This window comes from Alligator mississippiensis, chromosome 6 (assembly GCF_030867095.1).
Source record: "Alligator mississippiensis isolate rAllMis1 chromosome 6, rAllMis1, whole genome shotgun sequence".
NCBI classification, from domain to species: domain Eukaryota; kingdom Metazoa; phylum Chordata; order Crocodylia; family Alligatoridae; genus Alligator; species Alligator mississippiensis.
In genome coordinates, this window is record NC_081829.1 from 2563113 (window position 1) to 2703724 (window position 140612).

At 51.9% G+C, this 140612-nt stretch overlaps 3 protein-coding genes across 6 annotated transcripts; 2 read left to right on the forward strand and 1 right to left on the reverse strand.

Moving 5' to 3' along the window:
• Positions 1 to 1471: 1471 nt before the first annotated feature.
• On the reverse strand, positions 1472 to 31236 carry WDTC1 (WD and tetratricopeptide repeats 1). The gene is made up of 16 exons (XM_014610516.3): positions 31068 to 31236; positions 23966 to 24113; positions 20089 to 20172; positions 18280 to 18326; positions 17275 to 17386; positions 16508 to 16695; positions 15465 to 15647; positions 15032 to 15126; positions 13378 to 13493; positions 11998 to 12073; positions 10139 to 10235; positions 8832 to 9005; positions 7565 to 7800; positions 6416 to 6584; positions 5513 to 5705; positions 1472 to 4713 (listed from the first exon to the last, which is right to left on the reverse strand). The coding sequence occupies exons 2-16, from the start codon at positions 24071 to 24073 to the stop codon at positions 4516 to 4518; spliced, it is 2076 nt and encodes a 691-aa protein (XP_014466002.1). The 5' UTR covers positions 24074 to 24113; positions 31068 to 31236; the 3' UTR covers positions 1472 to 4515.
• A 315-nt stretch (positions 31237 to 31551) lies between these two features.
• Positions 31552 to 86572, forward strand: SLC9A1 (solute carrier family 9 member A1). Of its 4 annotated transcripts, none has more exons than XM_059729500.1 (13): positions 31552 to 31949; positions 41748 to 42256; positions 71959 to 72419; positions 75966 to 76216; positions 77642 to 77859; positions 78646 to 78848; positions 79552 to 79641; positions 80018 to 80088; positions 80781 to 80954; positions 81088 to 81202; positions 81989 to 82090; positions 82478 to 82550; positions 83990 to 86572. In XM_059729500.1, the coding sequence occupies exons 2-13, from the start codon at positions 41887 to 41889 to the stop codon at positions 84310 to 84312; spliced, it is 2451 nt and encodes an 816-aa protein (XP_059585483.1). In that variant the 5' UTR covers positions 31552 to 31949; positions 41748 to 41886; the 3' UTR covers positions 84313 to 86572. The 4 variants fall into 4 exon arrangements, with proteins under 4 accessions (XP_059585483.1, XP_014466003.1, XP_014466004.1 ...); XM_014610517.3 differs by lacking the exon at positions 31552 to 31949 and adding an exon at positions 41491 to 41589; XM_014610518.3 differs by lacking the exon at positions 31552 to 31949 and adding an exon at positions 41576 to 41664.
• A 23977-nt stretch (positions 86573 to 110549) lies between these two features.
• Positions 110550 to 120293, forward strand: TENT5B (terminal nucleotidyltransferase 5B). Its single transcript, XM_006270219.4, has 2 exons — positions 110550 to 110948; positions 116463 to 120293. Exons 1-2 carry the CDS (start codon positions 110769 to 110771, stop codon positions 117480 to 117482), a joined length of 1200 nt encoding a protein of 399 aa, XP_006270281.1. The 5' UTR covers positions 110550 to 110768; the 3' UTR covers positions 117483 to 120293.
• The last annotated feature ends 20319 nt before the right edge of the window (positions 120294 to 140612 follow it).

Below are 140612 nucleotides of genomic sequence, written 5' to 3' on the forward strand. Positions count from 1 at the left end.
GAACCGGCGAGAGAACACACGTAGCCTGTAAACCACGGGATATGCAAGAAGCTACCCATCTCCAAAACGTGAGAGCACGTATAGAGACCATCTTTCTAGGACTCCCCCCCCATAAATTCCTGCATCTCCTTATAGTTCATCAATGGACAAGGCTCCTCCGACCCACGGCATCCTGTCACTAGACTGGTTCGGGGGACCAGCCTTGCTTCCATCTCCAAGGACCAGAAACCCTGCTGCTGTTCAGTAGGCGACTGAGCCATTGCTGCTTTGTCCAAGCAAAGCCAAGGCGGTTGTCAGGGACATTTTAGGCTGCTTGCAGCGTCAGCTTGGGCAGCCAGCAGGAAATCAATACATCCCAAACCTCTGCGAAGGCCTTTGCTTCAGGCAGTGCGCAAAGCTGGCAATTGCACTGTCCAATCTTGGCTGTGTTGCAGAGGTGGAGGTGGTTGCAAAGCAGCTCCGACGTGCTAAAAGCTGCAGGGGTAACTAGGTGCCGTCCCCCAGAGTCCTACCGGGCTCCAAAGCGTTCCAGGTAACTTGGCGTTTCCCTTTTGACAGTGGGCCAACTCCACTCATTTAGAGCCTGTGGTTTGGCGAGACAGCATCTGGCCTGTCCCAGGGGAAGGACTGAGGGGAGAGCAAATCTGAATCTCCTGCAGAGGGGGGCATTTGCCACTTTGAACTCTGTGCCCAATATAATGCACTGGATGCAAACCTTTTAGCTGGCAAGGCCTGTGGAAGACAGCAGGCAGTGACACTAAGGCTACCTCCACAACCCCAGACAAGGTGTGCCCTGCGCTGCTTATTTCAGATGCAAGAGGCCATGCAAGAAGAGGTAACAGGCCAAGGACAGACTGTTTGATCACTAGGAAGAGATCCGCATCCTTCATGGGAGAAAACAATAGGGCGCTTCTGCGACGCTCAGCTCCCTGGTACCCGATAGTAGAGCCTCCCCCAACCTCCTCCCTGGATTTAGCATGAGCTCAAGTGACCACATAACACGAGAGCCTCTTTCCATGCAGATCACAGGGTACAAAACGCCTCACCAAACCTTCCATAAGGCAACTGCATCGGCAGGCCACTCGTTAGCTCCACAAAGCACCCTGGGGAGCCCATCTAGCCCAAGCGCAGGCCAGGTCTGTTCTGCACACCGGGCAGAGCTCACGGAGAGGCAGCCCGCCAGATGTGGGAGAGGTACAGATCCACCCCTCTCCCAAACCTGCATAATGCATCTGGTTAGAAAGATGCAAACCTTTTAGCGAGTCAGGACAAGCCACCAGAGGCTCTCCAGCACAGCCAGCTACCCCCCGTCTCTCAAACTGCAGCGCCCCAAGAAACTTGGTTTTCAGCAGTCAACCGCCAAGACAAGCCTTTGGACCCCCCCTTCCATCCCCGTCTCCATGCGCAAACCCTCTTGCGCTGGTCTCCGGCACGGCCTGACCAGTCCCCCGAACAAATGACAGAAGAGAACTAAAACAAAGAATTGTTTAATTGCTTAACCCTTTCTCTTCCAGGGACCAGAGAAACAGAAATATTCTGCTCCTTCTTACAAGGACAGTAAGGCTTGTGTGTTACCTCTACAATTGCAGGGGCAGTTTGAGACACCATCATCTTTAACACTGGAAAGCTAGGAGCAATGGTCTTTGCAACATCCAAAAGAATCTCAGAGTTTCCTCAAGGAGATCTCCACTGCTACAATACAAAAATAAAAGGAGGCATCTCTGCATATCCTGGGTTAGAAAGAGTTAACCAAAAAAAGAGCAAAAAAAGGGGCTTCTCCAGAGAAGGGGGTAGAAGAAAACAGCAGAGGTAAGTAAATAAAGCTACATCTCTTCCCCAGCATGTTTTTTCTTCACCAATAAATAGGAGTTCCTCATTAACAAGCAATGAAAGCAGACAACCTACCCCCAGAAAATGACGGGAAGGAGGGGCAAGAGCCAGAGGGACTTCCCCTCTTCAATCGACTAATATTTCTCTTTTTAAACAAAGCAGCCATTTTTTTTTTAAAGGCAATCCACTGCTCTCGTAGCTTTGTGCTGCAGCTGGCAGGTAGGAGAGCTGCTCTGTCTTGCTAGAGTAAAAATAGCTGTCACAGCATAAGCTCGAAGGGAAGTGACATCTCCCAAGGAGCCAGGGGTTCTCTTCTGTTCAAAGCCTCCAATCTCAGCCTATTTGAGAGTTAAAAAACAAAAACCAAAACCCAAAGCTTAAAAGGCATTGCCTAGCAGAAAGTGGGAGAGGGAAGGGAGAAAGACAGATGCATCCAGGAAGCCTTCAGCAAACAAAAAACCCCAAACACAAACACAGGCCACTTCAAATAAAAATAAGAAACCCACACAAGTAAAAACCATTTCCTGCCACCACTGGGTTTTAAGAACATTGAGTGCCTGGGACTGCTGCCGCACTGCTGGGGGAGTAGCCTGGACACAAGTGAATGGGCTCAGCTAAGTCATGAGCAACATGGACTGCATTGCTAGGATGCTAACTTCAAACAGGCTAGAATGGGAGAGGCCAAGGGCTGGCTTGACCCAGGCAAGTCGTCCGGGTGGGGGGAAAAAAAAGACATGGGGCAAGTTTGCTGGGCCTGAGAAACAAAGACCTGCTGCTGAGGGTCTGTAAAAGTACCTCAGAAGCCAGCCTCTGCTCAGCTGTCCAGCATATTGCCAAAGAACCAGAAGCACATTAGCCCTGGGCCCCCATCCACAGAAAATGGAGCAGAGACTGGTTGCCTTTGAGAGGCAAGATGTTCCCACCAAGCCCCTCCATCAAAATGCAGCTGGTGGAAGATGGAGCACTGCTTGGCAGGGGTCTGCTGCACCATATTAGAAAGGATGCTGGCCATGGGATACGGACCTCGTTACGTCCTTTGTGGCTCATCCTTGCTGTACGGAAAGCAGGCAAAAGTGGCGTGTACAAAAGCTGAGGGGAAGCCAGTCATTTTGATCAGCTAACACAAAGCCAACTCTCCCATCAACACCTGGCAGCACTGAGCAGCCAGAGAAGGAAGAGTGGGTACTCGTCCTTCCAACGCAGGTATGGGAAGACCAGGGACTCCACCGTGTGGAAGAACAGCCCTAATATAGCATGCCCACGCACACGCACACATACACACACCCTGTGCCCCGGAGACCAGCGCCAGCACGTTTAAATCTTCGGCAGGAAGAAAAAGACAGTGCAGAAAGATAGTAAGATCTCCAAAGGCTCTTTGGTCTTAGTTGATAGTCAGAAAAAAAAACTCCTCAACTTGGGCTGTAGCACAGCTGTGTTAGATCTACTTGATATATTTAATGCTTGGCAAGTGAGAGAGGAGAAAACAGGCTGCAAGTTACTTGGGAAGAGTGGAAGTACAGTGCTGCATTTAAAAAAAAAAAGAAGTTGTGGTCCTGGCTTTGAAGCCAGCATGGGTAAGGAGAAAGAAGAGCAGTTCCTGAGAGGACCATTGACCCACTGCAAGGACTTCCTCCACCGCTTGTACAGGAGGGAGGTCACATCCATCAGGAAAGATCACCTCAGCTGATGAGATCCAGAGCAGTCAACTGCACTAAAAATGCCAGCCTCTAAAAGCTCAAATACCAGCTGGGATGGGTGCATGGCAGCCACACTCAATTGTAGGGCAAGAAGGGGGCTAGGAGAGGGGAAGGTAAAACAGGGCTAGCAGCAGCATGGGTGGAAGAGATGGAAGTGCCGTTATCAGCCACTTTCCCTTGGTAGCTTCAGTCACGCCAGTTATCCCAGCCTCAAAACCTCACGCCCCATCTCCTTTTTTACCACCATCTTTCTTCATGGGGTCACAAGTCACAGAGGAAATCAATACTTGTGCTGGGAAAGAGGTTCCTCCTCCATTCAACTGCATGTATTCAGGGTCTCCATTTATGCATCAGCTAAAGGAGATGCCCAAAAGACAGACAGGTGGTGGCCAAACCCTAACCAATACAGTCACCTTCAGCAACCGCGTTAGAGCCAGTGGCCAGAGAAAAGCCCCCTTGAGGTGTTCGGTGGGCCAGATGGACTTTCTATGATCACCAGCCCTGAACCAGGGGCCAGGAGCCAAGCTGGCAGCAGAGCAGCTAAGCCAAGCATCAGAAACCAAGATCACTGCGGTAAAATCATTCTGTAATCCCTGCCCTAGGTTTATGTTTTATTTAGCAGTTTAACATCCCCTCTGCAAATGCACGAATGGAGACGATGCCCCTTCCGCCAAGCCATACAGCAGCGTCAGAGAAGGTCACCAGCTTACACTGCTCACAGACAACTCAAAACATCCTTACAGGGACTAAATTCCACTACAGGCGAACCCAGACTGCATTGCCATGCTGCTCAGTAGTGTGACAGGGGGGAGCGGGGAGAGGTGGTGGTGGTGGTAATTTAACAAGAAAGCCACTCCTGCCCCTGCCAGCTTGTCCTACTCTGTGCATAGTGTGAAACAGTGCAGCCGTTCATCAGAGAAAGTTCAGAACCAAGGAAACGGGGTTCCCGTTCAACAAAGCAATTAGAGGAAGGAGAGGCAGGTCTGTTTTAGCTGGGCCGGCACTGGACTTGCCCCTCCGAGCTGTCTTCATCGTCTGAGCCTCCAGTCCCGCTACTAGTCAGTCCTGTGATCCGGTAGCCCATGTTCAGCAACATCACCTCCAAGGGATCTGCATTCATTCGTCTCTGGTTAGCCTGGGAGGCACCTTCCATGTCTTCCACCACACGGCCATTGAGGGTTTCGCTCTGCAAATGAGAAAGGAGACTGCATGAGGAAGACTGTGCCATGAGACAACCTTTGACTCACGCTAACAAATACTCCAGGATAGCGGGTATTATTCCTACTGCTGCCCTCTGAAGCTCAGGATCCCTGATGTGAAAATAGAGTCAAGTCAAATCCTGTTTAATGCCACAGGCTGTATCTGGTACCTAGCAGGTCTGGCCCCATTCCAACCCAGCAGCACAGACCTAAACCACACAGGCGGCCACACCGAGAGGTCAGCATTTAGAATAAACAGACATTCTCCAGCATGTAGGATGGAGGTGGACGTAATGGCTTGATGGCCCAGCTCCTGCCACCTGCAGGGGAATTCAGAGTCTAGCCATCTCTGCTCAGCTTTGGCATGCAGGAGAGCTCTGCACTGTACAGCGACTCAAAAGCACAGTTCAGGCGTGAAAGTCCTCGCCAAGATAGGGATGGGAGGTTAACCGCAGCCACATCTGCAGCTCACAGGATGGCATTTGCAAACATGTGCTCGGGCAGTCAGAAATGCTGTCCTGTGCAGGTACAGTTTCCCTCTTGTGCTACCCAGGTTCACTCGGGATGCCCAGCGTTCCTCTAAGCATCCCCTTGTTCCATGAACAGGAGAGGAGTGATCAACCCAGAGTGGTAAAACCCAGGAGTCTCCTTCCAACACAGCCGGTTTTCCCTGCTCCCTGTAAATCAGTCTTTGCAGTCTGGTTGCGCAAAGGCAGTCTACCTATCACCTGGCAAAGAGTCCCCATGCCCACTGGCGAGTACATCTCTCTTTACAAATGCTCTTACCTCTGGCCTGGGATTCCAAAGCCGCACGACTGGATCGATGCCACTGGTTGCCAAGAAGCAGTAGCTTGGGTGAGGCTGCAGGCAGTTCACAATCGACTCATCCCCTTGCAGCACTCGCACAAGGTTGGTAGTGTCTTTCTCCCAGATGAAGAAGGAGCCATCATCCGAGCCACTGACGATGTACTGCGCATTGCTAGGGTGGAGAACACAGATGCACAGAGAGCAGAGCAGAGGTGAAGAAGCTAGCAGTCACACCTTGGCCGAAAGGTGTGGGGCAGCGTTCTGGACAATTAAACCGCACCCAAAGCACTGAGGGTCATAGAAGTTGTATGGGCTGGAAGGACTCTTTGCTACAGAGCACAGAATGAGGATGGGAGCTGGCTGTCCCTCGGTAGGAAAGCCAGCACTTTGCTAACTTATCCTCATGCGCATGCAAACCTGTAGCTCAGAAAGTTGGCTTGTGACAGACCTCTAAAATCCAGCCGGGGTTTCACTGATCATTTAAGGGGCCTGCCAGTATCTTATACCTCACTACTGAATTATGAACATCAGAAACCTATGCACCTCCAGCCTCACAACTGGCTATTTCTAGATATGGACAAAGAGGTGGTTTTCTGCCTTGTTTCCCCCTCTTTCTAATCCATACAAACAGGCATACTGAAAAGATTGTTCCCAGAAGAAGAAAACAATCTCTATGCTTATGTGCTATTTAATCTGTGAATCTAGAGAAACACAGAGGTGGCTTCTAGTTGTACTGACAGCAGAGGTCACATCACTAATGCTTCTGGTTTGCAGTTGGGTTTCCTCTCATAACCCTGCAGGCAGAGAGAGGCTGCACATCACGACACATCCAGTCAATGGCAAAGCTCTGGCATACTGTCCAGATGTGCAATGGCAACATACCTGCCAAAGAAGTTGGCCTCTTTGATATCCGTAGTGGTGTTGCAGTGGCCGCAGTACCGGTATTTATAGTCGTAGCTGCGCTCCCTCAGCACCATCTCATCTTCCGAAATAGAATCTTTGCGGCCAGTTGCTCGCAGCCGGATTGGGCCGCTCCCTTTCTTGTCTTCAGCTAGAAGATTAGCGAAGAGAAAGAAAGATTTCCCCTCTTTACACATCATACTTTGGAGAGAAAGAGTTGTGCATGCAAGAGACTACTCAGCTGCCAGTTCTAGATGGCGGTTTACACAGGGAACAGGGCTTACCATGTGCCTTTCTCTATACCCTTCCACCAACCTACCTCAAATCCCTTCCAGCAGGGCCAACCCTAGAGCTCCAGTGCAACCCACAAACGAGAGAATGGCTACCTTTCAGCTCAATGGCTCCCACAGTAGATATGATATCACAACTGGAGCACTTACTGTTCCCTAGTCTCTGGGGAGGCCGCTATAAAGAGGTGGAAGCCTTCCCTTGAAGGTATTTTCTGGTGTACTGGTACTAGCAAACTGCTGTCCCGCAGGGTGAAGTCTTAGCAATTGAACCTTTTTTTTTTTAAAAGGGGTTTGCAGCACAAGTCTGCTACCCTGCTTTGTGCCTCTATCATTCCACATTGTGGAGAACGACAAAATGAGACTACAGCCACACTAGAACCCCTCCAACAGCTCAATATTTTACAGTTGTCTTTCATTTTTCCCCCTTTTTCTCTATGCATAGTTCCATTTTGCTTTCCATTTTTCCTCTCTCACCAATTCTCTAGAAGCCTGTTGCATACCACCCAGGGGTACACACACCCCAGTTCAAAATGAAAGGGAGGAGAACTTTCCACGCTTAAGGAGCAGCTGCAGCAAAAAAAGACAGAGCATGACACACTTGGGAACCCAGATCTCTCAGAGATCAGCTGTCAGTTAAAAAAAACACAGCAGGACTGGTCCTTGAAAGCATCAATTACAAAGGCAGCTTTCAACTAGAAGATCAAATCATCCTCTGGGTAAATAACTGATAGCATCTAACAAACCTCACTTTAGGGAGCAATAATTCCAGGGGGACATGCTTCCTTGGGTTACATTAACATCCAAAGAGAATACAAGGACCATGCTGAGCACTGGCACCCACCGTTATCGCTTTTAGAGAAGAGGGCTGCATTGATGTCTCGGTCAAGGGCATCACAAGCGCTGCTATGCGCCTGTTCCGGGAACTTCCCTTTAAAGTCATCCAGACACTCCAGTGCTTCTGCCACATACTTCAGTTCGAAAAGGCAGCGGGCGAGACGGAAGTGGGCCTTCAGGTGGCAGGGGTTCAGGGAGATAGCCTTCAAGCAGTCTCTTAAAGCGTCGTAATGGTCACCATCCCTGCAAAAAGATGAAAACACCCTGGAAGTGGACAAGGCCTACATATCCACCAGCCACCCCCAGTCCTGGAGCTATCTGAGGATTTTCTACTTTCCCCAGTCTCCCCACTTGCTCATTAGCACCCATACCACTTGCCTACTTCCATCCCAGCCTTCAAGTGAACCCAGCTTATTGATGGACACAATACAGAAGGACCAGCGCCTGTCTGAAGGCCTGGCCCCCTGCTCACTCCCCTGTCAAGGTATTGCATATAGGAAGCCCCATGCTTTGAGCTACCAGGCTACATCCTACAGAGCAAACATTACAGGTGCAGACTGCTGGCTAACCAACAGCAGCCCCCTCCTCAAAGCAGCAGGGCTTTAGACCAAGGCCCTAGAGCAGAACACAGCTTCCATTCCCCGCACACAGTAGCTCAAGAGTACCCCTGTGTGGCCAAGTAAGTAGCAGCATGTTTCACTGTCCAGGGATCAAAACAACCAGCCAACAAGGGATCACAGAACCACCGCAATTTTACATTCTCTACAAGCCCTGATCCCATAATGTGGCAAGTCTTCCTGTTCTCAGCGACAACCTGTTAGACCCTTGAGTCTGGCAAAGAGAACTGACAAAGAGAACTGGCTCTGGAGCGTGTCAGACATTCCTGACAAAACTACCCTTAAAACACCAGGCAAAGCCACCCTGTCTCCCTTGCAGGTTTAAAAAAAATCAGATGCAAAGATTAAGTGAATGACACAAGAAATATCTTAACCCTCTTGAGCAGAAGAGCCAGAGCCTAGACTGTTGGTACCATGCTTTGAATACGTGCACAGGTGCAGAGTACTCAGTTTCATGGCTCTTCTACCAATTTCACACACCAGGCACTACCTCTCTGCACCGTGAATGTTCAAGAGAGGGCACCAAGATCAGGACAATATATGTAGGTTATACCTCTCTTTCTGGAGCCTGGAACTTAGGCCTCAGCACTGCTTAGTACACCAAGCCCTTTGGTGCACAGCTCCACAGTCTCCTGCAGAAAGGTCCAGCTCGCTTACCACTTGCGCTTCATGTAGGCTGCAGCTCTGTTCCCATACAGCATGGCATTGTTGGGTGCCTTCTGAACAGCTTTGCTGTACAGCTGGATGGCTTGAGTCCACTGCTGGCAGGCGAAGGCCTCGTTTGCTTGCTGCTTAATCCTTTCCAGATATGGAGGCAGCTCCACCTGAGGGCTGCAGACATAAGGAAGAGTGAGGTCAGGATCTTCTGGGGGGTGGGGGGGAAAATTTAACCAAATCAGAAGCAAATATTTAACCAGACCAGACTACTGAAAACCTGACACTCCAGATCACATCCAGGGTCCACGTTCTCCTGTTTCTGGCATTGATTTTTACCAGATGCGCCACATGAAGGTACAAGCAGCTCTTATAAATTGGGTAACTTGCCCTTAGGGGATGTTCTTTATAAGCCCATCAACTAAGAGATGTCTTATGCCATGGAACTCAAAGATGATTTCTAATACTCATTTAACAGTGAGTGCCTTAATTATCCGTATGGATCCACTAAATCCTTTGAGTCCTGCTAACGCCCTTTGGATCTAGTATCTTGTGGCAGTGAGTAGAGTAGACAGTGTTATTGGTTTAAATTTGCATTCAGGTATGCGAGAGCTCTCTTTGAGATGTCCACAAAGCTCATTCACATAATTTTTGATGTGTCAAAGACATCTGATAAACTAGCATTTTAAAAGGCACAGATGAAGGTGTTAAACTTCAGGTTTGCCTCTGCTTCTCTAATTCCAGGTAGTCCTTAAAAATCAAAGTAGGAAGGAGGGAAGCAGAGCGGATAGCTGGGAACAAGAAAGCTTTGTATTCATCCCCAGGACAGTACTGAATCAAATGCCATTACCAACCAGGGGCTGCAGAGGAGTGCATGCAGCTATTCTGGGGGCATTAGTTCAAGCGTGCAGCAAATTGGTACCCAGGTTACAACCAAGCCCTTTTGCCAACAGAGGAGCAAGGGGACCCAGCGACAATCTTTCACCAAGCACAAGCCACCCTCTTCAGGTCAAGGAGCAGAGACCAGCTGTGGATAAGCAAAGGAGTTCAGTGTCTAGGCTTAAGGCCAGGTATCAATGTTACCAGCAAAGAATCCCCACATGTAAGAAGATCTCTACCAACAGGATCTCCCCCATCAGGCTCCTGAAGACCCCTAACAACTAGCAGATGAGCAAACCCCCAAGTGAAATACCCGGAGCAATCACTAATGAGCGAGTTAAATGGAATCACATTCGACACAGCAGCTCCAGATCTAAACAGGAGGACAGACAGGTCACAGAGCTCTCACCCAGACAAGTATATCCACTTACCTGACATGGGCTCGTCCCTCAGACAGCCGGAACCCATTGCTGTGGAGATGGATGCCGTTTGACACTCCGTTGGTTGATGTTTTGCCATTCTGCACTTCTGAAAGGGTGCAAACAACACACACACACTGAAGTTAAGAGGGAAACCAGGTGATAGGCCAGACAGATCTCCCCATCAATCCAGATTCAGACCAGAGGTAAGCAGCTACAATTCTCTTTGAAGTCTTTCCACCTCTAAGCACATACATTAGGGAGGAATAGCTCAGATACCAGGTATCTAAGCGCTACAAGTTCCCTCACACCAGAACTTGAAAGGAAAAAAGTTGGATGCATTTAAAGCTGTCTCCTCACATAAAATAGAGGACAAGATGAAGCTCATATGGAAGCCACCTTCAACAAGCTGGACCTGGGCATAAACAGCAATCTACCATATCTGCCTTTGAGTACTAGACAACTGTTTTAAAAGACTGCTTTTCAGACAGAAGGGTGGCTTTTCAAGCAATAACCCTTAGCTCCTCTTAGGTTTTACAGGTGCCTGGAAAACAACTGAGAAAAATATCATGGACTTGATGAAGGTAGGGGCTGAGCAAGAAGGAGAAGCAAGGTGTTTGGAGCTTAATCAGCATTGCAAGCAAGGGATCCTTCCTCTTAGTTCCTCTTGAATAAGCAAGATAAAAAACCCTTATCTCCATTAATCCTTTGAAGGCCAATAGCACCCATAACACTTCCCCTTCTACAAAGCTTCTCATTTTCATATCTACAAACTGTGTCCGGAACACAAATGAGGGGCGAGTACTGTCATGTCCATACTAGAGGTTAGCAAACTCAGGGAGGATGTGACGGACCAAAAGACAGATTGTGTCTAAAGCAGGGCTAGAACCCAGGAACTCCCGGCTCCCAGTCCCACACTCCTCTCTGCACACCTTCTTCATTAGCTTATCCAGAAGACTTGCTTAGGTTGAAAAATACCATGAACTGGCTTCCAAGTATCTTTTTTTTTTTTGTTCCCAAGCCAGCTTCCAAGTATTTCAGTTGCACACAGGAGCAGAAACCAATGGTTAACAAAGCAGAGTGAACTGAATATAACAGATAAGCAGCCACCCAGGACATGCCAGGCAGGCGAGAGGGTTGGGAGGGCTCTACATCCTCCCTGGAGCTGCCGAAAGATTTGGTGTGGAGACACCCACTAATGGTGTGATGCAAGTGTACATGTGCCCTCTGCCGGACAGCCTGAAACAGTGCAGCCTCTGCCCAGAATCTGTTCCTGTCATTTTGCTGCAACTACAGCAGTGGGTGGGAGGAAGTTAAGGATTGAGACCATCTCCCCTCCATGTCCTGCCATAGAAGCTGTGAACTCTCCAGGTACTATAATTCAGCTGATTAAGGTACTTTTGTGGAGGGAAGAGAAAAGAGAACAGGGCTCTTTGATTCACCAATCGCTTGGGACCCACTCTGTCACCTAGGATTAAAAGAAAGTCCAAACGCACTCTTAGAGGCCCAGCCCAACAGAAGGTATTGCCATAAAGTGAGAGTACAGCCCCAAGGCCTTCACAGTGCTAAAGACTAGTGGATTTCCAGCAGTGGAAGAGGATAGACCTGCCAACCTTATTCTTAGGCACAGTTTAAAGGCAGTCCTTCACCCCTCACCCACACTTCTTGGCATTTCAGTTACTTCTGCATACTTGCTCTGTGAATGGCTTTTGGAGCAAAATGTACGAGTCGCACTGCAGAAATAGCTGAGCTACTCCCTGCCCCAATTCAGTTTTCCGGTTCCAGCCCAGATCAGATTTCATGCTGGAAGGTGTCAGAGTGTATAACTTGGCTATGCCTGGCTCTCCCTTCCCTTGCAGACTCACACTTACCCACTGAAGTATGGCACTTCTTTGGCAGGAGAAACGTGTATGGCCGCTGCTTGTAAGTCAGGTCAAATAAGTAGACCTAAAAAGGCAATGGGAGACTATGAAAAAAAGAGGGCAAAACAGTTCATGACACTCTGATGCAAGAACTATAATGATGAACAAGGCACCACACTCCCACAGAGCCCAGAATTTTGCCTTCTGTCATTTTGAAAGTTTGGTAAAATGTCGCGCGCGCGCGCACACACACACACACACACACACACACACACACACACACACACACACACACACACACACAGTACCCAGTGCTGCGACAGGAAAATACAGCTTCAGAGGGAACTGTGCTGAGGCACGGGAAGCTTGTTCTACTGAATCTATGGCAAGTACATACAGCAAGAATTAACCGAGGCTGACTGGTTAGCGAAACCAAAGAGGCTCCAGCTATAATAGGATAATATCTGAATCATTCGATAATACACCAGCCTATGCAAACAGGGCACTGAATCACTTGTCTATGGATACGTGACAATCATAAACATTCATCACTGGGGAAAGGAGGCAAACGGGTCACAAGTGAGGCAAACTATCTATAAGCAAATGCTAAGACTTCCTTCCTGCAGAGAAGCCCAGAATTCAGTCCCACGAAGCCCTGAAATAAAAATGCACTGCCACATGAGCTGCCAACCCAGATCAGACCCATGATCCATCCAACCCAACAGCCTGTGTCTAAGGCCAAAATAAACAAGGCATTGAGAAACATGCAAAACCCCTATTTGGAATACCCTGCCCAAAAGGCAAGTCCCACCTTAATCCTCACTAGTTAATACCTTCAGCAGGATTTTCTTGTTTCACTGGAATCTAAGCCAGCCCTACTTTTGCAGGTGTTGATTTGCAACAGGAAGAGATTAATAATAGGTTTGACAGAGGACCCAAGAATGTCACCCAATTCTTGGAAAGAAAACTTAAATACCCTCAGTGAAAGCCATTGTCTCTACTTGCACCACTCATCCTCCAGACTCTACTGCAGAACTGGTGTAGTGTTTCACTGTAGGTTTTAGGGAAGATTGCCAAGGTGGTTCACTCAGGTCAGGAAAGATTTACATCTCTTCTGGACGGGAGAAAAATTCGTCTGCAAAACCACTATGAAATACTACTCAGATTGAACACTCCATCTACCTCCAAGGGGAAGAAGGTCATTTCTAACAATTAAAAAAAATGAATCTGGTCTGGAGAACCACCCTATTCACACTGTACTATAAAACACAGGTTGCGAACAGCCTGGCACATTGACGCTGCTCTGCAGAGGTTAAGTCAGGCTGCAGTGTCCCCAGCTAATAAAAGCTGCAGGTGAAGCTTGTACCTAGACTTCAGGTCACAACCTACCTGCTCCCCTCCCATGTTAACCAACAGCTCCGTGCCATCAGGACTGAAGGTGACATATGTGGCTACTAGAACTCTCAGGCGATTGTTGTAGTCGGGTAGTTTTACTGGAAGATGCCCTGAAGAGAAGAGAGCCCCAGCATAAGTTACTTTAAAACTTGTAACCATCAATAGCCTGCTTCACCCTGGCCATTATGGTTTATGGGAGGCTGCTGGGACACACATGAAATGCAGTCACATTCTAAGCCATTTTTATACTGTCATGGAGCCTGGGATGACTTCCCAGGTCCTGAAGTGCTCCAAGCCAGTGGTGCTCAATGTTTTCACCATGCAGGCCCACCAGGATTGAGCCTCACCCTCTGCCCTTGCCTACCAGGATCAGGCCCTGTGGGAAGCCCTGCCAACGGGATGACATGGCACTGGGGACTGGATCTGGCCCGTGTCAGGAAACTTGTTCTCAAACATGCATAACTGTCTTTTCATGTCTTTTTAAAACCTCTTTGGCAGGGCTATGCTTGTGTGTGGAGGAACCAGACCTCTAAAGACTCATGTTTGCAGGTCAGCTCAAACCCAAAAACAGTAGAACATGATTTCAGCAAAAAAACACCAAAACTGGGGCTTCATGGCACTCACTAGAATTGCAGAACTGACCAATTTGTGGATGGGTCTGTATGAATACCTCATTTTCAACACTCCAGTGTGTCCCTGTCAGACTCACTGGGGCATAGCCTACCACTGCCTTCCCAACTATGCAGTATTGAAGAGCCAAAGAGACTGAGAGATCCCACAGTGGGACTTTAGAAAAAAAGCTCTTTTTAGAGAAGCCTCTCTCTAGTCTGGCTAGGAATATTCAGTCTGCGAGCACAGCAGTTCTAACATGCACATATTAAATGCTTTCAAACGTACTGAGTGATGAGCAGAGATGAAGGAAGCCATGCTGACAGCCCCAGAAACAAAAGCCCTGCTTCTCCACAGGATAGGGAGAGCACAAGGGTGTTGTGCTACAAGTATTTCAAGCAGGGTCCTGGCAGGGCTCTCTCTAGAGGAGGGTTTAAAGCAGGGGTGGGCAAAATGCGGCTTACAGTCTGGATGCAGCCCACCAGGTCATTCTATCTGACCCGCGGGGCCCCTAAAAAAATTTAGAAAATGAATAATTTATCTGCCCCGGGCTGCCTGTCATGCGGCCCTCGATGGCTTGCCAAAAACTCAGTAAGCGGCCCTCCACCCAAAATAATTGCCTGCCCCTGGCTTAAAGTCTACAGTTTATTCAATCCTTGATTCTCCAAGGATGCACCAACAAAGTGCCAACTAAGCTGTGGCAGAAGAGCAAGAGCAGCTCATTCATTACAGCTGGTTCAGTATCCAGCAGTAATAAAAGATCATTAACTTTCCACATCAGGTATGAATTTAGAGCCTAAAAGACAAGACAGGAGGAGGTATCTGGTCCTTCCCCATGTTCATTCATTTGCATGTCCATGCTTTATGGACTGTGCAAAGCAGCAAAACAGGGTCAGTTCCACTTTTCATAGCTTAAGAAGCAGTGCTACCTGGAGCTACATGCCACAGGATGTCCACTCTGTCAAGCAGAGACTGCCTGGCCCTGACTACAGCTCTTAGGCAGCAGCCCAAATCAGGCATGTTGGAGCAGCAGCAATACCTGCTACGTAGTACTGGGCCGCACCGTCGGGGAGGGGTTTCTGCCGATCACAGAATGTGTGCACTCCAGCCGAGGGACTCTGCTTCATGCTTTTTCTGACCAGAAAGAAGAGAAGTTTTATTATTATAACATACAACTGCCAGGCTTCACCCTGTCTGGAGAGAGACTTCATTCACTCATAAGGGCATGGTCATAGGTTAAACACTTGTGCAATTGCAAACCTGTCCCAAGCAACCACAAGAGTGCCAGGAAGTTGCACTTACCCGTGTCTAAAGGATGCTGGGAGGGAAGAAAACTTAGTACCATTGCACAGCTGAGATGGATCATCACTAGCTCCTCTTGCTGCCCCCTTCCCACTATGCAAGGCCTCTTTCAGATCTTGTGTTACTCACTTCTCTGTCAAGAAGGTCCTATAAGTGATGGTCACCATTACCTGTGGTTGTGGATCATGCGTATGTCATACAGCCGCACGAAGGGCCCACTGGCGCCCACCGCTAGGTAATTGTTATCCTGGGGGTTGACAGTGAGGCATTTGGCCTCCACCAGCTGCCCACAATATTCAGTTAGGTCTATCAGTACTTCAGAGCGTTTGCTGTTCTCTCGCAAATCATACTGCCTACAAAAAGTAAAAGACAGATTTAAGTAAGCCATGTCGGTAGTAGAGAACCATGACAGTAGCAGTATGAAGCTTCTCTCCATGCAGAGAGAGAGAAGAATTCGGACAACGCAATCTTATTACTGCTAGACAGTAGCCTAGTTTTTATAAACGGTCTGTATCATGTGCAAAGAGGATGAGAGAAGGGACTCTTTTTTCCCCAGGGGCCTCTGCTATGTAATGGTTATTTTCATCTCGTATCCCAAGGTATGGGACACCTGATTTAATGCACTAACCCTCAACATCTGGATAACCATCATTCTTAACAAGTCTATTTCGCGTGGGGATTTTAGTTAGCACCAAAAGAAACACTAAATCTTGATCTCGTGTGCATCAGATCCAGCATGAACCCTGGAACAGATTCTCCAAGGGCACTATCTTTAGTCATTTTAGAGTCTCTTTGATGATTCAAGAGCACAAGTCACACAGGACATGCATCTCACCTTCCATTTTTTGCATTTATGTGATAATATCCTTTACTTAAGTTGAACTGCTGTTATTTTTGTCAAAAGTGATTAAAATCAAGTTCTTTCACATAGGGACCGTCTCCTACTAGATCTATGTATAACACCAAGCATGATGGAGCCCTGGTCTGATATTGCTATGATGTTTAGAAGCCAGTAAGAATTAAATAAGGCCAAAAGCAGAAATAAGAATCAGTAATTGATGGGTGATCCAGTGTTTTCCTTCATCATTTAACTGAACTGCCAAGCCAGCAGGAGGGGGCAAGGATGTAGGAGAGCTAAAGGTATCAGTGACTGTTCAAACAGGTCTTTTCCACCACCAAGAGATGTACCCTGAGATGACCAAAAGCTATTTACCTGATCAACCCATCCTCTGCTGCACTCCAGAACGTATTGGGCCACATGGGAGCCGTGGCAATGCGCTTCACCCTGTTGGTGTGGTCACCAAACATGTGGATGGTTTCCTTGACAGTCAAGTCATGGACGTGCACTTTGGAGTCTGCAGCTCCCGTAATGAGGATCCGATCACCTGAATGCGGCAAAAACTGTGGAAAGCAGATTGGTCATTCAGACCAGGAAGCGCTTTGGACTCTTCACACACTGCCCTCCCTCTGGCAGAGAAGGAGGGACACACAATCACAAGACAAAGCATCCTTCACAGCGACCCAGTCTCAGCTGGCAACTGCTGCAGCTCCCTTTACAACAAGCTGCTGCAGCCAGAGTTACCTCCTGAAACAATGCTGAGATCACAATACGCAACAGTGCAAGATGACAGGAGCGCCCGTCTGTGCAAGTCAAAAGCTTTTTTGGTGGCAGATTACTCTTATTTGCAAAAAGCAGAGCAACTCTTGCCATGTCAGAAAACCCAAGACTGAAAATCTAGAGAGAGGGTTTTGCATTCCCTAATAAGCCATGTGCACATGCAGTTCCAGCTATTGCTGCTTGCCCTCAGCCTGACAGCAGTGACCAGGCAAATGGAGCTTTTCTTTCTATTAAGGAGGATGTTACTAAATTGAGAGCAAGTCTGTTTTCAAAATTTCAGTCAGTTAAGTCCCATTTCACAGGAAGATGCAGGCCAGTCAGACCAGTGGGCAGATATCCAAGCTACAAAGGCTTTCACTCACCTTGACAGAGAAGATGTTTGCAGTATGTCCTGTGTGCATGGAAAGAAGTTTCTTGTGATGCAGTGGATCCCAGACAATGGTGTGCTGGTCATCAGAGCCAGAGGCCAGCAAGCTGTAAAATCAAGAGGAGAGCACTACATATACTGCTCCACTCCTGGCTGCATTTAACTTCTCATCCACTCCTCCTGCAGGTTAATCTATTCACAACTAGGACTCAGGATGTATTGCAGCAGCTCTCAGACAAATTCAGTGATTTGCAGGTTGCTTTCTAGGTAGGGGAGAGGGGGTACCTCAGGGAGAAGATGCTGCAAGTAGCAGAACACATCTCCATCAGCAGAAGATGCACAGGATAAGAGATCATCAGGTGGTGATCCCTGCAGCTGTCAGGACCACAGACCAAGAACTGCTGCCCTGAAGCCAAATGTCTCCCTCAGGTACATGAAATTCCTGTGAGCTAAGTGGATTTGAGTGGACAGTGAGCAGAATGTGTCCCTGGGCTACCCAGAATGTCTTTCTTCCACTTGGTTATTTTCCATGTGGGGAAACTACACACGGATGATAATGAAAAGAAGGGAGTTATTAGGTGGATGGAGTGAATACTGCATCCATGTAACGTGATCCCCCCAGAGGAGTACTTTGAGTACAGAGAAGGGAAAAAATCTGCCATTCTAGTCCCAAATCAGAAGGATACAGCCAGCAGAGACCCACTGGGTCCTGACACCAGCTTAGTAGCATCCTGGCCCTCCAGGACAGGACCTTACACTTGTCATCAAGCCTAGTTCTCTTCTACACTCACAATCAGGTCATTTCCAGTGACCTCCAGGTCCAACCAACAAGATAAAGAGCCTCTTCTTGAAACCTGGACTCTGCTACAGTTCAAAAGCTTCAGCTCAAGCCCTCATTTATTTTACTGGGAATAGAAAGCGATTGCTTATACGATGCGCAGCCTGCTTTTGAGAAAGCCTGGGTTAGCTGCGTCACACCCAAAGCCCAGCGCATACTTACTCTCCTTTTTCATTCCACTCCAGGCAGTTAACGCACCCACCGTGACCCTGAGCAAAGAAAGGAAGAGAACATTACACAAATTGCAGATTTCTCAAATAGGACTGTTCCAAGACAAGGGCACAGCAAGCTCCCCACACAACTCACTCTCATACAAGCAGCTTTTAATTTCAGCTCCACAGAGACACCCACCCACACCAGACAGGCACTTCCAGGAAAGAAAGGTACACTGTAACAGCTGGAGGGGGGAAGAGGAAGGACATTTAGTGCTGAACAAAATGACAGCTCAGCCTCGGAGGTAAAATCCTGCTGTGCACAAGGAAAGGTGACCGTTTCCAAAGTTCTTGGACAAGCTGAGATCACATGCACAGATCCTCAGGGCAGTAGAGGAAAATGCACTTTTAACACCTGTGAGAAGCATCTTGCTGTTGGGTGATCATCACTTAACTTTTTGTCCTATTCAACAAAGCCTATTAACAGGAAAGGCTGGAGAGTGCCGTCAGTAATCTGGGGTGGGGATTGGGCTGAGGGGAGAACGGAGAAAATTAAGATTCCACCAATGTGGAAACTCACTCCTTGAGATCTTTAACAAGTTTTAGGAGCTTTAGATTGCAATGGGACAATTCATTCATCTGCTTCTAGAAACACTGCTACAGTTCTAAAAGTCATGCAGTTTGACTATCTGATTTCTTGTCAACTAGGAGATAAGAGATTTCCCTATAGATTGTCAGCCACAGCAAAGATTAGCTGACAAGCCCTGGTCAAGACAATGTGCTATAGGTGCATTAGCAGAAAAACCTGCACGTGGAAAAGCTAGCAGAAACTTACAGCACTATGCTCAGTGCACCTTGAACAAACTGGTGTGTCTCTACACACACATAGAAACATAGGAGGGTGTGAAGGGACCTCAGGAGGTCACATCCAGTCCAACCCCTGCTCCAAGTAGGACCAGCCCTGACTACATCATCCCAGCCAAGGCTTTGTCTAGCCAGGTCTTAAACACCTCCAAGAATGGAGGCTTCACAACCTCTCTAGGTAACCTGTTCCAGTGCTTTCCTACCCTCCTCATGAGAAAGTTTTTCCCCAATATCTAACCTCAACTTCCCTTGCTGTAACTTGAGCCTATTGCTGCTTGTCCTGTCATCTGCCCCCACTGAGAACAGTCCAGCTCTATCCTCTTTGCAGCCCCCCTGCAGGGAGTTGAAGGCTGCTATCAAATCCCCCCTCAGTCCTTTCTTCTCTAAACTAAATAAGCCCAGGTCCCTCAGTTTCTCCTCACAAGTCATGTGCCCCAGCCCCTGAAACATTTTTGTTGCCCTGCACTGGACTCTCTCCAATGTGTCCACATCCTTTCTGCAGTGGGGGGCCCAAAACTGGACACAGGACTCCAGATGTGCTAAACAAAGGGGAAGAATAACTTCCCTCTATCTGCTGGCAATGCTCCTACTAAGGTGGCCCAGTATGCCATTAGCCTTTTTCACAACCAGGTCACACTGCTGGCTCATATTCAGCTTATTGTCCACTGTAACCCCCAGGTCCTTTTCTACAGAGCTACTGCTTAGCCAGTTGGTCCCTGGCCTGTACCGGTGCATGGGATTATTACATCTTAAGTGCGGGACTTTGCACTTGTCCTTATTGAACCTCATGAGATTTCTTTTGGTGCAATCCTCCAATTTGTCACGGTCTCTCTGGATCCTAGGCCTACCCTCCAGGACAATTCCTACTCCCAAAAAGTTTGTTCCGAATGTTCTGTGCATAGATTCAAGTAGACCCAAAAGGCAGGTTTGTTTCTTTTTGGCATTTCCCACTTACCTGTAACTCTCCTTCTAGGCCCAAACGTCGGATGAAGGGGTCGGTGACATGGTAATGTCGCTCAAAGCCCAATGCACCTTTTTCCTATATGTGGAAAAAACAAACCCACATATTGCACTTAGTTCAGCAAACACAGAACCCTTCTTACCCTTAACACAAATGTCAATTGTAAAATACACTCTCACACCTTCCCAGTGCCTCAAACTGTTCCCAGTACCGGCTGGATGCCTTTTCTCTGCTAAGCCCACATCTCTCTCAAACTAAAGAAGGCCTCATATTGTATTCCTTAGTTCAGGAGTAAAAAGGGGCAAGGGGGTGGGGGGAAATCAATCATAATTTTGTCAAAAACTAAACAACACAATCCCAACTGCCAGGTTCAAGTCTGGCAACCAACACAAGAAAGAAAAGAAAAAAGTCAGGGGCATGCACATCATGCTGCTAGCCAAAAAAAAAGTGTTTGCAGAAGGAAGCCCCATCTTGGGTAAGTACAGGCTAAAAGGTAGAAGCCTCAAGTCACAGCTGGAAGTTCACTCCAAATACTAGATTAAAAGCTGCTGGATGGAAAACCTACTATGGCCAGAGGTTGTGCGAGTCTAACAAAGCAACGAAGGGCAACTACATTACGACAAAAATCAGCTCTTGCGTTTTCACTATTCCTAGGCCAGTCTCAGTATTTCTTTGGAGCACAGCAACTAGGGAGGAGATTGTCGTGCCAGTGAACTGGACCACCTCCTTGGGAACCAAGGCATGTTTTTTATAGATAGGAATGAAGCAGAAGCATACAGCTGCAGTGCCACAAGCCTGGGGTGCACCACAGGAGAGAGAACAGCAGCCAGAGAGCTGTGGCGGTATCCGTGAAGGTGAAGAAAAGTAAGATAGTTGTTTTTCCCTCAAGGGATTCCCAGATACATGAGTAGATGGCCAGGATGGAGGAGGAAGGCTCATGGCAGAAGCAAAGAAAGGTTGGAACATCTAGTAGTTAGACTACAAACCTAGAAGCTAGGACCCATGTCTGCTCACCATCATGTGTTTAGCCAGTGGAAAGCCATGATTTCTACACTCCCATTTCCCCCTGTGTACAACAATGAGATGGCACCTACTCCCAGAACCCAGAGGTCTTTGTTGAGATAACTGCAACAGATCATTTGAAATGCCACCCAGTAGAAGGATGTGGACAGAGGAGCAGGATACACCAAATCATGGTACCATTGACAGCTATTTTTCCAGCTGCTAGAGCCAAATTTGAAGCAATTAAAATCATTTTCCTTACTAGTTGCAACATTTTACACATGTTCATCAACAGCATAGATAAACCCCCCTTCCTATACCGCACAAGGTCCTGTAGTACAGATGCCTCTCTTATTATTGTAGGGTAAGACTACTGGCACCCCCATTCTGCATAGGGGCAGATGCAGATCAAAAGCACTTGCTTAAGGTCACATATGAAGCCTGATGTAGAGCAAAGAACTGAAGCCAGCTCAGAGTCCCAGGCTCATGCCCTAACCACTAACCACTGAATAAGGGAGGCACAGAAAGGTTAAGCTACAGGCTTTTAGCCTCATGAGTTATTGGGAATAAAATGCTGTACTGGGAATAAATGCCAGATCCCATTTCCCTGCTCTAGCCACTAGCTTACACTCCACTCCTACAAATGCTATGAGCAAAGTTGTAAAAAATTTAAGGCCTCAAGCACTAGGAAATAACTGCATGTTGTATCAGCTGTTGTTATTCCTTTCAAGTTAATGGACATTTCATTAGTGCAGCTATCAGGACAACAGGAAGTTTCCCCCTTAGATTAAAAAAGAAAAAGAAAAAAACATGCGAAGCTGGCTCTGCTGTGACTAGCTGATCTCTTGGGAACACACATAGGTTTATGGAGGGTAAAAGATGACAGAACCACCATTGACAGGACCTGTTAACAACCCTTTACAGTAACCCAAATGACAGGAGTTTTGAAGCAGCAAGACTCTCTCCAACACTGAATTAAAAACTGGCAATCTTGTGGGTTTTAAAACTTCACAATTCAGTTTTTGCCCTACTGGAATACATGCCCTTTCTACCACACTTTGCCCAGCTCTTAAGGAAATGCAAAGATGTCACAGAATCAAAGAAAATTAGGGTTGGAAGGGATCTCAGGAGGTCTAACTCCCTGGTCAAAGCAGGACCATCCCCAACTAGATCATCCCAGCCAAAGCTGTCCAGCCAGGTCTTAAAAGCCTCTAAGGATGGAGACCCCACCACCTCTCTGGGTGACCTGTTCTAGTGCTTTACTACCCTCCACATGATAATTTTCCCTGATATCTAACCTCAACTTCCCTTGCTGCAACTTGAGCCCATTGTTCCTTGTTCTGTCATCTGCCCCCACTGAGAACAGTCTAGCTCCATCCTCTTTGCAACCCCCTGCAGGGAGCTGAAGGCTGCTATTCAATCCCCACCTCGGTCTTCTCTTCTCTAAACTAAATAAGCCCAGTTTCCTCAGTCTCTCCTCACAAGTCATGTGCTTCAGCCCTCAAAACATTTCCACTGCCCTCCACTGGACTCTCTCCAACTTGTCCACATCCTTTCTGTCCTGGGGGGGCCCAAAACTGGACACAGGACTCCAGATGTGGCATCACCAGTGCTGAATAGAGGGGAATAATCATTCCCTTGATCTGCTGATATTTACTCTCTGTCCTGCACTTAGACTGTAGGACTTCTTATACAGCTTGTCATTACAGTATCCAAGTGCCTGGCAGAAAAACTAGCATCACGATCATCAGGCATGTGCAGTTCTCTCCAAGGATAAATGATGTATTTTATAATATACATTATGCTCCTTTCTTCTGCTAATAGAGGGATGGAGAAGCACACCCTGCACTTGGAGCAGAAAACAGATCTGTGGTAGCTTGCTCCACATACTTGAATCCATCCCGGAGAAAGCATCCACATCCAGCACAAATAGGATTTACTCTTGCAATACAATCCCGCTGTGGTGGTAGACCAGAAACGTTCTGGGAAGAGCTCATCCCAGAGCTTCAGACAATCTCTCAAGTCTCCTGAGCCCATAGCATCCAATATGATACTTTACTATGGAGTCTGGAGAGCGCAGCACACACCCAGACATACTTCAAGGGGGTTGTGATATAGCACTGACAACCAAGTACTGGTACATTGCCCATGAAAGGGAGACAGCAGCGACGAGGAACTCAACAAACCAGAGTATGTTGCAGCCCCCATTCTGGTGACTGCAAGAGAGGCACAATATTGGCTTTATTATAATCTTCTGTGTTCCACCCCACTGGGCTCCATGCAGTCACAAGTTAAAGAGCAGAGGTTTAAACAGCATACTGAATCTCCCAGATCAATGGCAATGGGTGACTTCGAATATAAATACTACGAGCAGGTTTGGATACTTAAGTCTCCTCTGTCCAACAAAACCATTGAGGAAATCTGAGATAGCAAAATGGAACTGTCCCCATGGAGGCTTCTGCCATCACACCCTGATTAACTTCTCCTTTTGCAAGAGTCACTGAAAGGATTTAATTAATCATAAGGCAAAGAACTTGGTACGTTTCATCCAAACGTGGCAGCTCCATCAGCACAGTGCCCTTAACGCCTAGTCTGGAGGTAGTTCAGTAGCTGTCCTGAAGACACACAGCCCCTAATTAGTCTACACCCCAACCTCCTGCTGTTTTCAGGGAAATTTCCCAGCCATTTTTAACCCAATGTAGTCTAAGAGCTAACAAAACCACAGCACAAGGGCACATGGCAGATATCTGTTTTGTGAAGACTAAGCTGCACTAGGTTGGTTGCCTGTAGAACCTGTAGCGTGAACATTGAACTTGCTCCCCACACCTGAACCCACCCACCACAATCAAGTCTTCCGGCTAACACATACCTTGATTTGCCGGTGGATGAGGTCTCTGGTAATGTTTGCTTTCGCCATCTTCTCACAATGGGGCAGGCGGAAGGAAGTTATGGGAAGAGCTGCTGTGCATCCAAGCATTCCAACAGAGCAGAGATCCTCAGTGAAGACATTTAATTACCTAGAGGGGAAGGAAAAAACCCAAACAATGTACCAAGTCAGTTATACCCAGGACTTAACTACTAACTAATGGCAAGACTAAGTTCCCCCTGCAAAAGGAATGGCTGAGCCTCACGCAAGACTCCTTCCAGAAACTCAGGAGCGAGACACATGACCGAGAAGGGCGTTAAGAGAAGATCAGTGCCAGGAGGACATCTCCAGATGAGGACCAAGCACAACAGGAATAGACCTGTAGCAATGGATCTACACAGAGCGTCTCTATTTCCATGGGTACCTGTGGGGAGCAGAAACCTCACGTAACAGACTTTCTACCATATTTATAAATCTTGGGAGCTGACGGGGCGCTGGAGGGAAGGGACAGAACAATAAAGATATTCAGCCAATTTCACAGGTCTACTTTCTGTCCTCCCGTGCAGGGCAGATCTCAGTTAAAGGACATCTTTTTTTTAAAAGAGTTGGGGGGAGGGAGGGGGAGTGAGAGGAGACAGACTAGAAGAGTGCAAGTGTTCCTTAGATGTGATAAAAGCCACTTTAGTGATCAGACAGCACTGCCATCCTGCCAGCTGAGCTGAGCAATGGGAAATGGTGACTTTTTGAATGCAAAGAGCAATTAAAATTTTCCCAGTTGTTAAGCTAAGTCAACCCCCTGAAAATTAACCACGTTCATTTAAAAACCAGAAGTTGCCTAATAGCTTTGAAGTTTTCAAGTTCTCCCTCTCCGCATTCGAGTTGTGAAATTTTCTTGCGTCTCAAGACCGTTTCCAGCAGGAGGTCCGGCTGATGAAGAATAAGCAAGACGGCAGTTCCCAAGGAGGTTAACCCCATGCATGCACTGAGGATCGTTCCTGCCACCGTTTCAAATAACTAAACCCCGTTTTGAAAAATCCTGTTTTTAAAACCACCCTGTGCTACGCAAGGCACTAGAACCAGTTGCTGAAGCTACTTTTTCCAAGAGATCACGAGTGGAGCCGGTCAGGAGTTTTCCAAAAAAACAGCTTTTCATTGGGAAGTGCTGATCCGTGGAAACCAGCACGCTGCACAAACGTATCAGCCCCACCTCACTGTTGGGTTTCGGTAGAAGGTTTGACCAAGCGGTCAAAGCTTTTTCCAAGTGTGCATGGCTCCGGAAAAGATGCATCATGCAGGCCCTCCCAAGACCCAAGGGTTCCCAGGTTGCAGCTGCGGAGCTCAGAGAGCATGGCGGTATCGAACAATCAAACTCTAAATAGTCTTCCAGCTTCACGGCAAGTCTACAAAAAACGAGAATGCCGGCTTATGCCTTGGAGCCGGGACTCAATTAAATAACACATCTTAATTATCTCAAACCAACTTTTTTGGATGTTCCTTCCTGCAGGAACTTTAGAAACAACATCAACTTTTTTTTAAAAGGGAATAAACTGATCAAAATTTCCCACAGAATGGGAACTCTGACTTGTTTAATCACGAGGACTAGCCCAACTTGCTCTTGCCATACCACTCCAAATAATAAGAGCAACATTCAAGATCCTATGTAAACCTACAGAAGTCAGGGATTGCTAAGCAGTGATGGAAAGTAAGCTAATATTTTCAGTCATGAACAAAAACCCACAGTCTATGTCTCTGGCCTGTACATCATCGAGGAGAGAGAAACAAGGTGGTAAAGTAGCACAGCATTTCACCTCCAGAGACCTAGAAACAACTCGTAGCACGGATTATGAGGGACAATGGGTTATTATCTTCAACTCCCTCTTTGTACACCTCACAAGAACAAAGTTTGCTAAGCTCTGGATATCCAAAGCAAGGGCCTGAATAGCAGAAGATGAGATCAGGATCATAGGAAAGCAGTGCGAGACAGGAGCTTGCCCAGAACATCTGTCCTGCACCCAGGTACAGCTGGTACCATTGTGCTCCCTTTTTCACATGGGCTAAACCCACTCAGATTTAAGGATAAAGGCCCAAATTCATCCTTGTTCAAACTCCAAAGACCACAACAGTAGGCTAAACGCACCTCTTGTACACAGCTTGTATTCATCAAGTTGGAAGAAGTGCACAAACCCTACCCTGTGACACTAGCAGAATGCAATCAGCTTCGGCGGTGTCTACACCGAGGTCAGTACATAAGTCAGGAGTCTCTCTCTCTTCCTAAGTTATGTCACCAGTCAATCCTACAGAACAAAATTACCCCTCTGGGCACATACACTTATTGAACCAGTTAGCCACACACACAATTTATACCTGTAAAGTGTTACCAGAGAGCTGCCGTGCGCCCAAAAAATGATTATCCGTTCTTAAAATGAACTTAACATTACCCCGTCATGCTGAACCATAGGCTCCCCATTCCTGGGCTCAATGTCAAAAGGCAGTGTTGCAAAGACATACAACTCAACATGATTTCATGCCAAGCCTTGGACCAGATTATTAAGCTATAAGGTTTTTGAGAGCTAGCCTCAACTTACCCAGGCAATGGATCATTCGCATTGATTTATGCTTCTAGGGAAACACATTCTTTAATGGTTAGAGCCCAGCGGCAACCAGCAATAAGGCTGGCTCCTTCCACTCCAGATGTTTGCACGAAAGCAGCTACCACCCTAATGAGAAAGTCTGTTCCTGCTTCCCTTCCTATGCCCAACGCGGATCAGGCTGACTCAGCAACTCGGAGGCAAACACAGAACTGCTGGGGCTGCAGAAGTGCAGAGGGCCAGGCTGTCACTTGTGCCCAAGGCCAGCTGTAGGTAAATATGCCAGTGTGTAAAATCAGCTACTTCATCAGAGAAAACATTCAAAAACATTGCTTCTAGTTAGTCACTTTTCTGAAGTGCCTGAATGAAGATAACAACCAGTATCCTGAAATAGGGGACTAGGCTTTTCTGATTTTTTAAAAAGATTACCAGGTCGGAGGTGAGCTGTACCCGTGAGCTCTGCCCCGGGGTCTCTCCAAAACAAAATGCTTCTTCTACTTCACTTCACATTGCTAAGCTATAGCATGGCTCTTTGCATCACACAGCGAGGATTATGAGACAAGCAAGGTCTTGTGTCCCAACTGTAAAGGGATAAGTCTCTCCTCTGGCTAGAGGTTTCATTACTTTCACTTCATTATACGTGAAACTCCATGGTTCTCTATCCTTGGTAGATGGAAACCTGGGACAGCAACCCCACTTACCCCGCTCCGTGATTAAAATGACTCAAAATAACTCCTTCTAGACAGACATCTTCCGTTCCTTAGACACAAAAGGTTAATACCCCAGAAGATCTGTATTTCTGGGTCTTATCCAAACCTTTGTCACTACTTCTCTCAAAGCTTAGGCAAGACTAGTTGCTTCAGATAAATCCTGTTGAAACACTGCCTCTGACAGGCTGCCCTTCTACATCTTCTCTTCACCCGCATCCCAAATGTACGCCGACCACTCGCCCTCCTCTTTCCTCTCCGGGACGAGACTTCTCAGTTTAGTAGCATTTTGGTTTTAGGAGCCCTAGCCGTAGAACAATACACGTGCAGTCACACAAGTAGACACCTCCCAATTGATAATGGACCCATTGTTCTTCTAAAGATCCCACTGAAGAAAATGCTTTTGTCTCTAGTCATCCTTTTAATTTCATTCTATATACTACCAAATAATATTATTGGGGGGGGGAGGTTATGAATATTATAAATATATCTCAGATTGCCCTTGCATCATGCACAGGCCAATATACAGCCAAGCTGCCATCTGGCTACAAGACGCTCCAAATCCTGCCATTTGTTCAAAGTAGCCCGAGAAAGGCATTTACGTGCTCTCAAAAGAAAGCTCTATTGACAAACCCTTCCTTTCTTTCCTTCTCCGCCACAATTTTGGACATCTTGAACTAAAGGAAGGCATGTTTGCTGATGGAACAGAGACAAGTCAGTTCTCCAGTATTTTTGTGAGCGTTCAGGATTTTGGCTAGCTTTTAGGATTAGTAATGCATTTTGGAGCTTCTCAGCTCATTTGGCAGTTCAGACACAGCGCAAGTTTGCAGGGACCAGAAGGTTCTGTCATCAGTTATTAGTTCTTAAAACCAGATAAGAATCGCTCCTCTCCACGTGGGACAGCTCCTCGCAGAGGTACTGCCGCAGCTGCACAAGCCAATGCTGGAGTCCGCTGTAACATCCCCCTGCTTTGTACTTCAGTAAGACTACTTACATTAGTCAAATGAACTGGGGTATTTCTATTTAAGCAGGGAAAAACAAAGATGAGATGTCCCGAGACAAAGCAATCAAGTAGAAAAGCATGAGGGGAAAGAATTTAGCTTCACCCAGGAAGAATTTGGCGTGGATCCTGACTTCCGATTGCTGGTCTGGTTGAACTTTGGAAATCTCTCTGCATGACCACTTTTTCAGACTTCTTTCAAACTGTCCTTTGATTTCTTGAGCCTACATTTGTCAGCACCGCTGGTGCTCAGAATGTAGCCCGCAAGTTCTTCCATCCTTTCGCTTTAATAGGACACATTTGAATCGAAACATAAATGAGGGGTCTGTGGTCTAACTGCCCAAATGGCCCATGGGTTTGAGATGAGGGCTGAAAATCAAGACAAATTCTAATCTGAGGTTTCCCGCTATCTGTTGTCACAGGCAATCAACCTCTGCCTTCTTTCTGCCATACCCAACATGGGTGTACCTCCCTAAAACCCCACTTGGGTTAGGATTCACAGGGTTTTGCCAACAAACAGCAATTCACAACATTGCTGGAAAGACTGTGCCGACTGGGCCATCTTAATTTTAAAGTGTAGTAGCACTAAGTCTCAATTAATTTAGAAATAGACTCCAAAATAAAGTTTACCAGGCTTAAAAGCTTTACAAGTCTCCTAGAAAACAACACAAGGGCTCCTAAGTATCTCTGACCAAATGGCTACCGATTGCCTTGAAATTATTCACTGTCAAACACCAGGTTCCCAGAAAGGGCCCCGACTTCCATTACCACCTAGGGAACATGACAGTCAATATGTTGTTTCTCTTGCAGCCAGTCTCTCAGCTCATGACTTCTATTCATATTCAGATATTGTGCCCTTATCAATCCAGAGCTTCTCCAGTCTTTAGCCTTGCAAGTTTTTAAGCCATTCCCAGCTGGAACCTGTTTGAAGGCTAGCTGGTTTATTTTTTCTCATTTGATATGCCCCTCTGTGCCCTATAATCACGTCTACAATAAAAGCTGTTTATCAGTGTACCCCAAGACAGCCTACAGGCACAACGCCAAGCCGTGACCCAAGGTCTGCATGGTCAGGTTGGGTGAATTCAGATGGGACAGAGGCGTCCCAGGAAAACCCCAAGGTGCTCAAAAAAAAGTATTCATCCCTCCTGCACTTTGCATGGCATCTGACTCTCAGATCAGAAAGCAAGTACCAGTAGCATTCTCCCTTATTTTGTTAACTCAGGTTTCAGTTTCCGTGCTGCTCCGGGAGAGAAAAGATCCTCCAGCTTCCCTAGGAAGATCCGTTATCTGATTTCCGGCGGTCAATACATCTGTAACTCCCCGCGCTGCAATCTCTTGGGATGAGAGGATTAAGTCACAATGGTACAAAGCAATCGAGGGTAAACTTTTACTACCGCTGCCAGTGCTCTAAGGGCCCCATACACGACTTCCTCTGGCTGCACGCAGGACTCAACTTCTGCTCTGCTAAGAACAAAAAACAGACTCACTCGCACTTGAGCACATTCCCTATACAAGCCACAGAGTTATCCTCGTGCTCAACTCTATTCATTCGAAGCAAGTTTTCCCTTTGTCACTGCCTCGCAATACTCCACAAAGTCTGAACATACTGCAGATTGGGAGATGGGGCATCCCCATCTCCCATCCTTTAGCACCTTTTTTCCTCATGGAAGAATCCAACAAACAGGATGCGCAGGACTAAGCTACCCGTGCTTAGCTGCTGGTTTACACTGCAGAGGGGGGTAGCGGACAGGCAAAGTCTAGGGAGATCGCCAACACTTTTGCAATGCATGGCCTCTTTATTTTTTCCAGTCAAGGTTAATAATCTGCAGAATTCAACAGGCTTTGGCCCTCCCTGGCTAACACCCAATACTGAAAGACAAGATGGCAACAAATTCCTGAAAAGTCAATCACTCCCAAAGCTCTGCACAACGGTGACAAGATGATCCCGTTGCCTGCGGAGCAGCCTGACCGTAGGGCTTAATCAACCCCAACTGCTCCCAGCACCGGAGAATCAGGCCGCTAGTCATAACATAACGGGTTCAGATCGGAGCTCGGGACGCATCAAAGTCCCCCGAGGTTTTCATACGAATAGCCGGTTCAGTCCGATCCACTGACTACCTTCCCTTGCTGTCCCAAGACGAGCGGCCTCCGCCTCTACGCTCCTACGGGATGCTCACACACAAGTTCCTAGCACGGCTGGCACTTTTGCTCTCTGAAGTTCAACTCTGGCGTCAAAAAAAAAAAAAAGCTCTGCCCCCGTCGCACGAACCCACGCAGCGCGGCGGTCCCCCGGCCAGCCAACCCCGCCGGCACTTTTTTAAAGCTGAACTCAAGGTCGCCAAAACCCGCACGCTCCCGAAACATCGTTCACCCCCAGGGCGGGGGGGAACAAATCCCCATCGCCGCCTCCCCGGACAGGCGCCCGGCCTGCCCGCTCCCAGCCGGGACACGGCTCGGCTCGTGGCACGGGAGAGCGTGACAGGAGCGGGGAGCACGCTGGCTGTTAAAAGAAAATTAAAAAATAAAGAGAAAAAGAGAGCAATGGGGACATAAACTGGTTTTTTTTTTTGGGGGGGGGGGGGGGGGGGGGGGGAACCTGGCAGGAAAAGGATGCTGCTGGGGGTGGGGGGGAGCTGACAGCCCCCAGCCCCCCACACAAGGGGGACGAGGCAGGAGCAGGGTGCCAAGTGCCCCCCGCTTGCATGGGCACCCCCCTGCATGGGCACCCCTCCCCCCCTGCATGGGCACCCCTCCCCCCTTGCCCCGGGGCCTGCTGCGGGGTCAGCCAGGCGGGGGGAGGGGGCAGGTACCTGTCAGGCCTGCTCCCTGCAGCCCGGGGCCGCCTCGAGGCTCCATGCAGGCCGCGGGGGTGGCAGGGCTCGCGGCCGTCGCCCCCCGCCCCGCTCGGCGGGCCCAGCCTGGCCGCGGCCCGCTGCCTGCGCGCCCCCTCCTCTGTTTATCTCCTCCAGCTGTCCGGGGCTCAGCAATCCCCCCGCCGCACTGCGCCTGCGCCACGCCAACTGCGCCACGCCGCCCGCCCCGCGCCGGCGCTCGCGCCACGCCAGCGGCGCAGGCCGGCTTCGAGAATAGCCCTCCCTCCTCCCTCGTACGCCTCTCGGAGTGGCAGCGCGGCTGGCCACAGGGGTGCCCCGCTGGGGGGCGGGTGAGGCCAATGGGCGCGCGGGGGCGGGGGCTGGGCGCGCCGCGGGGGCTGCTGGGAGGTGTAGTTTGCTCCAAGGAGGGCCTGGCCCTGGTGCATGTTGGGCTCAGGGCTTCAGCCCTGCCCTTCCTGGGCCTGCACCAGCTGCAGCTGCTGTCCCCCTGGGCTTGCCCCATCTGCCCCTGCCCTCCTGCAGTGAGGTTCATCCACACCTCATAGCCCTGCCTCTGCTCCCTCATTCCTTCCCCCGCTCTTTGCTGCGGGGCCTGTCCGCTTGGGAGCCAGCCTCACAGCTGCCCTTGCTTTTTCCAGGTCCTGCCCCAGCTGCCGTGGCTTCTCTCCCCGCTTTTGTGCTTTCTTTCCATCCCCAGTGCGTCCCAGCCTGCCGTCATGCTAGGGCCTCCGCTTCCCTTCCTTTTCCCCAGTAGCACCCGCTCCTGCGACCCTCGTGCGCCAAGTCCGTGCGTGCCCTGCTGCTGCGCCAGCTCCTCCAGCAGCCCTGTCTTTTATACGCCGTGTATGACCAGGCTGGGTAAGTAATTGGATACGGCTGAGCTGCATCACAAAAAATACCACGTGCCTCTCTCTGGCTGTCTGGGTGGCCTAGAAATCAAACGTGGAACTTTGTCCTGTTTGGGGAAGCTCCAGGGCTGGGGGTTTAAAAAGAAAAATAAAATATATATAAGGAACCCGAGAAGTCCATGTGGTGGCACTGTTTGCAAAAGTCCTCCGTGCACTTCACCCTTCGAGTGCAGCTTCCTGGAGTTTTGGGAGAATGAAATATTGCTCTTTTGTTTTAGGAAGCAACAAGGGTATGTTGTCGGGCTTCTCGGAGAACGCAGTAAACGATGGCTAGGGCTAATGCTTCGTTACCGTCCGCTGGCTGCTGGGGGCAGGCAAAGCGTAGAATCAATAAAAAGTTTAAAAGTCATCAAACATCGAAATTTCCTGTATTGTACAGTTAAAGGCAGCATCCGAATTATGGGGGAGCTCGGGGGGGCTGAGCCTCTCCATAAGAAACAGGAGCCCCTCCGCATGTTTTAAAAATCATAACCTTGGGGGGGGGTCACTTAGGTGGACTTGTTAATCAATGAACAGGTTTTAATTTCATGTGACACCCTCCCCCCCAGGAGTCAAAGTGTAATTCAAACCCTGGTTAAAAGTTATAAAATGTCTTACACGGTTTAATCGTGTTAAGCTGTATTTAACAACCACAACTCCGTGCCCTCGTTGCTAGCCTCAGCAGCACTGCAGGAAAAGATTCCCGCTCTCCTCCTGCTCCTGGAGTAGGAGCTGTATAGCCTGCAACCCGGGTACTGTAGGTAAGCCTCACGACTCTCCCAGTAGCCACCCGACAAAAGAGAAACCATAACCAGCCTTTCTTGGCATGATTTCTGCTCTTGACCTATGCAGGCCAAGATTAGAGTTGGCAGCTTTCTCAGTGAATATTCAGCTGTTAATATATCACTTACCTACCCTCTTGGGAAAGTCCCATAATATTAAGTCACTTAATACAATCAGAATCTATTACTTTCCTTTTGGTGACTTGGATGTCTTGGGGGGGGGTAGTTTCCATTTCTGTAGTACCGCCCCTATTAGGGTCTCACAACACTTGGCAAATTCATTAAGCTTCAGTAGCCCCTTGGATGTAGATCTTGTTCTGTTCCCCAGGTGGGGAAACTGAGGCACAGGGAATACATTTCAGAGATGATGAGCACCTGTAATGCCAGTTGAAGCCATTGACTGCTGTGAGCACTCAGCAACTCTGAACATCGGGCCCTGAGATGTTTAAGAAACTCTCCTGGCCACACAGTAAACTAGTGGGAGAATTTGCAATGCCACCAAGACATTTTTTCCCCAATATATACATAGCCTTTTATACAAGTAACGCATAGTGAGTTTGTTGAATTTTCGGTCTTAAGAAGCGTGTAGGGAGAATGGAATAAAACTACCTTGAGGACTAAAAATTCACCTGACTTGCAAGACTTGAATTAAATGGTTAAAGGCATATAGCATAGGATTAAATCCTGTATTCAATAAATGCACAGTTTCTTTTCTTTCTCTCTTTAAAAAAACAAAAGAATTCAAAGTGGAATGCTTTGAAGAATGCGCTCTTGCTATCCTGAGTTGGGTATGTAAACCCCCAAAGATCAAGAAAATCAAAGTGACGGTTTCATTTGGAACGTTAACTTCGTTATGGGATGCACATACGGTATTTCATAAAGACGTGCTTGGGAGGTGCCAAAACTCAAACTAGAATATGAACCAGATGAGACCGTTTCCTGGGGATTCTGTTGTTGAATTACCAGGGAAGTGGGCCATATGCGATCAAGTGTTTAGTGTGCTGAAAGAGATCTGAACTCCTTCTTTCATCCGCAGCTTCTGCACCATATAGAAATTCTGTAAAGCCAGTTTTATATCTTCACCATACGTTATTTCTCAATGCCGTTTGTAAGTGAGCCTGTGCACCTCTAAAATAGTGTTACTGCTATATACAACTTCAGAAGGTTGTTGGGTTTTTTGGGTTTTTTTACCTATTCAGTCTCTCAGTTCCCAGGGCAAGAGGGGGTGAAGTGATTTCCCTAAGGTTACGTGGCTAGTCAGTGGCAGAACTGGATATCAATAATGTGATTTAATCAGTAGGCCATGGAAATTAGAATGAAATGGAAAATTACCTGGAGCGTTATTTACTTATACATAATCTTTTGATGGGTGCATCACAGGCAAAAATGTCAGAAGCAGCACCATTACAGATTTATTTGCGGGGGGTTCACAAGGAAGAGAATCGTTTGATCAGGATGGGAAGGTTGTACCTTGTCTCAGCTCAGCTTCTGAGTTACCATCAGCTGAGAGAAACAGGGAGGCTGCAAGGGACGCCTTGCTGGACCTGGTCCTGGCCATGGGGGATGACCTGGTGAGGGGACTGCAGGTCCTTGGCCACCTGGGCAATAGCGATCATCACCTGCTGCATTTCATTATCCAACGCAGGGCGTCTAGGGCTCACACCAAGGCTAAACCCCTTGACTTCAGAAGGGCCAACTTCAATGAGCCTAGGAGACTAGTGGGGGAGGCACTAAGGGCCCAGAAGGTAGAGGAGATGGGAGTCCACGAGGGATGGTCGTACCTTAAGGGGGTGATCCTCCAGGCCCAAAGGATAACAGTCCCTGAGAGAAGCAAGGGGGGTAAGAGTGCTCAGAAACCCCCTTGGCTCAGCAAGGGCATTCAGCAATGCCTGAGGACTAAAAGGGGGGCGTACAACCAGTGGAAGGGAGGAGCTATCACCAAGGAGGAGTACTCCTCCTCGACCTGGGAGTGTAGGAGGGCTATTAGGAAGGCCAAGCTAGAGATGGAGCTCAGGCTAGTGTCCAGGATTAAGGACAACAAAACGTCCTTTTTCAAGTACATTGAGAGCAAGGAGAGGGCACCAGGCAATGTAGGGCCCCTGCAAGACACAAACGGTAATCTGGTGGCTATGCCAGACAAGAAAGCAGATATTTTTAACAGTTTCTTTGCCTCTGTTTTCCTGAACAGGGACTGGGACATCCCACCTACCAGAGGGAGGGACAATCTTAGGGATAGCTCTATCAAGCCTTCAGTCAGTGCAGATGTAGTTAGGGATCTTCTGGAAGGGCTAGACATTTTTAAATCTGCAGGTCCGGATGCCCTCCACCCAAGGGTGTTGAGGGAGCTGGCAGGGGTCATTGCGGAGCCCTTGGCCCGGCTGTACAAGCATCTGTGGTAATCTGGATTGGAAACTGGCTAATGTGGTCCCTATTTTTAAGAAGGGGAGGAAGGAGGACCCAAGTAACTATAGGCCTGTAAGCCTCACCTCGGTGCTCGGGAAGCTCTTGGAGAGGATCATCAAGGAGCACATTTGTGGGGGGCCTGTGGGGGAGATTATGCTCCGGGGCAATCAGCATGGCTTCACCAAAGGCAGGTCCTGCCAGACCAACCTGATTGCCTTTTACGACCAAGTAACTAAATCCTTGGATGATGGTGTCACTGTGGATGTAGTCTTTCTAGACTTTAAGAAGGCCTTTGACACTGTCTTTCACCCCATCCTCATCAATAAATTAAGTGACTGCGGCATTGATGCCTGCGCAGTTGAATGGGTAAAAAACTGGCCGATGGGGCGCACCCAGAGAGTGGTGGTGGACGGGTCGTACTCAACCTGGCGAAATGTGAGCAGTGGGGTCCCCTAGGGCTTGGTTCTCGGGCCCGCACTGTTTAACATCTTCATCAGCGACTTGGACGAGGGGGTGGAAAGCACACTGTCCAAGTTTGCTGGTGACACTAAGATGTGGGTCAAGGTGGACACACTTGAGGGGAGAGAGAGGCTGCAACTAAATTGAGACAGACTATAAAAATGGGCAGACGAGAATAGGATGGGGTTCAACGTAGACAAATGCAGGGTGCTGCACCTGGGGAGAAGGAATCCACTGCACACATACAGGCTGGGGAGCTCCCTTCTTGAAAGCACAGAGGTGGAAAGGGATCTCGGAGTCATTATCGACTCCAAGATGAACATGAGCCGCCAATGCCAGACCGCAGCCAGCAAGGCCAGCCAGACCTTGTCATGCATCCAAAGGTGCATCTGAAGCCGGTCCAGAGAGGTGATCCTCCCCATCTATGCGACTTTGGTCAGGCCGCAGTTGGAGTACTGTGTCCAGTTCTGGGCACCGCACTTCAAAAGTGATGTGACCAGCCTGGAGAGGGTTCAGAGGAGGCCACCAGCTTGGTGAGAGGGCAGCAGGACAGGCCCTACGAGGAGAGACTGAGGGACCTGAACCTGTTCAGCCTCAGCAAGAGGAGGCTGAGGGGGGACCTGGTGGCTGCCTACAAGCTCATCAGGGGGGATCAACAGCAAATAGGCAGAGCCCTTTTCTCCCCAGCACCACCTGGGGTGACGAGGAACAATGGTCATAAGCTGATGGAGAACAGGTTTAGGGTAGAGATCAGAAGGCAATATTTTACAGTTAGGGTGGCCAAAATCTGGAACCAACTTCCCAGGGAAGTGGTCCTTGCCCCTACCATGGACAAATTCAAGAGGAGGTTGGACGATCACCTGTCTGGGGCCTTGTGAACCCAGCATTCATTCCTGCCTGTGGCAAGAGGTCAGGCTAGATGATCTGTTCAGGTCCCTCCTGACCCTAGCTACTAGGAAACTATGAAAGGTATGAAAAGGTAAGAAGGTAGGGTATTTGTCATTAGTGAAAAATGCAGTGGGAAGAGAGAAACAAGTCAGATGCAGGATAGACTAACAGAAGTACAAAAAAAGTATATTTATAGCAGGGCTATCTAACAACCAGTACGTGTCCACGGCATGAGGATATCTATGCCCACATTTGCCACTGAGTCACTGTATGATCTGGATCTGATTTCTGCATGACTTTTATGTGAATATGACTGAAAAGGGGCTCTTGGGATTTGGGTTAGGTGAACAGACTGTCTGTACTAACGGTAAGTTCTAGGTCATAGCACAGAAAGCCTGGGTTTATTTTTTGTAGGAGGTGCTGGGGGCAGGGTTGTGTTTTCTCCTTTAGAAAAGGAGAATTTACCTGACTACGCCCATTAACACAAAGGCTGCTTAAAGACCAGAGGCAGGACGACAGACAGAAAATCTTTCCAGAGGGTAGGGAAGACAGTGATGTATTCACAGGGCACAACATTTCGCTTTCCAAAACACAGTAGGTTAAGCTCGAACGCATTATAGCTGATGTGATTTGCTTGATTGGATGCTTTGGAAGAGCAGTCTCCTTGCTCTGTCCTGTTGTACTGCGTGCTTTCTCCTTCTTTACAGATTAAGGAGCTTAAACCTAATTAGACTCCCTGCTGGTATGAAGGTGATGTCTGCTCTGAGGTTCTCTCTGGGTATCTCTGGTAGGTCTTAGAGCTGTGGATCGTTTGACTATCTGCATCATCTGTGAGTTGGAAATAATTTTTAAGCAGCACAGGGATAATTGCTAAGGACCTGAAGGGTGCATTTCTTCACTGGAGTAGTACAATGCTGATAGATTTAAGTCAGGGCAGGGCAGCACCCTACGGACTAACTCGTTCAGAGCAGCGCTAATAGGGTTGACTTGATACTTTATGAACGATAGACCCCTTTGCAGACTTACCTGGATATAACCTGTATTTTCTGACCCCTGATGGAAATGCTGGGGTCTCCTTGGAACATTACTTCACTAAGATGTAGGACTGGAATTTGAGAGCTTAGACTTTAAGGTGCAGTTCTTTTGGAGCAGGGGTGCTTCAATATTTTGGATAGATACCACTGGATATCGCTCAGCTACCGCTAGTCTGGGTCAAGATGATTTGTGAAATGACTGACCAAATAGCGAGCAGTTAATTTGGAGCGCACGTTCTGGTTGGCAAGCATGTGATTGTCAGCTAGGGGAGAATTCACACCCGCTTCTTGACTGATCCAGACAAGTCTGACATGCTGTGGGGGTGGAAGAATGTGACCTACTTATTCCAAAAAACCAATGGCACCAACTTTAGCTTCTGGGCACTGTTTCTGGAAGGGACCCAGCCCAGGTGGATCCTTTTGAACAAGTGTCTGTTTGTCTCCACTTGCCTGTGGCACAACCCTGTTCCTGTTCAAACTGGTGGTGAACTGCTCCTTTAACTGCAATAGCTCAGGATTGGGCCCCATGTGACTAAGCCTCTCCCACCGGGAAACGTAATGCTCAGGATTTCTTGCTCAATTGCCATAACTGATGAATGTCCACAGTGTAACTGAGCAGAAGTGAGACATTTGGCTGTTCCTGTTCTGGCTTGTGATTCATTTCCATTTTCTTTCTGATCATAGGACTGGAAAAGGGCCAATGTGGTCCCCATCTTCAAAAAAGGGAGGAAGGAGGACCCAGGGAACTATAGGCCCATGAGTCTTACCTCGGTCCTGGGGAAGCTTTTCGAAAGAATCATCCTGGCGCATGTCCAGGAAGGGCCGGCAGGGGAGGTGATGCTCAGGGTCAACCAGCATGGGTTCACTGGGGCAGGTCTTGTCAAACCAACCTGGGGGCCTTCTATGACCAGGTCACCAAGTCCTTGGATGCAGGTGTTGCAGTGGATATAGTCTTTCTGGACTTCAGGAGGGCCTTCGACACGGTCTCTCACCCCATTCTCAGTAAGAAACTAGGAGACAGTGGTGTTGATGCCTACACGGTTAGATGGGTCACTAACTGGCTGGAGGGCCGCACCCAGAGGGTGGTGGTGGACGGGTCTTATTCGACCTGGAGGGATGTGGGCAGTGGGGTTCCCCAGGGCTCGGTCCTCGGGCCCGCACTATTCAACATCATCAGTGACTTGGGCGAGGGGGTAGAAAGGACCCTGTTCAAGTTTGCAGATGACACTAAGATGTGGGGGGAAGTGGGTACGCTAGTAGGAAGGAACAGGCTGCAAGCACATCTAGACAGGTTACAGGGGTGGGCGGATGAGAACAGCATGGGTTCAACACTGACAAGTGCAGGGTGCTGCACCTGGGGAGGAAGAACCAGCGGCACACCTGCAGGCTGGGGAACTCCCTTCTCGCCAGTGTCGAGACAGAAAAGGATCTTGGACTCATCATTGATGCCACAATGAACATGGGCCGACAGCATGGGGACGCGGTCAGGAAGGCCAAACCGCACCTTGCCGTGCATCCACAGATGCATCTCAAGCAGGTCCAAGGAGGTGATCCTCCCCCTCTATGCAGCACTGGTCAGGCCACAGCTGGAGTACTACGTCCAGTTCTGGGCGCCGCACTTCAGGAGGGATGTGGCCAATATGGAGAGGGTCCAGAGGAGGCCACCCGCATGGTCAGGGGTCAGCAGGGCAGGCCCTACGAGGAGAGGTGACGGGACCTGAACCTGTTCAGCCTCCACAAGAGAAGGCTGAGAGGGGATCTAGTGGCAGTCTACAAACTAGTCAAGGGGGACCAGCAGGCATTGGGGGAGTCCCTGTTCCCCTGAGCAGTCCCAGGAGTTACAAGAAACAACGGACACAAGGTAGCGGAGGGTAGTTTCAGGCTAGACATCAGGAGGCGCTAGGGCGGCTAGGACCTGGAACCAACTTCCAAAAGCAGTGCTGCTAGCACCTACCCTGGGGGTCTTTAAAAGGAGGCTGGACGAACATCTGGCCGGGGTCATTTGGCCCCGGTACTCTTTCCTGCCATGGCAGGGGGTCGGACTAGATCTCCTCAGGTCCCTTCCGACCCGACCAACTGTGAAACTATAGGTCAAGCTGACAGTTTTTTGGTCCACTTGTCTGCAAGACAGTAAATTCCCCCAGTTTGGGGTGAGGCTATGTCATGCCTGCTACCTGCAGTGCCACTCACCCTGTGGCTCTTCTAACCCTAGTTAGAAGAGCCCAACATTTCACTTCCTCCCAGTGTCTGTCTAAACGGATGAGCAGCATCCCAGTTAAAAACAAAAAGGCATAGACCAGCTAAATCAATGGGTCTGAATTGCTGCAATAGGTATTTATCTAACCAAGGGGTTTGCAGTGTCCTTATAATGTCTCAGTGTCCTGCAGACAAGAATTCACCGCACCTCTGAGAAAGAAAAGTATCATGCTGCCCATTTTACAGACAGAGAAGTGGAGGTACGTGGTTTTGCCATTTAATTGGTGCAAAGCTCCCATTGACTTCAATGAGGCAGGCCTTAAATGTGATGCTCAAGAGATGCTCAGGAAGTGGGTGCAGGGCCAGAAATAAGAATCATGTTGGCTGACCCCCGGTCACATGCTTTACCATAACACTAACCATGTAACTTCAGTAGCATGTGTCTACTTGTATTTTATCTACTACGTACTTGTGAATTGTACTTAATGACCAGATGTGGAGGGCGTGTAGATGGTGGTACTTTGGCACAAAACCCCATTCATTTCAGTAGGCATTAGTGATTTCAGCTGGATTTAGCTGCCTACTAGGATGGAGAAGAGAGCCTGTCTATAACTCTAGGTGTTTAAATACCTCTAAGGATTGGCCCTGAGTCAGTCTCAAGGGGCAGAGGTGTTTGGCAAATTGGTGGTGTCCTTGGTAATAAATCTCCTTTCTGTTTGTACAGGTGAATGACAAGTAAATGAAAACCGCACTGTACATGCTCCTTCTTGGCTTTGCTGGCGTGTTTTCACCCCATCCACAGCCTGTTGGTCAGCTCTGCCACAGGCTCATACTTGCTGCATTTATCTTAAGTACATGACAGAGTTTGCTTGCTTTTGGGCACAAGTTACTTGGGAGGTGACTCAACAAGGTACCACCCTGCGTGCTTTGTGGTGGTGCTCCTCTTTGCATACTTCTCAGGTGCCCATTGCCCGGGGTCCTGCGTAGAAGGCAGGGGAGGTTTGCACCTTATAGACTAACAAGAGAGAGAAAGAGAGAAACAGCACAAGCTTTCATGAGCTGAAGCTGACGTCATCAGCATCTGAGGATATAGATAGATAGATATTTATGTACTTTGGTTAGTCCAGTGGTTCTCAACCATTTCAGATCGAAGGCATCCCTGAATAGACTCAGGCACCCCTCAGAAAATACCAGCTCTTCGTTTCCACTCTCCTTTTACCTACAGAAAACTAATAGAGCAGTTCTTCTGTTGCAAAGCACTCGGAAAGACCCTAGCTGTGGATGCCTATCTGAAATCTCTGGGTTTCTCTCTACAGACCCAACAGTGTGCCTGTTTCTCTCTACAGACCTTTTCAGATCCCTGCAAAGGATCACAAAGCACCCCAGGGTGCCGTGGCACCTGTTTTAGAACCACTGGGTTAGTCTCCAAGGTGCAAATCTACCCTTGCCTCCCACTGCTCTTGATACTAGTGGGGCTTGTCTCCCTGGGGCTGGAGTAGGGGCTGCTCTCCTGCCATGCACCGCTCATCCCCCCACCCTGTGTTCCTGCGTGCTGCCAGGGGGCTGCTCCCCAGAGGCAGCTGCATTTTGGCAGTGGAGCTCTCCCCAGGCACCAGGGCAGAGGTGTGGGAAGACGCTGCAAGCTGTGGCCTGTGTAGTGCTGCTCCCAGCCAGTGGGTGCTGCTGCAGGTGCGGCTGGGCCTCCGCGCCACTCTCCTCGTCCTTGTTTCAGGCTCCCTCCCTCCCTTCTCCAAGGACCCAGCCTCTGCTAGGGGCTGTCTTGCAGCCTCAGCTGTTTGCTCCTCCCTCCCCTGCCTGGGCTGCTGCTGCTGCTTCTGCTTCCTCCCGGGTCAGCGTGTGTTTTGCATTGCATTTGCCTTTGCAGGGTCCCTGCTCGCACTGCCCCTGCCTGGAGCAGCCAGCGGTATTGGGGGCTCTGGAGCGGCCAGCAGCCGTGGGGGACTCTGGAGTGGCAGCCTCTAATCTCTCTCTCCCTCCTCTCTGCAGGGAAGGCTGGAGCTGGGCTGGGCGGTGCTGGCCCCTTCTTGCCCCTCTCCGTGCCCTTGGCAGCACTTGCCCCATGCGGCTCTCTGGGACCGGCTACCGGTGAGGCACCGACCAGGCGCTGCGCACGGACCAAGGGAAGATGCAGGCGACAGGCTGCCTGGGGGTCCCGACCCTCCACAAGCTGCCCAGCGTGTTCATGGTGGCAGCCCTGCTGGGGCTCCTGCCTTTGCTTCACAGCCATGGCTTGCAGCCGAACCCTATGCTGGCCTCGGAGGCACCCCACCACTACCCAGCAGTGGTCCGGGGCAACGAGCCGGGGGACTTCACGTCTGCCCCTCCTGGCATCTCAGAGGAGATTCACCCTCTGAGCAAGCACTCCAGCAACCACACAGGCAATGGGCACAGCAAGCCTGAGAAAGCTTTCCCCGTCCTGGGCATTGACTACACCCGCATCCGGATCCCCTTTGAGATCTCGCTCTGGATACTCTTGGCCTGCCTCATGAAACTGGGTAGGTTGGCGCAGTTCGTCTGGGGTAGGGGCAGCCGGGTGGGATTTATATCAGGGCCTGAGCTCCTGCAGTCTCCTCCCGATTGTCTCTGTGACCTTGGGCATGTTTCTCAGCCTTCCAGTGTTTGTCGGTCTGTAAAATGGGGTGATTTAAAATGCAAAGCTGCTTGCTGTATGGCTGTGTCCTTGTTTGGGAAGCTCTTATAGGTCTTGGGGAGAAGGATGCTCTAGAAGTGCCAGCTATCACCGTCTTGTTGATGCTGGTTCTGTAGGGATCAGATATTGAGATCTGTCCCTTTCCATAACCAGGAGGGGAGTAGTTAAGGCACTAGCTTGAGCTTGGAGGAGCCAGGTCAGTTCCTTATTCCTCCACTGACTTTCTCTGTAATCCTAGTCGAGTCACTTAATTTCTCCGTGCCTGAATTCCCTATCTGTCAGATCAGGAAGGTAACATTTCCCTATCTGGCAGGGGTGATGTGAGGTTAAATGCACTAAGAATCATGAGATGCTGAGAGGTACTACAGGCAGGAGCCCCGTTTAAGTACCCAGATAGACACCCCGTAGCACTGCCCAACCCAAAGAGGCACTGGTGCTGCCGAGCTTTCACCACCGGCTTCCTCCAGAACTCCTCCTGCGGCTGGATCGATGCCAACTGAGTTCTGCAAAAGTGTGATACAAGTGCTCCTAGCCCTCTCGGATGCCTAGGATGTCACAATTACCTTCTGGCCATCGGCATAGGGTCAAAGTGGCCGCTCTCCAATTGGTGACATCTCTGTTTATGGTCTGTCGTAAAGCCAAGAGTGCGGCTGAACCAGCTGCCTCTTCCTGTTGCGGGGTGGAGAGATCTGCATTTCCTTGATTTTTATTCCCGGCTCTCCCTGTTAAATATTTTAAATCTACCACGAATCAATCTCTCTCCAATGGAGTGCTGTCACTTGCTGATTGAAATTGTATGCCAGGTTCTGCAGTCAGTCTCGGAGGTGAGAGAAAAGCTTGGTGTTTGCTCTGAGAAGTCTCCAGGCTGCCTGTGCCTGCTGTCAGAAACTGCCTTGTCTCAATTTTAGTCTAACAGACCTACAGACTTGGACTGGTAATTCAAAGTTAGGACAGAAAGGTGCTATCCCTGCACAAGCCGGTACGAATGGGAATGCCCGCATGGCTACAGAGTCTCTCCCTGTGCCTGAAGAAGGGTGCCTGTGCCCAAAAGCTTGCAAAGAACAATTTTTTCCAACTTTTCAGTTAGTCTAATAAAAGGTACCACATTTAACCTAGTCTGCACATGGATACAGACAACTTTCAATACCTTTCCTTGAGCTTCTCCATTTTTTATTTGAATGATGGGAGCACAAGCTTTAACACTTAGGCCCCAAAAGACATCCCTTATGTCTGTGTGAGAGCTACTGATTCCAGGAGGGTGCTGAGAATCAGGACTCCTGGGTTCTGCCCCCCACATCTCCCCCCCACCCCCCACCCCCTCAAAAAAAGGGTGCCACATAAGAAAGACCCATGATTGCTTTCCTGCCTGTAGCCAAAAAGTTTCCCATCAACTGACACCCACCCCGTATGTTAAGTAACTTGTACTAGCTGATTCTGTACATGCAGTTAGTGCGTGGCATCTACAGTCATCCTTACATCAGAGAATAAGGGCTGATTAAATTGGAGAGATCTGTACGGAAGCTGTCGGAGGGAGGAGGTGCTGGTGATTCTGGCTGTTCTCCAAGCAGCACCGGTTTCAAGCCCAACGATGTCTCAAGGCATGCTTTGAGCTGGTTATGAAACCGGGGGGGAAAACGCTAGCCTGGGGAACAGAAACACCCTGTACAGAAGTTTAGTGTGCGAAGAGGAGGAGGAAGCAGGGAAAGAGGCTGGAGGATCTCATTTCTAAGAAGTTTGCTGGCTTCCCCCTCCCGGGAACATTCCCATTTGTCAGTGATTTAGAGCATCTGTTCAGGACTGCAATGCCGAGCACGTCTTGCAGAAAGCCACATCAGGTTGAGCTGTTTTGAGGGCAGTTTTCAGCCTGGGACTTGTCAGGCATCACAAGGAGTCTGGGTGTCCGGGGCACATGTTTAGGGGGGAAAGACTTGCATCTTTTCAAGGCTGTGTGTGGATTTGCTGGAGGGGGCACGGAAGTATTCGGTGGAGTGGTAAGAGTCCAGGCACATATCGCACCCAACACAACCTTACTCCCACTGAAATTTTGGCAGTAGAGCAGTGATGGTACATCCTCCTTGGCCTTGTTTCCTGGGGTTTTCGCGCTGCATCAGAACAACAGGGATAGTTCCCCTTCCTTGTGTGTCATCTTCTAGCCTCGTAGCTTCCTACTGGGCCCCCTACACTTTCAGTTTAACTATGTACCCAGCTGCCTTTCCAGTGACTCTGGATAACAAAGCTTGCTGTTTTCTGGGCACCTGATTATGGGACTTGTTAGATTGCCCCCAGGTCGGACGGTATGGCAGGAGCCCCCACCCCAGCAGCTGGAATCGTGCAAGTTGTGTAATTCTCCGTCTTTGTAGATGCGGGGAGTTTCTGGCTGTGGGTGCTGGACAGAGTGGCAGGGCATTAGAGAGGCAGGATTGGGCAGGTACAAATTTCAGGTCCTGAGAATCGGAGAGACTTTATCCTTTTATCCGCTTGCTCTCCCCAAGGCCTAATATGGAACAGAGGCACTGGGGGAATAGTGAATTGCAATCTCCTGTCAAAGGCTTGTGCAGAGATCATTTTAAACCAATGAGACTCCTGGGTGGTGGGTAAAAATATTACTGCTATTTTACAGAAACAAAAAGTGGTGCAGAGAAATGAAGTGATTTGTCTACAGCTGGACAGGGAATCGGTGACAGATTACAGTTCAGATTACAGTCTTTTCTCCCATGCCTGAAGAAGGGTGCTTGTGCCTGAAAGCTTGCAATTAAAGGCATTTTTTTGCAAAGATCTAGTTGGTCTAATAAAAGTTATCGCCTCTACCACGAGTTCTGATTCCTTTACCTCTAGACCAATACGGCTACATCCTGGACACCTGACAGATTACAATTCAGGAATTCCTGGCTTCCAGTCCTGGGCTTATTCCGCTAGATCAGGTTGCCTGATCACCTGAGGTGGTGATCGAACTAGAAATCTAACCCGTGGTGACTAAATTGCTGCAGAGATTGCATTCAGATCCAGTGGAGTGCTGTTCTGGGTGTCTGGACATGGTGCGGGTATGGGCTGGCTACTGAGCATGTACTGAAGAGGAGACAGAGGGGAAAGGAGCCAAAGTTTGATGTCAAAATTAAAGGCCTGTTAGGAAAGTCAGACATCTTGAGATGGCTCTTGCCACAACCCTCAATTTCCCACTTATCTTTCTTGATTATTATTTTTTTTAATAACATTTTTCCCTTCAAACAATCATGTGATATTTCCCCAGGTGTAGGCTTGTGTGAGGTGTCTTAGTCTCCCAAACTAGCAGCATTCAAGTTGGTAGCCCAGCTGGGGACACATCAGGGTCTCAAGCCCACGCACGTTAGTTGAGCTCGGTGCTTCTTGCAAGTGTCTGGGACGTTTCAGTTACCCCCAGGGTTATAGCAGTGTGACCTCAGGGAGTGCGAGTACCAGTGTGACATCCTTGCATCCAGGATCACCACAATCAGACTGGGATTTTTGCCGTTTTACCAAGACCCAGCACCAGAGGCTGAGGATAATGCTACCTCCTCCTGTTTAATAATAGTGGTGTTTGGAGGCAGAGCGTTCCCTGAAAGATAGCGGGCGTGGGGAGAGAATGCAGCTTGACACCTTTTCTGGAGTCCTACCTGCTGTGTGCAGGGGAGATGTTACACACTTTGGCTTTGTCCATCTAGACAGAGCAAACCGTGCAATTAGCTGGGTACCGTGAATGTGCTCAGCATGGATCTCACTTAACTGGTTAATACCGAGGCCTGGTTTGGATCTAGAGTATTACTGCAGCATTTTCTTAGCAGCCAGTTGAAGTGTGTAGATCAGCCCTTGGTCACCACCAGCTTATGAGAAGATACTGTTAATAAGGCATCTGTAGAGCAATTCTATCCTGCATGGGAAGCCAAGACTTATCACACCCTTGGGTTTTGCCCCAGACTTGATGCTCGGGGAGAGCATTTCAGGTAAAACTTTTAAGATCATTTCTGACACATCCTTTCAGAAGAAAGGAATAAATTCACCTTGCCCTTACTCACCCTTTGAAGCCTCTGCTCACTCGTTTTTACCGTAAACAGCCCTGGGACCGTGTTAGCTAGCTTTGTCCATGAAAAATGGGTTGGTAGGATCATAGTCACCTCTGATTTCAGAGCTCCAGACAAGAGAGAGGAAGCTGACCTTTCAATTCAAATGGCTCTAGGAGACATGCATGCAATTCAGACCAACTTTATTTTCCATTTCAGTGGAATTGCAAAAAGTGAGTAAGAAATACAAATAATGGCTTAAATACCAAATTGCTGTAATAGTAGCTGTGGTGACGTAACTTGAGTGTCACGTGGTGGCTAATGGACCGGCAGCCAGGAGTCTCATCTTGGCCACAGGCCTGCTGTGGGGGCCTTGGGCAAGATGTTTTACCTGTGTGCCTCGTTTTACCTGTCTGAAGATGAAGATACTATGCCGGGGTGCTCTGCTTCTCTGTCCAGAAAGCACATTCCTGGATCTAAATTTTAAAGGGGCGTGAGATGCTGTTCTGCCCTGTGTTGGGAGCTGTTCAGGGGCATGGCAAAGCCTTTCTCCCTACACCTTCCATCTGGCTTTGAATGATGCTTTGGATGTGATTTTTAAAGCACTCTTGCTTCTACTCCTGGGAGCAACTTTGTCCCAGTCACCTTGCAGAGCTACACAGCAGCAGGCATGAATGCATTTCATGCCTACACTAAGGCTTAGATTGGGGAGAATTAGGCTATGTTCCCTGCCTTCCCTGTGTGAAGGGTCCCTTGGAGACTGTACCTGTTAGCTGGTACGCTTTTTTGCCCTGCCTCTCTTTCTGTAGTGTGAGACACTAAATCACCAGCTGACGCAGCGCTCCTCTTTGGTTGGAGCCTGTTATAATTACTGAGTCATCGCTGGTTTTTCTTTGCAGGATTTGGTCTTTTTGAATGTCTGGGTTAGGGCCGTCTAAATGGGGCTGTCTGGTGTACATCACCCACTACAGCCAACTGTCTCTCAGGGCAGCAGACAGCAACCAATACTTAAATAAATATCTGTATAATTGTGAGATTAGCTGTAAGGGGATCTGAGGTGATTACTGGGCAGATTAATGCTTTGCAAGCTCTCCTCCTGTTCAGTACAGACATGCAGAGTCCTGCGTCCTGGATAATATCGTGCTGCATTGGCATTCAGGAAGTTTGGGTGAGGCTTCTTGGGCCCTTTTACAGCATGCAAGGCAAGAGCTATTACAGAAATCCTGTGTTGCTGTATCCCAGAAGTTGTAACTCCAGCAAGCAGCTTTCTTTGATGGGGTTTGATTCTGTAGTGAAATATTCAGGGGTCTTTACCACCTGTGCTGTGGAGCAGTGACCAGTTCAGAACCCACACAACCAGTCAACATTACCCAAAGAGCTGCAGCTACATATACGCCCATCAGCGAATCTACATAGCGACATGCTTGAAATAATTGCAACTAAACGGCCAACTATTTCATAAAACAGCATGTTAGTAATGTATATATTTAAACTATTTGTGGCTATAGGAAAGATGGAGCAAACAAACAGATAAAACCTCCTTCTGCAAAGAGACATGGGTGATAAAGTGAAGATCTGCATGTGGCTTGGGACCTGCATTCTGAATGTCCAGCCCTAATGTCTATGAAGTCTATGAAATGTCTCAGCTGTAAAGGAATAAGAAAAGAGGTCCCAGCAATTTGAAGTAGAAAGAGGACAGCAGAGGAGAGTTCTGGGAGGATGGGTGCTGCAGTAGAGGATCAGGGGGATCTTTTGGTCCTATGCATGTATTGTTGGTTCCTCTGATTATAGATAGGATTTTCAAAAGTTCCCAGGTGGCTTTGGAGCCAGACCCCCCCTTGACTATAAAGGGGCTTTTGGTGTCTAAACCCCCCGGTGATGGTTGAAAACATTACCCTTCGGCTCCTATCTACTCAAATTGCTTTCTTGAAAATGAAACGTGAGTCTTTCCAAAATTCAGCCCGTGACTGATAGAAGAAGCACCGAGATGGGCAGCACTGTTTGCGGAGCAGCTCTACCAATACAGGATGGGTTTGTAGAGAGCAGCTTTGTTTTGGAGATGATGGCAGTGAGCGCGATTGCAGATGTCCAGCAGCTATGTGGAGAGGAAGCCAAGCGGGTGGGGTGGAGCGGAGAGCTGCATGAATGAGATGACTCAGGATCACGTAGTGTACAGGACGGCAGGGGGGAGGTCATTCCGGGCATGGGAGGAGGAAACCTGGGTCAATGTGAGGCCCTCTGAGCTGGCAGGGCATAGGCCAGGAGGGAGTAGGGCAGCCTTGTTCGTCTACTGGATGCCAAAAGCAGTCATCCAAGGAGAGCATACGGTGACCATCGTGCTCCTTTCAGACTGGGCTGGCTGATCGTGTTCGTAACGTGGGCTTCTTAAACAACCAGGCCTGGTCCTAGACGAATTTCCCTTGGTTAAATGGAGTGGGTTGCTCCAGCTGTCACGGCTGGCGTGGGCATCAATGGGACAGTGATAAGGAAACAATGGAATCACGTGGGATTCGCTGTTGTGACTTGGCATGTTGTACTCAATTGACTACATCCATGCTGCGCTCCCTTGGTCCTGCACGTCCAGCCAGGCTCTAAGGGAAGCCGGTGCCTACTGAATATTGGTTTAGCTGATTTTGCAGCTAAAAAAAACCCTGTGGCCTAGCCACTGGAGACCTGGGAGTTTAGAGTCTGGGATAATGGTCTTCAGCTCTGCCACTGGTACCCTGCCAGGTTTGCTCCAGGCCCGGCGTCTTGTCTATGGAGACTGTGAGCTCTTTGCAACTGTGCCTGTGCCTTTGCAGTGCTTAACGGTGGCTGGGGCTTCTCGGGGCAGTCAATGATGCTGCTCAGAAAGGAAGCAGAGAGCTGACCAGGGAATAACCCTCAGAGCTGTACCTTAACATGCAGAAGCAATTTGCAGATGACTGGTGGCAAGGAGCAAGAGCCCTGGGAAATATTGGTACAACTTTCTTTTTTTAAGCAGGAAGTTTATCTCTTTCACCCATTCTTCCTCTGCTCTTCAGCTGTGTTGAGGTCTTTGGTGCACAGATGTGTATGAAAAGCAATCAGCATGTTGTAAGCACTCTTGACTTAATAGAAAGATGATGAGAAACCACAAACCGTTCTGTGCCCTAGCAGGACTTTCTTGCCCTAGCAAGGCTTCCCTCCCAAGGGAGGGGGATTGTGAAAGATTCAGTGCAGCTCTCAGCTGGACTCCATAAATGATCCTTTTCTTAGCAGTTCTGTAGCTGCCGTGGGCAGTTTGGCAGAAACACCCAGACCTGGTTCACTTTGAGATCCCTTGGTGCCTGGGTGCATGGATGCCTTGGTTTTCTGTGACCCCGGGAGACTCTCTGCGCTGGTTTTTCCATCTGTGCTGTGGAGATAGTGCTTATTTTGCATGGGAGATGAAGCTGAATTAATGCCTATTAGTAAAGGGTTCTGAGATTTTGACAGGGCTGGTGCTGTCTAAGTGCAAATTATTATTATAATTAAGTTAAACAGTCTCTTCCAAAGCGGATGTATTGGTCTTTCTCACTCCTTTATCTGTGAATAATTCCCCTGCACACTATGATTTCTCTCTTGCCTTTTCTTTTTACACCTTGGGGGAATGTTGAGAGCTGTTGTCCATGACATTTCCTCTCTCGCTGGTCTATGCGCTGCTGGCGTTGGAACAGAGGGGGAGAGTCCACAGGGATCTCCAGGGAAGCAAAGAAACCTTTAAATTAATTAGAGCTTGGGCAGTGAAAGGTTTCAGACAGGAAATGCAGGATGTTTATGGAGTAGGGAAGAATGCGAGCTTGCATGTGCAGGAGGTGGGTGTCTGCAGACCAGGACAGCTCTCCTTGCTAAGCCCTCATGCCCACTACAAGTGAAATAGTCACTCTGTGGCTTTAACTTTTGTCTAGGATTTTCCAGGGCACGTTTGTTCCTGCTCATTTCCCCTCAAACTTGGATTGCTTTGGATCTCTGAAAGGCTGTGCTTTGAGACCCCCAAACTAAAGCTGTTGCAGTTTCGACCTCCTCTATTAAGTCAAGTCTTCAGGCCGAGGGTCCAGTGCTGGTGCCCAGTGATCTGCACTGGATCTACATTAAGTGGGTGAAATTCAAGATGCAGGTGTTAACCTATGATGTCCTACATGCTAACTGAATCCAAAGCAGAGCTGCAGCAAAGGTAGATAACCTCCAGGTCACTTCTCAAAGGTGAGGTGACTTTTCCATCACCTGCAGTTTGTTAGTCCAAGGTTGAGCATCTTTAGATGGACCACCACTCAACTACAGGTTACGGGCTAGATGCAGAAGTCATTGGGTGAGGTTCTTCGGCTTGCATTTTGCAGGAGAGCGAACCAGGTGACATTAAGAAACTGAATCAGTTCAGAGATCCTGCTGACAGCTAGACCTCTGATCATCAAAGGCCCTTGAGCTGACTTCCCTAGCAGGTTAACCTCAGCACGAGAACCAGGGAGTATCTCTGCGTGTGATGAGTCAGGGTCTGGAGGACAGATCAAATGGAGAAGCAAGCAGAGGAGAAATACAACCAGATACCAAGAGAGTGGGGGAGAGAATACCATCCTCACTGGGTCATAACTCAATACCGAGTCTGACATATTGAGGATACAGCATTTTTAACAGGCCACACTTTAAGTAATGCAGAAATGTAGCAAGAAGTGTTTGCAAACCAGTGTAACCTATACCTTCCTCCCAGAACCCCCTCCTGCTTTGAGCCGTCACACTTCCCCGTAAGATAGTTCCTCTGCAATTCTTGCAGCGATGCAGGAAGTCCTGAGTCTTCCCAGCCCATCTAGCCTGACCGCTACATGAATGGCTTGTTGGCATTGAGGGAGGAAACTTTAGAAGCAGAATGATAATGAGGAATGAATTACTGCAGCCGTCTTGTAAACATTTGATTCTCTTGCTCCCCGAGGCTTAATTTGTTCAAATAAAAACCAAAGCCCATCAGGAGTATGCTGTGAGAAGGTAGGTTTGCTGAGATGAGGATGTGCTTTGCTCTAAGTGCAGTGGCGTAAATCCATTTCTTCCCTTTCTCCACTCCTTGCCATTGCCCCCCTGGCTTTCAGCAATGTATTCTGATCTTCGTGGGCCTGAGTCTGCTGCTTTTGATTTTAGAGGGTGGGGTGGGGTGGAGACCATCACAGAATCCCATTTGCGTAGCACCAAAGTGACCAAATGCAACCCTTGAAGTGTTAGCTAGAAAGTAGACATTGGCCAAAAGTATACTGTTTTCTTTCCCTACCATGCTATTTTTGGAGAGCTGTTTAGTAGGGCTGTGCAAAGCTTCGGATCACTATTCAGATTCGGAGATGATTCGGAGGCTGAATCTACGAAACTGAATCGAATCGCTGGAAGCTTTAGGCTTTCTGAATCAATTCGGAAAAGATTCGGAGATTCGGCCGTAGGGTATAATGGGGAATCAATGAAATATCTATAACTTTGATGTCTTTTAGCTGATTCAGATGAAACTTGCAGGGACGGTAGCCAATGCTGAGAGGATGACGTGTGCAAGTTTCAAGGTGATGTGTGCAGGGGTTTTTGGGAAACTGCACCTTAAAGCCCTGGAAGCAAAACTCGCGTCACATGTGCGTGTTAAGCCGCAATGGGGTGAAAACTGCAGGGATGGTGGCCCCTGGTGAGGCCACAAAGCCTGCCAAGTTTCGAGGAGATAGGTGCAGGGGATTGTGGGGACCTGCACCTCAAACTGCGGACAAGCAAAACTCGTGCCATGGGTGACATTGCGTGTTAAGGCGCAGCGGGGTGACAGCTGCAGGGATGGTGGCCCCTGCTGCAGCCACGACGCCTGCCAGCTGTCGAGGAGATCGGTGCAGGGGTTCTGGGTTCTGGGGCCGTGCACCCCACGCTGCTGATAGACAGAACTGGTGACATGGGTGCTGTGAAACTGTGCCTGCCTTGGGGCACAGGGGCGAGGGGAAAGGACTATTGCAGGCCTGGATGCTAGGCTACTGTGTTACTAGTTACCAATCAATCATGGTTCACTCAGGGACCAGCTCAATACACAGTAGCTAGCTACTAGATAACCAGTCAACGAGCAAGGATTAACACCTACAAAACCACAGAGGAAGGAGAGGAAAGAATCAACACAGACAATCAACTGCCCCAAGACAGAGGCAGTCAGTTGCACAAGCACCCATGGCACGAGTTTTGCCTGTCAGCAGCCAGGGGTGCAGGGCCCCAGACCCCCCCTGCACCAATCTCCTCCACAGCTGGTAGGCTTTGTGGTTGCAGCGGGGCTTAGCATCCAGGCCTGCAGTAGTTTCCCCCGCCCCGTGCCCCAAGACAGAGACAGCCAGTTGCACAAACACCCATGGCACGAGTTTTGCCTGTCAGCAGCGTGGGGTGCAGGGCCCCAGAACCCCCTGCACCGATCTCCTCCACAGCTGGCAGGCTTCGTGGCCTCAGCAGGGGCCACCATCCCTGCAGCTGTCACCCCGCTGCGCCTTAACGCACACAGTGTCACCCATGTCACGAGTTTTGCTTGTCCGCAGCTTGAGGTACAGTTTCCCCCAAACCCCTGCATCTATCTCCTTGAAACTTGGCAGGCTTTGTGGCCTCCGCGGGGGCCACCACCCCTGCAGTTTTGACCCCCCTGTGGCTTAACACACACGTGACATGAGTTTTGCTTTAAAGAATTTAGGGTACAGTTTCCCCTGAACCCCTGCACTTATCTCCTTGAAACTCGGTAGGCTTCATGCTCTCAGCAGAGGCTACAACCCCTGCAAGTTTCATTCGAATCAGACAAAAAACAACAAAGTTATAGCTATTTCATTGATTCCCCATTATACCCTATGGCCGAATCTCCGAATAAGCTCTGAAGCTTCAGCCGAATTGAAGCGGAAAACTGATTTGGAGCTCCAAATCGAATCGCTGGCATCCGAATCAGCTGAATTCAAACCCGAATCAAATAGTTCCCTATTCGCACAGGCCTGCTGCTTCTTTTCTCTGGAACGTCTTTTCTCTGTAGATTCTTGGGTTTTGCTTAGTTATCACCATGTTATCGGAGCACCTTCTACTTAGCAATTAAGCAGGGGACACACTTGCTTTCTCATCCCCTTCCTTAGGGAAAGAAAAGTGCGTGGGGCTTTTTATTTTGGAATAGGTTTATGACCCAAACTGCACACACGTGCATTGCTGGATGTTCGACCTTGCCTTCTGCCACAGAAATGCACCCGCAGCAAGGCTTACAATAGTCCTTAGTGCCTGTGAGAGTTTGCTCCACATTTGTGGGCCGGGTTCCAAGAAAGCTCTCGTCACGTGCCTCAACTTCCTCCTCTATAAAATATAACGTGCACGGGGTTGTGATCCCAATAAAATGCTTGGAGATCCTAGCGTGGAAAGTTCAGCGAATGCAACGTGTTATTCGTAACTAGAATAACTTCCTGGGTGAGGAGTGACTCAGCCTTGCAACATCCACTGTTCTTTGTTTTCAGGCAGCATCAAATGTTGCAATGCAATTTTCTAGGGACAGCTCTTAAACTCAGGTTAAAGGTGGGGAGGAGGGAACAGTCTCCCTGTTTGCACCCAGCCTGTGAGAAGCAAGTTTGCAGAAGCAAAATCCTTCCTTCGGATCTGCGGTTTTTGGAAGTACTCAGCGTTGAGAGTCCTGAGGGACCAGGGAAGGAGGGTGGTGCGTGGCAGTTAATCGTTATGGATGAGGTTTCATCAGCACAAACCCCACCAGCCCACATTTGCACATATCTAAGCTTTTGCATAGAGATAATGGTATACAGAGGCGTGTCAGAGGCTCAATTCCCTTTTGAGAGCCCTTTTTCCACTGCAATCACAGATCCTGTTGGGGTTTGAAATGTAAATATCTCCCTCGTCTGTACTGCTGAGAGAAGGGAGCGTTGCTGGCTGTGCTTCACCGCCCTGGGAAGCCGAGCGGGCTGTATCCCAAGATGCTGCAGCTGGGGAAGACTCTGGGGGGCTGGTTTGGGTACCGCTGGCTCTGCAGATGGATGGGAGCGGGGCCTGAGGGTCGTGCACGTAGCTGCAGCCTGACACTACGTGTGTTGCTGTCGCTGGAAAGGGCTCGAGGAGTAGCAAGTACCAGAGATGCGGGGCTTATAACTGAGCTTGGGTTGACACTTGGCTCTCCGGGAAACCTGCATTGCCGACTGTGCTATTTAGTAGTTGCTCGGGAAGCCACAGGAGTGGTCCCAGTGCAATACTCATCACCTTCCACTCTCAATGAGACGCTGGTAGACCACGTCCCTAAAAGCTTTGCTGTTTTTTTCCTGCGCTGGCTAACATGGGGAAGTCTCCCTTTCCTGAAGAGAGCAATGGGGCTGCCTCGTTCAGTGAGTTTATTTATGGCCCATTAGCATGACTGAGGTAGGTTTTATGGCCGCTTATATTTAACCACTCCAGAGGCTTTGCAAAGGCCCAGCAGGCAGGATGAGAACTCGCATCGTGGGATAGAAGGCAGGGGGCCAGGACATGGGATAATTCCTCCGAATGGGGAGTAATTAGTCCATCCTGTTCCGTCATGACCCGTGTGTTGCAGTCCTGATTCCGGGAAATCATCGGGATCCAGGCTTCCAACGCTGTCCAGTAGCAGGGTGGAAAGCTGCATTGTCGTGACGTCTAGGAAAGCAGCACAAATTAAATTTCCACAATCACAGGCAGATATGCTGCATGGCTCCTCCTCGTCTAGCTATTTGTGGCATGCAGTGTGTGCTCCTGAAATGTGGGGGAAATGTGAGGGTCACGGCTAAGGTATTTGCAGTAGAGTTATGCTTAGTTATTCAGGCTTGAGCAGTATTTTACCAGTGGGATTTTTTTTTTTAATTAGGCCTTATCTAAACACACAAGCTGTCCTGCTCTTCAGATACCCTTGAAGTGATACAGTCTCCGACTAGGGATGCAGTTTATCAGCATAAAGCTCTTTCTGAGATGTCAAGGCAGGCAGGCCCTGCCAGTCTCACCCCAGATCTTGAGCCAGAAATGCTTTAGCAATGCAAGCCGGCCGACACGCTGCATCCACAAAGCAACTGTCACGTGGACACAGCTCTGCCCGCAAAGCCGTGCCTCGTACTGCGATAGTAAATCCACCCCCAAGCAAAACAAGCAACACTGATAAGAACACAGCTTTGCACACGTGACTGTTCACACTACAGACTTGCGTTGTCGCAGCCCTGTGGGTCAAGGACCCTATCTAATCTCAGTCCTGATTAGACAGTTCTGGTGTAGAACTAGCCTTGATTGGGTTTTTTTTTATTCAAGCATAGCTGCCTATATACTCTGATTTATGCCAATATAATTATAGTAGCAAAAAAGAATGGCACCTCTCGCTATTATAGATATACCAGTAACAACTGTAGGTTGGGCAGCCTTGGGGTGTGAAACCGTTGAGCTGATCTCAGCTCCGGTCCTGGGGAAAGTGTCCGTAATAGGAAACAAATTGTGGAATTAGCCTGTTCCAGTGCTTCAGGCTATCTAGAGACAATGCAGGATCTCCATCGTTGGAGGTGAAGAAGGGGTTACACAAATGTTTGCTAGGGGTGGTCTCTAGGCATGCTGGATCCTACCCAAATGTAAGGTGTTTGGACTCAATTTTGTGAGGTCCCCACCTGCTCTGAATTTGTGTTATTTCCCTGATAATTTAGCGAGATTCGTTGCATTGCAGTTTCTCTTCAGAATTGGGGGCCTCAGATCCTGGAGCTAGGAGGACTAGGCTGGTATCCAGAAGACTGTAGACAACTCTACAAGAAAAGAGCTATGGGAGAAGCATCTCCTGAGCTCCAGGCAGTCCCTGATGGGCGTATTTCCTGAAGCATCTCTATTGCCCTTTCCCACCGGTTGCTCTGGTCCTCTCCAGATTAGATGGAAAAGGTGTTCTCTGTACTGGGCTACAGTATCTCATTGGGTTACAACTGAAGGTTTTATGATAGCTGTTGGGCTGTGTAATAGCAAATGGATGCTCCTTGACACTTCCTTCCTCTCACCTCCCTTCCCAGGACCCCTATGGAGGTATAGGAGTGACCTCAATGCAGAACTGGAAATCAGGAGCTTCTGGCTTCTTGTGCAAGCTCTGACACCAACTCAGTCTGGGGCCTTGGGTGAGCCTCTTTCTCCTCTGTGGAAAGGGAAGGAAAATGTGGTGCGCAAAGAGTGGGATTGATTTGCTAACCACCGTCAAGTGGTTTGAACATAAGAGCAGTGCAACCGCCTTTTTGTTGCTCTAGTATTTCCAGCCCTAGAAGAAGAGCGGAAAAGTCTCCTTGTTTCTCTAGTTTGCAGGTTGTCTTGTGCTGGTGTACAGTAAGCGGGGATATTTCTTCTCCCTGCAAAACCGACCCAGCGCTCGGCGTGGGGATGACTTGATGCATTCACTAAAAGACTGCTGTGGAGACAAAGGTGCCATTGCAACAGTGCCAGGGGCTTGCTTGGCATGTGTCAGGGTGTGGAGTATCCCAGCTGCATAGACAGCGGTGGTGTATCAGCTTCTGGAGTTCAGCTTCACAGGCCTGGCTCGTGGGAGCCGTACGGCAACCCGCAGCTGTCCGCCTAGGTCAGCGAAGCTGTCTCTTCCCGGAGCCGAGAGCGGCTGTTCCTCTGGCACGGGGCAGAAGCACTGGTTGTCCCGTGTGTACGTCTGTCTCTGTATCAGATGACAGTCACGTGTGTCGGCTCGCTAACATTTCTCTCTTTTCTTGGCCTTATCTGCCCGCTGCAGGGTGATGCACTCAAGCGTGTCCCATGTTCTGAGAAGCGAGGGGGGCAAAAGAAGCAGGCCAGCTTGATCTGCATGGCCACGTGCTCTTCACTCAATCGTAACAGGAGAATATAGGGAGGATTTAATGGTTTAACCAAGACAGGCCTGTCCTGTCTGGGAGGAAGGGAGTCCTCAGTTTAGCTATGGCTGTGCTAATGCCCACAGCACCAGCCTGTTCTAAACATAGCTCTTGGGTGCATGGTCCTAGATCAGCGCAGCTGCCTGAGCGTGGCCCGTGTTTAGCTGATGCTCATTCCAGATTGATTCCAATTTAACACTATTAAATTGATTGAGCTGAATTGATGCAAAAATTGTTTGTTTGCAGTCTCACCGCAAGCAAATTGGGCACCTTGTATGCTGTAGGAAGCCAGTCCACCAAGGACAGTGGTCTTTGGAGCCTGTCATTTCTGGGCATCGCTGAGAAGTGCTGGAATAACGGAGGTCACCCCAAATTCACCCATTATTTTGTGGGTAGGCAAGTGAGGAAGGGTTTGAACTGGTCCAAACACGTTTGCTGAGCTAAATGAACAGACTAGCCTGTTTGGGTGAGAGTAATAAAGTGGGGAAAAACTGCTGGTGTCTGTTCAGGACTCATCTGTAATCTTGTAAGAACAAGCCACAAGTAAGATTTGCTGTCTGGTGTTTAATTGTATGCTGAGTGCTGAGGGTATCTGAGGTTCTTTCTGAGACCTGTGGTTGAGACTGCAATCAGTCTAAGGAACAGGCTTTGCATTTCTCTTTCAAACAGGAAATCTTCTTGTGTGGGCTTCCCATTGAATTAGTGGCTGCTAGATGTGAGCTTCAGGGGGGTGGAAAGCACAGGACTAGCCGTGCTGTATATTGTACGTTGACTAGCCGTGCTGTACAGTGCCCTCAGCCTCTGGCATCTCCAGAGCAGAGGACTTGGAGGCCTTTTCCTCCTGAATCTGTCTGCTACCAATACACTCCATGCCTCTGGATAAATTGCTTCTCCACCCTTAGTGCTTCAGCTACATTATTCACCATGGATGTAATCAGTGCAGTTTGATTGCATTAACGTGCTTAATGCTGAGACACTTTCATCCTTTTGGTCTGTGGACTGGAACAGGCTTTACAGGTGCAAACAAATTCAGCCCTGGAGACTGGCAAGTGCTCCCCTATGTCACAGATTCTCAGTTATGCCGAACATTGGCAGCTGAGCTGCCATCTCCTGATCCCCAGTCCTATGCCTTAACTGTCGTGGACACAAATGTCTCGGCCGATAGGCTTGCAAGCAGAAATCACTCGTAGGACAGTCAGTGGAGTAGTCCCTGCAGAGAGGTGAGAGCTGCGCAGGCTGGTCGGTGTTGCAAGAACCCACACTGCTTGCAATACCCCCTGCCTCCCCCAAGCATCTGCAGCAGGGCACAGCACACGATAGCTGTTTTTCTTGCTCTGAGCAAGGCTTTTCATTGCTGCTCTAATGGTGGGTGGGATGGGGGGGAAGTACTATGCTGCTGGCATTTTGCTCAGCTGTGGGACTGCATCTTATCCATCCAACACACAGTCCCATGCATGCCAGAACACAGACAATATTTCACAGTATTTCACATGCCAGCATGGGTCCTGGCATTGCATATGCATATGTATGCACAGGCATTTATAGGTCGTGTGACTCAAACTTCTGAGCTTGTATATTTTACAAGCTGGTCCAGGCAGTGGAGGGACTTGTGGCATGGATACCCGCGACGCAGGGCCCGTGGGAAGGACAATTGCTAGAAAAGTCCCAGCCTTCCTTGTAGGACTGGAAGGGACCTTTGTAGCCATCCAGTCCAGTTTCTTCCAGTTGCAGGTGATTCTGTTATTATAGCCCTGTTCGTAAACACATCAGGATTTTCTATCCCCTTATGCTAAGATGTTTCTGCTAAAATCATCCATCGTTGCATCTACCTGTTGGGAATATAGTAACCGATGAGGCTCTCGGGGCTTGGCAGCTGTGCTCTCTCTTAAAGAAATGCCCCAAGCAGGAGGAGATGATCTGGTACTCCCCGTGCCAGCAGCACTTTTCAGGCTCTACAGCCGTCTACGGAGCTGGGCTGGTGGTAACTATCAGAGCAGAGCTTCACTAGGAAAGGCAAAGCCTTCCTCACTTCCTTGCGGGGTAGAGGGCCCTGCCTGAAGTGCCGGAGAGACTGACTCACTGCCACAGGCATTCCTTTTTCTGTGACTCCTTGCACTGCTAGGTGAGCAATTAATGTGCAGAACAGAAACTCTCCTTATCTTGGTTTAGCCCCTGGTCCCAGGTGGCGAGGAAGTGGCACTTGTCCCGTGTAGTTCCTGTTGCTGTGGTGGGGAAGGAACTGCAGCCCATATGACATTTTCTCCCTGTCCAGATGATTTAACTGTCAAACTCAGCTGATTTCAAGATACTCTCTGTTCCCTTCCAGCTCTTGCACTAAAACACCTGCAAGCTTTTCCTCCCCCCGAACCCTGCAAAATGAGCCATTTTGCGTCTGTCCATGTCCTGCTGATAGCTGCTGCCTGTGGATCTGTTCTCTGCTGTGTGTTTGGGTACAGCAAAATCACAGATTCACAGAAGTTTAGGGCTGGAAGGAAAGACTGCTGGGGTCAAATAACCCCAGCAAGGTGTGCGTTCAGTCTCATTTTGAAGATCTCCAAGGTAGGTGCGGAGAATATCTGGTGATCTGTTGCTTACCAAAGCTCATGCATCTCTGAATTAGTTGATCAGGTGCAACTCAGCCCTGCCTTCTAGGTAAAGAATGAGAATACGACCTCCTACTTGGGAAGGGAGGGGGTGAATGCGGGAGGTTAGGGCAGCTGATGAAACTATCAAACTTATTAATCCTGACACCTGTGCTATTTTGTCACCAGGAGAGTGTGATGATTCAGGGATGGTACTTCTTCTGCCTGGGGGAATCGGGTTTGCTAAACTGGCTTGGTGTGCTCGAGGGGATTGACTGTATCGCAGCCCTACAGGGCTTGGCCCCATTTACGGCTGGCCAGCTAAAATCAGCATTGTCTTTATCTTCTGCAGAAGGGCCTGGGCAGGCTGCTTTCTCAGGCATGTTTGGCTCCTGTATGCACTGAGGTGGTTTCGTGCCAGGCGATGTGAAGCTGAGTTGAACAGCCGGCTGTACCAGGTACCCATTGACCTGGGAACATGGGGAAGCTCTCTCCCCAACAATTCACTAGTGGCTTTGTTTGCCGTAGAAGAGGACGGCATCAAAAGACCAGGAAGCATTTTTGTTGTTGGAAGGCGGGTCACTGTTTGAGCAAGGCTTAGATTCGTGAGCGGGCTTATTCTTTTTGCAGGCAGGTAAAGGCAAGAAAGCTAACAAGGGATCTCCCTGACTCCTGAGTAAAATGCAGTTGCATCCTGTCCTGCTGCCTTCCATGGGCATCCCTAATATTCACTGCAGAGTCCAGGCAGGCTTGGTACTTTGGATCGCTGCAAGGCCACTGATGGGCACCTACCATTAATCCAGATGGGTTTTCTCTGCTGTGTTCAGCACTATGGGCCAAGCGCTCAATCTGTGCAACTGCAGTGACTTCAATGGTGCAAAGCCAGATTCCACCATCTGGGGAACTTCCCTCCGTGCAATCAGGCCAAAGTGAACAGGAGCTAACAGGACCGGTTTAGGGAGGAGGTCTCTCCTCCAGGGCTCTGTCCATGTCTAAACAGTTCATCCATGGATGAACTGGCCTCAAAGGGGCAGTGGACTGAAGAGCTTCTTGATGAAGTGCAGACCTGTCTCTTTACCCTTCTGGATTGCATGTTGCCCTGCCTTGCTTACACCAAAATGCAGCTGATTCAGCCATTTACTGTCTCCAGATAGCAGGAGCTGAATGGAAACTACAGAATAGCATGTGGATGCTAATAGATCTTATCTACCTTCTGAATGAATGGACCCACGCATCAGATTGTTCAAACAGTCCATAGTCCATTAAACTGATTGACCGTGGCTGGAATAACAATGAGTTGCTGCTTAACAGCCTAGGTCAAAGTTGAGGACATCAGGAGTTCAGACAGCTGGTTTCCTTGTGACTGATGTAGCCTATAGCCTTTTTTTTTTTTTCCTTTCCCTTCTCTGCCACCCACACACCTTTCTCTCCTCCTCCAGAGGAGACATGGGATCTGCCGTGTTGATTAGTACTTTTATCTTGCCATTCAACTAACTCAGCAGAGCTTTGCAAATACATAGCTTTCCATTTTCCTGGCTGCTGAGGGTAATGCAAAAAAAGAGGGGTCGGGAGGGGGCCCCGAGTGAAATATTTTGTTAGATCCAAAACAAAAAGTGTTTGGAAAGGAACTCAAAAGTATAATGGTTAATTGGAAGCCAATTTCTAGGCATCCTGTTGTTTCAGACTGAGACGTCAAAGCCGCTGGAAGTCGAAGCTATTGGATTATTTCAGAACATTGTGTAGATTCCTTCCCCTCCCGGCAGCAGGAATAAATGGGTTGAAACTGGCACTGATTGGTGAAGTTGCACAATGCTCCTGTCAACTTAATGTGCATTTTTTTGGTGGAAAAAGGCTTCATGCAACCTTCCCCCCACCAGTCCCCTGGGTCCAGCTATGATGAACATTGGTGCTTGGCTTGGCCCCCGCCAGCACACATGCTGCCCTGGGGAGCAAAGCCTGCAGGGGGAAAAGCTAAGGCGTGGGGGAAGAAACCTGCTTAGTAGGCTCCCAGGATGATGCAGGTTTGGGCTGGTCCCTCTTTAAATAAGGGGTTGGGGGATGGGATAGATGATTATGTGCTTTGATGAATATAATTTCAGCCTTGCCCGAGCCTTCTTCCCAGATGATCTGAGCTGCGGTTTTGGTCTATTTTTAGGTGGAAATCACTAGCTGTTTAATTCCCGCAGGCCAAACCCAATCTCTGCCCATGTAGGTAAAGGCATCCATGTCACTCTTGACTAGGTCAAGGTCCCGGGGTTGCATCTTTGCCTCTTTTTTTTTCAGTTGAAGTGTACTGGATTGTTCTGCCTGCCCTCCTTTCTATGGAGGCAATTTGTGAGTTGAAGCATCAGTTTGTAACATCCCACCAGATCGTAATGCTGGAGGCCTTTGGTAGCTGTCAGCAAAGCCCGTGTTTGATTTATGGGATCTGCAACTTGTAAGCAGGTGGCTGTGCTAGCCCCTTGGAAGAGGCCATTGCATTGCTTTCCGGAGTAAGGTGGTTACAGCCCTGGCTACGTGGAAGGCTTGAAATAGCTCAGGGAGAATCGCTAGGTTCCCTCTGGGGAAGTGCTTGCAGGCCTGGACTGAGGCAGTGGTTAGACTGCAGCTGTGTGCGCCAGACCCAGGCAGCCACAACCGAGAGCAATGCTGGCTGTTTTGCCAGAGGGAGGGAGAGTTGCTGTTAGGCAAAGCACTGGCTGGAAAGGCAGGCTTGGGATTGTGAGTCGGGAAGCAACCTCCCTTCCTGCTGGGTTTTGGGGAGCTGGACTTTGGGCAGCTGCTGTGTGAATAACCAGGGACGCGTGGACAGGCATCCTCCCTCTCTCTGGCAAGAGATGCACTCTGTAAGGCCCCAACTAGCAACTCCTGGCTTGGGTTAGAAGGGCTGCAAGTACCATGAGCAGGTTTTCTGGGCTTGTAGTTCACCCAGGCCTGGACAGATTAGTTTCGCACTACCTGGGATCTTCTCCCTCCACCTTGTCAGCAGGAAGAGAAGCCCCCAAACTCCCTCTGGATTTAAAAACCCCTCCTATATAAATGAATAATGGGGGTTTCCAAGTGCTCTACCTTACCAGGGAGGGCTCTTCATCATAATGGGGAGGCTGGAATAGGAATTCAGGTAGCAGGCGTCCTGGGGGTGGGAGCTCTCTGCTCCTGCTCCCCCCCTCCCCATCCACATCCCATTAGTGGAGCCAGGTGCTGGCTCCCAAATGCACAGAAAGGCTGGGTGCCAATTAGGAGTCATCTCTTGCAGTTCTGCAGGGTCTCCGGACACTTGCAAACACTAACGAAGCCTCAGAGCTCTTGCTTACATTTAAATGGGGATGACAAGGGTGAAGTCAGTGGCTCTTGGAAACTGTGAGTCAGCAGCGTTGGAGCTGGGAATAGAACGGAAGAGTCCTGAGGCCCAGGCCTCCCTCCGCGTGCCAAGGAGCCCTCCTCGCTCCTGTACTACTACAGATGGCTCAGTCGGGAGTGTGTGATGCGAGACGACGCTTTGCTTCGCTTGCATTTTCCTCTGTCCTCTCTGACGCTTGTGTGCGAGAGCTAGACCTTGTGCTGTCCTAAGGCGTCCACCGGCAGCTCCAAAGCGTACAACCATCACTTCGTGCAAGGTGGCACCTTTGCCCCGGTGGTCGGTAGCATCTCCTAATGTAGGCTGGTGAGCCCTGGCGGTGGATGTGAGTGATGTGTTAGTGCCTCGGGCTGGAGGGGAAGGGGTTGGCAATAGGGAAGCGATCTTGTGCGTGGAAATGGATGTGGACAGTCAGAGTCTCCAGCTGACCAGGTGCAGGAAAAGGGGGAAAATGTGGGGGTGCAGCACAGCAGCCGGAGTGGGCCCGTGGTTCCCCAGGTAATAGAGGCCACGTGGTGTCAGTACCTGCGGTGGGTCAGTGTAACTGCTTTGTCCAATGATTGCGCTAGCTCCCGTGGGTGATGTTCTCCGGGCCTAGGACAGGATCGTGGTTCTCCATGACCAAAGTGACCACCTCCCTGTCCTCTTCATATGGGAAAGAAAGAACCTTCCAGACCTCCATGTGGCAGCAGCATAGGATGTCATCAGGGACCGGAGACATGAGAGCGTGCAGAGCGGTTCCCGGTGAATGTTAGTGCTTTCTAAGGTCCAAGGAAAGCAGCAGCCTCATGCCTGGTTCTGGCTGGAGGGGCTTTGCCTGCTAACCCCAGCTCCCTCAAGGGTTAAGCTAGCCTTGCGAATAGGGTGCGTGTTGCACGAAGTCCCGAGGTGTGCACGCAGCTTTGCCTTTCTGGAGCGAGCTATCTGCAGTGTCCTTCAGAAGGGCAGCTCTTCTGAGCATGCTCCGCTCCCCGTCTGCATGACTTCGTCTCCCAGCATCTGGTGCCTTTGCCCTGTGCCGTACCTGGAACGTGGATGGGATGAGCTCCACGATGCCTCCCCCCTGCAGAGGCAGAGCCACAGGCCTGCTTTGGTAGCATGGCCACGTTCGCAGGGGCTGAACTACTCTGCTCGCTGCAGTTTTGCTGCAGACAAACTTTTTTATTTGTTCCCTATCCTCTGCTGTCTGTACCAGCTGGCTTTGCAGAGTCTGGAGGTGGAAGAAGTCTCCCGAGCGCGTGTTCTTCCAGCCTACGTTCAGGCTAACATCTCATTAACCCCCCCTTCGGAGTGATGCTTGCAGGGCGAGGGAGGATGCGTGATTTCACTTTGCGGTGCTTGTTCCTTTTGCGGGCTGTGCGGGCTGTCTGCGGAGCTGTCCACTTGCGTGCTGGAGTCCACAGAGGCTTGAAGCTTTGGGAGTTTTATCCTGCAACAGGTCTGATGTCTAGGACCTCCGCTTAATAACGCCAGAGGATCCCATCTACCCATCCTTGCTCTTCACCCCTCTTTGAAAAGGGTGATTGCTGTAAAATATCTGATCATTGCAAAAGCCATGTGGCTGGGTAGGTGGGTGGGACAATGAGGACTCTTGGATGCTTTTCCTCTATCCCCCCCTCTCTCTAGCAGGGTGAAAGTGTTGCTTTGGGCATCAGACTGCCTCTCCCTGCCTCAGTTTCTCTCTCTTGAATGTGGGCTAACCCATGAGAGATGCATGAAGACTGATGTGCGTACACTGCAGTATAGCAGGACTCGACGTTCAGAGAACCCAGTCCTGGAAGTGGCTGGCTGCAGATGGCAGGGCCTGTTGTTGGACACTTACCCACCACTGATGGTTGCCTTTGGAGATGGCCTAATGGTCGTAGCAACAGCCTAGGTCTTTGGAGGCCTGGCCTCATCTCTGCTTTGCCTGGAGCTGTGGCCTGGGTTATAAATGAGTCTGTCCCATCCGAGGGCTGCTGGGCAGCACTCCCTGCCTGTGCAAACTCTGCTCTCACTAGGCACTTCCTCATTCTCTGCCTCCCCCCCCTTCCTGGTTATTTGACTTTCCTGCTCCATTTTATTGGACTTGAAATCACGATAAGCTGCCTGAAGCCTGGCTTCTCCCCTTCGAGGAGTGGCAGGAACTCGTTGGTCCTGATAAACTGGCAGGCAGAAGTTAACAAAGCAGCTCCAACTGCATGGCATTTAAGCATCGTGGTAACACGGGTAGGGACTAGCGGGGGGCCCGCCTAGCACAGCATCCTGTCTTGGCTATCGGCAAGTAGCAGGCAGAGGAAGCCCATAACAGACGTGGAAGGAGAGGAGATATCTTATTTTGTATTAAAGAGAGATTGCAAACTATGGGCACTAGACAGCCTGCCTTGCCTCCTGCAAGGCAGGGGTTTGGGATGGGAGGGGAGGAAATGCCGGCCCCTCTCTGAGGCTCTTTCCCGCTCTCATCCTAATGCCCGGCTTCCCTTTCCTTTCCAGCCCCCTTCCTGCTCAGCATTGCTAATTCCATCCTGTCTCCTAAGCGTGGCTGGATGCTTTCAGGCTTTGCAACTGGCTATAACCTAGGCTGTCGCCGCCAGCAACCCGGGCAAGATCAAGAGTCCCGATGCATCTGGTTCAGCTGGCCATGGCCAGCATATTGTTCTTAGGTCTGTGCGTGGTTGTGGGGGGAAATAAGTGACCCGAACAGCCAGCTACCCAAAGGTCATGAATGGGCTGGGGCAGGGGAGAACGCCCTCAAACTGGCATAAAATTGGGCTGCCTGTATCTTGGCTGCACTGCTGCAAACGTTAACTCTGATTGCAAAATCACCCCTCCTATGCTGCGTTTTTCATCAGGAGCTCATTAGCGCACTCGCTGGTTTTGAACGTGACCACAAAGCGTGAGACTGGAGCTTTCAGTCTTAACAGGCTTTTTTCCCCCCGCTCCTATCACCTTGGACATCCCCTGACTTAGGCCTGAGACTCATCCTGGAAGAGACCTGGTCCGTGTTTTTCCTCAGGAAAAAAAAAAAAGAAAGAAATTTGCATCCCAGTTCTCAGTCATTAGAGCCGAGAAATTAAATGCCTTTCTGATTGCACGCTGGCTGGAAACGATCTCTTGTGTAATGCCGATATTTGTATCTGCGGCTGCTGGATACAGCTGATTTAGCCTAGGTCTCTGTAAGGAAGACAAAAAGCAAGCCAGTCCGAAGGAAAGCAGATCTGTATCTCTTCAAAGTTATTCTGGTAGTAATAAATATTTTTGCAATATCTCATCTGGAGCTATCCAAGTGCTTTACCAAGGCCCTGATCCTGCGCTGGTAGCACACAACAGAATTGTCCAGTGAGCTCCCCAGGGACACGGCGCCCTACACACGCCATCAGCGGTAGCATCTGGATCTCAGTCACGAACAGCTTAAAAGGGAACTTTTGCCAGAGCTGAACAGAGCAACTTCTATTTGTCTTTAAGTGACATCCTGGAGCTAAGACCGCTGAGCACGCTGGGCAGCTGCGGATGCTTGCTGACTTGTGCTGAAAAAAAAAAGAGAGAGAGAAAAAAAGCCTGCTTATTTCTACCCGAAGTTAACGATCTCAGTGCAATATCCCAGTGGAAAGAACTTAGTGTTTTCAGTCTGATATGGCTAGTGAAGGGAAACCCAGATGGTGGGTTTTCGGTTTTAAAAAAAAAATTAAATCTCTGTGTGTCTGGTCTCCATTTGGAAATTATATAGAGACTGCAGTCTGGGTACAAAAGCACTTTTGTTTTTCCTCCAGAGAAGATGCGTCCTCGATACAATCCTGAATTGTCAAAAGCTTCTTAAATTTTAGGTGCTGTAATTTTCTCCTTGCCTTTAAAAGCTGACGGTGCATTTAATTCCCCTGAAGCTGAGGTGGAGAAGGCTATTTAGGAAAGCCATTTCTGGCTTCTCCTAAGCCTGGTCCTGTTGCGTGCGGGTAATAGTTTCTCTGCCTCCATCTTCCATAGTCAGCTGCTTTGTCTGCGCATGCAGGATGCCTGACGTGGACGGGGTAGTGTTTTCATAGAAACTTTTAATGTCTGGATTTCCTTTCCTTGTTTGGCTGATTTCTCGGCATCCTTGTTGACTTAAGCTTTCTTGCATTTAATAGTTTTTATGGCATTCACTGTGGCTGCTTGCAAACGTCTCCGGCCCCGGGGACTTCTCCGCAGCGTTCCAGCAGCAGCCAAAATTAGGCTGGAGCATTTCTGTGCGAGCTGGCTCTCTCTGTTCCTGCTCCTAGCTCATTAGCACAGGAAGGCTGTTTATTCTTCCCCGTGCATCCAGCACCAGTCGCGTGGTAACTCCTGCTTACATGCACATCCTCCCCGGCTGGGGCTTTTTGTAAGGGACCTTCCAGAGCACCAGCCTCGTGCCTTTTGCTGCAGGTGATAATGAAGCACTGCTTGGGACAAGAGGCGTTGGCATTGAACTGGTAGCAGCAATGGGCTTCTGTGTCACTTGTGTCCATGCAGAAGGGGCTGGTAGATTGGAAGGGCTTTGGGGCTTGGACTGTTTTGTTGTCCCGGATCTGCACAGTGCTTAGCATGAAGGAGCTTCAGCCCCCGCCTGCAGTGAGTAAAGATGCTACTGCAATCTGAATACTTTCCCTGGACCACATATGCCCAACATGCTCTTCAAGCCACCATGCCATGTTTTTTCATCCTGTTCCCCAAGGATCAGAGTGAACCTGGACTCGGTTTTAAAGCAGCAATTAAAATAAGGACAGCCCTGAGCTTCTGGCATGAGGCATGTCCAGAACCAAGTGTTCACCTAGGCCCTCCTCTCCCACTGGAAACCAATCAGCCTGTGCAGCCCAGGTCTGGAGTGTGGCAGGTGTTTGAAGAGCAATGTGACAACCACCCCTGGCAGGAAGGGAAGGGCACAAGGTGCAGGAAGAAGGGAGCGTAGCAGACCCCAGGCCAGTCCCCTCTGGGTTAAGCTATGGAAGAGATGGAAAGATAGCTGTGGTTGATGCCCCTGCCCTGTACGTTCCCAAGAGGAGCTGCTGTGAGCAGAGTAGATGCTGGGTCCAGAGCCTGATCCTCTGCCCAAAGGGGCTTGGAGGAGGGGGTCCCCTGGATGAAGCAGCCGGGGCTAGTGCCTTCCTCTCAGCGAGGGATGGATGCATTGCGCTCCCCTCTGACATACAGCACACACCAAGAGCCAGCGGGGCTGGGAGCTCCCAGCAAGGGGGCATGCCCTTGGTAATAGGATGGCATGATATGGAGGGGATGCTGGGGAGCTCTGGTGTCCTGAGCCAGCTCCATCGTGGCACGTTGGACCAGCTTACATAGCTCCCCAGCTATCGGGTAGCAACCTTCATCTTCCACATTCCTTTGAAATCAGCTCTCAACCTTCACCGAGTCCCTCTCGGAGGCGAAGCAGTGGGGGGGATCTTATCCCCACTTTATGGATGGGAAAGCTGAAGCATGGAGGCAAAATGACTTCCTCGTGATCCCACGGGCAGTCCGCGTCGGGGCTGAGATTAGTTGGCAGGTGCTGTTTGTTCTCAGAGCTTGGTAATACGTCCCCGCATTGTATTGCTGCACTGCAGGGACCGCTCCCACCCACTCGCCTCTCTGTGCAACCTTCTGCATCTGCTCGTTCCCGTTCCATACCCCTGGAGCCACAGCGAGATGGGCCGAGACTCCTTGCTCCCCGTGGCTGCCTGGCTGGCATGGGTAATCGTGATGATGGCATCGCAGCAGTAGACAGATAGAAATAAACTTTCAAATGCTCTAAAAATACTGGAGAGAGGAGAGGAGAGGGGAGGGGAGAGATGTGCAGAGATTCAGTAGGATCAGAGGCATAATGAAGACATAGCCCCTGTGAGTTTATTTTTAGGGCCTCACAAAAAGCCTGTAAATGTTTCATTTGCATTTGCTCACGAATGTTCCTGTTTATCAGAGTCCTCAGGGACCGAGCGGGAGGTGCTGCACGGCTGGCGCTGGGTTTTATCCGTGCTTGGGTGTATTTAGCCAGCGTCGACTGAGGGGCTGTGCAGCGAGTGGGCCTGCAGCTCAGACGTGCTGCCGTGGGTGGCTCAGGTAGAGCTGAGAGATGCTGCCGGGGTCCTGCACCGAGCGCTGTCAGCGTCTGGGGCCTGGGCACCGTAATGGGAGCAGGGCCTGTTTCCCAGCACCCCGCGCCTAGCGTGGTGGGCAGGACCGGGGGTTGCTGGCCTCTGTCCTAAAGCCACAGGGCCAGTTGTGCGACCAGAAGCACGCTAGCCCTGCCCCAGCAGGAGCTCACCCCCTCCTCCGGCTGCAGGTTGAAGCCGGGTCAGTTCTCACAGCCCCGGCGCTGCAATCTGTTCCAGCTCAGCGTGTCTGCTGGAGGAGCCGGATCCGTTCCCACGCAGCTCCTTCCAGTGCCCCCAGCGGATGCCGAGAGGGAGGGGGAGTCCTTCAGCCTCCTCTTCCCTCCCTCCCTCCCTCCCTCCTAGGCTGCCACTGGCAGCGGCAGAGCAGGTGTGCGGAGGTGAACCACAGCCGCCTGGAAGCCGTTCTGGCAAAGGTGCCCCTCGAGGGGTGGTGCCGACGGAGACCGCATTGGACACGGGGCACAGAAACTCTGACCTTTCAGGTCTCTGGATAATGGGGCTGGAGGGACCTGAGGGCATGACAGGATCTGGGCATACGCTGGGACCGTGTGGTCTCTTGGCAGAAGCCGAGTAGCCTGAGCTCTCCACCTGGCAGAAAGCTTGCTCCCAGCCCTGGCTGGCCCCGGGGCAGGATGGGCAGCGTGCAAAGTGACTGCGCTCTCCTCCATACCTAGCAGCCCTGCATGCAAGCTCACCTGCCTTAAAGTCGGTGCCTAGCCCATATGACTGCCCCTCTGCTGGGCCGTCTCTGCCCCCACTCCCACCAGTGTCCCTGGTGCTCGCCGGTGGGCAGGCTGGGAAGGAGCCCTCCCCTGGGAAGAGCAGCTGAACGGCTCTGGGATATGAGAAAGGAAAGACATTTGGCTAGGATGGTTTAGCTGGGGCTGGTCCTGCCTCGAGCAGGGGTTGAACTCAAGGGCCTTTCCAGCCTGTCTTTTCTGCTTCTGTGACTGCAGCAGCAGCCAGGAGCGCCCGTCTGGGAGCTCCGACGCGCATGGCGCTGTACATACTTGGAGCAAAAAGTCCATTCGCTTCCGAGGCTCCACAGAGACTGAACATTTAGACACCTTCCCTCGCTAGGAAGGTTTTCTTTCTTTGCCACATTGCTGGGAACAGATGGTGCCTCCGCAAGCTCGGAAGGGAGTTGAGAACAAAGTGGCCAAGATGCTAACGCAGCTCTGCGATCTCTCATTTAAAACCAGCTCCTGTGCCAGGCAACGGGAGGGCAGCAAAGCTGCCTCACTGTGACAAAAAGAGAAGTCCTGGGTATTATCCAGGGAATTACAGATTTGAAATCCTTCTGTCGGCATCGGGGGAAAGTGGCTGACATGATAGCATGGTAAAATGTCTTTTAACTGGAGTGCCAGTCTAATCCAGTCCCCAGGCCCCCACAGTGCTGGAGGGAATGGGGGGGGGTGGGGGTGGCTGGAGAAGGTGGGTGTTGGGGACACAGACCCACTTCTTTGTCCCAGCCCCTCCGGTCCAGCACGGGAGGGACTAATACAGGTCCTCCCTGTTTGAATACAGGTTCAGCTGCTTCCCCCCTGCCAGAGGTGATGCAGGGGATGGCTGCTTTTTTTGCTGTGCTCCCTAGTGCCAAGGGCTGCTGTAAGCGTGAGCGCTAGAGGTGCTGGGAGGCTGGCATCCGGGGAGACTAATAAGCAGGTGTTGCTAGCACTTGGCCTAGTTCCTTTTGTCCCTGTGTGGCGTGGGCGGTGCCCGGCACCGCGAGAGAGAGACGGGTGCACACGCGGGTGCAAGCTCAATCGCTCTCATTAGCCGAGTGGCTGCAGCCAGCCGCTGGGTCTGTTCTTGCACTGGAGTGGGGTTTCATCCCATGCCGGGGAGGCCTTGTCTTGCTGTGGCTGCAGAGCAGCTCCTGCCTGGAGAAATTCCCAGCTTCTACTATTTCCTGACCTGGGAACAAGCATGGAGGACCTGGCTGTGCCAGTGCTCCTGCTGGGACTCAAAGCCAGAGGGTCCTGGTTAGAGGGTCTTGGCCCTTTGCTCAGGGCCGGAGCGATGCTGCACGGGGGGCAGGAAGGAATTTCCCCCCACGGTCAGACTAATACACACTGTGGAGGGTTTGCTTTCCTCTGCAGCAGAGGCATGGCCGGGGATCTCTTGAGCGTAGCGCGCCAGTTCACGGCACCTGGGATCTCTTGAGCGTATATTAAAGACCTTTTACCAAAGCAGGACATCGGCTGCTCTGTTCCCCTGCTCGACCTGTGGCAGGTTCTGGTGTTACGTCTTGTGTTGCGTCAGGGATGACAGTAGTTTTACAAAGAGGTTAGATGACGGATATGTATGGGGTTGGCTTGGACAGGGCTGATCCTGCCTCAGGCTGGGGGTCGGATTGGATGACCTCTGGAGGTCCCTTCTGGCCATGTTTCTCTGTGCTTTGTGCCAGGTCATGTTAGTCCCGTTGCTCGTTTTACAGCAAGGGGAAACTGAGGCCCAGAGAAGGTTTGGGGAGGTTCGCCCAGAGAGACAGCAGCAGTGCCGGGGATGGCCCCCAGCTCCCCGAATCCCAGTCTAGTGCCTTCGCTGCGAGATGATCTTTCCTTAACGTACCAAATGCACATCTTGCAGAGGGTGGTTGCTGACAGCCCAGGGAGAGGAAGGGCTGCCTGCTGTGACATGGATGCCATGTTCTCTTCTCCCCAGGTTTCCACGTCATTCCCTCCGTGTCCAACATTGTGCCGGAAAGCTGCCTGCTCATTGTGGTGGGCCTCCTGGTCGGGGGGCTCATCAAAGGCGTGGGGGAGAGCCCCCCCATCCTGAACTCCGAAATCTTCTTCCTCTTTCTCCTCCCACCCATCATCTTGGATGCCGGCTACTTCCTGCCCCTGCGCCAGTTCACAGAGAACCTGGGCACCATCCTCATCTTCGCTGTGGTGGGGACGCTGTGGAACGCCTTCTTCCTCGGCGGGCTGATGTACGCGGTGTGCCAAATCGGCGGCACCGGCCTCAATCACATCGGCCTCCTGGCCAACCTGCTCTTCGGCAGCATCATCTCGGCCGTGGACCCCGTCGCGGTGCTCGCTGTCTTTGAGGAGATCCACATCAACGAGCTCCTGCACATCCTGGTGTTTGGGGAATCCCTGCTCAATGATGCTGTCACCGTTGTAAGTAAAGCTCTCACGCGTGGGCAAGGTCCTGAGACCGAGGGAGCCCCGATGGTACCGGGCTGGTGGGAGCGAGCTGGAAGGCTGTAGAGTCTCCATTGCAATGTGAGGTGGATCCTCTGCTGACCCTGACTCTCCTTTCCAGCCCTGGAGCCGAAGCGTTGTATTAGCCTAAGCCCCATGGACTTGAGTTGATCTAGCCTCATCCAGGGCTTCATGGGTCTTTTTGCTAAGGGGTGGGAGAGAAAGCCCTCTCCTCTTCGTCACGCAGGGGGGGAAGCACTTAGGCAAAGAGCCTCTGTCCACAGCCACTAAACTCAGGTCTCCACTGGCAGGGCACGGCTGCAGTCAGGGATGAGATGCGAGTTGCCAACAGCAGTAATACTCATGCAGGTTTCACTCCCTTGGAGCACTGATGCCCTCCAGGTGAGGCGAGCGTGCAGGGCAAGACAGCTTGCTGTGGTCGGTAAGAGCCCTGCCCCGCAAGGAGGGACCTCGCTGATCTCCCTCCACTGTTGCAGCCGGATAGGAGGGAGCGGATCCCAACAGGAAGCAGAGCCTCGCTGAGATATGTGCCGTCACTTGGCCCCAAAGCAGCAGGCTCCGCTCCACCTCCCAGCACTTTTCCCCGTAGGAGCACTCTCCGGCTGGAGTCCAGCCCTCTGGAGCTCTGTGTTTCTTTGCATGCCGTTCCTCCCGTCCCCTGGGTCTTGGCAGGGCCTGGCACATGCCACCCGGGACAGGGGTCTCTCCTTTCTCTCCCTTTCTATTGCTGAGATCTCTGCTATTGGGGTACACCAGCTCTTTATATCAATTTAAACATCAGAGCAGACATATATGCTGGAGAGCACCCCTGAGTGTTCCCCCCCCGCCAGCAGGCTGGGGGATTTCTTGTATCATCTGTATAGAAATGCTGAGCTGTCGGATGGAGGGCAGAACTGCCAGCCCTCCCACAAGGACATGGGAAGGAAATGGGAGCAATTACTTTGCTTGGTGCTGCTGCCTGGATCTGGCAACCCACAGCCCAGCACCAACCCTCCAGGACAGAGCTCACCAGGGGCTTGGATGATCTGCCTAGCTGGTGCAGGGTTCATTTCTGAACTGAGTTCAGTGCTCCTGTGTGCCCTGTGTCCCGCTTGGAGCAGCAGTAGTGATTCCTGGTATACAGGGCTCGCTAGCTGGCATATTGGCCATGGCAGGGGGCTGAGCACTGATTCTTCTGGGAAGGGTGCGGAGAAATTTGTTTGATCAGATACAGACCAAAGGGAGTGTGTAGGTTTGGGAACGCCCAGAAGTTTGCAGGCCTTGCCTAGGACTTGGTATTGGTCTTGGAGGCATGACAGTCCCATCCCCAAGTCCAGATATAATAATGGACTGATACAGGCACCTGCAGGAGAAGGCAGGCAGGCAGCTGACCCAGGGTCCCTGCAAGTCTCTCCAAACAGGTCCCTCCTGCTGTCACTAGATCCCAGGGCCAGGAGATCTTGGCTGCAGGGATCTCTCAGGTCCACTGTCCTCAAGCATCCCATAGCCACATCGACACATCCCGTGGGTCTCCCCCTCCTGGGACCAAAGCCGTGCTGCTGCAGTGCTGCACGGGGCAGTCCCACGTAGAGCTGCTAAGAATACACTGCACAGCTGTAGCGAGACCCAGCGACCTGTTGGCTCTCTATGCAGTAGAAAGCCTGGCAAGCACTGCCCATGCAACATATTCCTCTCGGAGACGGATGACATGCTGAGGAAGACAACGGGCCCTCCGCTTATCTGGAGGAAGTGTCGCGTTGCCAAGCTGTGGTTTGGGCTTGAGGCATTCAGTCAGCCCATGAAGATGCTGCGAGCACCGCTTCACACAGGGCTTGTGAGAGCCTGAGCAAGAGAGCTCTGCATCAGAAGGAAATCACCCCACCACATCCTCTCTGGGAGGCTGCTGCGATGAGCTGGCATGAGGCCTCGTACCAGAGCCTGGATTGTCATATTCAGCCTCCAGCTTCATCCCTGCGTTATGCCATGCCCTAGGGGTGCCTGTGACCGCTCTGACGGTCTGCCTACACCTGGACATGTGCTGCACGTACATGTCCAGCCCTTCCCTGGGTCCTGGGGCCCAGTGGGTTTCTCTTGGAGCATGTGCAGGGTGGGAGCATGGCTCACTCACCCCATCTCTGCGAGGCAGGTGGGCCCTCCGCAGGGACTCATTCTGCTGCTCCCATTACTTGGCTTATTGCACCATCCACCAGTTCTGACCAGGGCCCGAGTTCAGGTCATGCTGAAGCTGTGTCCTGGCTCAGGGTGCTGCAGTAGCTGAGCCCCTCATAGAAAAGGAGACTGGAGTTTAATGTGATACTTGGGGTAACAGATTCTTCCACCAGGCGAGACGCAGGGAACATGGCCATGGAGAGCTCCTGGCAGGGCAGAAATAGCACAGCCCTGCGGAGACAAGCAGCAGCTTCCCACGCCCTGGCATGTGGCTCTGGCTGTGGGGTTTCTGCAGGATGTTGGCTCCTTTCTAGTCCCTCTCTACAGCCTTTAAACCCCAGTTTTCTTGTTACTTATGGCTTCCCCGAGTATTACCAAATGTCCTGTCAGCTGTTTGCACCCCACAAAGAGCAGCCAGGACCTGGTGGGGAAGTGAAAAGTGACATGTGCTCTACTCTGCCCTGGACTCCCCACCCTGCCAGCCTGCGGGAATACCTGGCTGCCTGCTCGCAGGTCGGTAAGATCCCAAACATGGGTGAAACCAGGCCCGTGGCTCCGCTGTGGCTCGTGAGAGCTGCCTCTCATGAAGATGCTTTAGCCAAGTTTTGGGATCCTGCACCTGGGGTCTCAGCCACCATTTCAAAACGTCCCTTGGCACCTGGCTGGCTGGCTGGTGCTCCGGCTGGAAGCAGCCACCACCGTGCTGCAGTTCCAGCTGTGGAGCTGCCTTTTTAGCTAAGAGATGGCATCTGGTTTCAGGTCAGCTGTGCGACCCAGGGCTGCTCCCAGTTCTCCAGTCCATGTGTACCTCCAGCTGGCACTTGGCAAGTCCCCCCAGCATTCCTCTATCTTGTCTACCTAGACTGTAAGCTCCTGGGATCAGAGCCCATGCCTCGCTGGGCCTGTACAGCCCCAAGCACAGGGAAGCCCTGGCCAGAATCACATCTAGATTTCCAGCTGTGCACAGTGCCCCCTGCTCACAGGGTGCTAAGGTCAAGCAGAGCACCAGCAAACCAGATGGGAGTGTGCCCCCAAGGGCTGGCCCCTTGCCCCTCCCCAGCTCTGTGTCCTGAAGTCTGATGTCTTGCCCTACAGAGCAGCTGCTAACATTTTTGCATGAGTTTTGATTAAGCAAATGCTCTAGGGCTGCAATTGCCACAGGGGGTGCACCCTTTGGCAGGAAGCCGGGGGCATGGATATGGCCTGTGGCATGTTGGATACAAAAGCTCAGGTCCTTTGATGTGGGTCTTAGGAAGGCTTTTCAGGCAAGATCCTGCTTTCCTCATGTGGTGTGGGAGTGCAGCTGCCTCACTGAAATGACCCCCCATCCCCGTCCTCTCCTTGCCCCTCCAGGTGCTCTACCACCTCTTTGAGGAGTTTGCTAACATCAAACAAGTGACCATCATCCACATCCTCCTGGGCTTCATCAGCTTCTTCGTGGTGTCCCTGGGCGGTGTCTTCATCGGCATCATCTACGGGATCGTTGCAGCCTTCACCTCCCGCTTCACCTCCCATATCCGTGTCATCGAGCCCCTCTTCGTCTTCCTCTACAGCTACATGGCTTACCTGTCGGCTGAGCTCTTCCACCTCTCCGGCATCATGGCGTGAGTAGCACCCAGTACCAACCCCCCCTGGCATGGGCATGCTGCCCTGGCTTGGTTAGGGCATGAAGCTGTGCTAGGACCACATCCAAGATGGGGCTGACCTGCTATCCAGCTAGGCCAGTTTGTAGCCTCTGACTTCAGAGAGAGATGCAAGAAACCCTGCTGTCGGCCACAGTGGTGCCTGCTGGCACGTCCCCTGCTGGCCACTCACGTGATTGCTGTCAGGGAGCCTTGCTGCTGAATCCCTCACACTGTTTTTAAGCATCTGGAGTCTAAGCCAGAATCTAAGCTCTGTCCCAGGCCCAGGCCAGGGGTCTCTCGGCACATACCCAGGTTGTAGCCCACCTGCCTGGTTCCTCAACCTGGGAGCTGGACCCCTCCAGCTACCTGTCTGTCCCCAGCATCCTGTCCTGACTCTTTGAGCTTAGACATGCCCTTTCCTAGAACCTGGCCAGAGGCTGGAGCCTCCTGGTACAAAGTGTAACCCTTCAGGAGGTGCCTGACAGCTGTAAGCAAATAAACAGGTGGGCACGAGGGGTTTGGCCTGGAGTTTCTAGGTGCACAAGAGGTTGTCTACCTAGAAGCACTGCCCTGCTAGCCCACCCTGCTCTCTGGAGCCCTGATGAGATTTTCCCTGCTGCAGGGACTGAAGATGGCTGAGAGCAAACTCCCTGCTCCTCTCTTAGGAGACTCCCATGCCAGTCTGCTAGTGGAGGCACCACGCCCAAGGCATGCTCAGAGCTGCTGTCTGTGTCAGTGCCCCCAGGCATGGGAGGATGCAGCCCCCATCATTCCTTGCAGTAGCTCCCGTGTGTCTGCTCTTATCCTGTAGGGAGCATGAGGGAGTGCATCCCTTTGAGTATAGGGTGAGAACCCCACGGGTGCTGCAGGAGAAGCATGCACATCTTGGCACTGACTGCAGAGGCGCATGCGCTCTAAGCGATCTCGTGGCACATTGCTGATGCAGGCATATGCTAAAGTCCACAGCCGGGGCTGTGTACTAGCCTCCCTGGGGAATTGTGGTCCCGGTGGAGAGGAAGAGCTGGGGGGACAGCAAACTCCAGGCAATAAAAACAGAGGCTGCAGTTGGAGCTGCACAGAGCTTCGCACCTCAGACAGAATCCGCGTGTGGTACTGAGGGATTCCCAGACCTGGTGCTCCAGAAAACACGTTGCCTCCTGCCCGTGACATCTAGACAGGTGGCCAAATTAAAATGGTTCTCCCTCCCTGAATCTTGCTGCAGGATTTCCACTCCCTGGTGCCTTGCCTCTTCTTTAACAGGTTTAATGCAGGGAGCTGTGATAAAGCTCTGAGGTACAGCTGGAGCTGGGGAAGCTCCAGGACAGGGGGCTAGTGTTTTCCAGTCCTGCCAGGTACCAGTTTCCCTGGCTGCCCCCGAGAGCTGTTCCTTGCCTTCCCCTGCAGGCTCATCGCTGCTGGCGTGGTCATGCGCCCATATGTGGAGGCCAATATCTCCCACAAGTCCCATACCACCATCAAGTACTTCCTGAAGATGTGGAGCAGCGTCAGCGAGACGCTTATCTTCATCTTCCTCGGCGTTTCCACTGTGGCCGGCAAGCACTACTGGAACTGGACCTTTGTCATCAGCACCCTGCTCTTCTGCCTCATTGCCAGGGTGTTAGGTGAGGGGCTAGGGCCTTGGTTGAACAAGGGGCTGGGAGCAGCCCTGGTCTGGGCTTCTGGATGGTCTGAGATGCATTCACACCCAGAAGGCCTGGGTCCAGCCTGCCTGGGGTCATGGACCTGAGTGGGTCTGGGAGCTCTGAGTGCAGTGCTGGTTTTACAGACGGCATGGGGCAGGGGACAGGTCTCTCCAGTCCAGCCCCAGAACACAGAGACTTTTTGCAGCTCCCTTGGATCTGGGGCCTGGCTGGGAGAAACAGCTCAGCTTGAGAGCGTGCGGCCAGTGTCTCCTCGACAGGCTAGGGAGAACTGACCCATGCTTTTGGGGCCTGTATCCTTGGGACCCCCCTGGCTGGCTTCTCAGGAGCCTGCGTGGAGCCTCTGTTAGGGACAGCGTCCAGTGCTAGACCAGCAAGAAGTTTCCCTGTAGGCTCTGCTCTGTGATCGGTCCTCTGTGTTGTGTGAGAGGCCTGGGGCTGGGGTCGTGGAGGTGAGAGGGGGCTGTAAGTTGTATGGGGAGGCAGAATTCAATGGTGGGCAAGGGATAGAGGAACCCACGGCCCCCAGCGTTAACCATCTGCTTTGACCCTGGAAGTCTCTTCATTCTACCCCTCCATGGGGGCAGTCCCTGTGGAAAGAGCCAGTGCTGCTGGGGCTGATGGAGGAGCGTGGCTGGGTGTCTAGAAGGGGCTGCCCTCATCCCTGGGGCCTCAGGGTGCGTCTCACTAAGGCCAGGCCTGTGTAACCTGGAGCCGCCCTGCCCTGTCCCCCCAACCTCTCTGCAGGTGTCTTGGGCCTCACCTGGTTCATTAACAAGTTCCGCATTGTGAAGCTGACCCCCAAGGACCAGTTCATCATCGCCTACGGGGGCCTGAGAGGGGCCATCGCCTTCTCGCTCTGCTACCTCCTGGATTACTCGCACTTCAACATGAGGGACATGTTCCTCACGGCCATCATCACCGTCATCTTCTTCACTGTCTTCGTGCAGGTAGGCAGCACTCCACCGTTCCCCCTGGGCCTGTCGCCAGGTGCCCGGGTGTCAAGGTGAGGGATGTGGGTCTGCTTCCTGCAGCTCCTGACTGCAGCCAACTGAGCGAGAGTTGGGTAGGGGCATGGCCATTGTTAACAAGCTCGTTTGGGGGGTGGGAGAGCACACGGGGTGTTTGCAAGGCTGGTCCCACGGGGAGTACACTGGTGTGGCAGTCGGAGGACCCTGTCCCAGCTGGCCTGCCCTTGCAAGGGGGAGAGTGACACCTCTCTCTGGGGTCGCTAGTGACGAAGAGCTCCGAAGCTGTGCTGGCTCTGATCAGCGGAGGTCCACAGCAGCTCCAGCTACCAGCTGGCATTGCTTTAATGTGTCTGGAAAGGAAAGGTCCCCAGATAGGATGAGGGGACAGCCCTTGGACTTTTGTGGCAGAGGGGGCAATGGACTTTGCACAGTGCTGGGACCCAGCTGGCCTCTCCTAGGCCATAGGTGTGGCAGGAAAACTAGGGAGTCTTCATGACATCCCTGAGGCACTTGTTGTCCTGTATGGGAACGTGGACCAGGCTGGCTGACTCCAGGAGGGCAAGGTTTGCTCCAGCCTCGAGATGAGGCCAGCCCCAGGGGATGCCGGCTCCACTCTCCTCTCCTGGCCTCTCAGAGGTGAGCAACGCCTCTGAGTGAGGAGTGACCCGGCCCTCTTTTGCAGGGCATGACCATCCGCCCGCTGGTGGACCTGCTGGCCGTGAAGAAGAAGCAGGAGACAAAACGCTCCATCAATGAGGAGATCCACACCCAGGTAACTGCTTCCCGCACACGGCACCTCTCCCTCAAGGCGCCCCACCTCAGACCTCTCTCTGCTTCGCCTCGCGCTGCAACCAGGCAGGGTCCCAGGACGGGAACGCCTGTGGGTTGGTCTCCAAGGTAAGGGCCGCGGGTGAAGCACTGCCCCAGCCCGGCTCCTCTTTGTCTGTTCTCCACCTGGCACAGGTCTGTGCTGCCACCCAGAGGCCCCGCCCAGAGCTGCACCCAGTGTCGCCACACTGTCATCCGGGCCGTGCAGCCCCGTGCGAACTCCACGTTGGGAGCAGTTTGGTGGGGAGAGGGGAAGCGTGTGGCCAAGGCCTGCTAGTGTCAGGCTAACGAGGCAGTCACATGCTTTGCCTTCTTTCCAGTTTCTGGACCACCTCCTGACTGGGATTGAGGATATCTGTGGTCACTATGGCCATCACCACTGGAAAGACAAGTGAGTACCATTCATTGTTCATGCCGGCAGAGTCTCCACTGGTCTCTGATGGCAAATCTAAGGGAGAAGGGAGGGATTTTAAATGCCACGTCCCATGTGCACATACAACACCTCACAGCTTCCCCTGCCCCATTCATCAGTAAGTACCTACAGAGCCCCGGTGTCAGGGGCAAAGGAGCATTACACAGCTGCAGGGGACTCTGCTGCTCCAGATGTGTGAGGGCATTTCCCTCTCCACCAGCCAAATGGCTTCCCCTATCCTTACCCCGCTCTGGCTCCAGCTTCTGGCTTCTTGCTCTGTGCTGGAGAATCACCAGGCTCCCCAAGCATGTGAGGAAGGGTTGGTCGAGCCCTGGGAGCTGGGCTGAATGAGATCAGGGTATTATCTGTCCCCGAGCTGAGCCAGGATTCTCTCCCCTCTGCCCCGTGTTCAGGCCTGGAAGGACCCACAGGAGAATGGAGCCATTAGTTGGCTCCTTGCAGCCGTCCTTTGTGCCTGCGAGTGCTGCGCTGAGGATCTGGGGGTCGGGGCCTGGGGTCCTTGACACTCAGAGGCAGCAAGAGATCCATCTGCTGGGCCCTTGGCTGTAGGGGAAGCCGAGGGAGCTCATGGGTGGTGCGCTCCTCCTGTGGAACAGGGGCTGTGCTGCCCCCGCCTGATGTGTCCCTTGCTCCTCTGACCCCCTGGGAAGGCTGAATCGCTTCAACAAGAAGTACGTGAAGAAGTGCCTGATCGCGGGCGAGCGCTCCAAGGAGCCCCAGCTCATCGCCTTCTACCATAAGATGGAGATGAAGCAGGCCATCGAGCTGGTGGAGAGCGGGGGCATAGGCAAGATCCCCTCAGCAGTCTCTACAGTCTCCATGCAGTGAGTACTGCCCTGCCCAGCACAGCCTGCAGGCAGGGATCTTACAGAGGTGACTCCTGGCACCATGGCTGAAGCCTCTCCCCTCACTACCGTGGTGCCTGGTGCTCAGACTTGCTGCCTCTTCCTCTTGCAGAAACATCCATCCCAAGACCTTGCCTGTGGAGCGTATCCTCCCGGCCCTGTCCAAGGACAAGGAGGAGGAGATCAGGAAGATCCTGCGTAACAACCTGCAGAAAACCAGGCAGAGGGTGAGGACTCTGGCCTCCCCCGGCACCTGCTCACGGCTCAGGAGGAAGCCTGGGACATGCGTTCGCTCCCTGCCCCCTTCCATGTTCCCAGTGCCTCCTGCCTCCGTTATTCCCAGCTCTGCTCTTCAGCCTGCCCCAGCCAGTGCTAAGCAGCCCAAGGGGCTGGCAGCTGGGCTAACGGCCGCACTGGCACAGAGACGAGAGCTGGACTGTGCCACGGCTGGAGTGAGGCTCGGAGTCTGTTCCCAGCTGCGCTGTGGGCTCCCTCTGTCTCTTTGGGCTAGTCTCTTGGTCTCTCCAGGTCTCCCATGTCTGCACCATGAGGGGAACAGCCTTCCTTTGCTGCACTGTAAGCTCTGGGGGGCAGGGGCTGCATAGGACAGCGTAGACCTGGTCTGTGTGGAGGCCTCTGGGAGCAGTCGTCCTCCTGCTGAGGAGGATGGCCTCAGTTTGTTCCCTCGGGGGGCTGCCGAGAGGGGCTTTGCTATACAAGCCAGATACAAAGGTGGGCTGCCAGGAAACCCTAAGGGAGCCAGGCATGCACCTGATGACACTTGGGGCTTGTTCTCTGAGCTCAGCCACAAACTCCTGAAGGCCCCTCCTGGCTGTCCCCTGATCATGCAGCTGTGTCCCAGCAGCTGGCACTGTCCCTGCTTGGGCCCGTCTGCCCTGCAGGACAGCACCCTTCACCCTCACCCCCTTCCCTGGAGCTCTGTCTGCGGGACCTGGCAGGTTGTGGCTCTGCTTCACCTTCTTACCCTGTCTGCTGTCCTGGGCTCTTCACAGCTGCGATCCTACAACCGGCACACACTGGTGGCCGACCCCTACGAGGAAGCCTGGAACCAGATGTTGCTGCGGAGGCAGAAAGTCCGGCAGCTGGAGAAGAAGGTGTGTGGGGACGGGGAGACATGGACAGGCACTGGCAGCTGGGACAGGGGCTGGTGGGGGCAGCAGGGCACATTTTGTGCTGAGACTCATGCCCGCTGAAGGGGATCGGACAAGCTGGAGCCAGCAGCAGTGGGTCCTGATGCTCTGGGTGTTGTGGTGCTGCATGACAAGGGAGGCAGGCTCTCTTTTCAGAGGACAGGTCAGTTTGGGATGGCTGCCTGCCACTCCCCAGGGAAGCCCTCAGCAAGCTGCCACCCACAGAAGCCTCTCTGAGGAGCATGCTTGATTCCCCTGACCCCTTCCAGTCGCCTGTGGGACATTGCCCCATCCCCCTGGCCTCAGCACACTGGAGCTCACGCCCCAGCACTGCCTCCTTTCTTCTTCCAGATGAACAATTACCTGACGGTCCCGGCTCACAAGGTCGACTCGCCCACTATGTCCAGGGCTCGTATTGGCTCAGGTATGTATGGGCCAGGTGGCGCGGGAAACGGGCATCTTTTGGGGTATCCTCACCCCTCGGTGGTGGCCTACTGAGGCGCTGCTGGGAGCTGTGGGGTCCCACGTGTGGCCACCAGGGGGCAGCACTTCCACACGACACAGCCGGGTGCTGCTGCCTGCATGCACCAGCTGCCTAGGCTGAGCTGGGCCTGGCTGGGAGGGGGTTGTCTCCTCACCCCCACCCACAGATGCGTAGGGCCAGTTCAGAGGAGAAAGAAAGGCTGGAAGGGGCCTCGAGCTCATCTAATCCAGCTGGGGATCGAACCTGCAACCTTGGCTCAAGCTCTTGCTGATTTCTCTTGTCCAACTCCTCAGAAATCCAGCCCCCCAGGCTGTAGCGGAGCCTGCTGCTGCAGCTCAGGTTGCCCCCGAGGGGACTTTGGTCCCTAGGGACAGGGACGATGCCAGATCAGTTGTGCCTATGGGCAGACATGTTCCCTGTGAGCGGCCTACGCCTCCGAGGGCCCCCAAGCCCTGCTTCTTACCTTGCCGGTGTTCACAGTGCGCCGGCAACGTCCGCTTCTCTCCAGGGCTCCCGAGCCAGCAGGGCAAGCGCAGCTGGGCCTGTGGGGTCATCTGCAAAGGGGCTGGTCTTCTTTTTCTAAGCCTTAAGGATCCATTCATTGGATTCATAGATGCTAGGGTCAGAAGGGACCTCAACAGATCGAGTCCCACCCCCTGCCTGGGCAGGAAAGAGTGCTGGGATCAGATGAGCCCAGCCAGATGCCTATCCAGCCTTCTCTTAAGGACCCCCAGGGTAGGGGAGAGCACCACCTCCCTTGGAAGCCCGTTCCAAATTTTGGCCACCTTTACCATGAAGTTTTTCCTGATATCTAGCAAGCAAATTGTCCTGGCGTGGGTGTGAAGTTGTGAGCATGAAAACTTGAGCACCAAGTGCCTCTCAGACCTGCCACAGGATCCTTTCAAGGGTGCCGCAGGGCGATGTCAGGTGTGCAGACACCAACACGTGATTCATAAGATCAGCCCAGTCATTTCAAGTAGGAATTCAGAGGGTCACCGACACGCTGCCCTGTCGTGGGCTCGCTGTGCTCTTTGCAACAGAAGAACTGCTCCACCTTTTTTTCCATGGTCAAAAAATGAGTGCCGGTAGAGAGCTGGCATTTTCCGAGGGGGGCCTGGAGTCTGAAAGGGGAGCCTTGAGCCTATAAAGGGTAGAGAAGCACTGGTTGGGGTGTATTGTCTCCTAGAGCTGGGAGGAGAACCCAAGACTCCTGACTGCCCTCTTCCATAATTTCTCCCTGTAGCCACTAGACCCTTCAGGTCACTTCCCCGTCCGTCTGTGGGTGGTAACCCCCCAGCTCCCCGGGGCACTGTGTGAGCAGAGGCCCTGGGCGCAGCTCCATGCTGTGCTGAGGCAGCTGTCTGTGCCTGTCCCTGCAGACCCACTGGCCTACGAGCCCAAGCCGGACTCGGAGAACCTCCCCATCATCACCATCGACCCTGCATCGCCCCAGTCCCCGGAGTCAGTCGACCTGGTGAACGAGGAGATGAAGGGCATGAGCCGCCTGCCGCCATCACCCGAGGAGGATGAGGAGGGGCTTGTGATGCGGGTCAAGGAGCCGTCCTCCCCGGGCACGGACGACGTCTTCACCCCGGGGACCAGTGACAGCCCCAGCAACCAGCGGATGCTGCGGTGCCTGAGCGACCCTGGGCCTCAGCCGGAGCCGGAGGAGGGGGAGCCCTTCATCCCCAAGGGGCAGTAGCAGTGGGCATGCAGCCGGATCCGGCCTGGAGGGGTGCCGTTGCATACGTGTGGATTGTCTCTTTCCCCGGGTTCCCCTGCCCCTGGGTGCTGGGTTTCAGGCTGGGGGGGGCACTGTGGACAAGGAGGAAGAGGAGACCCCCGTGGGAGGGGGCCCCTCCATTGTAGCCTGGTTCTACAGCTTCCCGGGGCTGCGTCCTGCGCTGCAGGAGCCTGCGTAGCCTGCAGGCGCCTCCTGCCCGAGGGCAGCTCCGTGTCTGTTCACCCTGCCTCAGCTGCAGCCCCGGCCCTCGCCGACTCAGGACCTGCGGTGGCAGCGCGTGTGCTTGGGGCACCCCCTCACGGCGCTGGCGGACAGGAAGACGGGCTCTGGCCTGGTCCCTCGCGGTGCCCTCTGCTCCCAGCACAGTGCAGCTTCGCCTCCGCCAAGCTTTGCTCATCCCCGCCACAAGCTACAGCATCTCTGCTCTTCGTCTGGCCACCGAGGCTGGCACTGCCCCCAGCACAGGGACTGAAACCCCGCAACAAGGTTCGCCAGGCTGCCACCCTCCAGCAGCCTCAGCAGCACCCGGACATCCCTCCACCCTGGCCTGGCTCAGCTCTGCGTCGTCATCCTGTGCTGTTGGGGTCCTCCGTCCACTTGGCTCCCTCCCGGACAGCCAGGTTTTTAAGTGTCTCCTTGTTCAGTGTTGGAGCGAATGCAGCGCGTGGGGCTCTTGCTGGGGTTGGGGGTGGATTGGGTGCAGTATAGCCATAGCCGGGGGGTGGTGCTCTGCTTCTGTTGTGGCTTTTGGAGGTCTCTGTGCACTTTGTCCTCGCTCGGACCCTGTAGGGATAGGCGCGTGAGCAGGGAGCCTGCTGCAGGACCCCAGCCCCTGCGGGCCACGCTGGGGCCGTGTCCCAGCATGTTCACGGCAGGGCGGGGTCTTCTCTGGACTCACGCTCCCTACCTTCTTTTAATCACCCACCCACAGATGGATCTCCACATACCGGGTAAATCCATGAACATTTCTTAACCAAAGACGGCTGTGAGGGTCACTGTATATCACAGGGAGGAGATTGCAGAGGCTGGGACTGCTTCTGGCTTTGTCTTTATAGTGCATACTTCATATCTTTCCTTACACGGGGGCTTTGTGGGCATGGGGGAGCCTTGGGGGTGGCCAACCCAGCACCCTGCCTGCTGTGGCACTGCCCCCGCCCTGTCCTGTACTGCACAGTCCTCAATGCTAAGCTTTAATGGCCTTTAACTCCAAAAGAGGTAGGTTTGAGTTCAGGAGGAGCAGAATCGGGGCCTTAGGCTCTCACTGCAATGGTGACTGTGCTGTCCAGCCTTCCCCTCTGGGCATCCTGATCACACTCATGCTCCAGTGCTGCCTCCTGCCCTTGGCCCTGCTCCCCACCCCTGCTAGACTCCGTCCTATCCCCCTGCCTTGGGCTCGCCCTAGGTCTGCTCTTCTTGCACAGGGTGCCTGGATTTCCGGCACTCGCTATTCTCTTGGGCTGCCAAGCTTTGCTCCTCCTGCCCCCCCACCCCCTCCCTTTTTAATCAAAGACGGGCTCCAGGTCCTCTGGGCTAGGAGGGATCCCACGGGCTGCCCTGCATGGGGCTGCTCCACAGGGTGCCTGTGTGCGGGATGGGGGAGGCCTGGGGGTGGAGGGGAGAGCTGTGCGGGCAGGAGGCTCTCGCGATCTACAGGGTGTGCGTCACCTAGCTAGCTGCTCCCGTGGTTCGGGGACCCTCCCCGCCCCTGCGGCCTCCTCTGACGAGTGCCCCCCGCCCTGCCCCATGCTGTGCCTTTCTGCCATGCAGTGTCTGCTTGCGTGACTAGCGTCGTCTGAGCCTCTCTGCCTTTCGCAAGCGCTCTGTGCGTGCCTGTGACGTTGTCGGCCTGCCTGGCGCCTCTGCCCGGGCCCAGGCCTGCTCTGTGTGCGAATCCACCCTGCCCTCTGAATAGCCACCCTCCCACATGCCCGTCGCAGCCCAAGCCGTCCACAGGGACAGGGCAGAGGGGCCTGGGGGCAGCCCGGCCCCCGACTCAAATCGTGCAATATCTCTATTCACCGCAGGGCTCTTTGCAGCTGCCGGCACGAGCAGAGGCCGAGAGCCCGCGGTCCCCTGGCTGTCCGTGTGTGCGTGTGCCTGTGTACGATGCTGTTTCCGGGAGGAATAATCAAGCAATGAAAATTCTCTCTTGTATAAAAAACACATGTAAAGAGAATCTTTTTTCATGAATATTCTAATAAATTAATGTTAATTTTTAGCCGGTTTTCGTTGGCCTCGGACCACCCCCTCCACCCCCAACTGGGGCACGAGCTGCTCTCCATCACCTGCTGAATTACTGGGACTGTCAGCCAGGCCAGGGCAGGCCGCTTCATCCCCCTGGTCCACGGGAAGGTGCAATCTGGGTGGCTGGGCCTGGTGTCTGCAGCTGGGAACGGGGAGCACGTCCTTCACCACCCCAGCAGCATTGATGCAGCCGGGCAGCCGAGACCCAGGCGCGCCGCGCTCCCTCCTCGCAGGCGGCCGAGCTTTGCAGGGCCAGCCCCAAGCTAGTCAGAGTCCGGGTACCGCAGTTTCCCAAGCCCTGCCGTCATGACGGCCAAGGTGGAATAGTTGAAGCCCCTGCCCAGCTCTGCTGCTCACAATCTGGACCCTGGGTGAAAAGCATCATCCTCCGCGTGTCCTGGGGCAGCCCTAGGTCAGTCCCGGCTGCCCGAGCTGGGCCTGTGGCCAGAAAGGTGACGGCAGTTGCAGGGAGACTGGGCAGGTTGGGCCCTGAATGATTTGTGTCAGCAGCCCCGAAAGCACTCGAGCGAGGGCAGGGCCCCCGCGTGCCAGGTGGTCTCTGACCCCGGGCCGACTAGCCAGGGGGGGTGGGAGAAGGCAGCGGTGGCGGGGCAGGCAGACAGGTCTGGGGTTTTGCACGCAGGAGGGAAGTTCGTGCACTCGCCCAAAGACTCGGCCAGGCTGCAGAAGAGCCAGGACTGCTGCGTCCCGGGTCAGCGCCTGGCTTAGCCATGTTGCCACCAGGCTTCCCTGGAGCAGAGGAGCCTGTGCGGTGACTCTCCCATGGCCCTCAAAGACCACCCTGACCTCACCCAGATCTGCTGGGGGCTCAGCCCCGTCGGGCTCCAGTGGTTCCTGGCCCCTGCAGAGCCCACGCGGGAGGTGGGGGCAAAGCCAGGCACAGCCCCCAGGGCTCCTCGGTCCGGATCCCACGTCCTCTCCCTGGCACCGTGCTGATCCGTTTGCCCTCCTCTGGCACCGGCATTGCTGACATCGGTTGCCCCTGCATTGATGCCTGGCCTTGGGCCCATGGGTCTAAGGCCTCCTGGCCTCATGCTTTATAATAAAGCAGGGGCTGGTACCAGAGAGGTCAGAGCAATGGTCCGGGGCAGCTATCGTGGGGGTAGGTACCTCCCCTGGCCCTGCCCACTCGGGAGCTCGTTGGTCAAAGCCTCGGGGGCACCTCAGGTCGGTCCCACTTCTCTCTGTGCTACAGGAGGGGGAAACTGAGTCCCAGGGTGAAACAACGGGCCCCCCCACCCCATGCATCAGGCGCCCTGCCCCCGGCTCGGTGCTTGCCAGGGGCTGCGACGAAGAGAGGAGCGCGCTGAGGACTCTTGCACGAGGCCTTTGCACAGAGGCACGGTTCTGGCAGCTGCCCGCGGAGCAGCAGTGCGTGTCGTTACCCGCCCACGGGGCTGAACTGCACAGAAGTGTCAGCTGCCCTGGGCACCGGTCCATGGGAATGCGCTCTTCCTAACAAGTGTCGAGGCCCTTCCCAGCCCCCTGATGCACTGTCCCTGGCAGGGAGCACGTGTGCAACAGTCACGGATCAGTGTGCGAATGGCTCTTAAAGAGATGCTACGCGAGGCAGGGAGAGAACGGGGAAGCAGTGCCGGCGTGCTTCTGCATCCATTCCCCCGTGCACCGTCACCCAGCCTGGCCTGTGCGCAGGCCCATGGGAGCAGTCAGCTTCGTCTACACGGCCCTGCCGGGGGGGTCGGGGCAGGGAGCGTTGTAGCCGGTGGCCCCCAACCAAGGAGGGAGGTACCGTGACCCGGCTTGGCGCCCTGGATCCAACGCTGTCCCGCCAGGGCTTGGCGGAGCTGCAGGCACAAATGGCTCCAACAACCGAGCCGGAGCCACGGGGGAGTGCTTGGCACGGGGCGCGGGAAGAACGCAGAACCCATGTGTTTTTGAAGCTAATTAGCTGCACGAGGCTGCTTCCCCGTGTGCGGCGGCTCCGTCTGAGCCCGGGGGTGGAGGGGGTCTCGGGTGGGGACGGAGCAGCCGTGCAGCTGGGGGACCGACCCCGACAGGCTGCAGCCTCGGGGCAGACGGCTGGGTGCGAGGGCTTTCCTGGCAGGTGTGTTCCCGGGGTCTTTATCCCTGTCCATGGTTGTTGCCCCCCCCGGGGGGCACTCGTGGGGCAGAACGGCTCCTTGACACAAACCGTCAGCTCCTGGCCACCAGAGCCCCCCAGACCCTTCCAGCCTCATCGACCCAGCGTGCGTCTGCCTGTGCGCACACGGCTGGCCTCCCCCAGGGAACTGGAACGGCTCGGGTGCCAGACCAGGGCCCCAAAGCGCACGGGGCTGTACGCGCATACAAGGGAGGCCTTCCCAAGAGCCTGCTCCAAGACACATCTCATCCGAGATGCTTCCAGGTACGCCTAGGGGGGCTACATAGGGTCACCCCCTCGTCCGAAACGGCCAAGCACCTCCATCGGGGTTTCCTGATCTGCGCCTCCTGTGAGCCCACCCGCCTCGGCCAGCCTATCGCAGAATTTCCCTGGGGCTTGTGACCCCGCTCCTCAGGGGCTGACCCCCCGTTTGGGGTCGCGACCCCTGCTTCGGGAGATGCAGACACGGGATGCTCTGGGGCCGTGTGCCCCCAGCTCCCCCAGGAGGTGCCGGCACAACCCCGCGCCCTTGGCTTTCAGCCCATCTGCCCCCTGCTTCCTGCCTCTATTGCCCCTGATTAGAGACAAGTGGCCGGCGGGCTGATTCCTAGAAGGGCTCCGCCGTATCTGATCCCAAGATGACTGCTGCTAGTGTCACCGGCTGGAGCACCGAGCCAGAGATGGGATTGTGCCACCCACGTGCCATCTATGCACACGCCCTGCACTTGCACCTGCACCTGCACCCTGGCCAGGGGAGCCAGGCGGAGCCCTAGCCGGGTGCCCAGGGACGTGCACGGCTCAGGGAGCCCACCCTGGGACGGGGCGAGAGGAGCAGCCCATCCCCTGCGGCTAAGAGATGCCGAGCATCTTGCAGGGAAATGCATCCCACTGCCCCCTGCGCTCCTGCCTCGTGGAGACCCGCTCCTCCGGGTCAGCTGCTGGAGTGGTGCACGTGTACCCGCGTGTCCAGAGCCCCGTACTGCTCCCCTCTCACGGGACGGAGTCTCCTCTCCCTCCTGCTGCCCCCCGAGCCCCTCCTGCCTGCAAGGAGAGCCTGAGCGGGCTGCGGGCGACACGCCAGCGTGGAGGTGACCCGCAGCATCCAGCAGCTGAGGCCACCGAGATGCCAGCTGCGTGCACGGTGGGGGCTCCTCAGGGCCGGAGTGGCCAGCTCCAGGGGCACGGTCCGTCTTGGTGCCCGTACCGGCGGGTCCTGCCACCGCGGGTCAAGGTGAGCGGGTTTGTTTGTGCTGTGCTGGCACTCGGGTTTAATCTCCATGGAAATGCTTCTCGCGGGCCTGGCGCGGTGGAAACTCACACACGGCCCCTTGCCCGGGCTGTTTGCTCTGCGCCCGCTTGGCTGAGATTACTCCCTGGCACTTCTGAGCTCTTTCCATCCCTTGCACTTTAAAGGGCCAGCTGCTGCCCGGCCGCGGGGCTTGCAACGTGCACCCAGGGCTCAGGCAGCTTGCTGGCTTTCTCTGCCCGTAGCCAGACTCCGAAGTAGAAGCAAAGCGCTTGGCCGGGTGCCGTCGGGATCTCGGGCAGGGGCTGCTAGGAGAGACGGCAATTGCGGGCAGTCAAGACAGCTCCTGGCAGGCGCTTGAGAGAGAGCGGGCAGGACGGCCCGTGCAGGGGAAGGAGAGGGTGGGCAACCTGCAGCATTTGATGCTAAGCTCCAAAAGCATCCTCCTGCCCGGGGCAGAAACGTGGGGCTCGAGAAAGCCGCTTGCGTTCCTCACCCCTCTGCTGAGCGGAGTTGGGGCGCAGTCCTCCTTGCTCAGAAAATCCAATGTCCTGCCCATACCCACGTCCCAGCCCCACGTATAGGCCCAGGCTGGGCGTCTGGGAGCCCTTTCGTGGCTGGCTGTTGCGTGTCGCGCGCTCTCCGGTGCAGACGTCGCTGTATGGGTACCGCCGTGAGTGCACGGGAACTAGCTGGACCCATGCATGCCCTGCGCGTGAGCCCAAGCGCTCTGGAAAGCAAAGCGTCCGTGCTGCCGACATCCAGAGCCCGTCCTAGAGGAGCCTGTAATGAAGGCTCAGTCCGGGATGCTGCTTTGGATTGCAAAGAGCCCGGTGCGTTGGGGGTTCAAAGCCAGGGCTGGGCAGGACGGAGCTGGAAGATGGCAGCAAGCAAGGGCCGACCTGCCCGCCCTGCTCGGGGCTTGTTTCTGGGCCAGGGGGCCGTCTGATCCCGGAGCCGGGCTTCCTGGATAACACGCGTCGTTGAACGCCGTCCAGCTAAGCGGACGAGCTTGTTTGACTAACGCTTCTCTCCCAGAAAGGCCGGGCTGCCAAACGTCAGGGGATGGAAAATCCATTGCTGAGCAGGGAAGGGCCAAAGAAAGTCTGCAGCAAAGAGGCCGTTCGATGCCCAGCCGCTCTCCCGTCGAATGACTTGGTCGATGCCGGGGCCCCCCTCGGGCTGGGCGCTGCGCGGGCGCGGGGTGCGTTCATGCCTACCGTGAAGCGACGGTGGCCTGAATGGGCAAGACGGATGCAGGCCTGGAAGGGAAACTGAGGCACGGAGAGGTGAAAGTAGGACTCGGGTGTCTCGAGTCTCCCGTTCAGCGTCCGGTCCCTGAATGCCCTGCAGAGGCCGGGGATACGTATTCGACCTGGGCAGCGGTGCGTGCGAAGGAAGCCGGGGGCTGCAGCGTGAGATGGATGGGGTGAAAGGAAGTGCACGTCGTGCCCCTGCGAGAGGGCAGAGGTGCGTCCTCGACCTGCCTGGCAGAGGAGACGCGCTGTGGGCAAATCTCCAGGAGAGGCCAGCTAGCGATGGCTGCAAGGTAGGGTGGGTGCAGGCGCCTGGAGGCCTCGGGGTCCGCTCCCAGCTCTGCCACTGACTTCCTCGGTGATCTTGCACTGCCCTTTTCCCCTGCCTCAGTTTCCCCAGCGGAAGGATGCTTGGTAGGGCTGCAGGGTGTAGGTGCCTGGAAACACGCGTGTGTGACGCCCGTGACCATGCGTGGCGGCGGGGCGAGGGATGCTGGCATCGGGGAGGCTTTGCCCCAAGGCAGCGCACTGTCAGGCAGGGCTGGCGGAGGGGCATATGGCAGCCAGCTTAGCGGGGGGAAGCCAGGAATTGGTCCCCACGCCCCGGGGGCTGGCACAGCGCCGGGGCGCTTGGGTGGGCTCTGAGCGGGAACCCTGCTCTGGGAAGACTCGCGGCTGCTCCCTGATGGCAGGGGGGCCGTGTCCTCGCGTGACCTGGGAGCCTCCGGTGCAGGACGTCTTGCTGACCGGGTGCCAGGTCCCAGCTGGGCTGTTCACCCTGCTCCAAGGCCGTCCCTGAGCACCGTCGGCCCGGAGCGCAGGGGAGCGGGGAGAAGAAGGGCACCGAGTGACGCAAGTGTCTTATGTCACCGCACCGTCTTGGCACTAATCTCATGGCAAACAGCCGGCAGGCGGAGGGGTGTGACTTTCCAGGCAGCCTGCGTGTTTACCGTGGCCTGGATCAGTTGCCATGGGGAGGTACACAGAGGAGTGTGCAGACGGCTGGGGCTGTTCCCTCGCCCGGGCGCAGCGCGGCCCGGACTGGCTGCAGGGATGCGGCCCCGGCTGGACGTCCTGGGGCAGCCGCGCGGGGCCGGCTCTTCCCGCCCGAGCTTTGCAGCTGACTTAAAGAGGGGAAGGCCTGGGCTCGTGGACCTCTCTGGCGCAGTCTACAGTGCGCGTACTCGTGGACGCACACGCACAGGTGTGCGTGTGCATGCCCAGCTGCATGTGCACCTCACGTGTACATGCACACACATGTGCGTGCGCAGTTGTGTGGATGCATGGGCTTCTGTGGACGTGCGTGGGCTTGCGTGCACGTGCGCAGTTGTGTGTACATGCACATGCACGCACACGTGTGGATGCATGTGCAGTTGTGTGTACGCAGGCACACTCGAGCATGCATGCAGACCTGCTGTGTTACATGCACACTCGTGTGGGCGCACAAGCCCCCTCAGCCGTGCATCACACTCATAAAGGTGAACACACATGCTTGTCTGTGGCCCTCTTAGATGCGCGCGTACGTGGAGGAAATCCGTGACGCACGCTAGGAGCTGGAGCAGCCTCAGACCAGCACCGCAGGGTGCAGGCTTCTTCCGTGGCCCCTGCCCCAATGGGGACCCCAGCTCTGGCCCGAGGGACTCCACCGCGCTCCACGCTGGAGGCCACGCAGGCTAGCTGTGCCATTCCTCCCTCGAGAGGAGCAGCCTTCTGGAGACTTGGGGCCAGGAGCGTGGCCCGATGGAGGGGCTGGGACAAGCCCCAGCTCTGGCCGCAGGCGGGGTGGCCGGCTGTTGGCCTCGTGCGGGTAAGGCTGGAGAGCAGGAGCCAGGACTCCTGGGTGCTGCTGCTGACTCTGAGCTGTAAAGCACAGGTAATAAACCCCTCCCTGCCCGGGCTGGAGCTAATTGCATCCAGGATCCTCGTTTCAAGGGGCTGGGGGAGGCAGCCCAATCTTCATAATGACACCTTGCAGCAGAGATCTGTCCTGAGCCACGTACGTGGCTTGTTGTTTTGGTGCTAATTGCTGGGTTTGAGCTGGGGCAATTACACCTTGTTCCTGCTGCACGCCAAGGTGACACTGTCCTCCGCCGTGCCCCTGAGGAGCCCTTTTAGTTTGTGAAAGGGGGAAACGCGGCCAAGCGTTTGCATTTGGGAACAAACCAAAAAGCCCAGCCGGCGCCCAGAGGGTCTGCGAGGGGCTCTAGCCAGGAGGCGCTGGCGGGCGCTGCCACCTGCCGCAGGACTTGCCCCGTGCTACCTTACGAGAGCGTCCTTGAGTCCGCGGGGCAGGGAGCAGTACGTCCCAGGAAGTTATGGGGTAAAGCACTTGGAGGACGTGGCTTGGTTTTTACCACCGATGCCATTTTGACCTGCTTCGGCGTCGCCAGCGATTGCTCTGATTCAGCAACGTGTTCCTGCACAAGCGTGCGTATTCATCTCGAATAGATTTCACGTTCCAGGTCAAATGAGCTAAATCCCTTCCAGATCATATCGACTGAGCACAACTCGGTCATCCCAAAACCCGCATTGACCGAGTGGGCAGAGCTCAATCGTTTTCAACATCATGTACAGCGCGACAGCCGGCGAGCATCCTCCGTCCCAGCCTCTCACCCGGGGCTTCAGACGCTCCCAAATCCAGTGGCAGGCATCCTACATGCAGGCCCAAGCCCAGCGGTCTTGGGGTTCGGACACCCCCAGATACTCCAGGCAAGCATCTTCCATCCCAGACTCTCAAGTCCGGGACTTTGGATCCTTCCTTCGCTCGATCTGAGCCCACGAGAGGCCGAGAAGCGACACTTAAGCAGGCACTTAACCCGTAGCAATGCCCAGGTGCACAAAGGCAGACGCTGCGATCCCCACGGCAGCACCGCGGCTCTCTCTGCACGTTGATTTAACGACGCTCTGAGCTGGTTGCAAGGCTTCGTGTTTCGCACTTAGGAAAGGGCTTTCTTGGGACTGCCCCACGTTACCAGCTCCAGCCCGGGGGCAGCCCCCTGCTTCTGCTGCAGTCAGTCCGTGGCAGCCACGGGCAGGAACCCCGGAGCCAGCGTCCGAGTGCAAATCCAGGCTCACGAATTTTGAATCCCCGGGTCTGGCAATGGCAGCAGGGGGAGGCGGCGAAGGAGAGTGCCATCAGCATCCAAGTCACTGGCAAAGCCCTGAGCTGGGGCTGTCGCCTCTCTTCACCCATGTAGCTCTGGATGGCCAAGCACGGGGGTTCACGGTGCAGGGACCGGGACCCCTGTTACAGCATTGGCACCGAATCACGAGAGTTTCTTGCCGTAAGCGGTGAGCTTTGGGCTCCTGTGGTCTCCCCTGTTGTTGGCCTTTCCAGTGCTCTGGTTTCACCATTTGAGACTTTTCTTAGTTGTCAAAGGAAAGCTGTGTCCTGAGGCCCCAGGGGCTGGGGACTGAGGGCAGAAGCACGAGAAATACAAGCAGACCCGGGAGATAGTGAGACCTGGTGACCCTGCCCCGGTGTCAGGGGGGTCGCTGCTCCAGCACATGCCTCCCTGGATAAGCCCCTCTGGCTCGTCCTCGTGCTGCTCGGCCTCCGGCTCTCCCAGCGTCGTTGCCGGCCTGGCTACGGAGGGATGGCAATGGCATCGCGCTAGGAGCTGTGCAGGGACCGAGCCAAGCGGGCTGGCTTCCGCTCCCAGCCGCCGTCTCGGCCAACAACAGGGAGTGAACCGGGCTGGAAGCCCACGTCTCCAGTGTTTGAGCTAAAAAGCCAAGGTTTCCCCGCTGGGGCCGCGGAGGAGCAGGCAGGGGCCAGGCTGGGAGGGGCAGGGGAAAGTCTAACGTGTGCTCTCCACTGGGCCATGCGCTCAGATCGGCAGCTCGTCCAAGGGGTTGCCTTTTGCCTGTTTGCTGATCATCTCCACTCTGAAAGATGCCGGTCGGTCGGTCGGTCGCACCACGGGTGATCTCCCATGCCCCCGGGCAGCTGGTGGCTCTGTCTGTCTACCTTGCCCCGCGTTCACTGCAGCATCTCAGCTCCTCCGGCGTCAGCGGGGTTGCGGGGACGGCGGTGGCCTGTTTCTGTACCGTGGCACGTCCGAAAATCGGACCGGTCAGGCAGCTCCAGCTGCAGCTCAGCGCCTGGTGCAGTAGCTCCGACAGGAGCTTCGGCTGACCCCCAGCTGGGACCAGGGAAAAGGTCTGTCAGGGCTCTGCTCCTCCCTGCCGCCCTCAGCACGAAGGAGACGACGGACCCGGGCTTAGCCGCTCCGCTCTGCTCCTCTGCCAGGAGCCCCATGCCTGCGTCACAGAAGTCTCCTGCAAGCGGCAGGTCTTGCAGCTGCGAGCCCTGCCTGCCCCTGAGGAGCACCCCTCGCCCACCAGATTGCCTCTGGGACCCTCAGAGCCACCCCGCTCTGACGGGAAGGCTATAGGGGGCAAGCACAGGTGGCATCCGGGCAGGAAGGGGAGCAGCTGAGCTGTTCTGGACCACGCTGGCACTGCCAGCCCCTGCCCCAGCCTGCTGCGGACCCCTCTGGCAAGCTCTGTCCCTCTTGACTTTGCTTAGGATGGGAGGGGGAGCCTCACAGGCAGGAGGAAGGCCGGCAGGATTTGTCCCAGGGTGCCGAGACTACGGCGCAGCGGGGTTTTGCACCTCCTTTTGGCGCGTGTGATCCCGTTGCAAGGGCCTGAGTGGGAGCCGGTTCATCGCGGAGGAGCGCGAGGGGAAGGAAGGGAAGGGGCATGGCCAGAGCAGGAGAGGAAGAGGGTCGGAGCAGCGGTGCTTGCACAGGGCAGGTGAAAGGAGGTGGCACAAGCGCCCCGTCACTAGGGACGCTGAGCCTCCCCGTGGCACGAGCATGCAGACAGGGCCCCTCCGGCCCAACGCCGGGGGGTAACGGAGCAGGTGGCTGGTTCAAAGCCACTGCAATGCATTTTCAAGGTGAACCAGCCTTGAATGTGCTGCCTAATTAGCAAGTGTTGCTGAGACAAAAGGGTAGAGATTAGTAATTAAACATCCCCATCAAATATTTACCTGGCAGACTCCGCTTGCTGGCTGCCTTTATAAGCAGGCAGGCCCACTACTCATTCATTTGGCTCGAGGTAACACTGGAAACACAAACTAATTATTAACTGCTCCATAAATGCCATTCCCCCTTAGCCACGCGTGTGACATTTACTCCAAGCAGCTTCCTTGGCCCTGGTGGCCCCGGCGGAGCATCCCGGGGGCTGTTGGGGGGTGAGCAGTGGTGGCCCTGGAGCCAAAGCCCCCACAGCTGCTCCCCCCGCCAAGCTGGAGGCAGAGGAGGTGACTCGAGCGGGTGCTGAGCTGGGGTCTAGCTGCCGTCAAGCAGAGCAGGTCTGAGCTCCTCCCGGGGGGGTACCTAGGGTCTCGGAGTGAAGCCCACTCCCACGCAGCCAGCGGTTTGCACCCCGCCCTGGCCTGATCACTCAACTGAAGCCAGACCTTGCAGCTGTTTAGTGGAGGGGCTTCAAAGTGCGGCTCCCCCGGGCTCCCCACTAAAGAGGCTCGCATTAGGTGATGAGGCGCCAGTTGGTACAAAGCAGACGCGCGTCCGGCACTTTGCCTCTCACGTGTTTCCTGCACACCGGGTTGTGTCAGGGCTCAGCAGAACTGGAAAAGCAATTGCTCTGGGTGGGGGAAGGAGCAGGGACACGCTCGAGAAGAGCTGAGCCTGCAACTCTAGAAGACCAAGGGGAAGGAGAAGGAGCTCAAAGAGCACTTTGCGGGATCTGCAAGCAGGGCATGCCAGCAAGATGGGAGGCGTTCGCCTCACCTTTGACCGGAGCTGGTTCTGAAACGCTTGGCACATGCAATAGTCTGTAAACGCACAGGCATAGGAGCCTTAACTACCACTCCTGAGTGACCTGCAGTTTGCACGAGGGAGCAACAGCACCAGAAGACCCACAATGAATTTGCCAAATAAGCAAAGCTACGCGGTGTAAAATGAGGTTTATCGCGGGAAAACTGTGCTCTGACCACATAGACATGATTTAAAATCCATAGCACTGCAGGAAAAGACCTGAGGCATAAAGACATGTGGAGCTGAATACAAATAAAGGAGAGATTTGGGAACGTGCGCTCTAAAGGCTTTGAGAAAAGTGCAGGATGTAAAGCTGGGCGTTGCTCGGACCAATCCGAGTAAAAAAATCCAGCTGGGCAGGGATAGCTGCAGCTACGGATCGGCAGGAAACTTTGCAGAAAGCGATGAAGGGTATCGCCGTAGGATGGATGCATTGGGAGAGTGCTTTTTGATCTTGGGAGGTTATTGCCTAAGATGAACGCGTGCTGATACAGCGGCACCTTCTCCAGCCTCCAGACAGCGGGGAGACCAAGGGCGGTGAGGCTGCTGTTGGGTAAGACAGCCCGACAAGCACGGAAAGTGAGGACAGACGAGATCCAGGACGTGCCGCCATCGGATCTCTAGGCCCACAGTAGCCGATCAGTGAAGGGGAGTCTGCTCATCCAAGCAAGGAGGCTAATTGAACACTGCTGCGAAGTGTAACGAGTAGGGTGGTTATAAGCTTTTGGGATTGAGCGTTACATGAAGACTGAGTGTTCGCGGCGGCGCAGGCTGGCTGGGAAAGGGAGATGCGCCTCTTGAGGTCTGAACGGACTGGGTCAGTGCCAAACACCTGGTCTTCAAATGATTGCTCGGCACCGTGAGCCTTCCCGGCTGCCCCCTTCTCCCTGGTCCTGACGGAGGGAAGAAGGGGTCAGGGGAGGGCCGTGCACATGGAAGAAGGGGGCAAGGAGCCTGGAGCCTGCGTAGCAATCGGGAGCGGGTGCAGGGTGTGCCCGTGCCTCCTGGCCCGCCAGCTCGGCACTCCCCGCCGAGCTCCAGCCAGGGGAATTGAGCACACCCCAGTTCCCTGCCCCGTCCCTTCCTGTCCACACAAGCCGGGCTCAGGCAGCCTGGCCCGCAGTGCGGGTGGGTCCCTGCGCTGGATCAAGCAGCGCTCGCTATCTGCCCCGCTCAGGGGGAGGGAGGGCAGGATCAGAGCCTTGGCCTGGAGTGTGCGCAGCAGGGGAAGTTGCTTCAACACGCCGGGGAGCACCCGTTTCTGCTGCTGCCAGCCGCCCTGGCGCGGGGCGCGAGTGGGCACTGGGGAGACCCGAGCACATGGGTCTGCTGCAGCGCGTGGGGCAGGGGAGAAATCTCCAGCTATAATCAGCCCTGCGGTGAGCAGGTGAAGGCCTGGAGGGGCGAGTCTGTGTGATTCCCTCGCCAGCCGCCAGCCGCCGCGCGCTCTGCTAGCATAACCCTGCTGGCGGCATGGCCTGATACTCTTCTTTCCGCACCTCTCTAGAGACATCACGGGCTCCTGGAAGACGGAGACCAGCTGCAGAGCCCCGTCCCAGTCCTAGCTGCCCACAGCCCAATTGCCGGCGGGCGCTGAGGGACCTCGAACCCGCCGTCACTTGTAGGCTGCCTTTTCCTGAACAGGCGGTGTCATTCCAGGGCCCTGCGTCACCGCTGCTGTTTTCCTAATGACACCTTGTGCTTCAGCAGCGCCTTTCATCTCAGGATCTCAAAGCACAGCTTAGGCCCTTCATTAAGCCTCCCAACACCTCGGCAAGGTAAGAATTAAGCTCGTTATTTATGATTACCTCCATTAGGCACAGGGGGACACTCAGCACCCGGAGGTTAAGTGACTTGACAAAGGTCATGCAGCAAGGCAGTGCCGGAGCTAGTAGCAGAGCCCAGGAGTCCTCTGCCCTTTGTGGTCCATGCCCTACAGTGCCACTGAATGCTGTATGCTCCCTACGCCAGCAAGCCAGGCCGGAGCTGGCTGTGCTCGCGTCTGCCGTGCTGCAACACGGGTGCGGCTGTACAGGAAACCTTGTCTTTTCCAAACGCTTCGCCCGGTGCAGAAGAGTGTAACCCATAAATGCACAGAAATCACTTGGCGTCACCCTCCAAGGTCTCCCTGAGTGTTGGAGAGGATAAATATCTACATGCATAAGCCGGAACTGTAGTACCAGCTAATCCAGAATTAAAGGATAGCGCTATCTCCTTATCTTTATTATTATTTCTCTTAGAGTAGCCTCCTCGAGGCAGCAAACAAGGCTGGGGCCTCGTGGTGCTGGGTGCTGCACAGGCACACGGAGAGGAACAGGCCCTGCCCCGAAGCTCCCAGCTGGGATAACCAAGTTGTTTTCAGATGGTGAAATGAGGCACGAGCAGCGAAGGGACTTGCCCAGGGACTTCCAGGGACCCTGTGGCAGAGCTGGGCACCAGGACACAAGAGGAACAGACCCAGTCTTGGTGACGATGTGTCCAGGGCCTGTGAGAGAAGCTGGGGGAGGCCCGATACACCCCGGCAGCCCACCTCCCCCCCACTGAACAGAAAATGAGAGCGGTCTGACGTTGGGGGCCTGGTATTTCCTTCCCCCCCGACGGGCCCTGGATGTGTCTCGCTGGCCCACTTTGCTGGTGTGCCTCAGAACATCGGCGTGGCCTGCTTACACAGGCGTATTCCCACAGGCGTGTCCTGGGACGGAGCCAGCACATCCCGGCTTGGATATCTGCGATCTGAGCTTTCATCCCAGCTCTGGCAGCCACTCCCTGCAACGCACGGGGCTCCTCGGTGCCTCGGTCTCCCTGTCCGTACAGCACAGCACACACCAAGGTGTCTTGCAGCGGAGCGAGGGGTTAATACGTTAAGCACTGAGAAGAGAGGCTTCGGAGGCCAAATTGGAGATGCCGCTTCCATTAAACGAGGGGGGCAAAAAGAAGGTGCCGGGGTGAGATATCAGCAGAAGAATTAGCAAATGTTTCCCTTGGGGGCACCTCTGTTTTTGCTTCCAACGAAGCCGTGTGCAATGAGGAGGGAACTGTCACTTGTAGAGACTTGCAGACATCAGGAAGGAAGGTGCTACAATAATTAGTGCAAACCAACAGCGCTTGCCGAGCTGGGAAGGCTGCCATGTGCTAGCTCAGCTGATTCTCCGCTGATGGCTGTTGTAATACCCTGAGCCCCCCCAAAATGTCTCCAACAAACAAGCGCAAGAATCGCTTGCGGAGGCCCTGCACATCCAGGCTCTGCCTTCCCCGCGAGCGTGTGCGCACGTTGGAACCAGAGCTGGCTGCAAAGCTGGGTTTTCTGTTTTTTCAGGAGATCTTATTTTCACTTGGTTTTGGTCCAAATCGGAGAGAAACCAAACATTTCTGCAATGTCCCACAAACTGGAAGTGCCCCAAGCCCTGCAGCTGAGACGGGAAACGGGCCGTTCTGACAACAGACCGCTTGCTTCCCAAGCTCCCAGCTCCGGGGCTGCCCGGCCAGGCAGGCTGCCCCGGGCCCCGCGACCTGCGCTTCCAGGGGCTCCTGCTCTAGTCCGTCTGCCCCGTGTCTTGGCTTCAGAGGAAGGTCATCCAACCCGGGATGCTCTGAATCACACATTCCAGGCTCAATGAACCAGCCTTTTCCAGCAAGACTTGGTATCCTCAGAAAATTTCCAGCCATCTCTAATGAAAACCTCCAGGGGAGGGGCATCTTGCTGAACAAGGAGTCGATGCTCCTGCAAACATGTAGGGAGGAAGGAGGTCGAACACTGCAGAAGGCCTCTTTCAAGAAGCCTGCTTTTGGGGTCCCAAAGCGACCGGCCCACTATATCTTAGGAGAGAAGATATCTTCAGTTTCCCGAACCTGCAGCCACTCAGCGACCTGCTTCATAGTGACTTGAACTAGGAAAAGAGATCCACAGAGGAGATATCATGATGATGGTTTCGGGCCAGGTGGTTTTACATACCTGGCAGAGGTGATCCCCTTCTTCCTGGCCTTGAATGGCTCAGTGTAGCTGAGGGTGGAGACCTGTCCACTGCAGGCAGGCACCCCGTGAGCATCTACAAATGCCTCCCAATGCAAGGATCTCGGCTACACAACTGATGGTGGTGGGGGATTGCTCCTGGGCTCTCCCTCTAGCCTGCTCCTTCGGCTTTTTGGCTTGGGGCAAGCAAGACTAGGGGGCATCTGAACCCCAAGGCCTCCAGGCTTGCAGCCTGCATGTAGGAAGCCTGCCATGGGTTTGGGAGTATCTGCAGCCCCAGCCTGAAGAGGCTGGGAGGGAGGACACGTGCCGGTGGTAGCACCATGCAGACTTGAACGATTGAGCTCTGCTCACTCAATAGACTTCAGAGCTGATTTGGCTGATTTGGCCTCAGATGAGAAATTAAAAAAAAAAAGTCCACTGAGTCTACATCAATAGCAAGAGCCTTCTCCAGCCAAAGGAATTCATGCATGGCGTGGAGAACAATACATGCAGATGGTGGGGCTCCACCCGCCCTGGAGTGATGCAAAAGCAATGGGCTGCGTTTCGGGAAAGGTAGGGGTCAAGGCTCCTCCGCACATTGTTCTAGTTTGCAGAGTCTCACAGGACTGCCAAAGAGTCCATTAGACTTGGGGAGCCCTGTCGTCCCAGATCCTAAGCTCCGATAGCCATTAACTTATGGGAACATTCGTCACAGGTCTGACACACCCATGCCACGTTGAATGTCGTTACCCTGCCAAGCACATATTTCCATGCTGCTGCCAAAATCTCATCAGCATCACACAATGAGAGGAGGATCCTGGAGCTGCCCAGGATGAAAGCCATCCTGGCATGGGGGGGCCTAGCACAGCGGGCATCAGTGATGCCCTCGGAGGTAGGCAATGCACCCAGGACTTGTGCTGGCTCCCTGCGGAGGGTGGAGTTCACGCAAGGGAAGTGCGGGACTCGCGTGCGGCTGGGTTGGGCATTAGGGGGACGAAGGCACAGGCTCTTCCCATGTATTCATGCCCTGTCTGGATCCAAATGAGCGCTTGCCTCTTGCATGGCTGAAATATTCCAATAGCACCTTTCATCTGGGGATCTCGGAGCAGCCACTAATTATCCAGGACCTCAAACCACCCCGGTGAGGCGTTTCAGTGGTGCTATTCTCCATCTGACAGGCGAAGCCCCGGTGATGGGGTGAGTCAGTGGCAGAACTGGGACTAGCACCCAGGTCCCTGCCCTAGCGCAAACCCACACTCGCTTCCTTTGTTCAACAAGTGACTCACTAATCCCATGCGGTATATTGGTCTGGATCACAGGGGCCTGGGGTGGTTACCTGTCCTTTCTAGTGCCTTGCTGCCTCCTCTCCTCGCTCCCTGTTCTCTCTCAATGCACCTGCTGGATTTTCGAATGCTGGATAGTGAGCAGATGGGGCTGGGGCCGTCTGTGTTGCTTGTTTGTACAGCACCTAGCACAGTGGGGCCCAAGTCCCTGACTGGGATGCTATAATAGAAATAGAAAATAGCCATCAGGATCATTTGAAGCTTTCAGGAGCGGGCTTAGTTGAAATGAATTTCATCTCACTCGATTTGCGTAGCAGCATGAAGCCGCCGTTCTTTACTCGGAGCATTTCAGCATCGTGTGACAAATACAACGGGGGCAAAATCCGAAAGGAATCGGAGTTATATATACCTTCGTTTTCAGCTGCCTTTGGGCTATTCTTTGAGCGACTTCTGAGCCCGACAGTCCTTGCGTTGTCTGCGAGATCACTTGCATTCCTGGTTACTTTATCTGAGACAAATCCAGCTTGGGAGTATTTATGGCAATGCTTTTGCTGCAGATGTCTGTGCCCTGGGTGCCGTTTGCCTCTCTGCGGAGGGTCCCACATACGCACCGTGCCTTCATTTGTCAGAAGCAAGACAGTCTGCAGCGTCCGCAGCGTTTGATCTGCCCTCGCGGGATACGTCGTCCTATGCACCGAGGCCTACCGCGCGTCTGGGAATGCCCATGCTGGGAAGGAAGCAATGCTTTTGGAAACATGATATGCATTTGCTATGAATAAGCGGGAGCTATCGAGTGAACTCAGTTTGTGAAGGGCGGTTTCAGACACAAGCACCAGCGCACTCCACCTCTTGAGTCCACATTCACCACCGCGGTGGCAGCTGTGTTTATACAGAGCGTGCCCTCCGCACTCATGTCTGACCTTGGGCAATTACTCCCAGCTCCGAGCCTGCAGGGACAGAGAGACGAGGGCCCCGGTCTCAGGGGATGGAGTGAACCCCCCGTTCCACCCTCTCCTCCTTCATGCCAGGCACCGAGGGAGGTTTCCCTGCTGCTCCCCCTGGCACCTGACAGCCTTGGTGTTGGACGGTTTGGCTGACGACAGTGGTTTTAACTAAACCTTCTCCTAGTCCTGAAAGAGAGCCCTGTCCTCTCTGCCGCAGTCCCAGTCCTAAGGAGAAGCCATAGTTTGCCTGCACAGTTATAACAACCCCCCCCAGGAAACCTTTAGCCCAGCTAGAAAACTCCCGGTGGGTTTCTACACGCCCTCAAGTAGCGTCTGGAAATTGCCCCCTCCTCTACCGGGAACCCCGGTGGAAACCACGTTCCACTTCATCTTCCTTGCTGTTCTTTTCCTAAACTTGAACAGGCCGTGGCATGTTCCTGGCTCCATCCCATGCGGTTTCCCAGCAAGGCCAGCAGCTGCGAAGCTGGCGTGTCTGCTTTCAGCACTTCCTGATGCCAGCGGACACGGGCGCAGACTGCTGCCTGTATTCTTCAAGTAGCCGTTCACAATTCCAAGCTAAGAAATCTGAACGCTGCCAGGCTCGGCCACTAAACTTGTCACCCCCACGGACCCTGGTGGAGGTCCATCGCGGTGCCACCACACCTGGCTTTATCGAGACCTACAACGTACACGCCAGCTAGCGCAGGAGCGGATCTCTGTATTGGCTGGCGCGCGAGCGGGCGGGGAAGATGCAGCAGAGGTAACAGGTATGATGTGCAGTGATGGACCCACTCCTGGAGCTGAGCTCCCGCTGTATTGGTTTGGTACACTTACTAGAAATACGCACAGCGAGCGGCCTCCCGAGCCACTCCACCAGTCCTGGTGCAGTCTCCCTGGTAAACTCGTACTGGGAGAGAGACCTCCAGGCTTGAGATCCGTGCGCTGAAGCAGCAGCCGCGGTTATCCCTCAAGCCTTGGTGGATACAAGCGCTGTAACACAAGAAGGAAAAGAACCTGTTGAATTTCCGGATCGGACTCTCTCGGATAATGCTCCTGTGACAAATACTAGCTCTGGGGCTATGTTATCCATTCAGTTTGCTCTTTCCTTAGCCCAGTGCTGTTCTTCCAGCAAGCCAAAGGCAACGTGCGTCTCTGATGTAATCGTCAGGACACTTTCTTTTCTTCCACGGCTCTGCACCACCTTGTTCTCATGAAGAACCTCGCCACACCCGCCTTCACCTGAGCCGCTGTCCTGTCTCTTATCACCTCTCCCCACATTTCGTCTGCCTCGCCACAAAGTGTTGCGGTGCGAGTCAGTGGCGGCGAAAGCCATGTTGGCAGGCGCAGAATTCTGCCCTTTGGGGCAGCTGGCATCCCCCGTCGTCTGCCGCCTTTCCACTGCGCTCAGCCCAGCCTACGTGCCCTCCCCTCCGCTCCCCTCCACTTTCACTCTGTCCCCAGCCCACCCCCAAGGCTGGCACTGAGAGCTGGTGAGTCGGATCGGCGTGCTCTCTCCTCATCCGCCGTTCTTTATGCCTGGCAGGAGCTCTGCGGAGACATCTCGGGGCCTCTTCTCTGTTGTCCTGATCTCTCCTTAAACTCCGTATCTGCGGTGCAGCATTCCCCCAGGGTTAAGCCTCTGCCGTGCTGTGCCGCACCTGCCGTGTACTGCGCTGATCCCTGCTGCCTCCCTGGTTTCTTGTCCTCCCCATCCGTCTGCAGCATCGTGTCGTGATTGTGAGTCAGGTGGAGCAAGGGGCTGTTTTCCTTGCACGTGTGTGTCCAGCTCCTTGTGACGGGGACACTGATCTCTGATAGGGACCCGTTAGCTTGGCCTCAAGACAAACATGCACAATTACTTTGCAGCACAGATGGGAACATGGCTGTGCCCCTGATTCATGCCTCTGCCCCGGTAGCTCTCAGCGTAGCATCCTACAAGCAGGTAGAGCAGCTTTTTAGCTCGGTTGGTTAGAGCGTAGCACCAATGTTGTAAGTTCGATCCTAAGTTAGGCTAGATGACCTCTTGAGGTCCCTCCCAGCTTCTCTGCGGTCTATGAGCTGCTCGTGGGATCTGGCGCAGACTGGGTGGGGGACACCGTTACGTGCACTAGGCCGTGCAGCGCAGCTCGGGTCACCCCGCATTGCGAGGAGGTTCCCTGCCCTCCTGCAGCCGCAGCACAGATGGACATTTAGCCGGGCCCTTTCCCAGGCTGGCGATTCTGTCATGCTTTGCACGTGTGTCTGCCTTGTTGCTGCACTGTGGAAATGGCCAGCAATACTAATTATTACTAGTTATTAGCAGTGATGACATCATAGATTTTCCAAAGCACCAAAGGGATTTAGGAGCATGGTGTCTTTCCATGGGATCATGGCTCCTAAACACCTGAGGCGCCGTTGCGAATCTTCCTCATAATTCTTTGAGGCTGAGATTTTCAAAGGGACGTTGTATGGGAGCTGGCGCCTAACTCCCCTGGGCTCTTTGGAAAATCCCAATTTGTCCCAGAGCCAGGAAGTTTCTTGCTTCCCTTCTCCTTTCTCCGTTCTGAAGATCTCCCACGGTAGCTTTCTGATCAGCATCTTGTTGCCAAGTTCAGGCTAGGATACCTCCTCGTTCTGTCCTAGCCTTTCCCCAGAACAGTAGCCACACCTGTCCTCGCTCCTCCGCACACGTGTGTGTGTGTGTGTGTGTGTGTGATTACAGCTGCATTGCATAAATCCACAGTCTGGATGGCTGCAGGAGAGTTGGCCACCCGCCCATTCGTTATCATAAGATAACCACTTTACCACTTTGGAGGAGTGGCAATAGCAGGAGAGCGAAGGCTGGCAGGGAAACCCAGGCAGCTTAACAGCACTGAAGATAAAGCAGGGCTCTTGAGTCCTACGCAGAACTGAAAGGGTGAAAGTTCATGATTCTCCTTAGACACTTTGTCCTTTTGCTCATCTCACCTTTGTTTGAGGATTTTATAACTTGCTATAAAACCCCATGAAGCATGAGCAGTCAGGAGCCAAATCCTGCCCCATATTACACCCTTGCAAGGGGTGGCTTGCTCAGGTGTGACCATGGTCGGACTTTAATGTGTGGAGACAAATACATTCCTGTGGTGTAGCAATGCAATTACCCCAGGGAGGAGTCTGGCCTGTAGTCCCGCGGCGCTCTGGCAGGAGTACACGCGCTACTAAGCAAAAGGGCAGATCCTCGTTTATAGGCACCTTCGTTCCAGTGCTGCAAGAGCTCCTGGTCTGCAGGGAAGCAAACAATTGCTCCATCTCAGCTGGATCCCATGAAATGGGATCATTCTGGTCCTTTCTCCTTCTCCCTACAGAGAGCCATATTGCTCCTCAGGCTTTCTCCTCTGCCCTGGGGCTGGTGTTATGTGCACGTGCGATACAAAGCAGCGTGGAGAGACCGGTCACATTTTGGTGCCTCCAGGAGTGTTGCTGCACCGTACCATGCAGCATGCGGTGCCTCGGAGCAGCATTGCCTGTGGACAAGCCATTCCTCATATTGCCCCTCTCCTGGAGCAGCCCCCTGGATCCTGTGCACCATATGCTATAAGATGCTCTCTTCCTCCAGCCCCCTCCTGCCACCACTGCCCCACAGCCTGGCCGTGCTCTGGACACTGCTTCCCAACACGAGTACACAGTAGGAAGATGCCCAAGGAGCACTGCATGCCATGCTCTTTCACTTCTCAATTATCATTTCTCTCTGGCAAAGTCCAAATTACACTGAAAGCTCCCTGAGGTGGAGAGCTTTCTTTTGCATTACTAGGAAGCATCTCCCGTGCAATTCCTGGAGCTGCAGGTGCTCTGAAATCACACAAAAAAAGAATATGTGCACCTTAAGGTCTAAAATGAGCAGAAAGCAAAACATTGTGCTTAGTTTGGTTACTAATGAGCGGTCCTAATTAGTTACAGGGGGGCTCATTTAATGCCTAGAACTAAGTAATTGCAGGATTTAATTAAATTAAGTAGAATGACTGTGGTCCCAATGTTGCAACTGGATCCAGCCAGGCACAGACATCACTCTCGCAGAACCACGGGCAAGATCAGCAATGAATAGAGCAAAGGATGCCAAAAGCGTTTTTTTTTTAATGGAAGGTTTAAAGGGATTAATGTGTAACTTAAAAGTGAAGTATGTCCAGGTATCTCAAAGTAGCAAAGAATTCACTTGTCTCAAGGAATTCCAGTCTTGAACAGCTGTGATATAACCCACCAGCGCAGTCTCACCAAGTCAGAGGCCTTACTTGTGGGTACCCATCTTCAAGAAAAATGAATTCATCCTGGCACAGGTGTAGAAAAGGGGGCAATTAGGGGAATGAGGAGAATATCTTTTGAAAGGAGACTAAAAAAGCTTGCCTTATTTGATCTAGCCAAAGGAAGGCGGAGAAGGGACACAACTGCTGTCTATAAACACAGAAGGGGGAGGGTGTGCGCGTGTGTACCAGGGAGGGAGAAGAGCCGTGTGGGTTAAAGGACAGCACTGACACCAGAACAAATGGGTGAACACTGACCATGAATTAATTTAGGTAAGATTTGTAACCACGACAGGAGGGAGGCTCTGCAACAGCCTTCTGCATGGAGCAAAGGAGACAGGTAACGAATAGGGCATAAGATGGAGTTTGATAAATTTATGAATGGCACTAGGGGATGTGGCTGGCTCTGACAGCTGGGGATTGGGCTCAGGGTCCCCACGAAGCCCCTTTTTGTCCTGTGTCCCTCTGGGCAGAAAGTGTTTTTCTAGCCATTTAATCCCCCTCAACTTGGGTGTATACACTGGCCAGAGATTTCACTGCGGCATCCTGGCCCAGTGAGCTGTGTGTGAACTCGAGCACACCATTTAGAGCAGAGCCCAAGCGCTGGAGACTTTCCTATGTCCTTTGGTCATCTGTTCCAATGGCCGAAAAACTCCCCTTCTAAAAACATGCGCCTTATTTTCATTTTGAACTTTGTTGACTTCAGCTTCTCACGACGGGAATGTGCTACGCCTTTGTCTGCCGGATAAAAGAACCTTCTGCTATCAGCTATCTTTTCCCTGGGGGGGTAATTATAGACTGCAGTCAAATCACCTCTTCACCTTCTCTCAATAAGCAAAATAGATTGAGCTCCTTCAGTCTCTGAGTGTAAGGCTCATTTTACGTACTACAGCCAGACCTACAGATGGCTCAGGCTGTGGTTTATTCATGAAATTCCTGGCTGGGGAGGGCTGCTATGCAAAGGTCTCGGTGTCACAGACTGAAGTAAGCAGCACGTCATGCTACATTTAGCAAATCCCATAAAATGAAAGCTGTTATTATTACAAATAGTGCAAACCACAGAAATACTGAAGGGAGAGACGCTCCTGGGACTGAGAGGCTGGTGAATGCCCAGCCCCAGATGAGAGATGGGTTATACGAGCATTTCGTAGGAACCCAAAGAGGTCATTGTAGAACTAAGGCTTTGCAGCATGAGGAAGTAGGTGATTCCCCTAGTTTCTTCCCTGGAAACATAAATCTCCAGGTGCACAATGGGGGCCTACAGAGGCAGATAAATTCCATGACAGCACCAGCACTCCCATCTGTTGTTGGTGTCGTCATGTCTGGACTGTCCCTCCCCTCACATGCAGATGCCTGCCCCAACCCATTCCCCCATCCTCTCCAACAAAGCCCCTGCCACAAAGCACCCGTTTCCACCCTGCACAGCACCCCCCCGAAACCCCTGGACACGGGCAGATCCTGGATTTTGAAATGGGGGGTGCAGATGGTGGGGTGCATCATCACCTAGAACACAACACACGTTTTTCTCTAGTTAAAAAAGAAACGAGAAGCTTCACTAATAAGTAGGGGCCCGGGGCTGTAGTTTTCCATTTCAGATTGAAGCAAAAAAACAAAAACTTTATTGGAACGTGCATTCCTTTTCTGTATCATGTATTATATATAACAACACAGCAAGGTAGGCCAAATAATCCCAAAATATTGTTTGATTAGGCCTGGCTTGGGGGCAGACTTTGTGGGTGCTCTGGGGCTCAAGCACCCACTGAAAAAAGTCTGGTGCTCAGCACCCATGAGCCATGGCTGCTTTGGTTTTACATGTTAGGCAAAAACCAAGTCCGTACTTATGAGTCCTGGAGTCATTACAGTCAAATGCACGTCTCTTTTTCACATTCATAAAATAAAAGCAAACTGTCTCGAGCATCTGGACAGTGCCTCCAGTGCTTCCCTGAAAGCGATTTCCACACCTGCGCTGACATTCCCTTGAGTTAGTATTTCCACACCTGAGTTTATGGTTTTAGGTAGCATTAAAAAACAGACTGCAGGGCTGTGCCATAGGAGCTCCCGTGACTCAGGAGCAGCTAAAAAGACAGCAGCATGGCAGACCTAGGGCTAGCTGGAGAAGTGGCACCATTAAAGACCATTTAAAAGAATTAGAGCAGGGGTGGGCAAAATGTGGCCTGGGGGCCAGATGTGGCCTGCCAGGCCATTCTATCCAGCCCGCGGGGGCCCCTAAAAAAAGTAGAAATTAATATTTATCTGCTCCTGGCTGCCTGTCATGCGGCCCTCGATGGCTCACCGAAACACAGTAAGTGGCCCTCCGCCCGAAATAATTGCCCGCGCTTGGATTAGAGGGTCATTAGCACCTGTGGTATGGAAGGTTTAGAAGGGACCAGAGAGATCAGCCAGCTTCATGGCTGTCTGCATAGGCAATTGGATTTAAATTTTGGATAGATCACCGCCCTATGCCCCATACCCCATGCCCATCCACATGCCCCCATACCCCAGGTCTTTTGCCGTTGTGTATCCCTTTAAATCCCATGCCCATGCCCCATTCCCGTACCCTGTACCCAATGCCCCAGGTTTTTTGCTGGTGCATAGCCTTTTAAATCCCAGTCCCATGCCTCATGTCTTTTGCTGGTGTGCACCCCTTTAAATCCCAATCCCCATGTCTTTTGCTGGTGTGCACCCTTTTAAATCCCAGTCTCCATGTCTTTTGCCGGTACGTATCCCTTTAAATCTCAATCCCAATCCCCATGTTTTTTGCCCGTGTGTACCCCTTTAAATCCCAAACCCATGCCCCATATTTTTTGCCGGTGCGTACCCCTTTAAATTCCCATCCACATCCCCTGACCAATCACAGCCGGAATTCCCGCACGGCACAAGAGAGCCGACGGCGGGCGGGAGGGACCAAAGAGCGAACTTTCCCCCAGCCTTCCCCTCCGCCCCGCCCCTTTCCTGGCACCGCCTTCTGATTAGCGCTGGCGGCATCAGAACCCTCCGCCCGCAGCCAATGGGAGCGCTGGAGGCCTCCGGCGAGGGGCCGGCGATTGGTGGGCGTATCGAGCCAATGGGCGCGCGGCGAGGCGTTGATATAAGGCGGCGCGGGCGCTGAGGCGGAGCAGTGCTCCGTGCAGCCGGTGGCCGGGACGGGCCTTGCTCTGCTCCTCTGCGCGGGCCCTCTGGAGACGTTTCCCCTCAGAATTGATTCTTAGCCTTCCTGTGCTTCTTTTTCGTTTGTTTGTTTTTTGATTCCTCCCCGTCACTTCCGCCTCGCTTCCTCTCCCGCTTCCGCCTCCTCTTCCGGCCGCTTCAGCCGAGGGGCGTCGCGATGCTGTCGGCAGCGGCGGGGGGCCCCGGGCCCGGCGGCTTGGAGCGGCGCGGCGGCCGCTTCAGCGTCCTCACCTGGGAGCAGGTGCAACGGCTGGACCAGATCCTGGGCGAGGCCGTGCCCATCCACGGCCGCGGCAACTTCCCCACCCTGGCCGTGCGGCCGCGCCGGATCGTGCAGGTGAGCGGGGTTGCACCTTGTAGACCCCCTACGTCGGGCGCCCCCTGCTGTGGAGGGTGAGGCGTGGATGACATCTCCCTGGCCCTGAGGAGCTTGGGCTGGCGGTGTGGAAGGGGTTAAACCTCCCCCCCACCCCCTCTGCCTTGTAGCTGGCAGCGTGCAAGGGGTTAAACCTTGCTCTGCGCTGTGGAGACGGGGTTAAACCCACCTTGCTGCGAGCTTCCTTGCTCTGTGCCATGTGGCTGGCAGTGTGGACGGGGTTAAACCCACCCTGTTGCAGGCTGAAGTGGCTCCTTCCCTGCCCCCCAATCCCTCTGCCTTATAGCGGGTAGCATGCAAGGGGTTAAACCTTGCTGCCAGCTTAGGTGACCCTTTTCTTGCTCCCGGCAGTGTGGACGGGGTTAAACCCACCCTGTTGCAGGCTGAGGTGGCTCCTTCCCTGCCCCCCCAATCCCTCTGCCTTATAGCGGGCAGCATGCAAGGGGTTAAACCTTGCTGCCAGCTTAGGTGACCCCTTTCTTGCTCCCGGCAGTGTGGACGGGGTTAAACCCGCCCTGCTGCAGTCCTGCTGCCCAGGGGCTGGAGCTTGGCCCGGCCCCTGCAGGAGGGGGGAGCCTGTACGGTGTCCCAGGAGGGTCTGCATCTTGGGGGCAGGCCGACCCGAGCCTTTCCTGAAAGGTTCCTGCAGACCCTGGACTCTGCGCTGGGGCTGGGCCTGTGCTCGCTGCTTTACTGTCTGCTTATATGGGGCTTGGAATCTGCTAGCAGAAAATAAAACTGCTGAGACAGTGAGATCTGGTCTCCTGCCTTTGGCATCTTGCCACGTGGGCTCAGAAATTCCCTAGCTGAAGCAATTGCGTTTAACTAGCCAAATCCAAGGTGGTGGCTGCGTAGTTGCTGAATCCAGACCGAGGCCGAGGAGTCTTGCTGTTAGCTCTTGAAAAGAGATGCACACGGCTCCAGTTTCCTTCCAAATCCTTGTCATGCAAGCTGAGGTACAAGGCTGACCTCCATTCCCAGGAGTCCTCACAGCAAAGTCCATTTAGATAGAGCTGCTTTTATTAATCTTCTCTAGCCCCAAATGTTCACTCCAGGGGCACAGAGGCGTTGAAGGTAGGAAGAATTTTTCCCTGTTTTAGATAAAAAGCTTATTTTTTAAATACCTTAATCTAATAAATACCTTGTCTAGTACAGCTTGCCATAGACCCATTCTGTAATCGGATCCGTGCAAAGCTTTTTCCTCTGTAAGAGACTACTTTAGTGCATGACTAAAGTAGCACAAGTCGGCCGATGACTCCCTGTATGCCTGAAGAAGGGTGTTTGTGCCCAAAATGTTGCAAAGGACAATTTTTTCCAACTGCCCAATTGGTCTAATAAAAGAGATCACCTCTACCTCAAGAACCTTGTTGGCCTGTGACCAACACTGCAACCAACACCCTTTACTAGAGCTTTCACAATGACTAAACTCGGACCTTTATCTGCACATGCTTGTTACATAACTGGAAGGTTTATGAGCAACTTCTGTGCTGTTCTAGGTGCAGCAGGTCCTATTAAAAGGCCTGGTTTAGGCTCCTTTGTAAAAGTAAAGCTCTGAGTTGACCTCAATTATCTGAGTGTCAAGGGGATGTCGAATGTTTGGATTTGTCGGTGTAAATTAATGTTGGGACATGATGACCTTATTTCAGATTCTTGAGGTCTGGAGCATCAAAAGCTGAGCTTGTAGCTGAAGGGACAGACTGATGCAGGTTTTTTTTTCCTGTACAGCTCCATGGGTAGCTGAAACTGTAGTAATTTGTTAGAATGTGCATTAGAGACCTAATCTGTAGTCGGCTGTAGCAAAAGTAATGCGTAACATTGAAGGGGCACTCCCAATTTGAAATGGGCTGGAGCTGTATTTCTTAACTAAAGCACTAGAAGACTTAAAAATTAATTCTTAACGTCTGAGGTTATTTTAAATTATGATGCTGCCTCTGCCTCTACAGTTTGTACAATTTGACATTGAAGGCGAGTAGCTATGAGACCTGTTTGCATTAAATGTTTCCATTAGCATTTTAAAACGCAGGACTTGCTTCTCCAAAAAAGGTTTTTTCATTTAAATGTCAGTCCAAATGCAAGTGTCCTTCAGTTCTTGCCAAATTGACAGTAATCTGCATAGTTTGTGCCCCAATCTAATCTTTCTAAATTAACAAACTGTTTAAAACAAAGTAATAAACACTGGTTAATATTAAAGCTAACAACAGTGTTTAAATAGGCTGCTGCATATTCATGTTTGGGAGGCTACTTCATTCCTCAGTAATGACTCATCAAATGTTAAAATCTAGCATGCTGGCTTCTAATTAAAAAGGCTGTTCACAAAGCAAAAACCAGACTCTTTCACAAGAAACTAACCTCTAAGATTTGTAGGCCTGAACTGTTTGTTTCACTTTTAAAAACAATTAAAGGGGATCTGAAAGATGTTGCAACTACATTGTATTTAAAAAAAAAAAAAAAAAAAGGCATGAGCTGAATTTGTGTTCAGGTTCAAGCTGCATCAGTTGGATTGCTGGAGTGCTAAAAGTGCATGCATCTGAGGTTCAAAGCCTAATGAAATCTCATTGAACAAATTATGAGAAACTACTATTGGTGCTAAATTTAGTTTCTGTGTAGTAGAAGAAACCTGCCAGCACTTCTAGAAGCCAGATAGCTAGTATCAAATGTTCCATTTAATGCTAGCAGTAAGTAACTTTAAACTAAAGAGCCCATCTTCCTCGGTGCCAAAGCTGTAATGACTGATGAAAAGCATTGCAACTAGCAATTTCAGATACTAAATACTGAGGACAGTAGCTTCAATTTAGATAGTCCATCTAGCAGCTTCTGCACACAGGTTTGACTAATCTGAAGCAAGCAACCAAAAAAGGCAGTTACTACTTATACTTGGCTCATACAGTTTGTTACCTAAATGATGATATAGAAAACCAGTCCAAAAGCAGGCAGCGACAAAACCTGATGGTCCAAATCAGTTCTCTACCAATATATTGAGTAACCCTGTTAGCTTCACAGGAAGCTGATCCCGACCACGATCTCCTGGGAGTGGTCTGTTCCCCTTATCACTTAATCCCATAGCAGTCAGTGAACAATAGTTCAAATACTCCTTTTCCTCTGCTACAGCTCTGGTTCATAACAAAGCCTTTTGCATAGGTAAGGTTTCAAGTGTCCTTTTCATAGATCGCATCAAAACATTTAAACAAAACACTTAAACCCTGTTCAGAAGGCCTTACTGTGGCTAGCAAGCTTCTAGCTATATCCTGTCCAAAGAAATGGAGCTATTCTAAAGAAGCTGTCTCATCCCTGGTGCCTGTTGCCATTTCATGCCAAAGATTTTTCCACTAGCTTTGGGGGGTAAGGATTGCACCAGTAGGGAGTAGAATGTGTGAGAGATGGTGGACCTGATGGTTATTATTCTTTTGAGGACCAACGCTACTCTAAAGGTCACAACTGTATCCCCACGAATTTCTTTATTAACATGCTGCATACACAGGAAACCTGACTTAACTCTACAGTTACAGCAATCAGAAGGAACTGGCGTGAAATCTTATTTGACCTTCATACTTGAAACTTAGTTTAATTTGTTGTCACGTCTCCAAAAATACACTGAACAAAATCTGAATGGCAGAAGAAAAATGTATAACTTTTTTTTCCCCTAAAACTTCTGTCCCAAAATCTGTAGCCTTCTAAACTCTTTGGATTTAAAAGTAAGGTTGTATGTGCTGATAGGTATTTGATGCTTTTAATGTTAAATAGTTTACTAGTTAACAGTTACCTGACACTAGAATCTTACAATTTGGCAATGAGCTCAGGCATACTTCCAGTTTGAGAGCCACAGTAACTAGTGCTAAAGAATAATTGAGAAATACACCAGCTCTATAAAATATAACATCTTGAATGATTTTTTTCCCCCTAATGGTTAAACTTTGATCCAAGTGCTCTTTGCTTCCTTGAAAGTATATCTGACTATAGGACTAGGATAACAACCCTTCACAGAAGTAGCTGATGTTAAGATAGTGCCCTAGCTTTGACATAACTAACTTCTTATCCCTTGCCTCTTTAACCTTCTAGTAAGTGGTGCTGGTTCTAACTTGACCTTCAGGAACCTTACTTGGTTTAGGCCATGTTTGCCCAACCAGGGGGAAAAGGAGCAGTGACTTGCAATCCGAGCTAAGCATTGACAATGCGGTAGTAGAAGTCATTAAGATTATTTGAAATGGCAGTGTTCCAAGCTGCCTCTTCCAGGTAGTGTCCTCTAGTAACCTTATTCCTACATCAGACTTCTCATCTTAGTTGCATTTCAGTTTGAATTCACAGTTGTAGCAGAAACTTTCAGGGAAAGAGACTTTCTCTATCGGTGCTCAAATGCTTCAGTGTTTTCAGGATCTTTCCTCACTTCAGACATTAGGTAAAATGAAAGCAAACTGAAGCCTGAAGTTTTCAAGGTTCTTGGGGACTCCTGTGGGATGGGGGGGTGGAGGGAAAGAATCACAGCTCTTTAATTCTCAAATTTGTCTCCAAGTAGAGTGAGGTAGCCAGGCTATGCCAAAAGATTTGATCTGAGCTCCTGATGGGAGTTTACAGAGCTCAGTTGGTACCTGGTGTCTGCATTAGATCACACTGTTAAAGGCTTAAAGTTATTTCAGTTCATTTTTAAATAATGACAGTGATTCAGCTTCATATTAAATGAACAAAGCTTACAAAGTGCATTTGTGGGTGTGTCAGTGACTTTTTTTTTCCTATTCTGCCTGCTCAATAGTGAAGTAACTTTAACTTCTGTAAGATAAAAGCTGCCTCTTATGAAACTGGCAGTGTGTCAAACTCCAAAAACTGACACACTGGAAATTATTAGGATACACTTACTAGTCAGGACATGAACCTGCATACTCATGGCAAGTGCATTTCAGCAGCTCTGGCATCTGAATTTGCCTTTAATGAGCCATGGCAAGGAGAACTTCTTAATAGACTCCAGTTCCATAAATTGGGGCTGCTACAGTCCAATTCTTTCTGCACTTGGATTCCTTGGATTGGTTGCAGTTGAATTTATGGATTGGGACTTTCCAAATCTCCTTCTCCGGAATCGAGAGCTGTGGCTGGGATATGGTAGGGAAGGGGAGCAGAACTTGCAGTGAGCCTGCTGCTTCAGGATAATGTTGTGGGGAAGTTGAGAATGCAACTTAAACAGGAGCAGAAATACATGCTTGCCTTGTGGTTGGAGCACATTTAATATAAGGTAGCAAGTAAACCAGTCCTGCTTCCACGTTCTAGGATTGCTGTAAATTGTGCATGCTCTTTAAAGTGCACTTCTTTGCAATTTTTTTCTCTCAGCTAGCTAACTTTTAAATTAGTTAGCTCATCTCATTTTGGCTTTGCTAGACTGAAACATGCAGACATGCATCCGGCTTGCTTATTGCTACGTTAAGCTCTAACACTTCATTCCCAAAATGTTACTTTCTTGGTGCAGACAATAAGACTCTCTTTGTATCTCAGGTGGTCCGCAGCCGTCTGGAAAAGAGAGGCGTTGCAGTCCATAATGTGAGATTGAATGGTTCGGCAGCCAGCCATGTCCTACATCAAGATAGTGGCCTGGGGTACAAAGACCTGGACCTCATTTTTGGTGTGGATCTGAAAAGTGAGGATGTGTTCCAGCTGGTTAAGGATGTGGTCATGGACTGCCTCTTGGACTTCCTCCCAGAAGGAGTAAACAAAGATAAGATCACCCCTATGACTCTAAAAGAGGCATATGTGCAAAAGCTAGTGAAAGTGTGTAACGAAACAGACCGCTGGAGCCTCATATCGCTGTCCAACAACAGCGGGAAGAACGTGGAACTCAAGTTCGTAGACTCTCTCAGGCGGCAGTTTGAATTCAGTGTGGACTCCTTCCAGATCATACTGGATTCACTGCTGCTGTTCAGCGAGTGTTCAGAGAACCCCATGTCTGAGAACTTCCACCCTACAATCACTGGGGAAAGCATGTATGGGGACTTTGAGGAAGCAATGGACCACCTCAGGAACAGAGTCATTGCCACCAGGAATCCAGAGGAAATCAGAGGTGGTGGCCTTCTGAAGTACTGCAACCTCTTGGTGAGAGGATTTAAGCCCAAATCAGAAGTGGATATGAAGGCACTACAGAGATACATGTGCTCCAGGTTTTTCATAGACTTCTCTGACATTGGTGAGCAGCAGAGGAAGCTAGAGTGTTACCTTCAGAGTCACTTTGTTGGCATGGAAAGCAAAAGATACGAGTACCTTATGACCCTGCACAGGGTGGTGAATGAGAGCACTGTATGCCTGATGGGTCACGAAAGGAGGCAAACTCTGACCCTCATTGCCATGCTGGCTGCAAGGGTCCTGGCTGAGCAGAGCATCATCCCAACCGTCACAAACGTTACCTGCTACTATCAGCCAGCACCGTATGTCAGTGAAATAAACTTCAACTACTATGTTGCCCACGTGCAGCCCCTTCTGCCTTGCAGTCACTCCTATCCAACGTGGCTTCCCTGTAATTGAGCATGGATGACACTCAGGACCTCCGCTCCAAAGCGTTTCCTTGCCTTTGGGAGCCTTTCGGGAAGACCTGCAACAAAAAGAAACTTGCTGGACTCTTGAGCACGACTGTCTTGTTCCAACAGTCCTAGGAACTAGCGCTGTCTGCTGTACACTCTAGAGATTGGATGTGCAGTGTTATGGAAACTAGACCTATTTGAGATGTTTACAGGAAGACTGAATCACTTAGTGAATTATGTAGGCAATTGAGGGTGGGGTGTGTTAGGGGGAGACTACAGACTTAGAATAAGATAGAGCTGCACTGCCCCAAAATGCAAAAGGATCTAACTTTTTTTTTTTTTTTTAAGTGCAGAAGTGTTATGGGTTGTGCAGACTCGTGGTTTCTGAAGATAGAAGCCAGAGTGGCTAATTACTTCGAAGGACCAAAGAATCCTGTTTAAGTGCCTGTAACAACATAAAACACAATTGTACTGTAAACTTTATTTTTCAGGGGCTGAGGTCCCGAGTGCTTGAGTGGGGAGTCTCAAAAAGAAAAAAAAGAAAAAAGGAAAAAAAAAAAAGGGGGGGGGAGTGTTTGTTTGCGGGGCGGGGGGGGGGGTCACCTGATCATTTCTAGTAACCGAACTGAAGCAGATGTTGGATTGCAGGTTACATGTTGCTAAGGTTTTTGGCATGGCTTGCTGCCTATGAAGGATCGGCTGTGGCAAATAGCGGTCCAAGTTGAGTTGCACAGAAATGGGGTTAGCTTTGGTTGACTACATGTAAAATGCCTAAGCATAATATGGGAGGGTTAGGCAGGGAGGAGGGAGGGAAAAATGCATGGTGGCAAAAGCTGTGCTGAGCTTTGGAGATGGAAAGCAATAGGGGGGTTTACATGTGTAATGACTATTTAAAAAAAAAAAAAAGTCCCAAGTCTGCAGTGCCAAATGTAACTATGTACATAAACAGTAAAGCTAAGAGTCTGTTTTGGAGTCTGCCTGTGGCTTCACCAATACATAACCATATATTTTCTAGGGAATTTGAAATGCTACTTTTTTGGCATGCAGTGTGGTTTTAATGCACAAAGCCAGTGGCCAGCTGGGTTATCTAGAAAAGACTAGGCTTGTCTTGAAGCACAAACTGACTCGCTGGCTAGTCAAACCATTATCAGCGATAGCAACTACCATGGTGGCTGGAGCCAGTTTTAGGTCAAATGTACAGAACCTGGTCCCTCGATACTAGAATGCTGTTGAATGAATCCAGCAGACTCTTTCCATTTGAGCCTCCTTTGGCTCAGACTTCTTCCTTCCTGTGCCCATCTTCATGCCCTTTCTTCAAAAGCAGCCTGTTTCCACATCTGAGCAACAGATACATTTGAATTTAAAATGCGAGCTTAGAAATGGAACTTGTCTAGCTGTTACTTCATTTTGTGCAAAAATCAGTTTGGCCTTAGGAACAGAGAGATCCTCTCGTGACTCTCCTTCCTCCCCTCCCCCCCCCCCCCCCGCTTAAAAAACAAACAAACCAAAACCTTTTATGCCTGTGGGAGTTTTGGTACATCTTATGCAAGTATATTGACTTTGAAGTTGCTGTGATGTCTAGAGCACAAAAAGTCCTGCCCTGAGCTGTCTGAAGTGAATACCCCTCCTTTTGGAACATCGCATCTCAGGCTTAACTATGCATTATTTGTGGGGAGAGGGGGCGGAAGGGGGTTTAAAGCTCGTACAGTAGAGACATCTGGCATTTTAGCCATCAGCTCTACTGCTCAGAATATATGATGCAAGCCACTTCATAGCGCTTTCTAAGTGGCTAACAAAACGTGAGCACTTATTTACTAATTTTGCTTTTTGGTCCTTGACAACACTGTACCATGGCTGGGCTGACTGAACAGTCTAATTAATAAAGATTAGATATTTGGAATGTGAATAACCAGAACTTTACCTTCTTGGTGCTGGGAGGGGATGTGTGGAGTGGGGTGGGAGCAGGGAATGTGTGGCTTGTACAGCTTAGTGAACACTAACTAGCTTAAATCCTGTTTCCCAACCACTTCTTATCCAGTATGAACTGAAGAGGAACAGGTCCCTGCCACTGTCGTAGTTAAGGGGTTTAACAATGACCTCTTGTAAATAGTTTTGTACTTTCAGAACAAATAGTTGAAAGCTTTAAAGGTAAACTCCACTACGTAGCAGTTTAACTTCCTGATGCCCAGAGCCTTACTTCGGTTGCAATGCCTGACGAAAAAGAGTTTGAGACCAGTCTTCCCTTGTGCTGAAAAAAACAAACCGGTTTAACGGCTGCTTTTGAGAACTAACTAGGATCTCTAGGTATGCAATCTTCACTTTGAATATACTCGCTTCGAGGAGCAACCTGTTTTTGCACTGTTTAGCTAAGCTTCAGATTAGCGCAGATGAGATGTAAGTGTGCTGCTGCTTGATTTGCAGGCTCTTCACTTTTTATCACAAGCATGTAGGCTGGCGTGCTAAACAGAGAGAACTCCCTCCTTCCCCTCGTAGAATGTAAAGGTTCCCAACCACCAAAGGCTTGATGGGGGGGAATTTAAAATAAGATTGCACTTTGATTTGTGGAGTGTGTGTGGTGAAATTCTTGTGAATGGGGTTGAATTGGCATTTTCCAGATATTTGGAGTGTGAGATCATGCTGCCTCTTGTGAGGGGGAAAAATTGGAAGATTCCAATAGTTTGAATGGCACTTTTTAATTTTGTTTCAAATGTGCATTTTTTTTCCTACACCTGTATCACTTGTCATGCAATGGGCTTGACATAAAGACTCACTAGATTCTTTAGAATCTGTTACAAATAAATACAGTGTATTCAAATGTGTCGAATTACTTTTTTCATTGTTTACCTGTCCTCCTACGGTTAATGCAGTTTTCACTAATTCTGGCTCTTGCTAATTGGAATAAAAAGCTAACTGGATGCTTTGGGATAAGAAGGCAGGCCTGTTCTGTGCATGCTTGCTGGGATTATGACTTAATCTCAAAGTTTCCAAATACTGCTTGTACACTAGCATGAACTGAAGCAACTACAGAGGCTTGGAGTAAGTGACTTATAGGGAGCAATCTTAGTGGCAATCATACCAGCAACCCAAACGCTTTCGACTTAACCCTTGTTCTTCAGCTGAGTGCGCACTCTTTCCTAGCTGCTTGTCATACTACTTTTGGGGGAATACGTCCTGGCTGCTGCCTCGGTTGGTAGGGAATAGTTTATCTCGCATAAGTCCTGTTCTGTGAAGACTGGAATACTTAATCACTGCCGCAGTCTTTCAACAGCTTGACCTGCTGCTGCCAGTCTTCACTGATTTATAGTAATGGACCCGACTCGCTTTGGCTCTATTTCTTCCAAGCTCTGCATTCTGCACACCTAACTGCTCAGGCAGGTGGGCTAAATGTTTCCAGGGGAGCACCTATATGGGGCCAACTTCCAGGAGAGCTCAGTACTGTGTTACTGAACCTCAACTGTTGAGTGTGCTGGTTTACTGAGCTCTCTAAAATGACTAGCACTAGGTGTGGGCATAAACCCTTCAGAAATCTCTGGCCCTAATCCAGCCTAAGACAAAGTTTCACTTCAGTCTGGTTCTGTTGCATCAAACATGATCGCATGTCAGGAATGCTTCCAGCAGCAAAAAACACTCTCGGGGTTACTGTGATTCTCTAAACACTTCGCCCATTTGGGGGCCAAATCTTCCCTTGATGAGAACAGTCTAGTCTGTGGCTAGCCTTTCGATTGGCACCAGGTACTGGAGGCAGACATGCCCCTTCCTGCCTGTACAAAGTGGGGATAGCCCTGCTCTTCTGTTGGAGCTGTACACATCGACTGAACTGTGTCTGCTCGGAGTGGTTGACGGTGGGTAGTGCTAAACTGCAGATGACAGCAGGCAGGCAGCCAAGCAACTTAAACTTCATCCTGAGCTCCAAGCCCATTCCTCTCCCCAGCATGCCTCAAATCTGTGAGGGTAGATACTGCCTTACTAGAGTGACTGTCAACCCAGCTCTTCTTTCGGGTATTTCCTCATCACTGCTACTAGGTCCTGCAAAATGACTGTTCATGAGCTGGTGAATGGGCTGCCTTTCTGAATCTGTGACCCTGAGCAAAGCAGCAAAACCCCTGACGGGGTTGGCCTTCCATTGTTTGAAGCGGATCAGACTATACAAAGGGATGTTGGTGGAAAGTACTAGTTATGATCAGAAAGGGGCTATCTGTGTTTACAACTGAGATGTGGATCCCTCTTTTGTTAATTATAAAATAAAATGTATATTTTCTCAAATGTTGTCTGTCGTCCTTGCTTAGCACACATGGCATGAGGCCTATTCTGCAGTCAAGTAGGATTGTGACTAAATATCTGGCTTGCATTCAGTATGTGCCCAGCAAATTCCCCAGCAGCAGTATTGATTGCCTCTCCAGCAGTAGCTCATGTAGTGGAACACACCATGTCAGTCTTGAGCCTTTTTCCTTGAGTGCTTGGCTAGCCCTCTTACTGAAAAGCCTTTCATATGGCAGCACTTGGTCTAAGCTTACCAGCCAATACAGCTGCTGGTGCTTGGTGGAGCTAGGCACTCATGGTGGTAGGTGTGCAGCCCTCTTGTAGGGATATGATCATATCTGATTTCTAGTTTGCAAAGTGACTGCCATGGCAAGTACCCCACTCTCAGTCTCTTGGTTTACAGCTTCTATCTGCCTGGTTGGGCCCAGAAACGAGTTGTTTTCTGCTCACTGTACCAGCATTTGTCCCTCTTTCAGTCTCAGGCAGCAACCTCAGCAGTCTGGCATTCTTGCCATTGCTCCCATTGTTTTTACCCTGGCGCAAAAAAGCGACAGAAGCCGCACTTGGAGTTGGACAGATGCAAACGTGTTGGGGAAACTTTTGCCTCTGCTTGCTGTCAGACAGTAAATGATGCAGACAGCTGCTGAGGCTTCCTGTGACTTGCATTGCCCTTCCTCAAGAAGGAAGGCTTCCTGCAGGTCACCTCCCCTTGGAGGGGGCTGGGCAGAGGGACTGGACTTCATGCCTCGGGCTTGGAAACCTATGTGATTGGGGGGGGGAAGGGCTTTTAGGGCAATTTGGGAAGTCTACTACAGTCTTCTGTACCTACCTGACACCTGAGGGTAACCAGAGCTATGCATTAGCTCTTACTGTGATGCTACTAAAGAACATGAGCTCATGTTGAATCTGATCACAGGTCCATCTAGCTTAGTATGCTACCTTTCTCATAGTAGCAGAATGCAAATACTAAGGTATGTGAGCTAATTGAGACCCATCCCAATAGCCCAAACTATTAGTCTGCGATGCTGGGTGGTGTTAGCCCTATTTACCTGGTTTGTAAAAAGGGGTGGAGAGGGGAACAGATGATTAGATGATTTTAAAATGGGAGGGCTGACTAATTGAGGCTCGAGCATGAGTTTGAGCTCTCTAGTTCTGCCATGGATTTTTTTTTTGGAGCGTTCTTCCCCATTAGAAGGGCAGGGAGATCTGTATGACGGGCTTGTCTGGGTTTGATTTTGGTAATGCCCGGATGGCTGAGGATTCTTGGACTGAGGGCTCTCCAAATGCAGACTAGCGTGGTTACAGTATTTAGATGGCTTGGAATATACAGTGCATGTGGATAAAAATGCCTGTGGCAGCTAGAGCAGGCATCTCCTGGGAGGAGGCGGCCTGAGCCAGGCAGCTTGGAGCTCAGATGAATGAGCTCCTTTAGAGGCAATTTCTGCCTGATATTTTAAGAGAGGTTTTTGGAGCTTTCAGAGCGGAGACTAGCACCTCTACTGATGTTGAGACGGTGGCACTCAACTCTTCCAATTTAAAGATAACTTCTGAATGCTGACCAGCTCTCTCGTACTGCAGTTTTCCTTCTAACCCGGCTGCCTGCCCCCCCAGTTCCTGGTGAGGTGGTGGTGAATATACTGTTTGCAAGTATCTGGGATGAAAGCAGCCTCTGTCTGCAAGGCTCCTCTTTCCATTTATAGCTGTGTTTAAGCAATGCAGCACACAGAAGCTTTGCAGCCTTCTCTTGTGCCTGGTGCCAAGCTTGAGACACATCTCGCATTGATATGCAGATACTACGAGCAGTCTGGTCTCAGCAGGGCTGAGCTGCCTGAGGATGTCACAGAAATGGTGTCCCTGTGCTGTGGTCCCGAGACTGTTGCAGGCAGTTTATCACGTTCATGTTGTTCAGGCAAAGTGCCTGATCCTTGGAAATGCTGGCCAGTGCTTAGATCTCACAAGAGCAGACCCAGAGACGGCAACAGCAGTGCTTGCTCGGAGCGAGACTAGCACATCTTGTCTCTTGGCACGCGGCCACTAGCTGGCTGCTCTTGCTGCTCGCTTGAGATTACAGATTAGGCCTAACTCCTGCAGATTAGATCCAGATTTGTCCTAACACTGACCTCTGGGAACAGGCAAGTCATGGCCCACAGCACCTTTTTTAAGATCAGTTGCTTTTTGCAGGCACACATCAACCAATGTGCAGTCACCAGGCATAGATGCCTGCCCTGTTTCTCTTACTCTGCTGGCAGTGTGGTTTCTTAGAGGCCTCCTGTTTTGAAGCCCTCAAATGGTGCTTTATTTTGGGCCTCTTGGCACCTCAGTAAGGAGTGCTCTCCTACAAACTTGTCTCATGGGTCAGGATTGGAAAACGGGTTCTTTCGCTCTAGGCTGAGCCACTGGTTTGTTATGTGAAGAAGGCAAATTGCACTAATTGTCCACTCATTTGACTGAGCACTCGTTTAAATCACATGGGGAGGGGGTTGTTTGTTTTTTGTGTTGTTTTTGCTTCAAAAACCAAAAAAACAAAACTGCAGATCAGTTTGGCTTTCCAGGTAACTCGGGACCCAAAGTGCAGAGTGTACTCTGGGCAGGGGAGGTGGCACTGCCCCTGGAGTGTTTATCCCTGCGGATCATGATCTGTGGCCTTGGCTAAGTCAGTTCATTGTCCTGTGCCTCAGTTTCCCTATTTCTAAAATGGGTATAATGACTCTTCCAAAGTGGGGGAAATGAGGCATGCTGCTGCTGTCCTTTAGGAAGCAGGTGCAGCATGGTGTTGTGTTGAGGAGCGGGTTAGGCTGTGCTGCTCTCGGGAGCAGGGGATGCATGCTCCATACTCCTCAAAGCTAAAGTGCCATCTCTAGGATGACCGCTGTGACACCGCTGTTGTGCAGTTGCCCTCTTACGTCTTTCGGGGACCACTGCCCTTTTGGTGACCCAGGCTGGAAAGATCCGTCAAGCTTGCCTTCCTTTCCAACCGCACTGGGTCAGCGGCCTGATCCTGAGAGAAGCTGAGCACCCTGGCTGCTTTGGTGGCCAAGGGGATTCCACTAGGTTCTGCATCCTATGGGCTTTAGCCCAGACCCTTGTGCCAGAGTTGATCCTTGCCCCACACTGCCACCACTGCATGTTTACACTGCTTATCTTGGTACTATCGACATGCAGTTTCAGTGAGAGCAGTGTCACCCTGCCTTCAAAGCAGCAGCAAGCAGTACACTCCAAGTGGTGTTTATGTATGGCCTACATTTTGCATCTTAGCATAAGGAGTTGGATGGGTTACACCCTTTCTTCCCCTTTAGCTCCCAGGGCGGCGTGGCTGGAACATCTGATTACTTTAAGCATCCCTCTGCTAATGTACAATTATAGGTTCCTTCTTGAAGTCCCTGCTAAACGCACATGTCCGTAGAATGACTCACGTAAGTACTGTTCTTGTAATGAATGCTGGATAAATTCTTTAAAGACTGGACATTATGTTAACATGTCACTAACCCACCGCCCCTTGCCTGCATAACGAGTTGAGCCAGTATTTGCCCAGCGGCAGAAGTTGATGGCTCATGCTGTAGCAATTCCTATGTACTAGCATGGTAATGGCAAATTGCAAAGTACAGGGTAGCAAGGTTGTAATTATGCTGAATAGAGGGGTTTTCTCTTTGCAGTGTCAGTCTGAAAGAATCGTCCATAACTCCTTGAAAGGAGAATTGTCTGCCTGGGTGTATTTTAGTCGCTGAACTCTCGAGCAAGGGTTACAAGCCTTGGGGGTGTGGAGGAGGAAATGAGGAAAAACCCAAATTCTAGCTTGGGAGGCAGCAGAGACATAGCCTAATCTGCAGCTTCTGATCTATGCCGAGGTCTGCGATACTCAAACTTGCGGGAGCTGTGCAATGCTTGTGCTTCCTTGTAGGTTGGGGCTGGCATTGCCACATCATCCTTGAGGGTTCCTTAATTTACGTGATTCTTCAAGGAGGAACAATGTGGTCTTTTAACCGGCAGTGCTCATTTAGGGCCAGATTGGGCTGCTTTGGCCCTCATTGAGGGCTGCCTTCCTCAGTGAGTAATCCCAGGGATTGCAGCTAACCTACTCGCAGGGGAAGGCCTTGTTCGACATGAGTAAACCCATCATGCTGCAGCCCTTAATCTTGCTGGCGGCAAAGTCTTGGGAGGGGCTGTGCACCCTCAGCCTGCCATTGACATCAATGGAAACGGAGCATTTACCACCTCTCAGTACTGAGCTCCTAATTCTTGACTCATTGCTCATTTTTATTACTGTAAAACATAGGAAATCCAGCCAGATCAAGGCTTTGGTATGCTAGGGGCTGTACAGACATGCAACAAAAGGCAGTACCTGTCATGAGGAGTGAACAGGCTAACCCAGATAGCTATTACTGCCTTCACTTTGCAGCTGTGGCCATGTGGAGCCCAGGAGCATGAGATGATGTGCTCAAGGTTGCAGAGGGAGCCAGTGGCGGAGCTGGGTATGACCCACAAATCTTCTCATCCAGCTACTTAGGTGCAAGCTCCTGTCTGCTCCTTGGAGGTGCTCTGAGCTGGTGGGGGCGGCCTGGAGCTGGGCCAGAGCTCACAGGTGCGCTCTAGCCACTGTTCCATGCCAGGTGCTGATGTACCCCAGTCTCTGTAGACTCTAGTTGCCCCTGGGGTGAAACTGCAGCTGGGATAGCTCCTGCTCTGCAGAGGTGGGAAGGGTGGGGAGTGAAAGGATGCACCAGCCTGCTTGGTCCAGGCCTGCAGGTTTGATTTCCTAGCACTCTGCAGTTGGGTAAAACCTGTGCATGCAGCCAGGTCTAGCAGAGAGCAGGCATTGCATCTACATGCATCGATTACACTGTAGCCAGGCAGGATGTTTGACTTCTTCCGGGAGAACAAGTGAGGATCAGCATTAATTAGCAATAGGTGTTTGCAGCTTACCAAGCCAGTAAAGGACATGGCATGACTGATTGCTTGGTCACCTCCGGGTACTATTTTGGAGAAGAGACAATACAGCCACTTTGATCAGCTCTGGGGAGGGGTGGAGAGGCTCCTAACTTGTTTGCCTCAGCAAATAGCTCAGGAGCTGTTTCCCCACCCTGGTTACTCTCTAGTTAGACTAGTCACTCCTGCTCCTTTGCCTGTGTTTGTTGGATCATGAGCCCTTTGGTTCTAGCTTTACTATCTGCTATAGGAAGCTGCGGAGTTGTGCTGCCCGCTTCCTCCTTCCCCTCACTTGTGCAGAGTACTGAGATGTTACATTGTGTGCTGTGAGGGGTGGCATTTCCCACTGCAGCTGGAGATGTAGTGACTATCTTAGGCCCACACATCCCATCCACCCACAGAGGAGCCCATGCCACACATACAAATGTGGCCTCAGATATTCTCTCCCAGCCTTGTGCTGTTCTCTCTGCCGCAGAAACCTGGAGCCCATGAATTCTGCCTGTCTCCGTCCTTTACGTGCTGCTCTGTGGCTTGGCTTCCTAATGCACACAACAGAGACCGCAGATCTTTGCAACCGCCTGGCCACAGAAGCAGCTGCCAGAGATGCTCCAGGTAGCTCCTGCCACCTCCACCTCTACCAGTGTTGCCTTGTAGGGAGGCCCCTCAACTCTTAAAGCCGAAGGCAAAGCCAGGTCTGACTCAGCTCCAGTTCCAAGCAGAGCTCACTAGAGCTGACTTGTGCTGGGATTTGTGGAAAGGTGCCAATTTACCTGGCTTAACCTTTTTATGGTGATGGTTGTCTAATGTGCATGTTGTTCTTCCCATTTTCTGAGATCATTAGGTGCCCGCTCAGGCATCACAAAAGCTACTCAGCTCCAGCGTTTGCTTCTCCAGTAGGAAGGGGTTATGCTTCTCTTGGTCTTCCAGGCAAGTGCAAACTCTGGGTTGCAGAGGCCTGCTGTTCCTCCTCCTGGATGGCAGAGAGCTAGCTGCATACTCAGGCACATCACCTAGGACGGAGCAGAGAGGGGAAGATGCTCTGAGCCTGGGGAGCGCATGAAGCTGTTCCCCTGCGGAGCGGGACATTCACCGCCAAGTGTCGCTTCCAACTCGGCTGCCCCACGTAAGCCCCAGCCTTGCTCCAGTGAACCTGTGGTAACAGATTGATCACCAGCGCCCAAGAGCCAGGCTGTCGCTATTCTGCATCAGACAGTCCCGCAGCAGGAGGGAGCTCTGAGATTACCCCCTGCTCCAGAGGCACAGGTCCTACCTTCACCATGTCTCTGCTGTGCCTGGGTATTTGCCATCTGCTGGTCTTTATTAACTTGATTCTGATTCCAGCATCCTTTTAGTGGGATTATGGCAGTAACATTTAGAGGGCCTCCCCTGAAATCAGGGCCCCACTGTACCAGATGCTGTACATATGTGTAGTGAGAGAGAGAGAGACACCCTGCCCTGAAGGGCTTGTACTCCAAATAGATGAGACAAAGGTGGGGAGAGGTTTGCTCAGCTCATCAAAAATAGAGGTGTGTACTGGCAAGACCTGAATGCAGATGTTGCGTCTCCTGGGGCTGGGGGATCTTTGGGGAGGGAAGAAGCTGGGGCAGGCTCCTCTGTTTACAGTGACAAAAGAGTGGGCCTCTGTCCAGGTTGGTGTAGGCAGGAGGAATGCAGGCTCGCCCCATGCAGAAACCTTCGAGGGCCAGGATTACAAGCTCGATCCTATAATTGAGGAAATCCACCCTCTCATTAGCCCCACAGGAGCCTTCCGTCTTGCTTGCTTTTTTCCTTTCTTCTCCAATTCTGTTTTTCTCGCTGGAATTGCAGGCCATGTCCCCTCCCATCGCTGGCATTCCTTTCATGCTTGGTACAGCAGCAGAGGTCACCGCTCTTGCTCCAGGGATACACACAGCCTGGCATCCTCTGAGATTAAACCAAGTTTAGGATGCTGGAACATTGCAGGGAGCACAAATGTGGTTTTTAGCAACATCCTTTCAGGACTCCCCTGGCCGTGCCTGCCATTCTCTGCCTGTGTGAGAGAGAGATTAGCACTGGTGAAGGGTGCCAGGCCAATGGTTTTAATTTACCTACGGCCAGCAGCAGCAGGATTGGCCCTGCTAGGATCTGCGCAGATATGTCTGTGGCCAAGGAAACAGTTGTTGCCCCAGCCAGGCCACTGGCAGGTGCTTGCGACTCCTGAAAGGATGAGAGTTATTGCTGCTGCCTGGTGAGTGTACCTCCAAAATCGAGGGAAAAAAATTGTGCTTTACCCTTCTACTTGCCTATCCAGCTGCCTATTAGCACAGTGTGTGAGCAACACAGAAACCTCCTCAAATTTATCCTTGCAACACAGGAAGGATTGTTGCCCCCATTTTACAGATGAGAAACTGAGGTATGGAGGGAAGGAGCATCTTGCCGTATGCATCTGTAATATCAAGCCCTGTTCTCCTTGGTACCTGCTCTGTCTTGTTACGTGCAGACCGTCACTCCTTTTCCTGCAAGAATAGAGAAGGCCACTAGCTCCCTCTTGCATAGGGAGTGCCTCCTGAGGGGTAAGGTGGTAAATATTAAGCACAGGAAGCTGCTGGTGTCCAGAGGGGCTTGAGGCTGTATTACCTGTGTCTGATGTTTGAGCGAGTCCAAGGGAGAGGTCGGTTCTCACAGACCACCTGACTTGGATAGTGAACACCGTGACTTTCCTTCGTGTGCACACCAGACCGTCAGGCATTCGGTTTGCAGGCCCTTTTCCTGCAAAAAGCCATCTCTTTCCCCGGTCTGGCCATCTCTGAGCACCTCTGCTTCTAGCTGTCCCCTTTTGAATCTGGTGGCACAATGATCTTTTTGTCTCTGTTGCAGATGACATGGCCCTCCCTTTCTGCAGGTGGGTGCTGGCCTCCTGTTGTGTTGTCTTCTTGAGGCTCCATCCCTACTCAGCAAATGCGTCTTTCCAGCTTGTTCCTGCCAGCTGTAGCAAGTGGCCCACAGGACTTGGAGAGGATCCGGCCCAGGGGTCTTGCAGAACGGCTCCTCGTGCTGCCTTCACCGGCGCTGTGAGCAGCCTGCCCCTAGCTGCAGAGTTCCTAGGCATTCCTCAGCTCCGGAGATCTCACAGTCGGGAAACTTTACACCCTAGCACGCACCCCTCTGAGCGAGTGTGTGGGGCTGTGAGCTCCACTGGGGATGGGCTGCACACTCCAAAGGGGAAAGCTGCCTTCCACACCCACAAGCTTGCCTCTGGGGGCCCTTGGCAGTACTGGCCATGCCGTGTTGTGTAAGGTCATTTCACCTGGATAAGCTAAGCAAGGTCAGGCTAAGCCAGTACTTGAGAAGGACATTTCTAGGGAAGACTTGGCTGCTGCAGAAAATGGTATTTGGTGACTCAGGCGATTGTCCACGGTGCTACCAGACACCCATCTCAGATGAAACATCACACTGAGCTATCTAGGCAGGGCAGGGTGGAACCAGAGCCTACCTGGTTGAGAGAGGTATGAGCTTTCACAGGCAACATCCCACTCTGTCAGATCCCAGGAGATACTTCTTTGTTTGACCTCTAGCATTTGTTCCTGCCCGTGCTATCTACCATGTCTATGAAAACATTTGGAGATCCATTAAGATGACAGAGTGCATCAGTGCCAAATCGGTATCAGATCTCTCGATGCTCCAAGGTGTGTTATCGATCAGGGTGGTGTTTAGCATCCGGAGTATGAAGAAATGCCCTGGCCCAAGGCTGTGGATTCTTGTCTGACACAGTTTCACTACGACGCATGACCGTGTCCAATCCCCACACTAGGGTCAGCATGCTTCCCATGGCTCTGTGCTAAGGTGAGCCAGCACAGAAGGGAGTATCCGGTTATTGGACAACAGTACTTACACTAGCAGGATTCCTTCACGGGTAAGAAGGCATCACATTGAGATCTGTGCATGGAAAGGCAAGTTCTGCAGTACTGGTGTGGGGGCATCTGGAAGTGACTAAGGCATGAGGCAAAAAAAAAATAAGTGGCAAGGAACATGTATTGCTACTTGTACTCAGTATTGTCTGAGTCTTTCCCTCCGGCCTATGGGTTGAGCAAACTTGTGTTCCTCTGAACAAACACCTAGAGGGGAGCCTTGCCCGTAGGCTCCGGTCCACAAGAGCGTTCTCTCTGCCCAGCATGTCTCTGCAGTGTTCGGTAAAACCATATGGTGGTTTTACAAAGTGGAGCAAAGGTGGGGAATTATGAAAGATGCAAGGATTTTGATACCAGCCACGTCTGGGACACATGGGATTAAGGCGCTTAACAGGTCTGCCATCATTTGGTAATGACATGGCAACAGCGGGGGGAGAACTGGAATGGTTCTGTTCCTAAAGCCGTCTCTCTCCTGCTTGAGCTCGGGATGACTCACCACTTGCTGCTAGCAGTGTGGAGCCTATGGTGCACAGCAGTGTTGTTCCAATTCCTTCCAGCAAAGGGCAGTGGTGTGTGCGTGTGCCAGTCCGTGCACTCCGTGACTCATGCCCAGGGTTGAACTCAGCAAATTGAAGCCCAAGAAGGAATTTTCTCCCTGGCTGTATTGGTGGGGTCTATGGGCTCTCCGGCGACAGGAGTGCTGAGGCAGGGTGGGGTCAGGTGGGTGCGTCCTGCCCAGCAGTGGGGCCGCCAGGAGCCCAAGTCCCCTTTTTTGCTACCTTCTGTGATTGAGAGAGTCTGGAGTAAATCCTTTCCCATGTGGGCGGAGGTGATTCTGAAGCTGGGCTGGGGATGCTATGAGCCATCGGTCTCCCAGGATGGGCAGGGAGGTCCGTAGGGATGTGCAAGTCATGCGTCATATCTAAGGGAGAGCTCCTTATTCACCCCCAGTGGGACTTGGCTTGTCCGAAGAGTTAAACACAAGCCTGGAGTGGAAGATAGGAAGCTGTTTGCTGTGTGATAACAAGCTGCCAAATCCCTCTCCTCTCCCCCTGTCCTGCTATAAAACATTCTTTAACCATGCCAGGGCTTTGCGCTGGGCTTGTGCTGGTCAGCATGTGCTCATCCCAGGCGTGTCTCTGCGGCAGAGGGTGCACAGCCCTGCTGCAAACTGCCAGGCTTAGGAAGGGCCAAGGTGGTAATAGCTGTTACCAAAAGCGTAAACCAAAGCAAATTAAATGCACTTGAGGGATTTGCACCAGCTGGACAGAGCCCTCTGCAGAAGTCTGAAGTTTAGGGGCAATATACTCTGCCATTCTGCCTCCAAGGCCAGGAGTAAGGTCTCATCAAAGCAAGCCTCTAGGTTGCAGAAGGGCAAAGCTTCCCTTGCTGCTGCCAGTTGTGGGGATGAATGGGATGTTGGCCAGCAGAATGGCCCATTTGGCTGCTTTTGCCAGCACTGAAAGCATAGTGGTCCCAGCTGCAACCCTGCCTGCCACAGGCATGCTGGCCCCAAATGCACACCTGTCCCCGGAGGCCCAGGTTTCCAAAAGTGCATACCCCAGGGTCAGACTGTCATGCCAGGGGCCTCAGGTTAGACACCTTTTATAATCTTGGCTATGTCTACAGGCGCTGATCTGGCAACTGGCTCGTTTTCTTGCCACTTGAAGAAACCTTGGGAAGGATTTGCCTTGGGGAGGGGGAGAAGGAAGTTAGATGCAATCTGTGCAGAAACCTTTTAAATCAGAGCTTTGCAGTTTGGCTCAAAGGACCTGGAAGAGGAGGGATGGCCAGTGGTGGAGGGGCTCCCCGGAGATTGGGAACTGAACCCCAGGCTCCCAAGCTTTGCTGCGGATTCCCCATGTGACCCTGAGCAAGTCACTTAATCCCTGTGTGGCTCAATCCCCCGTCTCTACAAGGGGACTAATAGCATCGCCCTACTTAACAGGGGTGTATCAAGGAGAAATACACTCAGGGTTGAGAGGCACTTGGATACGGTGGTAGCAGGGGCCAGATAGATAAGCACCTGTGGGAGAGAGAAGGCGAGAAGAAAGGTGGCCACCGAGGAGGGGGAAAGCAACACCAAGAAAAGCCCCGTGATGTGGGCTCTAGGGTCTCCACGGTCCATTCTGGGCACGGGAGGGTGTAGCTGCTCTGTCCAACAGCACAGCACAAGGTGTTGATGCATGGTTTTTATGTGCCGGTTCTGCGAGTCCGTAGCCTCCCCTTGAGCTAGTTGCCCCCCGTGTGCCTACGTTGAAGTATTCCCTGTCAGCTCAGACAGCCGCTCCTGGAGCAGCCCCGAGTCGGCATTTAATCTGCTCCCCTCCCTGGACCCTGCTTTTCTAGTATGTCATGATGATAGCAGCCATTGTGTTCTGGCTCTTTTATCCCCGTGCAGGGTTTTGTGCACTTCAAGAGATTACAGCAATTTAGTGTTATTTATGTACATAGCTCAGAGGTTATCAGGAAAGCCTAGGTTAGGGCGATAGCGGCATTAAAATAGCTTTAGCTTATAGTGCAATTATAAGGCCACATTGATATGTTTCTAAAGCACTTAAGCCATAAACTGTGCACACACTGTCCCCATTTGAGCTTCTGATGGGGTAACCCTCCAGCAGGACAAAGCCAGGCAGCTTATTTTACTTTCTTAATCGGTGTTGTCGCTAATAAAACGGCTGTCTTATTGCTTGGTTTTGATTGGCTGGGAGCATGGGAGGAGGATAACACAGCTGTTTTCTCTCCCAGCTGGGCCTAGATTTTCTTCTTTTTTTTAACCAAAGGGAGTTGGTAGGACATGCAGCACCAAAGGCTTAGAAAAACAAGTCTGTGAGGACCAGTCTGTTCCACCTCTGTGCCAGGTCTCTGCTGTCAAATCCCAAGTCATGTAGCTGGTCTGAGCACATGCCAGTAGCATGCTCAAGACATAGGAACTAAGGGCAGGCTGGGCATGTGCTCAGGACAGCTTGAGGCAGCTGCATTGCCTCACATCTGGGGTTTGGCTTGCCCAAGGCAGGAGAAGAATGGATGGGGGAGCTTCATGGTGGCACTTGCAGCCATGGATGTGACCTTAAAGTCCAAGAGTACAAGGTTGATGCCTATGATGACTGGTCTTTTCTGGGCTGGGATGCCCCTGGAAGGGGGTGCCTACCCCATTGCACTACATGATGTGGTCTCAGGAAGTTTCTCTTGATTTTGTGCCCAGGAGCTGTTGCAGGCAGTAATAATGTCCCAGGGAAAGGGCATCCCCTGTCCCCTCTAGAGGGTACAGCCACTTGCCAGTAATCTCCTGAGCCCTGTGAAGTTGCAGCAAGGGAAATTTAGGTTGGATATTGGGAAAAACTTTCTCACTAGGAGGGTGGTGAAGCACTGGGGTGGGGTACCTAGAGAAGTGGTGGGATCTCCATCGTTGGAGGTTTTTAAGGCCTAGCTCTACAAAGCACTCTGGCTGGACTGATCTCGTTGGGGCTGGTCCTGCTTTAAGCAGGGGGTTGGACTGAATGATCTCCCCGAAAGGGCATGCCCTGGCTGTACAGGTCTGGGTACTGTAAAAGTCATGGCCGGCTAAGAGGGAGGAAACAGGGAATCCCACTCCCATCTCCCGAGTTGGTGCAGTGAACATGGTGCTTGCAAAGAATTTGCTTCCTGTTCATGATTCACGCTTGTCCCCTTCACTCTCTTTGCATCTAGGTTCCAGCTGTGTTAATAGATAATTGTAGCTTGCAATACGTTTTGTGGGGGTCTCTGTTTGCTTTAGTCTCATCCGTGGCTCCAGCCTCTTCAGATTTGATCACAAATCTTCCGATTTTGGATGTTTTTCTTAAATCTTCAAGTTGGAGGGTCCAGTGATTACAAGAGAATCTGAGCTTACTTAAAGCAATATCTGGTAGAGCAGGGCAGGGATCTTTCTACAGTGTGTTTTTCAAGTAAAAAAAAAAGATTGATCTTAACTGAAATTTTTTGTGGGAAAAGGACAGTTTTGATTCATTTCTGAATTTAAATTTTTTTAAGTTTGGAAAGTTGGGATGACCCATTTTGAGGCTTCCAAAACAAAATATTTTGGCATTTTGATTTGCGTTTTTGTTGTTGTTTCAAACTTTAAGTCGATTAGAGTAGAACAATATATTGTTTTAAAAGGTCAAAATTAAAGAGTCTCTTTGACTTCCCCATGCTGCTTCCCTCTCCACCCCTGTTTTTTTGGTTGTTGAAAATGCATGAGACTAACTTCGTCTCATTCAGGATGGGAAAACATTGAACTCTTCATAATTTGGCAATGCAACGAAACAATTTCCTGTGCAATTCCAGTTTCTAGAGCCTGCCATTGTCAAGAAGCTTGCACTTGTGAACTGTTACAGCAGAAAAACAATCAAGCAAGTAAAAAGGAGCCCAAACGAACTATTCTTTAAGGATCTCTTGCTTTCCAGCTAATCCCACGAGCTTCGGGGCCCAGCCTGTGGCGTTGCGAACACTTAAGGTTGACAGTGCTGAGACAGTGACAAGCCGATTTATGCTGTAATTGCACCTTTATTATTGCTAACTACAAGGGACTGGAAAATAAATCGAGCCTCAGATAATGATGAAGTTAGCTTAAAAATTGTGAGATTTTTTTTTTTTTTAAAGCCTTTCAGATTTCTTTAAATTTTTCTTTTGGCTTTTGAGCCATTTGGGGTCATATTGTCAAGCTTTTTCCCCAAACTTGAGGTCTTTTCAAACTTTTCCAAAACAAGGATAGAGAGGAGGAAAAGCATAGAGCAAGTTGGCAGTGTCCTGGGATCCGGGCACACCACAGCCCTGTGAGAGTCGAGCTAAAACCTCCAGTGTCGCCAGCGCCGGTTTGCCTCCTCTGCCCGCTCGGGATGAGAATTTGGCAGTGGTGACAACCGTTGCCGATTAAGACCCCAACCCAAAGCCCGGTGGAGTGGGTAGGAATTTTCCCACTGAATTCAATGGACTTTGGATCAGATCTTATGCGCACGATGGTCCTGCAGTCAGGCAGGCAGGGGCCAAGGGCTCCGCTCTGCCTGGCTTTGTTCAATGTCACTCTGATTAGGCCTGGGTTTTCCAGCGCTGTCGGCCGCCCCGGCTTCCCTCTGTTCCCGTGTTTGCTGTTCTAGACCACGGTTCCCTGAGCAAACCCAAATGCCTAGCAGTCTTCAGGCGGTCACTCGGGTGTGCTCATGCACTGCAACCGAAAGGTCACCGAGATTAAGACTTTTAAATATTGACACTTGGAGGGTTCTTATGATTTATTTCTAATGCCGTGTACACTGATGAAGCTTCGTTGTTCAGTAGCGTATGAATGCACAGGGCTAGAGGTTAATGTTTTTCAAACAGCTGCTTGCTGTGTCCAATGGTGATATAAAGGCTCCAAATTTAAGCCACGTATCACAAGGCAATAAAGGGAATGAAGCCTTGCAGCTGTTTGAAGCTGGGCAGGGAGGAGAGGCGATGGTGTGTTTGTGCCTCTCTAGCCCAGCGGTTCTCAACCCTTTCCGTACCAGGACCACCTGTAAACGCTGGCCGGTCCCGACCCAGTGCCCACTGCCCCCAGGCCCCAGCCCCCCGGTGTGTGGGGCAGGGCCCCCCAAGCAGCCTCTTGCAGATGAAAAGTCAAAGTTTTCCCCATTTTTCTCTTTTAATGGAGAATCTATTTTTAAAGTTTGATCCATTTTTCAAGTACGTTCACGACCCTGTCACACATTCTTGCAACCCACTCTTGGGTTGTGACCCGTGGGCTGAGAACCGCTGCTCTGGACCGTATCAGACTACCAGAGCGCTGTCATCCCATCCACGAGCAACGCCGGGGATGATGAATAGCCCCTACACGGCACTTTGCATTTAGTAGATCTGCACTTTCCAAAGAAGGTCAGTAGCAATCTTCCGAGGGGAGAGGCGAATCGACAAGGCAGGACCGGGAGCTGTTCTCATCGAGTCAGCACTGAAGCGAAGCTCCAGCCTGAGGCAGACCAGCCGGGTTTGGCATTTGGTGACTCAGTAGGCCATGAATAAACAATCCCCTTTAGGGAATAGGGGTCCTGGAACATTGTTCCCATCGCCGACTTCCCCCCCACCCCATGTGTGACCTTGCTTTCTTGAAGATAAATAGAAAGCATCATGTATATTTAAAGACAAAACAAAAACCCTACCGAAACAAAACACTCCTATCCCCCCGGCCTCAGGGAAAGGACAAGAGAATAAACACCACATGGCAGAGATTAGTCATATTCCTTCACGCGGTCCCGGAAGGCGCTTGGGTATTGCAGAGACGATCGTGGCATCAGGACCTGTACAGCATGAACAGAACAAGCCCCCTTCTCCTGGTCGCGGGCCAGCGTGCGTCTGGGGGAACAGATGTCCGTGACGCTGGCCAAGAAGCGCTGGTTGGTTTGAGCCATGCTGGCATTAAGGAGTGCGTATTGCTACAGCTCTGCCAGAAAAGCCCTGGAAGCACAGCCTGCATGGCAGCGGTGGGGCACCACTGAGAGCTTTGCTTCCCTAGGGTTTGGATGCCCCTGTCCTTAAAGGCTACCCTGTGTTTGCAGCTGCATAAGGCAGCCTCCGCTTCCTGCGCCCTGGCCTGCCGTGTAGTATACTACCTAAGGGGCGGCGGCTGCCCCGGTGGGGGCCTCGTTTCAGCAACGGGGAACCTGGCCCTGGGTAGGGCATGTAAGCCCATGTAAGTTTGGAAAGTAAACTTGCATCCTTTGGCATGAAATAATCTGGCTGTTTGTCATCAACTTTGTTTGCTGATTAACTTGTCTCACGAAGTCCAGAAGGAGGCTAAGGCTCGAGGACCTGGAGGCATGGCTTTGATCAAATCCGTTAGCTGGAGACTGGCCTGATGTGGGATTCAGAGTCCGTTCCCCCTTGGAATCCGGCCTTCGTCTAAGAGCAGAGGGTGCTTCGATCGCGGCTGAAAGACGGTTCATTTGGGCCCATCCCTGGCAATAATGAGGTGCTATCGGTCCTGAGTCCTGCCACCTTAGACGTGAGTGTAATAGGCCACAAAATAGCTCCCTAGGTACCTTCTTGCCAATTTGCACGCCCTGTGCTCTTGTTCCACTACTGGCAAATGTGCTGGTCTCCTTGAGGCTGTCCTGCTGCAGGGAATTTCATGCTTGATTTCTTGAGTATTAGATTCCCTGCCCCTTCAAGTCTTTAAATTGAGACTGGCTGTCTTCCCAGAAGATCTGCTGTAGCTCATACAGCAAGCATTGGGCTTATACAGGAGTCGGTGGATGAAACCTCTGGCCCCTAGATGTAGGAGATCTGACTATGATCATAGTTGTTCCTCTCTGACCTTAAAACCTACAGAACAGAGAATGTAACTTGTAAGTCAGTGACCTCCCTACTAAACAGGACATAGAAATGATGGCTTTTTCATGTACTCTCAAGCCAGTCCAGCATCAATTAAACTCTTTTTGTCTTTGGATCACATAGGCCATATTACCAGTAGTGTGCAAATATCCAGGCGCTCTCAGTTTTCACTGTTACGTCACAGCTAGACTGTTTTAGTTGGTTGTCTTGGTCCCAAGTGCTAGCCAGTCTCCAGAGAATGAGATTTTCTATAGCAGTCCTCAAAATGGGATGCCAGTTTAATTTAACTGTGTACTAACGGGCTTTGTCTGTACTTGGTCTGTGGACAATACAAATCTGTTCTCGTCCCACCTGTAGCACAAGCTGCAGCAGCTCACGTGCTTCGAGCTAGAAGCTCCAGGTTCAGTTCCTGCTGTCTTGGCCAAGAGGGAAGCTGTTGCACCGGTTACGGCATAAATCCAAAGAGGAGCTTTGCACCGTGGGGTCTGGACATAGCAGCGAGTCTCGAGCAGACTGTGAAGTGGGATGAGTTGGTAGCATGTGTCAGCTGAGGCCGGGCTAAAGCGGGTCACAGGGATTCAGGACTGAGGGGGCAGTGGGAAAGAAGTGTCTGCCTCTTGGGTGGAAACTGGAAGTCGGCGGGTGTGCAAATTTGGTCGATCCCTTTAGACTCCACCAACCCTCCCTGGTGCAGCAGTGAGGCTTCAGTGATGGCGGAGACCTCACCCCAGGGTGCAGTGTCCTCTTATAGCAGTGCCCCCTCGTCTCCTCGCACAGAGTGACAATCTCACACCGCAACAGTGCAAAGAGTGCTTGAGTGCTTTTCCCCAAGCAGTGGGTGCTTTTCCTCCATGCTTCATCCCCATGACTCCTCCAGCCACCCCACACGAGCAATATTTGTGGCTGGCTAGCTGAAGGCTGTGAGCGGCAAGAGCTTTTGTTTGAGCATGCTGTCTAATATTTCAAGAGCAGGTTTATCAGCTGGGTGGGAACCCGCCGTGATCTGCCTCTGTTTTTTCAGGGAAATACCAGGGTGGCAAAGTAACCCCGTGCCTGGTTCATGGGCACAAAGGTTCCCTCGGGAGAAACACTGTTTGCTTTTCCTATCGGACGATAAAGGCAAAAATTCAGATGAAAAATAAAAATGGAGCTGTGGGTTTGGCCTGCCGTGCCTTCCCCCACTGCCTTCGTTGGCCAACTTTCCATGGAAATCTGTGGCACACGGCGATGACCTTGTGCAGCACCTTCTGCAAAGTCCATGAATGGGGCTCCATCACCTCTGTACCAGGTGCTCAGCAGTACTGGCCATGTCTCTGCGGGGTCAGTGTGGAGGGATCCTAGTGGTGGCACAACTCGCCTAAGGTCTCATTGATCTCCTGATTCCTTCTGCTTCCCTCTCAAAGCCCATCCCAGAGCACAATGGGGAAGCAGCTCTTGCATTTAGCGGGGCAGTGTTTGTACTTGAGCAGGCTGCCCCGAGATGCTGCATGGTGAGGGAGAAGCTAATGGGGTTTTGGGTGTGCTCCAGGTCGGTACCTACAAAGGAGTCCGGCGGCTTCTCTCCCTGCTCTGCTCTTAGGAGCTGCAGTCTGAAGCCATCACATACCAAGCACGGGGTCTCTTCCATGCACCCTTGGGCAGGACATGTGGTCTCTAGTTACCTCCTCGCACTAAAGTGGTAACCTTGCCTTTGGGGCTGGAGGCTTGATGAGAGGTTATCAGGGCCTTTTTCAGGAGCACACTCCTCCACTCCTCTGCAGCTTTCCAGAAGGGTGATACGGTGCGGGTATCGCTGCACTTCTATCCCAGGAGCACAGGATGACAAAGCCACCGACCTCTGGCTTCTCCTGTGATTTCACAGGCTGAGTCTCTTCTGTTTTGACTTCCAGCACAGTGCTCTCTGTCCTTCTTCACCAAGTCCTCTCCTTTTCTGTCACAGCCTGGCCTGGTCCCTTCTTTGGAGAGACACCGGTCTGCAGGGTGCAAACGCAATCCCTGGATCCCATGTGCACCTCTGCCTATCAATCTTGGGCACAGCCAGGCCACCATTCCTAGCTCCTGGTCTCCAAGTCACACTTGTGGGTGCAAACGTGCCTGCCACACTTCCCTGGCGCAGCGGTTCAGATTCCTTAGAGCCCAGAATCGGTGCCTCAAGCCCTCAGTCGCTTGTTTGGCCCTTCAAGGTGCTGTGAATGCGCTGAATATCTTGATTAACCCTTTGGAGACAACATAACAGGCAAGCAAGGTAGCAAAGGGATTTCTTAACCACAAGCACTTGGTGCTCAGCACTTTGCTTTGCAGAGTTTCTGATCTTTGAAAAAACAACGTAATTCTTGCACAGTTTCATCGAGTCTGAGGTTGCTCCTGTGTGTTTGGGGTTTGGTCGGCGTCCTTGGACTCGGGGACTCCTTCCTGCCGTGTCTCTCTTTAGCAGAATCTCCTCGCATGTAGCAGTGGGACCGTGCTTCTCTCGGAGGGGCACCTGCCTCTTGACTCAGATTCTGGTCCTTTTCAGCCCAGGAAATTCAGCTGGGGGAAATCCGCCTCCCCACATGCCGTGTTGGCTTCTGCGCACAGAGTCATTCAAAGCTGATGCCCCTACCCATCGCTCTGGTAGGAAGGAGTCATTCAGCACGGATGGCCTTGCTGGTTCTTTTTGTTAGCCTTCTCCCAAATTCCCTCCCTCCACTCCTGCCATGAGCTGCCCTGAGAAGGTCACAATCAAAATTGATGTTTGCAAGGCAAAA

Excerpts from the sequence above, each read along its gene's own strand:
- WDTC1 (XM_014610516.3), bottom strand. The coding sequence starts at position 24,073 with ATGCTTGGATGCACAGCAGCTCTTCCCATAACTTCCTTCCGCCTGCCC. Across the intron at positions 15,648-16,507 it reads GCAGAGGATGGGTTGATCAG|GCAGTATGATTTGCGAGAGA; the intron begins GTAAATAGCTTT and ends TACTTTTTGTAG. Across the intron at positions 7,801-8,831 it reads GCCTACATGAAGCGCAAGTG|GGATGGTGACCATTACGACG; the intron begins GTAAGCGAGCTG and ends ATCTTTTTGCAG.
- SLC9A1 (XM_059729500.1), top strand. The coding sequence starts at position 41,887 with ATGCAGGCGACAGGCTGCCTGGGGGTCCCGACCCTCCACAAGCTGCCC. Across the intron at positions 79,642-80,017 it reads ATGAGGAGATCCACACCCAG|TTTCTGGACCACCTCCTGAC; the intron begins GTAACTGCTTCC and ends CCTTCTTTCCAG. Across the intron at positions 80,955-81,087 it reads GTCTCTACAGTCTCCATGCA|AAACATCCATCCCAAGACCT; the intron begins GTGAGTACTGCC and ends TTCCTCTTGCAG.
- TENT5B (XM_006270219.4), top strand. The coding sequence starts at position 110,769 with ATGCTGTCGGCAGCGGCGGGGGGCCCCGGGCCCGGCGGCTTGGAGCGG. Across the intron at positions 110,949-116,462 it reads GGCCGCGCCGGATCGTGCAG|GTGGTCCGCAGCCGTCTGGA; the intron begins GTGAGCGGGGTT and ends TTTGTATCTCAG.